At 40.5% G+C, this 144,179-nt stretch overlaps 3 protein-coding genes across 6 annotated transcripts; 2 read left to right on the forward strand and 1 right to left on the reverse strand.

Annotated features, from left to right (window-relative positions):
- The first annotated feature begins 11,038 nt into the window (after positions 1-11,038).
- LOC105010594 (indoleamine 2,3-dioxygenase 2) lies at positions 11,039-17,631 on the forward strand. Of its 2 annotated transcripts, none has more exons than XM_013134208.3 (10): positions 11,039-11,199; positions 11,885-11,980; positions 12,145-12,264; positions 12,358-12,476; positions 12,631-12,645; positions 12,758-12,857; positions 13,016-13,133; positions 13,255-13,306; positions 15,408-15,556; positions 15,852-17,631. In XM_013134208.3, exons 1-10 carry the CDS (start codon positions 11,101-11,103, stop codon positions 16,211-16,213), a joined length of 1,230 nt encoding a protein of 409 aa, XP_012989662.2. In that variant the 5' UTR covers positions 11,039-11,100; the 3' UTR covers positions 16,214-17,631. The 2 variants fall into 2 exon arrangements, with proteins under 2 accessions (XP_012989662.2, XP_019902760.2); XM_020047201.2 differs by having other exon boundaries at positions 12,797-12,857.
- Positions 17,632-19,706: 2,075 nt separating this feature from the next.
- insyn2ab (inhibitory synaptic factor 2Ab) lies at positions 19,707-57,819 on the reverse strand. Of its 3 annotated transcripts, XR_002196853.3 has the most exons (5): positions 48,960-49,331; positions 42,356-43,532; positions 40,201-40,272; positions 20,983-21,454; positions 19,707-20,850 (listed from the first exon to the last, which is right to left on the reverse strand). XR_002196853.3 is itself a non-coding variant. In XM_020047117.2 (4 exons), exons 2-4 carry the CDS (start codon positions 43,525-43,527, stop codon positions 21,271-21,273), a joined length of 1,428 nt encoding a protein of 475 aa, XP_019902676.1. In that variant the 5' UTR covers positions 43,528-43,532; positions 57,781-57,819; the 3' UTR covers positions 19,707-21,270. The 3 variants fall into 3 exon arrangements, 2 of the variants coding, with proteins under 2 accessions (XP_019902676.1, XP_010868286.1); XM_020047117.2 differs by lacking the exon at positions 48,960-49,331 and adding an exon at positions 57,781-57,819 and having other exon boundaries at positions 19,707-21,454; XM_010869984.4 differs by having other exon boundaries at positions 19,707-21,454.
- Positions 57,820-89,551: 31,732 nt separating this feature from the next.
- gnrh3 (gonadotropin-releasing hormone 3) lies at positions 89,552-90,455 on the forward strand. Its single transcript, XM_010869958.3, has 4 exons — positions 89,552-89,564; positions 89,705-89,847; positions 90,035-90,115; positions 90,330-90,455. Exons 2-4 carry the CDS (start codon positions 89,710-89,712, stop codon positions 90,357-90,359), a joined length of 249 nt encoding a protein of 82 aa, XP_010868260.1. The 5' UTR covers positions 89,552-89,564; positions 89,705-89,709; the 3' UTR covers positions 90,360-90,455.
- Positions 90,456-144,179: the final 53,724 nt, after the last annotated feature.

A 144,179-nucleotide genomic window follows, 5' to 3' on the forward strand; every position in this document is an offset into this window, starting at 1 on the left:
TCACTGTGCATAGGTCACCCTGCATGTGTTCTCATTTGATTTGGAGTGATGGAGATGAAACTGGGCTCCTGCTGTTTTAATATCTTATATAGTCATAATAATCCCAAGAAAAAAACAAATGATCTGCCACACCAAGCCATCAAGTATCCAACCAATCAATATCCCTCATGAATTGCTATGGATACATTGAAGAGAGTAAAGAGATGATACTCCTACTGTTTAACCCTCTCATGTAGTCAGACAATACATACAAAGTTGTGCTGTAAAAAGTGTCAGATGAAACATTTCCATTTATTTACTGAAATAAAGATGTCCTTTGAGGGCTTGATCTTTTGGGTTTTATTTGCACATAATGTTTAAAATGATGAAATACAGCTCCGGAAAATATTAAGAGACCACTGCAACTTTTTCTTTCCTTTCCAAAAAATTTGAAAAGGAAGGTTTTGAGTGAGGAACAGATGAGTTCAAATTAAGAGACCACTGCAAATGCAACACTTCTGTTCCTCACTCAAAACTTTCCTTTTCAACGTTTTTGGAAAGGATAAGAAAAAGGTGCAGTGGTCTCTTAATTCTTTCCAGAGCTGTATATAGTGGCACACTGTTTGCAATTAAAATCAAGTGTATTCTGGGAAACTCTTAATTATACTAGCATTTCAAGACTTGAGTTCCCAGTGAAAGCCTGTCCCTCCAGATGGGGAACACTGTAATGGAGAATTGATCATGGGAAATTGATCAATGTTGCTGAGAACTCCAGTGCACATGTGGCCAACCCTGTTGCGCCAGCATTTCTCGTCAATTGGAATGGTGGTGGTGTATGTCAACTGGCAAGGCTGGCCGGTCACTATCAGTGATTTATCTCCTCCCGAGGAGTGCTATCCGTTCCTCACAATGAAGAAACTCCTCTGACAACAGATCTGGTAGAGGCTTGGCAGGGCCAATGTAGATGTTCACACATTGCAAGTGTGTTTTCTCTTAAAGGGAAGCCTGAATTCATGCACTTGCCCACCAATGGCCATAGATCCACCTTTATATGTTTTCCTCACTGGACAGAGTTTTCCCTGGACGGTCTGTTAGTTGTTCTTGTCATCTCCATGGTCTAGGTGTATCAAACAGAGTTCCTGGATGCGTTCAATGTCTTTCTGAAGGCAGACTGCCACTACTCTGAAGTCTCTATCATTCGCCATCTATCCCTAGGGACTATTGTGCCTCTTGGGAAAAGCATGGCTGTGACAGTGGTAGCCAAGAAACCTTGGTTCCCTTCTGTCCCGGGGCACAACTGTGGCACCTGTCCTGATGTCATCTGTGCTCCGTGGTAGGCATCCCAGTGTCACAGCTTCTGGAGCAGGGCAGGTAAATCTACACTGTAAACCTTTTCCTGCAATGTGGCATGCGAGTACTTATAGAGGAACTCTAACAGCACATCGCTTAACTGTTAGCTTTTTGTCCTTTTCAGCTCCCCTTTCTGAATTTGTGGACCAACGGGAGTTATACAACCTGATCATTTACATGGCCAAGAACCAAAGAATCAGGTTGGGCAAACAGCTGTTTTTCCCGAAAGCAGCATTGTAGCAAAGAGAAGTAGTTGCCTGTTGGCTTGCGTACTCACTCCACTAGGCCTGTGGCAAATATTTTGCATATTGTTAAGGTTGTATCATTCTTGTGTCGCTGCTCCTCACAGGGCACAAAATGTGCTATCCTTTTAACCAAAGCAGGTAAGTAGGCAATCTCTATATTCTGTGTTACTCTAGGAGATCACTGGTATGCCAATACCTTCCCTCGGCTAGGCTCCCAGTAACCGCTACATTCAGTGTTCTGCCTCTCCACTTTATTATCCAATATCTTTTGTACAGAGTATTTTTCTCAGAATCTGCTGCACTTGGGGATGCCATTTTTGTGACTCTGTGCCTTGTATCAAAGAAAGTTAGAGATTGGGAGCCAATGCAAACTACCGTAAGCACAATAACTACAAGTCTCTATTATTTGCTAGCATATCCTAGTATCTGCAGATACCAAAATTAAACCGATTGTGTTAATGCTAGTTAACAACCATACTAGTACTAGTTAGCAACTTCCTTCAAATTACATGCAGAGAATTTGTTTTTTTATAAACAAGTTCACCTTGCTCTGGGGAAGTAGACAAAGGTTCTCATTGCATTGGTGGTGTAGTGGTCATCCCGCAACATGAGCTATAAACTTCTTTTATCTTCTTTCTCTGCACTGCCTCTAGCCAATATCTTTGGAAATAAATTAAATCATATTCCCTTGTTCTCCCCTGTTTTACATGAAATCACACAGCCGCTAAAATTATTTTATGTATCCAGGTTTTCATTAATGCTCTGTTGTAGGTATATTTCTCAAACTTTTGACAATTCAATTGTCAATGTTCAGAAAGTTTTTTTTCTTGCCCTGATATGTACTGCTTCCTAAGTTAATTATAGTAATTAAATACTAAAATATTATAGACAAAATACTAAGGATAATAATATGAATAAAGATTAGGAGCAAAAAGTTGTGGCAATTGACAATTTAAATGAATGTTTTGAAATATAAGTGGCAATTGAAATAATTGTTTTGAAATAAAAGTGGCAATTCAAATAAATGTACTTTAAAAAAAAAACATTTTTGAAAATAGTAAGTATGAATGTATACAAAACAACTATAATAACAGTAATAAAGATAAAATGAAAAGGTGTGCAAACAAAGAAGCCAGTGAAAAGGACTGGTGGCAGTAGTTACAAAGTGTCTTGGGATGTCAAATGGTTTGCAAGCTATTTCTGAGCACGCTGGTGGTGGAATCGAAGCTCATTTATATACGCCCTGGAGTGAGTCATTTGGGTCCATCTCCACATCAGACATTGTCTTCATGTTCACCCTTAAATTGTGGCCCAGTGCTGTTTTAGACTGTTCAAGACTTCACTCATGACCATAGTCATGGAGCATACCAGCTCTCCCTTTCTCTCTGTTACAATGCTCCACCACCAAAGACACTTTTTATCCTTCAGCAGTGGAGTGCTACCAGGATGCATGCTATTACCTCTCAACAAAAAATAGAATTCGACAATAAGTACTTCAGTAACCTGTATTTTGTCACTCAGCAGGATAACCAACAGTTTTAAGAAGAAAAAAGAAAAAAAAAGTGTTACCCCTTATTTTTTTCAGGAAAGCACTTTGCAACAACTGCTGATGTAAAAAGGGCTTTGTAAATACTCCTAGGCTATACTCCTAGGCTATATGTATTCTACATTGAGATTCCTAAGTTACCTACATTTCTGTATTATTTGTGCATTGTGGGGTGACAAGACATATACAGTACTGTATACAGTACTGTAGGTTAACCCCTGTACGATTTGGGTAGGATTACTTCCTGTATGTTGACATTGATATATTTGATATTTTGATATGTCTCTAATTTGAATGTTGAAGCTGCAAACGTATTCAGTAATCATCATGAATTTGGTAATCATAAACAGACGCTGTGCTTTACCAATTGGTAAGTATACAGTGAGTGGTGCACTTGCACGTAAACAAGTTGGTGGATATATTGCATATACTGTACTTTATATTAGTGGGTGCCCCCTTTGTAAAAATACGACGTCCCCCTGCAGATTATCATAATTTAGAAAAGTCCCATAACCATAACTAAAGTAAGGTTAAAATTATAGGCAACCCTATAGGGAGGAGGAAATAGCCCTTTAGTGAGAAGGAAATAGTCTTATAGGGAGGAGGAAATAGTCCTATAGGGAGGAAGAAATAGTCCTTTAGGGAGGAGGAAATAGTCCTATCGGGAGGAGGAAATAGTCCTATAGGGAGGAAGAGAATAGTGCTCAGTTTATGTATTGCTAAAAACCCATCCACACCCCATGAAATAAAGCTTTGCCTGTTCTTTTATTTTAATTGTAATAGTCTGAATTAAGCTTGAAGTATCCAAAACCTGACTACTGAAGTCTCGAATAGTCTGGCATTAAGTTTATTTACTTATTTTTATTATTTATTTACTTATTTATTTACGTATTTTCTTCTCAGGTGGCATTAGCTAGTCTATGGTATTAAATAAAACTCAGTGGACCCACAGCCTAGAAATTCTGCTTTGCTTCAAAACCCATTTTAGTGTTAAATTATACAGTGGACGCAGAGAGACTGTGTTAGCAGTGGAGGAGATGTGACTGTCACTAAAATCCGCATTTGGTTTGGTTCTGACTCTCTCTGGAGCTAAATATTGATTTTAACAGGCTTGTCGAGTAAGCCTGCAGCTCCCAACTGTCTCCCCTCTATTTGTCACTAACCCCAGGAAGAGAGAGTGAGGGAGATTTTGTGTACGTGCATGAGTGTGTAGGCGGGCATGAGTGTGTGCGGTTATTAATGCGGAAATGTCTGTGTGTGTGTGTGTGTGCGTATGTGTGTGTAAAAGAGTGATGTTGTGATCAGACTGTTCATGAGCACAATGCCCCTTGAGATGTCATTACGTTCACATCCTAGTATAACAATGTGAGGGCTAAAAGGTACAGTGCTGTGTAAGATGTTCATATTTATAACAAGCCTGCTTATTGTCACATAAACACTGATTTCAAGATATTGCATAGCATGGCACCTTCATCCTGTTGTCAGTTGTGGCAGCCTTCAAATAAAACATCTAAAAGCCTGGAGCTGTTTAAAAATGTCTTGGCAGGGATGAACATATTTATGCTCAAGCAGCAGAACAAGAAATTACTATACAGGTATGTCTTCTGTCATATACTTTTTCTGGCACACAGCGAACTTGGAAACGACAAATCTCTAATGAATGTAATATTATTTTAACGTCATCATTTAATCATTAAACTTAAAAAATAATATCCAGATGTATGGTGACCCTTGTTCCAATTTTTTATCCATTAAATGTATCCATTAAATTTCTTGGTTTCCTTACTGAAGTGAGTTGGGGACAGAGAGACATTCTCTGACTCACCGGATTAGAGTGTGTTGTGTATTTAGGTAAACCTCTCCTGTGTATGGTTCAGTGGCAGTTGATTTAGGTAGATAAGAGGTTTGACATGGTGAAGAGCTGACAGAATACGCTGTCAACAGTTTTCAGATCAAAGTGTGTTTAATGTGAGAGCTGGAGGCAACTCTTCACACTCCACACCTGTGACAGACTCTCCTATGTATTGTGGGACACTCCCTACAGCAGGCTTATCTATTATGTTATTGACAAAACAAGTGATAACACAAGGAAAATACATGACCCAAGAAAGCTATGTAACCACTCACTCTCAGAGAATAGAAAAAAGAACATTTAATGAAAAAAGACCAAAAAGTGACTTCTTCAATGGTGTACTTGTTTTTAACAAATACTGGAGGGGTTGTCCCAAAGAGAGATAATATCTCAATGGCACCATTTTCTGCTTAGCTCCTCTGTGGGACCCACTGGATAAAAAAATGAAAGGGGCATGTCCAGTTATTGTCTTCATACCAATCCATCTTTGCTACTATGCTTTCTTTGATCTTCTTTTTCCTATATCATTTCCCATTCCCGTTTCCTATTTTGTCACTACCTCCCTCTCTTCCCCTCACCCTCATCTTCCTCCTCAGCACCTACAAAGGCCTTGGTATATGCCCAGACAGATCACCCTCATCTACCTCCTCAGCACCTACAAAGGCCTTGGTATATGCCCAGACAGATCACCCTCATTCAAAACCAATATCACCAATCTTCTGTCTAAAGTTAAATCCAGAACTGATTTCTGCTCCCACAGTTGGACATCATTCATCCATGCTGCCACATAAACCCTTGTAAAAATGACCGACCTGTCAATCCCTGATTACGGCAATGTGCAGGGGGTGAACCAAATAACAGAAACACTGCATGGAAAAGCAGTGCTACTTTGAAGGGACTAAATCCTTCCAATTACGAGCCCAGCTGCAGAGGTCACATTAGGTTCATTGCCAATTAGCAGTACATATGCATCAGCAATAAAAGAGGTCTAGCAATTAACACCTTGATATTTGAGTTTTCAAAGCAACATGAGGCAAATAACAAAGTTTTAAAGAGGCCAAGTAGTTAGTGACCGGATTGCAGGTTCTTCAGTCAGAAGAACAGCAAAATTATTCAACATGTCAAGGGAACAGTGTCAAAAATCATGACAGCATAAGCCGAACATAGACAAATTGCATCGGCAACGAAGAAAGTGCAAGCTGACCCACAGGGCTAGATGAACACTTAATGGATAGTTTGTCAATGCCCCAAAACACAGCCCCGAAAGAAATACAACAGAATTGAGTCAGCACCTCTGTGACCCAATCTCCACAAATACTGTACATTCAATTTCATCAGGATTGGTAGGAGCTATGTCAATTCTGCATGACAAAGGACGTGGTCTTAAACACAAACTCCACTCCGAAGGACATTTTTGGTCTCATAAGTTGTAGTTGTATAGTATAATCAGTTGCATTTGCGATGTGGTTGCGTACCCCAAATATGTTACAGACTGAAAGAGAACCGCACTATTATTCTACTCAGGCTTAATCTTTGAAAGCCTTTACTGCCTTAAGAAACCTGATGGGAAATTCTGCAGCTCCCAGACACACACACTCGAATACTACTCGTTGGTTTTGGTCCAGCATTCAAGTCTGAGCGTATGCATCTCAGCAGCGGCAATACACTGTATGTAAAGAAGACAATAATTGTGTTTCTAAAAGGTTTGGATTTCATCTGAACTCTGCATATGAAATTCATTTTCTGAGACGTTTGTTCATCTAGACTCAATGGCACTCCAACCTCTCTTCTTATCACCTCCTGTTGGTTACAGCGAGATGCCAAATACATTTAATTCTGGATAATAAAACTGTATACGGAACTCAGGCCCAGCAGAACCCTGTGAGAAACCAGTGCCGGTCTCCAGCACTATGCTTCAGGATTAAATCTGTCCACACTAATAACTGTTCCCTGCCGAGCAATCCAGTAGAGGATGTTTTTTGACCTCATGAAGAAATGTCTGTTTAAATCAGAGATAAGGATTTATGTTAAACAGATAACCATCAATGATGCATGGAAAACGGATTAGTAGAGTTTGGAAAAATCCTGTGTGCCCAAGTGACTACAGGAATGTGTGAGAGCTTGCAGGCAAAAGCAAATGTGCATGAGTGTATGAGTAGGGCGGACTGCAATAAAAGGCACCAAGGCTTTATAGAACATTCATCTGTCAAGGAACCAGATTTCTTTATGGTGGCTATCTTGCCCTGTGTCTGTGGTGATGATGGGTTTTTCTGTGGGATTTCATCAGGTCAAGAGTATAGCCCCATATCTGAACCGTTATATCAAACAGCCAACTCAAGGCTGCGTTAGTCGAGAAATAAGTTATCTTCCCTTACTTTGTGTGTGTGCCCCTCCATACCTCCCTCCCATTGTGAGCATGCTTTACTGCTACTGCCAGCAATCTTTCACTTTCCTCTGCTAGAGCTGAAGAGGAACCAAGGAGAAGGGAAGGAGATGAATAGGAGGAGAAGAAAATGAGGTTGCTCAGATGAATTTCAAGAGCACTTACCAAGCTATTAGACATATGGAGTACAAAAAGACAGTCAATTCAGTCTGTGGAAGCATAAAACACCTGAAAGCAATGCACGATTCATAATTTTTATAGAACGTACGCTGGACTTGCTGAACCATAGCACCCTCCCCACGTGGTAATGTGAATGATGGAACAAAGACACATAAACAACTGCAATCGGACAAAAAAAAATAATAAGGATGAGTTTGCTTTGTAAAGTATTGCATCGTCTGACATGTATCTGGAGACGAAAAGCTACTCATACACTATGCCACACATACAGACAAAATGCATGCTGTGACTTGCTTCTCTCTTTTCTGTGACACGTACTGTACATTTGTGAAGACCATAAGATTATATCCCTCTCCTTTCCTTTGTGACATTACAAGCTCAGTGGCCTATTCATTGATGACACCACAACACATCACATCAGTTCTGAACATCACAGGATACCCATGTAACTATTTAAATTCATTACCGTAAGCATAAACTTCAACATCAAAAACGGGATGTCAGCTAGCTTTTTTATCGGTATAAAATACCTTTTTATCCTTTAGAAAAAAATAGGCACAGATAATAGGAGCATTATGAAACGTTTGCATTGTGTAATGTTACTTGTAGGAGGCAGGGACACGGGTCCAGCGAGAATTACTTTTAATAAAAAGAACTAAGGCATGACGAAACTAAAACAAGACAATAAAAGAACAATGCTACAAAAGGAGCCGTGTCCAAAGAATGACCGACAAGACACACTAGAGAAGGAGGAACTTAAATAGGAACAGCGATCAGGAACACAGCTGAGGACAGCCACAACAAACAAAGGGGGAAGGAGAGGGTATTGGATCTCACTGGCCAGGAGGTGACACGTTGTAATATCACTGTATGTCATCAACCGTTGGCATGCAAATGTTGTCAATCAAATGAATTGGCATTGATTAAATGGGTGGGTTAGACAGGCTAGTTCCTGTATTGTTGCATGTGCATTGCGACCCGGTTTACTGCCAGCAACATTTGACGGGAAGATGAAAATACTTTACTTTTAAATTTGATCATTTCGTCAAATTGCTCTGGCTTGTTATTCTTGGTATTCTTGGTATTCTTGGTATTCTTGGTATTCTTGGTATTCTTGGTTACTGTGTGCTGGTGTTTGTGTTGCTGTGTCCTACTGAGGGAAAGAGAGCACCAACCTGAAGAGCGGTTCGTTTAAGAAAGGTTTGTTATCAAATGTAGGACTCCCAAGGTAGATACATTTTTGTAGTAAAACATTCTGGGGAATGTTTTGGCTTCATAAATATTATTTTTTTAAGCTAATTATGTACATTTGCAGATTTTCTACTGCAGTTGACAGTTCAGGTACAGAGATGTCAGATAGCATATTTGCATACTGTATAGCCCTACTGTAGCTCTGATTAGCTATGGTGCACAGGTTTGTGAAGGGTTCAATACTGACACCTTTATAATGAGGAGCTCTTGGTCTGCCAACAACAGAAGTTGTTATTATGGTTTGTTGCATTGAAAGGTTTCTGATATTATGTTGATTCAATCAATGAAGTTGATATTTTCTATAATGAAAACTAATAGGACCAACTGAGTGAAGTTTAATTTTGTAGTCTGTACAGGCTGGCATTTCTTCTGTGCCTCAGAAGAAATGCCAGCCCCGTTCATCAACAGATTCCAGATCTTGGAGGAAAACACTTAACTTTTGATTGCTGACTCATTTACGAGGTTTGAATCCTAAACATGCTGCTCCATGGAGAGTACATCTTCACAGCACAGCAGACCAACATTAGTAATGACGCAATAGCCAAAGTTGTGTGCTGCTAGTAGTACATTGGAAAAGTTAGGGCCGTGATGTTCATTTCAAGTCATTTTTTTTGCTTTGACATCTCATCGTTTTCTTTTTCAGTGCTTAATTAGACTTTTCCCGAATTGCGAAACACGTTGAAATGAGAGTCATTGTTGCCGGGTTTAGCTGACAGACATCTTTAAGCTGATGGGGAGAACTTAAACAAGCTGCCACTCATGTTCTGTGCTCTTTGTGCAGCAGTGTATTTTGGGAGAACACTGTGACATTACATGCATTGTCAAGCACTGTGATTACTGAGAGATATGACACAGCAGTGCTTTGACAGCTCACATCATGTGTGGAAAAACAAGAGAGGAAGACGGAGGGAGACTAAGAGAGGAGGGAGAGAGCTCAGGGCAATGCTTCAGTGTCAGAACTCAGCTATACAGTTCATTAAGAGCACCCACCCTGTCAATTCAGCAGCCAGCTCAAATCTCTCCGCCTGTTCTCCTCTCGGTACCAGTTCATGTGAGCATTCCATCTCAAGCCTGCCAAAAAAAAAAACACAACACTTTAAACAGGTGACATTGTAGTACACTCGTCATATCGTATTTGTGGTGCACTGTGTACAAAATGTCCTTCACACATTAGCGTTGCTCTTATGGAGCGAGCGCTGACAGTTCTAGTCACATAAGATTTGCCCTTCCCCCTCGTCCCTTGTTAGCTTAGTGTCACTGATAAAAAGGTTGTGCAACAAATGCTACCTTTTACAGCTTGCCATTCGGAAGCAGTCTATTATTATTTCATAAGGAGTGAGGACAGCTTAAATTATCAAGTTGTTCAGGACAGTTTTAAAGTGAAATATTTTCACTTTAGCTCCTTTTGTTTTTCAACCAAGCTGGTACATCCAATTACAATACAAGATAATTAGGTTCCTAACTTGTTAAGACACTACAGTAAATTATTTGTAAATCCCTGTGACATGCAACACAATGATACACAAGTATATTAAAATTACACAGTTCACAAAAGGGATGAAATCCCACACATGTAGATGATAGGAGAACGAAGAGTAGAGGACTGTAGAGAGCCAAGTTCTGCACCACAAACACAGCATTAATCAGACTCTGAATCCACAGTCAACAGGTTCCGATGATATCCTGAGCACTGGTTAGACCTACTACAGCTCCAGCATGTTAATCTGACTAGACTGGCCTCCTCCCTTGGTCTTCAACACAGTACATCAGCCCCTGGCTGTTTTCTGTCATGGCCATAACCAACCTCCACACTCTGTAGGAATCAACTGGCTGCCATGTACGAGGTGGCAGCGAATCAATTGGCTGCCATGTACCGGGAGGCTAATGGGTGTGGCTTCTAAATACCTGCCTTCAAGTCCGTCATAACTTTGAATCTTTGGGGCAGTGCCATACGAGTCTCTGCGAATCAGTTATCAATAGTATTTTGATTATAGGTAATCCCCTTATTCAAGCCTACGTGAATGTTTCCATGTCTATTCAATGTATTGTGGTGTACTTTCCTGTATTTGAGGAACTGCTAGACACCACATGACCTTGATGATTCAGAAATTATGAAAAAGGGATGTATTCCATAATGAAGGGTCCGATTCAATATAGCAGAACAAGATCAGAGACAGAGCATTCACAGAGGAGGCCACAAACGTGAAGTGATCACAAAGTTTTAACAGGTCGTAGATTAACATATACAGTGATACAGTATAGTAAAGAGTTCAGCGAGTGACAGATTAGCATATAATACAGTAGAGAACAGAGAATGGGAAACATAGAGAGCTACACTGGCGCGGCATTAGTGACTGACCTGGACTGTTTCAATCTGTCTGAGAGGTCTGGATTTGTCCTGGAGCAGCCAGAAGTAAGACATGATTTTTTCAAATCTGTGTACTTTCATTTGAGCATAATACAATATTAATAACAAGTAAGTTCAAGGTAACTTTTTAGCAGTTTAGATGTTCATTTGTTGGCATTGTATTGGTTACATTATATGTTCATTTGCCTTTGAAAGAGGTATTTCCCTCTCTACTTTTCTGCTCGTTTAATATTTTGAATAATTTCCTGTTTTCCTTTATTAGACTTGAAGAAATACTGTAAAATATGTTTTTCTGTTTTGTCACCCCCCCAAAAAAGTTTGGATACCAGGGACCAGTAATATTTCATCTATTGACTTTTGATTCACAAATGTAATGCGCTGTTAGGGTTTTAAATTGACAAATATTTATTTAGGTTAATTTTGTAGGGATAGATATTGATCTCTTCTCTCTAACATGCACTGAGGTGTGAGCCCGTGATCGTTGGTCTATTCTGGTCTGTTGACTTGCTGGACCGAGTGCGTTCAATGTCAACATCAGATCAATAAAACTTGAGGGACTTGTTCCGCACTCTGCTAGATCATTGTTTTATCCCACACGTCATTGACTTACAGTGTCCGACACCTCATTGATTGTAGAGCCAGAAAAGTATTTACACTGGAAACTTGTCACTCTAGTTCCCAGGATATTCAGTGTACTATCAAGTTTATGTATGTGTTTTGTTCATTTCAGATAGACCTTCCGGAGTACTACCGGGTATGGATGGACTTAGCCAGCAACATCACACCCCTCATCCAATCACATCAGCTCCGAGTCCTGGTTGACCAGGTCAGAAACTGACAGCTGACAGTCAATACGGTTGATTTAGGCTTCAGTAGTGATGTGAAATCTCACATGTCCGAGTTTATCATCCCTGTAATGTTTTTTTGCTAATGTGTGTGATGCTGATAGACCCCATACTAGCAGACACATTGTGCCGTTGTTATGAACAGATGCCTGTGCTGAGTCCCTATAACCTGAAGGGCCATCGGGAGCTGAGGCTGGCTCACCTCGCCCTTGGTTTCCTCACAATGGGCTACGTCTGGCAGGAGGGACAACACCTGCCCGCCAAGGTAAAGCCGACGCCCAAGTAAAGCCAATCTCAGAGCACGAACCAGGAATATGTCTGTTTTATTCGTGGCATGGTTATTATTTGTGTTTGTTAGACTCTGCCCAAATCCTTGGCTCTGCCCTACTCGCTGGTTTCTCAGAGACTAGGCCTGCCCCCCATCCTGACCTATGCAGACTCTGTTCTGGCGAATTGGAGACTCAAGGATCCTACAGGGTGAGCTGGCCCTTTAACCGTTGTCCTTGTCAGTTACTAACCCAAACTTCTTAAAACTACCCAAAACTCCACTATAATCTTGTCTTCCATCAGTGCAGGACTATATAATGTTTAAGAAGTCTATTGATATACTTTCACACATTTGTGATTTCAGGGCAATGGAGATTGGGTGAGTTTCCCAAAAACACTTTTGGTATTTACAATTCTTACTTAGAATTTCCACTTTTTGGTAAAGTTTTACATGTGACTGTCTTTTGATGTTTATGTGGTTTTGAATAAAGGAACTTGGAAACCCTGTTCTCTTTTCCTGGCGGAGAAAGTTGTCAAGGGTTTTTCCTGGTTTCTCTCTTGGTGGAAAAGGCTGCTAGCGCAGGAATAAAGGCAAGTCGCTATGTTTGTCCCTATCTATGTATCACTCACACTTCAAATGTCTGTCTTTCATGTCATGTTCACCCTGTGTTTCTGTCATAAGGGTCTTCATTTTTCAATCCTGAAGTGAGTCTAATTAGTAGTCCTAATTGTCATTAACTCCCTTCCAGGGGGCAGTTTCAGTTATGAAGGCAGTGGCAACCTGTGACATCATCAGCATACAAAAGGGCCTCTACAAAGTGAGCCAGTCTCTAAAGAAGATGAGAAAAATATTTGAACTCATGCACAGTAAGATAAATCCAAATCTTATCTACAGTCAGCCATATTCACATGCCACATATATTTGCTCCATAAAAGCATTTAATATGTATGATATGAGTCAAATAAATTAGACACGTTTTATTTTCAGGGCACGTGGACCCAACATCATTCCATGGAATTCTGAGAATATTTTTCTCAGGGTAATGTATGATGGAATCTACGCAACCCACTTCATTGCATATCCAATTGAATAGAATAATAAATTCATACAAAGCCTCATTGAAAACATTAGGGCCCTAAAGGCAAAGCTTGGGGAAGTCCATAGTACAAAAATAGCTAGATAATGCCAACGTGCTTTAAATCAAGTACTTTCCTTGGGTGGAGCTCCAAAGGTGCTGACTACATTAGTGTAGCACATATGACGTTATGATTTTGTGTGTACAGAACAGTTTTGACAACAGATAATTTGTTTTTTTCTGATAATGTTATGATATTACATAGAAACTGTTGCAACTTTGAATCGAGGGAATTAAGGGAACCTGAGTGAACAAATAACAAAATCAATCAAATGTATGTATTTTTTGTCAGAAAGTGCTTGCATAGATACTTATTATTAACATGTAAGAGCAAGCGAAAGGATTTTGAATCTCTGTGGTCAGGCAAAACTCTCTAGAAAGTTTGTAACCCAGGAGAAAAACTAGGTTTTTCCACGAGGTGCTCTGAGGGCAGGTTAATCCATTTCTGGCTGGGTTGGGTGGAGATTATGCATGACCTTGTAATATCACATAATCTATCTATATACTAAAATGATCAGATGACCAGCATGTCAATAAATACAGGTGGCACCAGCAAGTGTCTTTTGCTGCTGCTACCTGTATTTCAGGGACATGATCAAGTGGATTATGGAGAAGGACAACCAGGTGGGAAGCGACAGCAGGGGACATCAGATCAGGTAGTTCTGAAGCATGGTCCTATAGCTTAGGTCCTGGTAAGATCAAAGTGGACACTAAACAAAATATAGAGATTCAACTCACTCATGTTTTGTGACACCATGGAAGGCTTTTCCACCTTGAAATCTGCCTTAGACTTCATAGGAAGCCAGTGTAAAGACACCTTCACACTGGCAGTATAAATAAAACAAATGTAATGGTTCTAGTAAAGATTGTAGTTTTATTTAACATTAGTTAAAGTTTATTTATTGTCTTACTGTGAGGAGAACAAGTATTTGATACACTGCCAATTTTGCAGGTTTTCCCACTTACAAAGCATGTGGAAGTCTGTCATTTTTAGCATTTTATTGCATGAGTATTGCAAGTATTTGATACATCAGAAAAGCAGAAATTAATATTTGGTACATAAACCTTTGTTTGCAATTACAGAGATCATACGTTTCCTGTAGTTCTTGACCAGGTTTGCATACACTGCAGTAGGGATTTTGGCCCACTCCTCCATACAGACCTTCTCCAGATCCTTCATGTTTCGGGGCTGTCGCTGGGCAATACAGACTTTCAGCTCCCTCCAAAGATTTTCTATTGGGTTCAGGTCTGGAGACTGGCTAGGCCACTCCAGGACCTTGAGACGCTTCTTACGGAGCCACTCCATAATTGCCCTGGCTGTGTGTTACGGGTCGTTGTCATGCTGGAAGATCCAGCCACGACCCATCTTCAATGCTCTTACTGAGGGAAGGAGGTTGTTGGCCAAGATCTCGCGATACATGGCCCCATCCATCCTCTCCTCAATACGGTGCAGTCGTCCTGTCCCCTTTGCAGAAAAGCATCCCCAAAGAATGATGTTTCCACCTCCATGCTTCACGGTTGCGATGGTGTTCCTGGGGTTGTACTCATCCTTCTTCTTCCTCCAAACATGGCGAGTGGTGTTTAGACCAAAAAGCTCAATTTTTGTCTCATCAGACCACATGACCTTCTCCCATTCCTCCTCTGGATCATCCAGATGGTCATTGGCTAACTTCAGACGGGCCAGGACATGCGCTGGCTTGAGCAGGGGGACCTTGCATATGCTGCAGGATTTTAATCCATGACAGCGTAGTGTGTTAGTAATGGTTTTCTTTGAGACTGTGGTCCCAGCTCTCTTCAGGTCATTGACCAGGTCCTGCCATGTAGTTCTGGGCTGATCCCTCACCTTCCTCATGATCATTGATGCCCCATTTGAGTTGGATGACATGGGTCCTGTCGTGCCATATCCAACCACGTGAACGTTTCTGCTAATGATCTAAACCTCCAACAACATAACTGTGGTGGAACTGCTGTCCAGTAATGACTATGAACCCTGTGTTGTTCATAGGTGGAGGGATAACCCCATGCTTCCAGATGGGCTGCTGTATGAGGGTGTGGGGGTGAAACCCATCATGTTGTCAGGTGGGAGCGCGGCACAGAGTCCCTCTATTCAGTGCTTTGATGCGCTTCTGGGTATCTGTCATGAGGACCATGCAGGTATGACCCTAACCGATCATACACCTGTTCTGTTTCTGAATAAAAAATGTCCTAGTGATATTTCAGTTTGCATTCTGATCAACTCGTTTGTCCTTTGCTTTTACATCTCCCATTTCACCCCATCTATCGGCCCTCCTCTACTCACCCCGCCCCCCCTCTATCGGCCCTCCTCTACTCACCCCGCCCCCCCTCTATCGGTCCTCCTCTACTCACCCCGCCCCCACTCTATCGGCCCTCCTCTACTCACCCCGCCCCCACTCTATCGGTCCTCCTCTACTCATCTCTTCAAGTACAGCGTCTTTCCTGAGGCGCATGCGAGAGTATATGCTGCCCTCCCACCGCCAGCTCATAGAGACACTGTCAAGCGGTTCCCCTCTACGTGACTTTGTCCTCTCCTGCTCGAGGCCCTCTCTCTGCATCAACTATGACTCCTGCGTGTCGGCGCTGGTGAACCTGCGGAGTTACCACCTCTCCGTTGTGGCCAGGTACATTACCATACCTGGTCATCGTGCCCGTGCCATGGGCTGTCCCTTCAACGGCGTTTGCTCAGCATTGGATGACACCGGCACAGGCGGCTCCAACACACTGCCATTTCTAAAGAGCATCCGTGATTCAACCCGAAGGGCACTGATTGCACAGCCACGACACATCACATAATCAACACTAATATGCTACCTTTTAATCTTCTCAAAAAGTCTACACAGACGTTTTGCAGTCTGACTTTAAAATGTTTAAATGTTTTAAAAATGGCTCCAAGTGTGAGGGTAAGATTTATCCATTGTAATTTCAAGCGGTGGCAGCATACATGGATATGCTTGTAGCTGGAAGATTAAATGTTGGTGACAACACTGCTTCAATCTTCTGAATGCCTTAAACTCTGGGTTAGAGACTTTTTTCTTCGGTAAAACAATTATACACATTTGAAAGAACAGTGGGGGGAGAAAATGTTGGATTCATGGATGGATTTTCTTGAATAGTTCAGTCTCAGTCTTGACTTAAATCTGCTTTAAAGTATGGACATTTTGAGTATGAGTATCCAACAATGACCCCTAAACTAAATTTACTTTAGTGTACTGTATTTACTGTGTGCTTGAATGGGACATTTACAACAACTGTTCTGTTTGACATTAGCACTACTAAATACAGTAGTTGATATTTCTGACATAGGCCGTCCCAGTTCCAAAATAACCTGGGGCTTTGGAGTGTGATCACCATTTCAGTGCCAGAGAGTCTGCTAACATATATAATCACTAGGAAGTAAAGGATAAAGAGCCATCAAATACTGTTAGCCATCACAGTTGTGCTTTATATGCAAGTATAACCTAAGAACACAACTGTATAAAAAACATAATATACGTTGAAACATATTGCGTTGGTGAGTATACTGGTGGTTTCTGGTAAGGAATTGTATATATCTTTGTAGGTTACATTAAATAATGAATTCAGTGGTTGAATAAATAAACCACATGGGTTTACAAGACTTGTCTTTATCTGAACGTTTAGACCTGTGACCGATTCCCCCTACAAAGTTTAAAGAAACAGAATTTTAACAGAGAATAATATTTCAATACTAAAATGCTAGATTTAAAAAATCATGTTTGCTTTGCCACAGACATTTTCCCACTGCATTTGTTAACTTAAACACTGGAAATGTTATGAACAACCATGTGCCTGGCCAGAAGTTGCATCCAAGAGCAAAGTCAAACAATTATTATATATTCAAGGCTAAGACTAACATAGAATATATAGTCCATACACAGCAAATATGTACTGTATATTTAAATATAATTTAATATAATTTCCAAAATCCGATCACCTTATCTCAAAAGCCAGAAATGGTTACTGTAGGATGTAATGATTATCTCTCTACATTAGTGGCCACAGCACTGGGTTAGCTGGGTTAAAAGTATTGAAACTGAATGGTTCTGTGATGTGTAGAGGAGCCTAACAGGATGGGACGTTGCTGTTGCCATAGCAAATCTTTCACTGCTGTGGTATACTGCAGTAGGCTTTGCGGCTCAGCAATGCTTCTCAATTGAAAATTGAAAGTTATCCAGGAGGCTTTTTTCACATGAAAAAATAGTATACCATTGAATACTTTGTTTTGAATACTGTAGTATCACTAGTTTCATTTGATAAACTATCATTATTGTAGTGTTTTTGTGTACAATTGTATTAATGTAGTGAATTTAAGGATGCATGTTATTGATTGCAGTGTTTTGCTGAATTATGCTATGGTATACACTCTAGTGTTTTAGTTGATGAATGTGATAGTATTCACTGTTTTGTTTTGCTCATGTATGGTATAGTATAGGGTGTAATATCAATTTTTTTCAGTTACCCTGGTATTCAGTGTTGTGTTTAGTCCATGTATAATATACTATTCATTGCAGTCTTTTTGTTTAAATATTCTAGAATATTCTTGGCAGGGTTTGTGCAGATATGATCATAAAATAATATAGTGCTCATTGTAGTGTTGTCACTGACTTTACTGTAACTTTCATTCCAGTGTTTTTGTGAACATCACAGTAATATACACCTAGTAGTTTTTGAAAGCAGTAGTATTATGTTACAGTAAATACTGTCATTGTGTCATCTTTTAGATAGAACTGTGAGCTGTCTTCTCTAGGAAACCTAACGGGTAAATACTAATAGCAACATTTTAGGTAGACAGAATAAGTGCAAAGTATCTGAATATACTTTTACCTACATTGTTTCAAGACTGATAAAAACACTTCTGCTCATGTACAACATACAGCAGACCGACAGGTAGATACTTATGTATGAAACATGGTTAAGCAGGCAAATACCTCTCCCTTCAATGTTGTAGTAAACTTGGAGTCCAAATGACAGTAACCAAATATCAAAAAAGAGTATGTGTGTCTCAGTAAAGACTGCTAGCCACAGATCTCAATTGTTACTGTAGCTTCTAAGCCCCAAAAGAAGCACAAAGTTAATTCCCACAGCTCGTGTTTGTTTAGCAATAAGCATGGCACAATTCAATAGAATTAACTTACTTTTTTGCAGTCTTGGTCATGATAAAACTGTTGTGGCCCAAATGCAATTAGCAAATATTTGTTTTAATATCCTGTTAGTGGATAGAGCAAGTACGGGCAGCAATGCCATCCTTGCCTTAACCTCCCATTGCGGGTGTGTAGATGATGATAGAGTCTTTTACTGTTCTATTTTCTATTCCAGGAAAGTTGACACATACAAAAGCACAGTTTAACTGATACACTATAAATGTCCTAGTGGACCTGAGCCACTTAGCTCGCATCAATGATCCAACCTGTTTCACCATGGTAACTGGTTTCACTGAAGCTTAGGGATTTAACCCCACAGGCTGTAAGTAAGGGATGGAATGATGTACGGCGGTAGAGAGATAGAGGGAACCCATTGGGCATAGATAGAAGTACAAAGTTGAGTTTTATTTATGTTTGTTTGAGTTTGAATTCAATGTTACATCAACAAAGTGTCATTATGGTATAAACATAACGGTAACGTAAAAAGTGTTTTCCACGTTAATTTAACATCATCACGTTTAATTATTTTGTTTGAAATAATGTGGAAATAAAGTTAATTCAATCATATTTTGAAATTACCTTCTTGAATTCAGGCCTCCAAGCTGACAGCATCTGGGCAGAAGTTGGCAGGCTGGAAACTGGCCAGTTGGACAGCAAGCCAATGATGGCCCTGCCAGAGAGTGACCCAATCACATTTAGAGAAAGAGAGGGAGTGAGAGTTCTGAAAGTAAGCAGACCTCTATGCAATCCAACACTGCAGCAGAGCCCTGGTCCTGCTTGGGGTTTTTCTCAATAAGAAAGGCAAGAAAGCATTAATTATTAAAACTATGCTTTTTTTTTTCTTACAGAAGATGATCCAACTATTTATGTTCCATTGACATTCTGCTGTATTTAGTGTAACTGCCCTGTAATTAATATAGTAGACCTTGGAATATGTAATAATGGCTTGCCTCTGAAGCTAAGTATGGTAAATATCAAATCCCAATGTCTAAGTGTAGTGAAGAGGACATTTTGATGTACTATACAGCTGGTAACACATTGATGCAGCCACTAACTTATGTAAGTCACTCTGGATAACAACATCAGTTCATTACAGAAATGGAAACATAATAATGTTAGCAAACCTCTAATATTGATATAGGTTTTATTGGAAATGCGTTGTTGTGAGGTAAAAACAGTACAAAATGCATAATCACATATTGAATTGCACTTCCTTAAATTGTAAGTAGGTGTCCATATTACAGTATGCTACTGCAAAATAACGAACAGATGTGCAACTGAATAACAATCTGGGTGTGACATTTTTATAATGAATACGTAAAAAAAAAAAAAAAAAACTTTTACTGGATTAATTGACTTGTGAGATTTAAATCATTATCCATAAACATTTGGGTGCAGTTAGTGGATGGTTACAGTGGCTATATCAACTACAGTCATTGACTATTGATCAACAGTCTAGAAATATAAAGACTGAATACCCTACATGCTAATGTTTCATGTACATAGCCCTTGTGTAGATTGTGTGCCCTGGGTGGTGAGCTGTTTTACCCCTAATCAAATCGTATAAGAGACGGTACTCATAGGTGTTTGGGGCAGATCAATGTCAATAAAAATGTTGTTGTAGAATTATAGCCATATGTGAAGATCAATATGGTCAATAACTGTAATTATGATCAAAAGAAGAATGTATTTCATTACTTTTGCGGATCAATTCTTTACTGTAGGTGAGAATAAGTTGGTAAGATGTTACCCCATGTACAAGTGAAAGACAATAACTTCATGGTGTGAATTATTATGTAAAAACTATGCTTTTTATTTTTCAACTGAAATGTAATTAAAAGCTTTTAATGTATTTGTATATACTGTAGAGAATGCAGACTGAATAACACAATAATAGAACATATCAATTAACCTTTAATATGTTCAAATAATCATATATATTTTTTCTATACTCAATAGTAAAACCTCAAACCAGATTCCTGCATGGATAAGAACAGCAGTCTAGGATTCAAGATCTCAATCATTCAAATTAATTTTACATCCTTCTGAAGTGCTCCTCTGTGTGCTGTGACAAAGAGTCAGCGTATGGGCAAGAAGGATTGAGTTTATGTAGCATTGGGTTCAGTAATGTACTGTAATGTACTTCTTCCATGATCTCAGTCTCCAAATGTTTGTGCTTTGTCAACTGGCTGATGTACAGAATAATTCACGTAGCTTTGTTGAGAAACAGGCCTTCAACATGTGATCCCTCTTCTACTCAAGCAGAGGTCTCTGGGGAAAGAGACCAAAAATATGTGCCACTGGAAATGTATAAAAAATGAAAGAAACATTTGCCCAGTAAATAAACAGCACCCATCTTCATATTGTAGGCTACATCTCAAGATGAAAAATCTCAAGTCTCACCTTGTTGTTCTGCTAACCTTTAGCCAGTGTATATGTTGATCTTCTCCGGTGTTTGAACCCGAAACTGAAGCCTTAGCAAACTAAACCTTCATAATCAAATATTGTTAGTTATCCCCCATTCATTTCCTACGTAGTTCCAATCAGAATCCAGACTTGCATGTACTGGTGTCTGCTTATCTGTCCCCATGGGCGGAAAGTCTTCTTTTGTGATATTTCCGTTTTAAGGAATATAGTATATGGGTAAATGCAGATCCAAAAGGTATTTCAAAAGCTAAAGTGCTTCCTATGTTACAAAAACCAGAGTTTCCAGCGACCATGCTTTTTGGACTCTGTCTCAGATTTCCGCTTGGGGGTAGAGGTGAACACTTCATGGGGGTAAGGCAGAGCAGGGAATTGTGGATCATCCATGGGGCACAGTCTCCTAATCAGGTGCTGTATCTTGTCCTCCTGCTGCTTGAAGTCCAGCTCCACACTGCAGCACAAACAACATAATCAACTTAGTTAACACAGTAACACAAACAGTTCATTTTCCATTGATAGGTAGTGTCACTAATAAATGTACACTGTCACTGTTGTTTCACCATTGGGGAATTGCCTATGTACAATCCAAAGCAATCTTGTTCTTGTGAGGATACACCTGAAATGTCTGAATTAAACTCTTGACTATAAGAAAAACTGTAAATACTTTTTTTTTTTAAGTGAAAAAAAAGGAGGAATGATATTGCCAAGGAACGAGAAACGATCGAAGGACATTTTAAAATGTGAAAGTCCTATTATAGTATTAGGATTTTGAATTTAACATGGCACATAATATCAGCCATATGACTCTGCACAATTTGTGACATTGGATTTTCATCCTATAAAAGTTATTTTAAGTTAATAAATAATATAATGCAGGAGTAGTGCCGCCAAATCGCCAGCATTCAATGTGTCTGTTTATAATCCAGGGCAGTCGGTGGCTATAAACTCCAGATGGATTGTGGGAATGTCAAAGTGTAGTCTCATATCACTTATAACAACCCAAATTTTTCTGACACTAACATGTACTGGGTGTTATATTAGGCAGTATGCACATCTGTATTTTAGTGCATTTTCAAGGGTATTCTCTAACATGACAGAGTACAGTCAGAATATGGGTCGTTTCTGACGTATGATTTTCTCATCCGGTCCGTAATCCCTGGCTGGCCATTATTTGATTCCATTCGAAAATCGAGATTGAACTCTCAGATTAATTCTCTCACTGTTGGGAGAAGCACATGGATTAATCCCAACCCAATGAAATAATTCTGAACCCGAGCAGACCAAATACTAGCATGAGCAAAGGACATACAGTACCCATTATACAGAGTTTTCTCAATGTACAGTGGATATCATAAATCCACACACTCTCATTAAGGATGAAATAAAGACAAATCATTTCTTACCTTTTCACCTTTAATAGGAGCTTTTAACAAACCATATTTAGGTGAAAACCCTATGGATAATCTTTCAGAAAAATATAAAAATGTTCAACTATCGACGCATCTTTCTCAGAACAATAGGCGATAGGCCTACCTGGTGTTGTATCTTTTTCAAGTTTCATGGTTTGTCAAACGCACCGAACAACCCAGCCAGTTGCACTGAACAACTCCGACTGGAATTGTTTAGAAGATAAGGCATCTATTGGTTAGATTGCTGTGACATGGGACTGCCTTCAACATAAAACATGATATGGAGTTTATCACGATATTTGAGGAGAAAGGTGTGTTGCGAAGCACTCTGCCAAAGCATGATTGCATTTGATGCAGCCACCTCAACTCCGTCCATACAGGTAGGCCATGTGAATCTGCTTGCTTTGCCTCTCAGAAAATTGCGTTCATTGGTTATCATTGGCTGCTGACAACACCGACTTTAAACTAAGAGTGCAGGTGTATAATCACAGTTTATTTATTTTGCGTTTTGAAAATACATTACTGTAGCCGTAATAATCCAAGGTTACATTCGCGCGGGTAAAACGTATTTGTGTGCGGTTGTTCACGATTAACGTGCATTCGCGTGCAACTCTTTGACAATGTTGGGTGTGGAGCAAAACATAAGACCACTGTAGATTTAGTGTACGCGCGAAAAGCTACGGATATCTTGACTTTTATATACAATAATGTCAATACCCCTTTCGAGAAATTGCCATGTATTTATCTAAATGTTTTGAAGCAATTAAAAACATGAATAAAACAAATAACAGAATAAGCAAACAGTTCCTTAGATTTTGGGTTATGTTGAGATAGAAAGTCATGGTTCTGGAAGATCGAGGTTATTGGATTAATTGGAATGACTGTATATCTGACAGACCGCTAGCGTGTAATGTAGAGATCTAGCACAATCATATTGAAGTAGAAAGCATGGGGTCGTTTTCAGACTTAACCAATCACATCTCAAATAATGTACAAATACATTTTCCATCACCATACATCTGTTGAAATGATTTTGATGAGCTGTAGGAGTTCCTTGAAGGAAATTCCTTCTTACTTACATATTGAAGAGATAGTCTTTGTCCTCAAGGAGCTTACAATAGATCTAAGGGATAGTATTGTTGAATATCAAGAAAAGAATATAAAAACATATGAAGGTATTACGGGTCATAGAATACAATAAAGACCATAATTAAGAAATGAGAAAAGATGACACTTCCTGGATATTGCAAAGATCAGGAGGTCCTTCAATTGGTTGAAAGAGCAAAACGAACGTTTATCGGGAAGGTTACAAGGTGCCAATGGCAATGCTAAAGGAGCACTAGGAATATCTGTCAGGAACTAGGCACTTCTTGCATATTACAACAATTGCACATTATTCTTGATACGTCTGACTGGGCAAGATGGAAGCAATTTCTCACAAAAAAGAACATCCAAGCCAGTGCACACTTTGTAAGAAGACCCGTTCACTCCACCAAAACCATTTTGGAAAATGTGATATGATCTGATTAAACCAAGGTTAAACTTCCTTAATTCCAAAACATATGTTTGGTACAAAGCCAATACAGCTCATCGTCCAAGGTACAGAGTACTTCCATTTATATTTGAGATTCTAGTCATTTAGCAGACACTTATTGAGCTATATACAGATATTGCATATATTTTAAGAACGCTGAACTCAGTAGTTATAAGTACAACCTACTCAACAAAGCAACTGTCTGCAGTCTGTACTAGAAGGAAGATAATACAAACCAGAAAATCACAAGAATTAATTCACAACAGAGTTAGAGTTATTTTAGATAGTGTTTAAAAAAGGTGGGGTTTCAAATGTTTACAAAAATGTAAAATGTAGGTTGGGTGTCCTGCTGTCCTAGTTTCAAGGGGAAGGTGGTACCGTCGTTATAGTGCAAGGACATACAAAAAAAAATGACTTTGTAGAAAAAAAGCTGCTTTGTAAGTAATGCCATGTTCTTGTATTGGATGCAAGCGTCTACCAAAAGCCAGTGGAGTGCGTGGAGGAGCAGGGTGTCACAGGGGAGGGTTGAACACCAGGTGGACTGCAGGAGTCTGGATGACTAGAAGGGGTTTGGAGGCACATGCCAAGATCCCTACCAACAGTGGGTTATAGTAGTCTAGAAGTGAGATTTGTACCTGTGCTGCTTCCCATGTGAGGTAAGGATAGGCTATAAGGATAGGCTATATGTAGAGCATGAACTTGCTGGAGCAAGGACAACAGTGTGTTGTTTGGGTTAACAACAAGGTTCTTTGCACTCTGGAAGGGTCACTGTGGAATTGTTAACCATTACGGACATGAATTGGTGCGGACAGGCCTTTTTCTCAAGGAAGAGCAGCTCTGTCTTGTTCAGCTTGAGGTGATGGGCTGACATCCAAACCGAGATGTGCGTTACCAACTGGGTGTCACAGAAGGGGAAGTAGAATAAATATTTCAGTGTCATCCACATAACAATGATAGGAGAGATGAACTCGGCTTTGAAGACAGGAATGGCAATGCTATGTCCAGGTGTGCTAGGTTGATAGAGACGTTCCACAGAGTATTCATTGAGGCGTATGTTGGGCAGTCACGACCATGACATTCCAGTTGACGATTTGATTGTCATGCAAATAATTGCAATAAAAACAATGTTGTTGTTTTAAAAAATAAATCTTCATTTTGTGATGCTAGTTTATAGGCTTGAAGTCACAAACAGTGCAGCACAATACAGAGATGGCAATAAGCGCCCCTGGTAATGGTATGAAGAGTTATCAAAAATGGTATGAAAAGTTTTCAAAAATGGTATGAAAAGTTTTAAAAATGTTATGAAAGGTTTATGCAACAAATAGGCGCTTGGGAACTCTTGTCAAAAAACCCTGATGAGCCAAAACATTATTACCATCCACAGGTGAAGAGAATAGCCTTGATCATCTCCTAACAAAGGCAGATTGGATGGTAAGCAAACAATCAGTTCTTGTAGTCAACGTGTTGGATGCAGGAGAAATGGGCAGGAGTAAACCTGGAGTAGACCTGAGTGACTTTGAGAAGAGACAAATTGTTATGGCCAGATGACTGGCATATCTGAAATGACAAGACTTGTGGGGTGCTCCTGGTCAGAAGTGGAAAGTACCTACTGACACTGGTACAAGGTTGGACAAGCCACAAACCTGTGACTGGGTGTTGGGCGCCAGAGGCTCATCGATGCGAGGGCAACAAAGGCTATCCCATCTGGACTGAACCGACAGAAGGTCTACTGTGGCACAAGTCACAGAACATTTTAATGATGTTTACAGGAGGAATGTGTCACAACAAACAGTGCATCACACCCTGCTGTGTATGGGGCTGTGTAGCCTCTGATTGGTCTGAGTGACCATGATGACCTCTGTATAGTGTTGAAAGCGCCTACAATGGGCACATGAGCATTGGAACTGGACTTTGGGGCAGTGGAAGAAGGTTGCCTGGTCCGATAAGTCCTGTTTGCTTTTACATAATGTGGACGGCCGTGTACGTGTGCGCCGTTTACATGGGGAAGTGATGGCACCAGGATGCACTGTGGGAAGATGATAGAGGGAATGTGGTAGAGGGAATGTGGTGTTCTGGGCAATGTGCTGCTGGGAAACTCGGGCTCTTGGCATTCATGTGGACGTCAAAGTGACACGTGCAACCTACCTAAAAATTGTTGCAGACCAGGTTCCCCCTTCTTGGGAATGGTATTCCCTGATGGTACTGGCCTCTTTCAGCAGGATAATGTGTCCAGCCACACTGCACACGTTGTTCAGGAATGGTTTGAGGAACACGATGAAGAGTTCACAGTGTTTCCCTGGCCTCCAAATTCCTCAGATCTCAATCGGATGAAGTATATGTGGGATGCGCTCAACCAACAAGTCCGATTCACGGTGGCTCCACCTCGCAACTTACAGAACCTGAAGGACGTGCTGCAAATGTCTTGGTGCAAGATACCACAGGACACCTTCAGGGGTCTTGTAGAGTCCATGCCTCAGCGGGTCAGTGCTGTTTTGGTGGCACATGGAGGACCAAGTGGCCATAATGTTTTGGCTCATCCGTGTATCAGTGTAAACGCCCTTTCACAATGTCATGCTTACATTATCTTTGATATGGTTGTATTTGTTCTTGTTAAAGTACATTCAAACATATTTTATTTAATCTGACTGCTCTTATATATAACCACTTTGTTTTAAGACAAACTGTTTTGTCTTCTCCAGATTTTGAGGACTAATTACATGCTATGAAGTGGCATCTATCTTCCAAACACACAGAAGGATAAACCCGCTAAAAGGATATTATTAAACACTCTGGCAAAGTCTACACATTGTAGGTAGACAGATGGAACTACAAAGCCGGGTTCAGACCTCTTCATAAGCCTGACAGACAGTCCAATTAATTTTCTGACTGGGATGACATGCTTAATGTGCCATAATGAATCAAAGAAACTGCTCTTACCCTTAAGGTGTCAGTTATTTAACTCCAGAACAACCTTCAAAGAAAATGGATGCTGGACAGATATTTGGCAACGCCGAATATTCCATCAATCAATAATGGTTGGATTATATGAATATTAATACACAGAAAGATTACATGAGAAAAAAAGCAGTTAGCTGATATTTTGTTTGCAACTGTTGTAGAATGTTCACCAAATAAAACCATAAAGGCTCTTAATGTAAAGTTAAATGTTTATGCACTCGCCTAAGCCGATGAATATTCCTCATTCTTGCATAGTTGGCCAGGAGGTTTAGTTAGTAGTTGATACCAAATGGAAGAAAGCCAACACAAGCTCATCTTATTTCCTGTCTACCACAATGTCTTATGAAATGTGAATGACAGAAACATTGGCATAAACATTTCTGTGTATAGTGACCATCTAATCACTACCGAACTATTTTCAGAGAAAATGCCATAACAGTCCTGGAATTGCTATCTGAAAAATATATTAGTTTTGTTAAGATTGAACTGCCCCAAATTTCAAACTAGTTGCAGAACATACGCTTTGTATAAAATCAGAATACACCCCCCTTTTCCTTTGTATTTTTAGAGCCATTCTGAATGCTCAGCATTTCTGAGGTTCAGTAGCTTTTTATATAGAACAGCATAAACCATGACAACACAGCACTGTATGGCATGGTCTTGGCATTTATTAACTGATTAATCACTTGGCAAAGAGCAGCAATTACTGTATGCTGTGGACAATTGGATCTGCAGGGAGCCTGAAGCACATTGTACTGATCAGGTGTCCCTGGGGAACAGGTGCCTGAGTAAACAAAGGCCACACAACTCACATTATCTCAACACCAACAGATCGGGATGGATAGAGATGGGGAATAACATTTTCAACCATTCACAAGCAGATTAAAGAGTCAGTGTCTGTAATCAATGGCACACGATGGTTTAGCTGTAGTCCCTTGGAGTGAGCACAGTCATAGTCTTTTATAGGATGGAGGTTCTGGTGCATCTTATCAACTATATGCTTTTATTGTCAGACAGATCTTGTTGGTTTATGCATCTATAATGGTTTTGGTTTGTCACTAGATTCTTATAACATTTCTTTAAATTACTGTTTTAAAGGTTACGCTTCTATTACAGGTCTAATGTAACATCCAGAAATACCCCCAAAATTCAATGATTCATACTCAAAAGAAATATATCTATTTCACACTGTTGCAAGCCAAAAATATTCACACCCTTTTTCTGAAAAATAAATAAATGGGAGGCAGGTGAACATTATTCATTTTAAAGGTTGCAGGTGCCTACAGTATACAACTCAACAGGGTTTGAGAAACACAAGGCAGAACATTATTCTCCCTGTACCACTGTCAAGATGAAGAGGAAACGAATGAGAGAACTGTCTAAGAATGACAGAAACAAAATAATCCCCAAACATCGATGTTCCCAAGTATACAAGCCCATCAGCTGGGACCTCAGAATTCCTGTTACTGTAACATGGTTTGCGGTACTATCAGGAAGTTTGAGACCCATGGAACGGTGGTCAAGCTCCTGCGATGTGTCCTCAGGAACATACTCAGTCTAAGATGTCATCAGGAGTTTGTTGGAATATTTGACAAAGCACCGTGCACAATTGCTGAAGATGCAGGAGTAAAAAAAGACCCCACAGCCGAAAGAAACCCAAGAAAGCCCAGTTTAACTATTATAAAATCTCCTGTTGCACGATGAAATAAAACTGTAGCACCTCAGTACTATGTACAGAGCAGATCAGTACTATGTACAGAGCAGATCAGTACTATGTACAGAGCCGATCAGTACTATGTACAGAGCAGATCAGTACTATGTACAGAGCCGATCAGTACTATGTACAGAGCCGATCAGTACTATGTACAGAGCAGATCAGTACTATGTACAGAGCAGATCAGTACTATGTACAGAGCCGATCAGTACTATGTACAGAGCAGATCAGTACTATGTACAGAGCCGATCAGTACTATGTACAGAGCAGATCAGTACTATGTACAGAGCACCTCAGTACTATGTACAGAGCAGATCAGTACTATGTACAGAGCAGATCAGTACTATGTACAGAGCAGATCAGTACTATGTACAGAGCAGATCAGTACTATGTACAGAGCCAATCAGTACTATGTACAGAGCAGATCAGTACTATGTACAGAGCCGATCAGTACTATGTACAGAGCAGATCAGTACTATGTACAGAGCAGATCAGTACTATGTACAGAGCAGATCAGTACTATGTACAGAGCAGATCAGTACTATGTACAGAGCACCTCAGTACTATGTACAGAGCCGATCAGTACTATGTACAGAGCAGATCAGTACTATGTACAGAGCAGATCAGTACTATGTACAGAGCAGATCAGTACTATGTACAGAGCAGATCAGTACTATGTACAGAGCAGATCAGTACTATGTACAGAGCAGATCAGTACTATGTACAGAGCAGATCAGTACTATGTTTACAGATCAAACATTCAAAGAAAAGAACACTGTGTCTACATTCAAATGTGGGGGAGGTTCAATATTGTCATGGTGTTGCTTTGCTACCTCTTATACTAGGGCAGTTCAGTTGTGAAAGGCATCATGACCATAGCTGATTACCAAGGTATTCAAATGCAATGTTCAACCTAGTGCTACAGGGAGAACACAGGAAATAGGCACGTGGTGCGCAGCCATGCCATGGGGGGTGTATATTCAACAATGAGATAAACAACCCTAATAAGCAGAACCACTGAGAAAGGTGGCAGCTCTGTGGGTATTTGCAGGCGGTCATAGAGTTGGCTGCCTCAGTACTGTTCTTCCTCTTCTATTTATGTAACTGTTAGCAGAAGTAATAAGAGTTAAGGCACTACTTGAAAAGGCACCATTGCAGAAAGGGAATGGTTTGCGGTTGAAGAGTAGGTCAAGTTGCCAGTAGACCTATGCAAAAACAAACTTACTGCAGTCTTTGCCACAGGATGAGCAACTAAAATGTGTTATTGGATAATAAAAATGTTGACATAATAATGTCAACATTGCACCCCTAATATAAATACTGAAAATGAAACTATATAACAACAATACAATCACACAGTTCTAAAACAATTCAAACAACATTTTACCTATTTCGAGCTTCTTTGCACTTTCGGTAATGAGATGGCCAAGTGGGGTAAAGGGGGTTAACTAACAACACAAATTGATGCATCACAATAAATAAAAATGACACATGTCCACAGTCACTGTGTTTGTGCATAGTAATGAAAGAGAAGAGGCTCCACACCACTCTCACTTGAATATTTTACCTATTCATTTTCTGATTATCTTATATTATTTTTGACCACTGTCCATTTGTCTTCCTGGCTGTTTTGCAGATCCTCTTCACCACATGGCTGTAACCCTAATTTCATGTAGGTTGCCTCCATAACCAATGTAGAATTCCTGTTCTCCGACAGCATCTGTCAATCTGCCCTTCTGTCCATTTACTATTTTGGCCCTGACGGAGACCTACTCCAGCTTCATCTGTGTTTTACCAGATATTTCCTACACTGTTCATTGCTTGATTTTCTTAGAAAAAGAGAAATTGAGTGAAGTGTGTAGAATTTCAGAAACCAGGAATTAAAGGAGGGATTTTACATGATGTACTAGATAAGAACATATGTTCCAGTGACAGAAGCTTCTCCACTTTGAAACAGAAGCTGGTCTGGATTCCCTTATCTGCATTTTTTAATGCAGCCAAACTAATGTCTAGGTGAAAAGATTATGTGACACACTGTCATTCCATTAATGTAGATATATTATGATGCATTTCTGATATTACAATGGAAAAATGCTACATATTACTAAAAAATCTTTGTTTTCTTTCACCTACTGTACAAGGTGCCCTCTGTAAGCTAATTTGACTACAGGTGCTGGTCATATAATTAGAATATCATCAAAAAGTTGATTTATTTCAGTAATTCCATTCAAAAATATATACATTCATTCCACACAGACTGATATATTTCAAGTGTTTAGTTCTTTTAATTTAGATGATTAATTTAGATGATAATGAAAACCCCAAATTCTGTATCTCAGAAAATTTGAATATTGTGAAAAGGTTCAATATTGAAGACACCTGGTGCCACACTCTAATCAGCTATTTAACTCAAAACACATGCAAAGGCCTTTAAATGGTCTCAGGCTAGTTCTGTAGGCAACACAATCATGGGGAGGACTGCTGACTTGACAGCTGTCCAAAAGACGACCATTGACACCTTGCACAAGGAGGGCAAGACCCAAAAGGTAATTGCTAAAGAGGCTGGCTGTTCACAGAGCTCTGTGTCCAAGCACATTAATAGAGAGGCGAAGGTAAGGAAAAGATGTGGTAGAAAAACGTGTACAAGCAATAGGGATAACCGCACCCTGGAGAGGATTGTGAAACAAAACCCATTCAGCTGGACTCAGTGCTTCAAGAACCACCACGCACAGACGTTTGCAAGACATGGGTTTCAGCTGTCGCATTCCTTGTGTCAAGCCACTCTTGAACAAGACACAGCGTCAGAAGCGCGTCTCGCCTGGGCTAAAGACAAAAAGGACTGGACTGCTGCTGAGTGGTCCAAATGTTCCCTGATGAAAGTAAATTTTGCATTTCCTTTAGAAATCAAGGTCCCAGAGTCTGGAGGAAGAGAGGAGAGGCACAGAATCCATGTTGTTTGTGTCCAGTGTGAAGTTTCCACAGTCAGTGATGGTTTGGGGTGTCATGTCATCTGCTGGTGTTGGTCCACTGTGTTTTCTGAGGTCCAAGGTCAACGCAGCCGTCTACCAGGAAGTTTTAAGGCACTTCATGCTTCCTGCTGCTGACCAACTTTATGGAGATGCAGATTTCATTTTCCAACAGGACTTGGCACCTGCACATAGTGCCAAAGCTACCAGTAACTGGTTTAAGGACCATGGTATCCCTGTTCTTAATTGGCCAGCAAACTCGCCTGATTAGAAAATCTATGGGGTATTGTGAAGAGGAAGATGCGATACGCCAGACCCAACAATGCAGAAGAGCTGAAGGCCACTATCAGAGTAACCTGGGCTCTCATAACACCTGAGCAGTGCCACAGACTGATCTACTCCATGCCACGCCGCATTGCTGCAGTAATTCAGGCAAAATGAGCCCCAACTAAGTATTGAGTGCTGTACATACTTTTCATGTTCATACTTTTCAGTTGGCCAACATTTCTAAAAATCCTTATTTTGTATTGGTCTTAAGTAGTATACAAATTTTCTGAGATACTGAATTTTTGATTTTTTTATAACTGACATTAGTTGTCAGTTATAATCATCAAAATTAAAAGAAATAAACACTTGAAATATATCAGTCTGTGTGGAATGAATGTATACATTATACAAGTTTCACTTTTTGAATGTAATTACTGAAATAAATCAACTTTTTGATGATATTCTAATTATATGACCAGCACCTGTATATCTAACCTCTCACAGCACTGGGTGACTTCAAAGTCCTGACATCTGCTTTCAGTTAATTTTGTTGCATCTATTTGTTTCTAGACTGTCTCGTAGCGGTAGCTTCTTGAATTCCTCCACAAACGTGCAAATTCTTTCAAGAGCAGGGGATAGGAAGGCCATGTCAGGAACTCCACATGGGGTTCCTCTATCACAGGGGCTTCACATTTTGAGATGGCATGGACTTTCTTGCCCATTGTTGTCGCAGCACTGGACCTAAACAGGGCGTGATTGAATTTGGTCATGTCATTATCCATGGCTTGATTCTGTTATGTTTGTGCTTATCTTCACCATTTTCCTTTTAATGTGTTCAGCAGAATCTTGCTAACCAGGTTAAGTAAGCCATTACGTCAAATGCATTAACACGTCATTTTGCGGAAGTGGGGTAACAAAATAAGACAGAAGTCACATCTGTAAATATTGTGACACAAACGGGTGGAATACCTTGATTGGAAGGTGAGAGCCAGGGCAAGGCATTGGTCATAGCTTTTTTCTTTAAACACGCAGAGCCTTAGCTATGGCGTAAACTAAATCTCCTAACCTTAAACCTTATTTAACCAGGTTGAATGCACGCAAGGCTGCTGGTCCTGATGGCGTCCCTGGGCGTGTGCTCACAGCATTTGCTGGGCAGCTGGCTAAGGTCTGTCGTGACATTTTCAACCTCAATCAATTAATTAATCAATCAATCAAATTTATTTATAAAGCCCTTTTTACATCAGCAGTTTTCACAAAGTGCTTTTACAAAACACCTGGCCTTAAACCCCAAGGAGCAAACAACAGTAGTGTTAGTGGCTAGGAAAAACTCCCTAGGAAGGCCGAAGTTTAGGAAGAAACCTAGAGGACAGAGGGGTGGCCAGTCCTCTTCTGGCTGTGCCGGGTGAACATATTAAGAGTACAATTTGTAATAATTAATAAATGCATGTGGGCTGAGTCCAGAGTCTATTTAAACTTAGTCCAGGTCGGAAGCATGACCAGATGGACAAGGACAGAGACAACACGGGGGAGGGGGAGGTGTCAGCACAGTGTCAGCTGAAATCATCTTGATCTGCAACACAACCAGGAGGACTTTGGACAGGGACAGCAATGGGTTTTTCAAGCCTGGTACTCCTCAGGTGTGGGCCAAGACCTCATGTCCTCCTAAGTTTAAAACAGCAGGAGACAGGGAACATTTAGAAATGCATTCCTTATATCTACAAAGATTTATAGTGGAGAAGGAGAACTGACCACACTCCCCCAGCACAGGCGACACCACGGTGGTAGGCCTGATCAGTGACAATGATGAGTCAGCCTACAGGGAGGAGGTCAAGCGCCTGGTGGCGTGGTGCGCTGACAACATCCTGGCCCTCAATGCAAAGAAAACCAAGCAGCTGATTGTGGATACCAGGAAGCCTAAAGGCTGCAGTCAACCCCCAGTTCCCATCGATGGCACTGAGGTGGAGTGTGTGTCCAGCTTCAAATTCCTGGAACCTCCTGGATCCTCAAAACCTCGGCCCTGGTCAAAAAGGCACAGCAGCACCTGTACTTTTTGAGGAGCCTGAAGAAGGCCCGTCTGTCCACTGGCTAGAGGCACCTCCTTCCGTCCTGTCCTGGCTATGGCCCCAGCCCAGTGCAGAGATGGCTAGGGGCATAGCCAGGACGTGACAATCATAGGTATTCTTCAACTGTGAGTGACGGAATCTAAAACAAAAATCCAGAAAATCACATTGTATGATTTTTAATTAATTTATTTGCATTTTATTGCATGACATAAATATTTGATACATCAGAAAAGCAGAACTTAATATTTGGTACAGAAACCTTGGTTTGCAATTACAGAGATCATATGTTTCTTGTACTTCTTGACCAGGTTTGCACACACTGCAGAGCATCAGTGTGCTTACTAAAGTAAATGTCAGTCCTTCAGTCTCCAGATCCTTCATGTTTTGGGGCTGTCGCTGGGCAAAACGGACTTTCAGCTCCCTCCAAAGATTTTCTTTTGGGTTCAGGTCTGGAGACTGCCTAGGCCACTCCAGGACCTTGAGACGCTTCTTACGGAGCCACTCCTTAGTTGCCCTGGCTGTGTGTTTCGGGTCGTTGTCATGCTGGAAGACCCAGCCACGACCCATTTTCAATGCTCTTACTGAGGGAATTGAGGTTGTTGGCCAAGATCTCGCGATACATGGCCCCATCCATCCTCCCCTCAATACGATGCAGTCATCCTGTCCCCTTTGCAGAAAAGCATCCCCAAAGAATGATGTTTCCACCTCCATGCTTCACGGTTGGGATGGTGTTCTTGGGGTTGTACTCATCCTTCTTCTTCCTCCAAACACGGCGAGTGGAGTTTAGACCAAAAAGCTCTATTTTTGTCTCATCTGACCACATGACCTTCTCCCATTCCTCCTCTGGTTCATCCAGATGGTCTTTGGCAAACTTCAGACGGGCCTGGACATGCGCTGGCTTGAGCAGGGGGACCTTGCGTGCGCTGCAGGATTTAAATCCATGATGGCGTAGTGTGTTACTAAGGGTTTTCTTTGAGACTGTGGTCCCAGCTCTCTTCAGGTCATTCTTACAGGTGGTATAGCTGCCCATTCGTCTTGGCAAAATGCCTCCAAATCATGCAAAGTCTTTGGTTGTTTTGCATGAACCGCATGTTTCTCCCCAGAGTGGCTTGATGATATTAAGGTAAGGAGACTGTGATGGCCACTCCAGAACCTTCACCTTTTTCTGCTGTAACCACTGGAGGGTCAACTTGGCCTTGTGCTTAGGGTCTTTGTTGTGCTGGAAAGTCCAAGAGCGTCCCATGCACAGCTTTCATGCAGAAGAATGCAAACTCTCTGCCAGTACTTTCTGATAAGATGCTGCATTCATCTTGCTATCAATTTTCATTAGATTCCCTTTAGAGCTCACACACCCTCAAAACATCACTGAGCCATCACCATGCTTCACAGTGCGGATGGTATTCTGTTCACTATGGGCCTTGTTGACCTCTTTCCAAACATAACACTTATGGTTGTGACCATAAAGCTCTATTTTGGTCGCACCACTCCAAATTACAGTGTGCCAGAAGCTGTGAGGCATGTAAAGGTGTTGTTGGGCATGTTGTAACCATGTTTTTTGTGGCATTGTCGCAGTAAAGGCTTCTTTCTGGAAACTCGTCCATGCAGCAAATTTTTGTTCGAGTATTGTGCTCTTAGAAACAACCATACTGTCTTTTTCCAGAGCAGCCTGTTGTTCTTCTGAGGTTACCTGTGGGTTTTTCTTTGTATCCCGAACAATTCTTCTGGCAGTTTTGGCTGAAATCGTTCTTGGTCTACCTGACCTTGGTTAGATATCAAGAGATCTCAGAGATCACAGACACAATTGCAATTTAAAAAGCCACAGGTTGTGGTAAATTCACCTTTAATTGCCATTTTCACCTGTGTGTGACACCTTGTGTGTCTGTAACAAGGCCAAACATTCAAGGGTATGTAAACTTTTGATCAGGGCCATTTGTTATCTGTTATCATTATGATTTAAAAAAGAGTCAAACAACTATGTGATAATGAATGGCTTCACATGATCACAATCCTTAAATAAAAGACTTAAATGATCAGTCTTATTTTCAAAATCAATGCCATAATTTCACAATTTGTGCCAGGGTATGCAAACCTATGAGCACAACTGTACTTAATGCTTATAAATGTTCTGCCCTCCTCTATTTGACTTAGTATTACCATTTGTACTGCATTTGCCTTCATTACACATCTATTTATTCCACTTGTAATATACATAGTTAAATCTTACAAATATTCTGCCCTATTTGCACTTCTGGTTAGATGGTAACTTTTTCATGTTAGTTGTACTTGTTTAATGACAAACCTATAAGTAAGCACAATTCTAACACAATACCAAAATACAGGTTTTCCCAAAAGCTAAACTCAAAGCCAAAATTCTGTTTGCCCTAGGAGGGACCTGCCAAAAAACCTTGAGTGGACAGATGTTTCAGGTTTTGCTATATTTCCGGGGACTTAAGATACACATAGACAATATCACACAAATCAAACATCCAGTTACACTGACATTTACTTTAGTAAGCACACTGATGCTCCAAGCTCAGTCAACAGCAGTGAAACTAATGAATCTTCACTAAGAGCTAACTAATTAGCTACTTGATCTTTAAAGCAATTGAATGGCATCTTCATTACACAAAGCCCACACAACCAAGAACAGTATTGCGTAACACTGATTTGTAAAGTCATTATTAGCCTCAAATGTAATAAAATATCCCTGCAAACAAGATTCAAAGCTCACCATTCTTATTCCAATTCCTATTATTCATTATGAACCCTGAATAATAACCTCTTCATTGTGGGTGTACATTAGAATGCAGGCTTTTCTATGTCCTCCCCATTATCGGATATTGGCAAAGACCCCACACTGTTTACTCATGATGTTACTGCAGAGCCAGACTAAGCAGTCGATGCTCCGGGAGGACATTAGCCTGGTTGGGAACTGTGAGGAGCAGAGGCCAGAGACTCTGGGCGATAATCTATCTCTATGTCCACTGTTCTCTCAGGGGCCTGCATGGACTGCCTTTCTGGGTTTTTTAGATTTTTTTCCCCCATCTTATTTTTCAATGGGATGTAATGTGACTACAGCACTGGGGCATTTATGCCCTCTCTCATCTCCTCCTCCCTCTTCAACCATCCCTCTGCCTCTCTTTTTCTCTCCTCCCGATTCGTTCTCTCCCTCTGTCTGCTCTTGTGTCGTATTTGTATCAGTAGCTGGGAAGTATGTTGCAGTTTACAAGGGAAAGGGGTTCGGGAGTGTGGTCCGGAGTTGAATTCTGAGTATGGCTTGTAGATTGACTACCTCAGCTCAACTGGGTACCGGCAGGAGCCCAAAGCCATAGTTTTATTGGCCACATCTCCACAGCTGCTAATCGTGTTAATGAGCAGTTACTGGCCAACTCTGAGGAATAATTGTCATTTTGGCTTTTCTTATCTGCTCCCTGAACGCAATACATTTTATTAAGCAGAAGGACACAGTGTTGTGCCCTGCAAGGTGATTATTGCTTACCTATCAGCACTTTGAGTCATCATCCCAGGGCCTGGCAGAAACAGGCCTGTTATGACAAAGAATGGTGTACACAAGCCAGTAGAATATACTATAGTAAAAGTCTAAATTAAGGTTCAATATCTGTTTTTCATAGAGATCAACATTAATTGTACAAAATAAATCATTAATTACTCTGTACATTTCAAAATTATAGACTGTAATAGGTGTAATCACTCAATCCAGTAAGTAAGATTGAGTAAGCAAGATAGAGTATGAGGAAAAATACCATTTGCTAATTTTGGGGATATACACGCCATTGGCTTAGGGTGAGATAGATAGTGCTTGATAGATGGTCAAAAGCACACAGGTGCACACTATTCAAGGACAGTCAAAAGCACACAGGTGCACACAATCAAGGAATCTGTTGTACTTTGTAACAACTCCACAGATGTTTTTCTAATAACATAAATAATTAGCATATACAGCATTTCTCATCAAATATCTGTGTTTGGAAAAGTTACATTCTGGCACCTTAAGTTTATAAGTTTATGACTAATTGGACTTATCGGATTAGTGCCAACTGTCATGTATTATACACCAGCAAGCGATCTAAGAACCCAGATGGTGAGCAGAGGTCCAATACTGCACGTAAGATTTTCAGAACCATCAACATATAAACGCCTGAGAATAATTCTTGACACATTTCTAATGACTTGTCAGAGTAGAAACACAGGTCACAGAGGGGACTGGTGGAATGCATCACACTGGGGCTCATAGGTTGTCATGTTCTCATAACCTATTTGTGCAACTATAGAAATGTTAAGGCATGACGTGACTAATCTGTTGTAAAAAGGTTAAATATGGACTATAATGACATCTGAGTTTTTCTAATCAGGTCACAAAGAAACTCCCTACAATTCACTCGCTCTGCATCTGCCTGTAACCCTCACTGTAATTGTCAGCAGCAGCAGGTCCCAGTGAAATTCATAGATTTTTAAAAAGGCAGTTATTTAGCAGTAGCCCAAACGAAGAAACATGTAATTATGTGCATACATACATTTTGGGCTAATCTGAAACCATGGAATTTCCTTTGATTGGCATTATGAAGAGCCTTCAAATCTTCTGGCATTCTAGACATGGGTTTGTGTGAAGTTCTAATCTTTCTGTTATCAATGGATTGAGAAAGAATTACTTGTGTTTTTATTGATTTCATCTCTATTAGAGCAGTTTTTTCTATGGACTTTATGCATTTTGTCTGTAAACTCTGTAATTAAGTTCTTGTTTCCTCCTACACAGTATGTTGACCTTATATTGTTTATGATGTGGTGCAATGAAATGCTTCTGCAATTGGTGAACTTGGTATCTGCTTCTTTCCATGTAACCATGTTACTTTGGTATCAAGGAACATGTCAAAGTCTTAATTTGAATGACCCTTTACTGATGCTGTTACTTCATGAACAAAAGAGCAAAGTGTATGTAAACCACAATAGGCTAACTACACATATGTTTCCCGATATTTCCCATTACCCCATGATATATAGTACCAGATCCGTTCCTAAATGCATTAGTACAGAAAGTGTTAGTTTAATCTTAAAATTATATAAAACTAAATGCATATAGCATCACCACCATTATTTATTATAACGTTAGTACACAACAACTCATACATAAATGAATTAGATTGCATGGTTTCTAAATCAAGTCAACCATAAGCAATGTAAAGCAGCATTCAGGATTTGAATTGAATCATTTATATCCTGAATAGTTTCAAATCCTCATTGCTTTTTTTTTATTAGCTAATATACTAGCAAATGTGTTTTGTTACATTAATTATCTGGAATTGTAGATAATTTCATGACATAATTTTATGGAACATCGCTCATGAGACCACTGTGTTGCAAAAAAACACATAATTACACTAATCATTTCTGGATGTCACTTTCCTTAATCTGACTTCTAACTGTTACATCATTCATTCTTTAAGCACGCCACATAAGAACTAGGCTAAGAAATAGTAATGACAGTGGTTAATAGGAATATAGCAAAATGCAGTAAATGCTAGTCATTTACTTCCATACAAGGTGGAGTAAAGTGGACACAAAACCCGAGTCACATTTTCATGGCTTGAATGTCCATCACTGTAGTAGTTAATCAAAAGAAACTTTGGAAGGGGGCTCTTTCTGCCTGTTTTTACCCAATTGCTTATTTAGAGCCCCAATAACATTCCCTCTCTAGGCTATTTCATTTCCCTGTGCTATGCATGATACTCATTCCTTCACGGCATATGTCCCAATTCCTTTCTAAATTAACTACACTTTGCATTTAAATGCCCAATAAATTCTGATATTAAAGTTTACCAAATACATTCATAATTTTAACAGGATATAAGTTCATTTTCATAGTTGATCTTACTCTGATAGGAGTGACAAGGAACTCTCAATCCCAGTCACAATTTCTTATCATTTATTTCCACCATAGATTCTGGTGGATGGTTCACTCTAACAGAGCAAATCTATATTGTCATTAATGTATCCGAATTTGCTAATTTAATATTTTAATATTGCAGTATGAATAATAATGTCATCTGAATACATGAAAGTCTACTCATTACTGGAAAGCCATTGTTGCTATATAAAAAGCATTTTAACCTTACAGAAAACGCATTATATTAGACTATTCCTCATTACAATAGCCTCACTCAATTCATCTCACTCAATTAAGCACCTCAGGTGCCATCAAAAAGTTATGCCAAAGCAAGTATAAATTACCTTTCAAGCAGTAAACCAGAGAGTATGTTAAAGTACTCACCTATAAATGATACAGGCACTGTTTCGACATGTGTCACAGTTTGCTGTGTCTTGTCCCGTTCGGTAGGAAAGCCTGGGGTAGGTGATAAAAATGTAAGAATTTCATTTGATATGTATTGCATTTCCATTTCCTTTGGAAAGTATTCAGACCCCTTCTCTAAAAGTTGTTGTGTTATAGATGCTTTTTTATTTTGGCACAAAATTATTGACAATGAAAAACGTAATTATCTCCTGTACGCAAGGGTTCTGACCCTTTGCAATAACAAACCATATTGAGCTCAGATCCATCCTGTGTTCTTCGATCATCCTAGAGATGTCTCTAGAATTTATTGGGGTCCACCTGTGGCAAATTCAATTGATTGGACATGATTTAGAAAGCCACATGGCCGCGGGCGGATGATAAATACATATAATCAATTTTAAATGTCCAGAACACATGAAAATGTGAAGAATGTGAACGGGTCTGAATACTTTCCGAAGGCCAAGCTGCAGACAGATTATTAGATGCCTCCCATACTTGCATACTGATCATATACTGTACATTTCTAGTGATCACAACATAACAAAATGAGATAACTCTATAAATAGGACTTATTAATATAATTTTAGAGTAATGCCACTAGCAAAACAAATATTCAGTAAGATAATTATAAACATTCACTACTTTGATACCCTTGAGCAAGGCACTTAACCTCTGAACTGCTCCAGGGGGGTGCAGCGCTGTGGCTGACCTTATATTGCTTCCTCCATATGCTGCCTCCGTCAGTGCTTTGCTTTTCAGGACTTGGACGGCTTGCCATCATAAAATATGTATGCTTGTGAATAGTGCGTGGGTTCATCTCTAACCAAAATAAATATTGTGCTGATCAACCATGGGCTCTGTCATCTCAGCCATAGTGTGAATCAATCATTGAATGAGATGCATTTTAGTTTCACCTAAAAAAAAATGTACTTCCGTAGTTTTACGAAAAAGTATATAATAATGATAAGAATGTTCTTTGAATAAGATATTCCTTGAAAATTGAATCTTCAAATCACGCAATTTTTATAGACTGTTTACTCTAATACACCCTCTAAACTACAGTTGTTTTTAAGGAACTGTATTTTCAGTTAATCTAACATTGTACCAATGTTCTTTTCTGCCAGGGCAGATTATGTGCAGATGCTCTGTCAAATAGTAATTCTCTATGCTCTGACAATATAAGTTACATCTAAGCTGTGCTACTGTTTGTTGGCAGAGGCTCACTTCGGTGATATTTGCACACATCAGCTCTCTGAAGAGATGTCATCATTGTCCCTTGTCGATATATTACTGTGTTGACAGTGGAGAAATACACTGAGATGATGCCTTTATCCGGGTGAGAAGAGTTTTTTAAGACAATATTCTACATGTAGCCGGGTACCATTTTCTTTCATTCTTCAATTTAGAGATAGAACAGAGCGAACAGGCTTGTACATTCAATATATTGCAGTAAGTAGAGTTTTGGCCTATTGGACACAGCTCAGATACTATATGTACTTGTTTTGTTTCTTTGTATTTCTACAGTACTGTGAGCTTATACTTAATTGCTTTCGACATAAATAGCCATGATGCATGTAGCATTATGTATTCACACAATTAACTTATCTTACACATTGGCCACTCTATACGGAACCACAGCAGTTTCAAGGATGGCAGGAAAAGAAATAGCACAGAAATAACAAGACTCAATCACACACAAGTTGATTTGAGTTTGTCAGATATTCCAATTCTATTATGCATTGTGGGTGTTAGAAATCGGCGGTTTCATATAGTGGTCAGATAATGTAGAACCCGTATCAAATCGAAGGAGAAGTTTGCTCAAGTTTACTGGAAAATTGCAGCACAGATGTCATTCGGTGAACGTTCCATTAACTTCTCACTGTAATGTTGGTTACAAGCTAGCCTATACATTAAGGGTGTTTCTACATAGCAAAGATCAGGTTTCCAAGACAGTAACCCCCACGCCAAATGGTCAATGTGAACATTCCTGGGGTTATCAGAGCGCAACCTACAGAGAGATAATCTAAACAGAGAGGTTTCTGTTGTTCTCATTATCTAGGCACATTCACTTCCAATGAAACGTACATTCATATTGTAATTGTTAATGTTCAGATTGTCAGTTTGTTTCACTCACCCTTCTCTCTGGGCCTCGCCTTTCTCCAGCTCCTGAATGACCCCCAGTAAGACCTTGATGGTCTCCTGACTGGAGCTGATTAGGTTTTCCATTGCCTGGAGCTTTTCTTTAATATCCCCATTTCCAGGTAAGGGAACTATCTGCTGGCAGGCACCCTGCTGGCCTCGGGGGCTAGCCTGGTCCTCCAGAACCGCTTGGGGTTTCTTTGAGATTGGTAAAGTCCCAGATTGGCATTGATGTACCTTAACCTTGGCCACAGAGCAGCCAGCACTGTGGGGGTGGGGCAGTGTCTGGGACTGCGGGCCATTGGCCTGCGTGACCTTCTTGCGTTTAGACTGCACCGACGGACTCTCTGGGCCTAGACCCTCCACTTGCGTCAGGGAATTCCAGGCAACCGGACTAGTGACCTTTGACTTTGTATCCTGTACGGTTTCCACGTAGTTGGCCAGCTGGCGCTTGGTGGAAGGGTTGGCACCCGTCACGTCCGCTTTGGATAACCCTTTGTGTTTGGTCCTAGCACCGCCCTCCTGGTATTCCGGCTCCCTTCTGGGACTTGTTTCTTTTGCAAAGCACTCCGTTTCTTTCTTGAGGAGAGGGGAGTCTGTGTGCTCCCGCCCGTCTACACAGTTGGCACTGAATAACAGATTGTCCGCGCCACCGTCCGTGTGGTGAAGCAGTGCCTGTGTGTGCTGCACATTATCCCCCACGCCCTGAGAGGACGCGCTCCCTTCCAAAACCGCCTCCTCCTGACCCCTCGAGTCCGTCAAAAAACCATTGTTTTGGCCTCTGTAGTCCTCCACCAAGGCAGCATGTTTGATCGTGTGCCCTTTCTTTCGCTCGAAAGGGAAAGTCTGGTAGTGTTTCTTATGTTCCGGGGATGTCTGGACTCCCGTGCTCTTGGTCACATTGGGGATGGAGCGCCGCGCAGGCATCGTCATGTATTTCCTGTATGCCACCTTGCAGGAAATCGACTTGGCTCCTGGCAGCCCGGCTCGCTGCTCGTTCTGGGCGTCACAGATGTCCTTGAAGCGGACCTGTAAGGCTTTGTTCCTCTTCTTCACCTGCTGTTTTCCGTCCGGACCGCACGGCGCCTCCAGGCTAGGTGACGGGCCTGTCTCGGAATCGGACTCGGAGTTGGAGAGCACAACCCTGCTGCTCTCCTTGCTCACCATGGTTTCTGGAAGATGGGTGAAAAATATGCAGCATGTGTCATATTACCATACACACGGGTGGAATGACAGTAGAGAAAGGTGTTAATGCATTTATTGTCTTTTTCTAATGCCAAGTAAGGATTTACATACATAAAACCCATGCAGAACAATCAAATAAAGATTTTTAAGAGATTCTATTTGCAAAGTGTGAAAACAGAATAAATGGCCCTTTGTGATGAATAAACTTAAATGAATAGTTTGTTACAGCACAAAGGCAGGCCATTCACGGTGTGGTCGCTGCATTTGTAATTATCCTTCTACACTGCGTGCTTGTTTTGGTGATATCCTTTTTTTTCAAAGTCCTGATTAGTCCCCACACATTAGCTTATATTGAGACAGAGATTTTAATGAGGTTGTGAAGCTATTGAAAAATATCCTGTGTATATCATTGATATTTCATGTATCTAAGAGTCTCTACTATCTTTCCATGTGAGAGGTTTACCAGCAATGACTATCCCAAGTAATTTCTCAATGCCATATCACCCTTTCAAAATGACCACCAAAGGGGAATGCCTATACCATTGGATGTCATTCCTATCCTATAGTGAGAATGGTAGTTTGGGTTCAACCTCTGAAGAATGACACAGAACATATTATAAAATTGGTGGTGGGGCCAGAATAAAGTTTAATGGGGAATTGAGAAACATCAACAATGCTGTGAGTGCAGTGATGTTTGATTAGGTCCGAGGCTGGGTAGGCACAGGCAAAACTTACATTCATTCATAAACATACTGTATCTGAAATCTAAAAACTCCATACAACCAAAACTCCAGCATACACATACACACTGATATACTGTAGGCTACTAAAATGTAAATTGAGATTATTATGGACAGTGTAAAACGCTATTAGCTTGCTATCCCTCTTAGAGTTACATTCTGTTGCAGAAGAAAACTAGCAAAATGTAATTAAAAAAAGGAAAGTCATACCAGACAGCAGGCCAAGTCAAACTATTAGAATTATGTTTTAGAAGCTTTACACCGATACTGTATACATTATCATTGAATTAAGGCTGATTCACATGGGATCATATTATTTCACACCAGGAAAATGCAATCTCACACCAGCGAAACCAAATCTACATTCATTCAAAGTTCTCCTCACTTTCAAACACAAGCCAAAGCAGAAGCTAAATGGTAATTCACACATTCAGAATGTAGAAAAAACGATCTCTCAATTGCTTTCTTAAACACTCCGAGAGAGGCATACAGTATGATCATCTTTTAAGACAACTGAGTTTGTCACCCCCTCGTCCCCTCTGAATCCCTAGTTACTTCTCTTGTTCGTCACTCCCCACAGCCTGCTATGTATCTCTACTAATGACCAGAGGGCCTTCCCTGGTTTGGCCCCAGACATCCAGGGGATTATGAATAATGCATTGACTCTAAAATTGCTAAAGTAATCCTCTTAAATCTCCTTATGTACCCCGACAGACCATGTTGTCTGTTGGAATTGCCCTTCAGTCTTTCATACAAAAATTTTAGATAGAAAGCTCCTCTTCAGATGATAGGACTGAGTGTTCATCTCCATAATTGTCTTGAGTTTTCTGTCAGTTCTTTGGAGATAGGGCTGTACTGGCTAGTTATAGATATTAATGTATCACTATTCGTGCTACTAAGCTTATGACATTGCTGACTTTGGATATTTACTGTAGCTCTGCCTCTTCCTCCAACATGTAAACATGTCTTTGATAGGAGAGTGTAGTGTCACAGATACACAGTTGACCTGATCAGTTAATGACATGCTCTCCTGTATTATTTATAGGACAAGAAAGTATCTCAAATGCTTTTAGGTCCCCATCTTTGACTGTGCTAACACAGCAACCGCTTACAAAGCAGCACTATAAATGGCAAGTGACCTTGACACAACACATGTGATATATACAGTACATACAGTATATAATCAGTGTATGGAAGGCAATATCTCACCTGCTGTTTGCTGTCTATCTGCTGTCGAGACATGTTTTCTCATTCAATCCAAATGTGAACAATTCTGAATGTTTGGTATGACATCATCGGATTAATGATTCTGATAGGTTTGTGTCATCGCCCAACTACATGCTGTTAATCATACTTTATGTAGAGTAGATCTGTAAAGTATACATATCAGTCACTCTATATCTGCGCCGCATGCATATTTAATGATTAATATAAATCAGGTGTAGGCTAAGGTACTGCAGGCATATTTTGTCAGAGTGGACTGGTGGGGGTCAGAAACATCAATTTAATAATTGTTTAAAAATTGTGTACACCGCAAATGAACCCAAACTGAGCTTAAAAAGAGATTGTTTTGGAAAATGAAAAGAAGTTAATACCTGGTTTGCATTTAGACACAATCACATGTCTCCTCATAGGTGATGAAACTGACGACACAGCGGTTCTGAAGGATTTTATCATTTGGTGTGAGTCATTTCCATCGAAAATGACACAGGTCAAAAATAAACAGGTCAAAAGACACACATTTATTCAGAAAAATCCTTTTTAATGTTTGGACGTTTTTAAGCTTTATTTAATAGGGACATTAAGGCAAAGTACAGGAGAGACAACAGTAAATGTGTTCTGGAGGCAGCGTCTTAGACCGCTGGAACACCTAGGACAAGAAACGGCACCTTTTGAATGGTGATCGGTTTTCTTTTATTAATCGTTAATTTAGATCATTTGGTCCTTGCCTGACCTGCAGGTTTGGGAATACGAAGTTTACACTTAGAAATAAACTAAACAAGAAAAAACATTTGGGAAACAAGAGAAAAAGCTGTAATTTCAATAACTCCCAGTAACTTGTTTATTCCAAATGGGATTCAGTAATAAAATCAAATGATGGACTAATTGTACTTTCACATGTAATATATGCAGCAAATTGTGACTTATTTGTAATGAAGTGCAATGATCCAACCAACTGTCTTTTAAATATCCCACTATTTGATATATAGCTGTCTATATAGAGACCACGGTCTCCGGAGCTGTATATATTTGTATCATTGTACGTCATGGAGCAATGAGAAGGCATTTGCCAATTCCCCAACACACTAATCCCAGATGACAACAGCTTGGAAAAAAAACATTCCATTGGAGAAGAGATAATGGGAAATATACATTAGGAAACCCTCCAGATGTGTGTGTGTAGACCCATTCTCGTTGATTATTTTGTATTTTGACCAGACGAAGTTACCTAATGCTTTGTGCTTGCCCATCATGTCCTCTCTCCAATGCCATTCGGGGGCGTAGCCACGGGTTTACTCTTGTTCCCCCTTGCTGTCCTCGTGCAATGGGAGTTAACTCTGTGGGCTATACTCATCCCTTTCAGAGTGGCAGCGGTTGGTTGTCCCTTTTGGTCTGATGCTTGGCAGATTATCTGGCCTAGTCGGCACTGTACTAGGGTCAGTCTGACCTGTATTAAGTCCCAATTGTTTACATTATATTAGTTTATGTTAGAGGGGACAATTGTCAGTATGAAAAGACTGCTCCAGTATCCGTTTGTGTCCAAGGACTGCTCTAACTTTTCTGGTGTCCTGTTTAACCTTAGGAGGTCATGGGCTCTTGGGATGGCCTGGCTCGAATGACCCGTGGCTGTCCCTGTCTGTGGTCCTCCTGGTTGTGTTGCAGATCGAGTTGCAGCCTGATGATTCCTGCTGCCACTGCCCACAGCCCACCTGACTGTCCCTGTCCTTGTCCACGTGGTTATGCAGCTGACTTAGATTCTGTTTGAAGACTGGACACAGCCAACATGCATTAACTGAACATGAAAATCCATTGACGGAACCGAAACGGTCAGGTAGTATTATAATATTCACCCGGCACAGCCTAAAGAAAAATGGCCACCGCTCAGACTCCTAAGATTTGACCCTACCTGGGTGTTTTTCCTCAGTAGTTGCTTGCTCTTTCGTGTTTCAGTCTGGTTTCAGGCAGGGTATCTGTAAAAGTGCTTTGGGACAACTGCTGATGTAAAAAGGGCTTAATAAATTACATTTGATTAAATTTAATTTAATCTACTGCTCAACATGACATTTGAGAGTTTTGCAGCTGATTGAGTATTGATTTATCTATTTTGTCCTCCCTGTTGATTTTATCACCCTAGAAACTCCCACTAAGTTATAAACAAGATATTGTTACTTGTGCACACACTCCTTTATCTGTTCTTCGTGGCGGGGAAAGTCATTGTACCCCGCCACGGGACTTACGAGTAGGGGATCATTTAAAAAAGGCCTCCAATTTCCCCCAACTGGTTTTAGAAACCTTGTTTACTAATTTAGATGATCAATATGATTTAATGCTATATTTTTATCTATTCCATAATCCTTATATGCCGGAAGGAATGCACTTTCTGGCCTTCTACCTTGAAGCCACAATGCGAATTTGCTAGAGTGCGACAAGGCAAGGTAAACATATTCAGTTACTAACCACCCCACAAGGGGCTCCAGGAAAACATGCTATTCAAATATGGCTCTGGTTCCAGTGCCAACTTTGCATTGTAACCAGGTTCTTGGTTCTTGGAACCCCCGTATAAAAATGGACCGATATTTATTTAGTCAAGTCAAGTTAATAACGGCTCATTGATTTCATAGGCTGGCATGATGATAATGATTTGCACCACGCTAACACAAGGTTATAAAGGAGAAGTGAGATGATTTTGACGGACAGGCAAACACAGACAGTCAGGCAGACAAACACAGAGAGAAAGAGAGGATGTGGTCTGCCCTGTAGGTGATGCAGTGCTGTGCCTGAGGCATCGAGATCACACATGGCATTACTCATGATACGTCTGCTTTCCCCGGCGGGATCCTTGCCTCCTCGTTACATGAAGCCTTGAGGAACACATCCATCGCCCATGACACCTACTGTACTTTAAGCTGTTCTACTGTAGCGATGCTAAGCCTTCAATAACTAACACTTGCTTCGCCTGACTGTCACAAGCTCTTGAACAAGATCTGTAAAGAATTGCAACCCATTGGTCAAATATCAAGCCATGGTCTTTTATGAACATTTTTGCAGTATCAATGATCGCCTATTAAGTCTTTCAAAAGAGCACAATTGCGGAATGCAAATTTTCAATTGATCAACGCCACGGAATTAAAGCAATAAATCTACACTCACTAAATATGTATCTGAACAGTAAGCTGTTCATTACTACCAGTGCAAAGTGAAACAGAATAAATAAAGGCATCATTGGTTCTTCCAGATAAATCATGAGCCTTTTACTGATTGGCCGGAATGCAGAGACTCATCCACACAATAAACCCTTAGAAACTGTAGCAGTCAAACACTACAGTATTTTACAGCAAATACAGTAGACACACCAAACCACTTAGGCACCTACTGAATCTTCACAAAACCAGCAAATATTTGCCTATTTCTAAGTTAATTATTACTTTACAAACTTAAGAGGTAAACACTTACCTTGAGAAACAAATCAGTGGCGCAAAGGACAACCAAGCAGAGATCTCCCACTGAGCCAAATGCATATCCATTTATTATATATCATAATCACGTAGTGGCATTTAGAGAGCTCTGTCCGAACAGAGAGGGGGCCAGAGAGGCAGCCACTGCAGTGACAGCTGGAATAGTAGGCAGGCAAATGTTCAGACAGCAGTGAGAAAGAAAAAAAATAACAGGTTCCAAACCCGTAAGGTCCACTGTGCTTTTCCCCTTCCTTTCTCTCTCTGCTGCTCCCTCTCTCTCGTTCACCTCACTTAAAGATCACTGATAGGTGTTCCTGCACTCACCGGCAATAGGCACTCACACACAGCGGAGATCTCCATCTCGCGCCGCTGCTACTGCAATCCCTGTGCATTTGGGAGTGTGTGTAGCCTATGTATGTAAGTGAGTAGGAGAGAGAAAAAGAGAGGGAGTGATAAAGGGGAAGGGAGGGTGAAAGAGACGGAGGGTGAGAGACGGGCATAGCGCAAGCTGCTGGGGAAAGTCCAGAGTCACCACAGCTGGTGAGCTTGTGCATCAACAGTAAATACCTCCTTATCGCATCCTCTGAGCTGGCGTAGTGGCGTAGGGGCTGGTGAGCCTGGCTGTCACAGAGCTGTTATATCATCTGAAAGGCTACCCAGACAGAGGGAAAATACAAATTCATTGTGTTTTAAATTGGATGTCCCCTGCCCCCTGTCACAGCTAGATATCTGATACCCTGTTTGTGAGAGGAGGGTGGACAGAGGTGAAAGGAAAAGACTGAGAAGAAATGGTGGTGAGATAATGAGAAGTTGTGAGAACAACATGTATATGTGAGAGAAATGTAGAGACAATGGGGAGTAGGGAGATGTCAGGTAGAGAGGAGGAGAGAAATAAAGAACCTGATCAGATTGTTTTTAGAGTACATTTATACATACATGGAATTTTATTTGGAGTAAAGGTGCTACAAGTGATAGATTACATGTAGGGACAGAATACACAAAATCTATAGATTATTTTCTCATTTTATTTAGTCAGATCTTTCTGTCCTAGGTTGTCAACATCAGTCAACCTTCCATTGTGACAAATATTATTGAACCCCTAGTAAATCCGACCCAATGAAAATGATTATTTGGGTTAGGTGTATGAAAACCTTGTTGAGCTATCAGGTCCTATTTGAACAAGCCCTGCCCAATATAAATCTTACTTTGGGTTTACTACACAATAGTAAATCTTTCAAGGAGTAGACCTCCTGCAGAAATCTCTCCCAGAGCAAGGTATAAAATCATAGAGTCACAAAAAACCCTAGGACAACATCCTGGGATTTGCAGGTTTCTCTTGCCTCAGCTAAGGTCTATGTTTACAACGCATAAATGGGATTCATAAGGATGAGTAGGAAGGCGTAAACCACTGTTTTCTAGAAAAGCAAAACAGGAATGCTATCCTTGTTTGCCAAAAAGCCTACGGATGATGCTAAAGAGTTCTGAAGCAATGGTCTATAGACAGATGGGTCAAAAGTGGAAATGTTTTTTCAAAACAACAAACACTGCATATTACATTAAGAAACTCATGACAACAGTTTAGCCTGCTGTGGGCAGTGTGATGGTCAAGCCATCCTTCTGGGATCTGAAACACAGTTAGGTCATGCAGCAAGATAATGATCCGAAACACAACAATTCTACATCCGAATGGTTGAAGAACAAGTTTATTAATGGCTCAAGTGCAGACATAAACCCTCTTTCGATGTTGTAGTAGGACCAGACACAAGAACTTCATGCCTTGAAACACACACATTTATCTCAGTTAAATTCGTTTTGCAAGGAGTGGGACAAAATTCTGCTAAAGGTGGACATTATATGCACCCTGGTCTGGTTGATCCTAGTATATTCCAGGCCAGGCTCTAGCCCAAAAAATGTATTATGAATTCCCTTAGACTTTTAAAATGTGCTGAAATAAGATATTTATGGCTGCCAAAGTCTCAGGCTCTGTCCATTCAGTAGCATGAAGGGCATTTACTATCATGCTATATTTCACTGTGATGAACTACTCTTTTTGTTTACGTTTTTCAACTGAATTAATCAAGCAACACACTCCATTTTTACAGTGATTAATAAAATAATGCAACCATGCATGTGGTTCAATGCGTTGTGCTGGATATTAAGACCAGTTGCCACCTAAAGGTTATTTGTTGCTGCAAAGGCTATTTAGTCTGTACAGAAAAAGGTTTTCTCAATATTGTTCTGAACCTGCACCAACCAGTAGCTATCCAAATGTATGAGCTTTATGTGCCCAACATCCCTCAACATGGGCAGCTCAGTAATCCAAACTTTGTGGACTTAACTATGGTAACATTACTTTAATAACAGGACACATTTAACATTACATAACATTACCGTCCTAACCCCTGAGTTTTAAAGGCATATTGGCATATGGTGTCCACCGGTAACAGTTCAATTAAATATCCTTCTGTATTCCACAGGTCTGCCAGTTTCAATAAACCAAAATAACACAAATGGCAATCATCCCTGAATAAAAACAAATCTGGTTAGAATCATGGGAAAGAGAGAAACCTTGTCATGCTTTGCTGACTGGTAATTGCTGCTGTTGCAATGTGGCTGTTGCCTCTTCGGTCAAGTTCGCACTGGAGAAAGGGGTTGTGAATTGTGATTGTCAGTTCATTTATCACAATGATAAGTTATAAAGGTTGTTACCCTCCCTGGACTGTAACCCTGATCTCCTATGTGAGTGGCTGTCTTTAACCACTACACCACAGTGCTATATAGCATCTCGGCATTAGATCATTTTGTCACACCTTAACATCATGCCAAGTTTGATTATTTCGCTAGACACCATTAAGCATTGTGTTGAACTGTTTAACGTTTCTTATGTTTACCTCCACCACAAATAGCATCTATGAAATGTATGGCTTTTGCCACTGGCTGTTTTAACAACATATGTGATGGCAATTTCTAAAGTACAAAACAGTTCTATGAAAATGGTAGGTAAGACAGGAGAAATCAATTGCGCAATAAACGGTTTTAATGAAACTTGCAAGGAGAGAATACGCAGGTTACAAAGTAACAGTGAATAGTCTCTAAATAAAAACAGGCAATCGACAGTATTTAAAGACAGGAGAGGGGTGTGACAAATCCTGCACATTCCAGCTCAATCAGGACACATTCCCTTTGTTCCATTATAACCTAAACATCACACAAAGGACAGCTCTCCTTCCTGCCATAAATACCTTCTTCAACTCTGAGGGTTCCAACCAAACCCGAACAGGCAATAGATGCCCTGGTGAGTTTATACAGATAAGGAGATAAAGAGTAACCCTTTCATCAGCTGATACCAGTCAATGATTCTCCCTTGGCAAATACCAGATCCTCCACATTCCTCTACCTATCTAAACAGTGGGACTCAGTCCTTTAATCTTTAATTTCCACAACACATATTAGCCAGTAATAGGCTTACTAGTGTCTAACTTACTACTTGGAATAGTCATCAGATTTGAGCAATTTCTAGCGATATCAACTTCAACTTTTTTGGAAAGGAAATAAAAAAGGTTCAGTGGTCTCTTCATTTTCTCCGATGCTTTTGGCGACAATAACTGACCTTTTCGTCAAGTGAAAAGACGAGAGATTTGTGGAAACTCCTACTCTTTTACTGCCCAAGGGTTTTTTATCTAGCCTATTATTACTCCAAAAATCATGCACGGATGCGTACTTCCAACAGAAATCCAAAATCCAACAGAAATAGTCGCAATATAACCACAGTTATATTAACAGTTTTATTTTAGGCTTACTATAACACAGCTACTGAAAGTTGTAGCCAGGAAATTTTTTAATGTATTTTTTTCTAAAACATTTTGAGGACTGTGACGTCGCCCGGTATGGCGCAGCCGGGCCCCACCCTGGAGCCAGGCCCGGGGTTGGGGCTCGTATGCGAGCGCCTAGTGGCCGGGCCTTTCCCCACGGGGTCCGGCCGGGCTCAGCCCGAAGGAGCAACGTGGGGCCGCCTTCTTGTGGGCTCACCACCTGCAGGAGGGACCATAAGGTGTCGGTGAGTAGAGGATCGGGCGGCAGTCGAAGGCGGGGGCCTCAACAACCCGATCCCTGGACACGGAAACTAGTCCTAGGGACGTGGAACGTCACCTCGCTGGCGGGGAAGGAGCCTGAGATTGTGCGTGAGGTTGAGAGGTTCCAACTAGAGACAGTCGGGATCACCTCTACGCACGGCTTGGGCTCTAGAACCACACTCCTTGAGAGAGGATGGACTCTTCACCACTCTGGAGTTGCCCATGGTGAGAGGCGGCGGGCTGGTGTGGGTTTGCTTAAAGCCCCCCAGCTCTGCCACCATGTGTTGGAGTTTACCCCGGTGAACGAGAGGGTCGTTTCCCTGCGCCTACGGGTCGGGGATAGGTCTCTCACTGTTTTTTGTGCCTACGGGCCGAACGGCAGTGCAGAGTACCCAACCTTCTTGGAGTATCTGGGAGGGGTGCTGGAAAGTGCTCCGACTGGGGACTCCATCGTTCTACTGGGGGACTTTAACGCCCACGTGGGCAACGACAGTGACACCTGGAGGGCCGTGATTGGTAGGAACGGCCCCCCTGATCTGAACCCGAGTGGTGTTCAATTATTGTCCATAACGAACACCATGTTCAAGCATAAGGGTGTCCATCAGTGCACGTGGCACCAGGACACCCTAGGCCGTAGGTCGATGATCGACTTTGTTGTCATTTCATCTGACCTGCGTGTCTTGGTTGACACGCCTCTGCAGCATCGTGTAGCGGTCGGGGACAGTGCCTCTGGGATGGCAGACCGGGGTGGTGGTCCCTCTTTTTAAGAAGGGGGACCGGAGGGTGTGTTCCAACTACAGGGGGATCACACTTCTCAGCCTCCCCGGTAAAGTCTATGCCAGGGTACTGGAGAGGAGAATAAGGCCGATAGTAGAACCTCGGATTCAGGAGGAACAGTGTGGTTTTCGTCCGAGCCGTGGAACACTGGACCAGCTCTATACCCTCTACAGGGTGATGGAGGGTTAATTGGAGTTTGCGTTCGACTGTGGAGAAGGCAATCGACTGTGTCCCTCGCGGCATCCTGTGGAGGGTGCTTCGGGAGTATGGGGTCCTGGGTCCTTTGCTAAAGGCTGTCAGGTCCCTGTACGACCGAAGCAGGAGCTTGGTTCACATTGCCGGCAGTAAGTCAGACTTGTTCCCGTTGCATGTTGGACTCCGGCAGGGCTGCCCTTTGTCGCCGGTTCTGTTCGTAAATTTATGGACAGAATTTCTAGGTGCAGCCAGGGGCTGGATGGTGTCAGGTTTGGGGACCACACAATTTCATCTCTGCTCTTTGCGGATGATGTTTTCGTGTTGGCCCCTTCAAACCAGGACCTTCAGCATGCACTGTGACGGTTTGCAGCCGAGTGTCTATGGGTCTTGTTCACGAGTGAGGGAAGGATGGAACGGGAGATTGAAAGACGGATCGGTGCAGCTTCTGCAGTAATGCGGTCTATGTATTGGTCTGTCGTGGTGAAGAAAGATTTACCGGTCAATCTACGTTCCTACTCTCACCTATGGTCATGAGCTTTGGGTCATGACCAAAAGGACAAGATCCCGGATACAGACGGCCAAAATGAGCTTTCTCCGCAGGGTGGCTGGGCGATACCTTAGAGATAGGGTGAGAAGCTCGGTCACCCGGGAGGAGCTCAGAGTAGAGCCGCTGCTCCTCCACATCGAGAGGGGTCAGCTGAGGTGGCTTGGGCATCTGTTCCGGATGTCTCCTGAACGCCTTCCCCGCGAAGGTGTTCCGGGCCCTCCCACCGGGACGAGACTCCGGGGAAGACCTAGGACATGCTGGAGGGACTATGTCTCCCGGCTGGCCTGGGAACGCTTCGGTGTCCCCCCGGAAAAGCTAGAGGAATTGTCTAGGGAGAGGGAAGTCTGGGCATCTCTGCTTAGACTGCTGCCCCCGCGACCCGGCCCTTGATAAGCGGAAGAAGATGAACGAATGGATGAATGAATCCTAATGCATAATTTTCATTTGAACGCAGGACCTATTGGTTGCAGGTCTGCGTCTCTAACCACTACGCTATTTAACAAGGGGTAGAAAGTCACTCACTCAATCATTCACTTAGTCACGCACTCAGTCACTCACTCAGTCAGTAAGAGACATTCGCTCTTCTTGGCAAAAATTCTAAAGCACTGAAAATTCCCACGAGCATAGTAGTGTCCATTGTTGTGAAATGGATGAAGTTTGGAAGCACCAACATTACTGGAGCTAAGTGCCAAGTGCCCAGCCAAACTCATTAGCCGGGCAAGAAGAGACTTTGTCACAGAAGTGCCCAATGTTCACTTTAACAGAGCTACAGAGTTCTTTGCAGAGATTGGAGAACATGCCAGGAGGACAACCATCTCTGCAGCAGGCCTGCTTTTCAGGCCTTTATGGTAGAATGCTTAGACAGAAGCCAATCTTGAGTAAAAGGCATATAACATGCCGCCTGAAGATTTTTTCCTCAGAGCATGAGAAAAAGATTCTCGTTTGATAGCAAAAACTACTAGGCCTGAATGCCAAGCAATACAACTGGCAAAGATAAGGTACCGGTTATCACTCACTCAACTGTGAAGCATTGAAGAGGGAGCATCATTCTTTGGGGATGCTTCTCAACAGAAGGGACTGTGTGACTGGACAAGATTGAGGGAAGGATAAAGAGAGTAAAATACAGAGATTGCTTAAACCTGATCCAGAATGCACATTGGCAAAGATTAATATTTCAGTACCACAACAAACCGAAGCACGCAGCCAAGACGATGCTGCAGTGTAACGTCCTTGAATGGCCCAGCTAAAGCCTGGACTTGAACCCCACTGAAAACCTTTACATGCGGAACTGACAATCACAATTCACTAATGCTCCCTATTCAATTTGAAAGTATTTGAGAGGATCTACAAAGAAGATTGGGCAAAACAGCCCAAACATGATTTTGTGCTTATCAGGCATAATTTAAACATTTATAATCTCAAAATCATTTTAAATTCCCTAGGCTTTTTTGTTAATGAATTTAAATACAAAATAAGTTTTTTTTCCATGTTAATTGTCCTGATAATGTAAAAGATTATATTTACAGTTCAAGAAGGTGATATGTGATACAACAACAGGGTTATGTGTTGATAAGATATTGCAAAGGATCTCAAAAACAATACAATCCTCCACCATAGTAGTAATTTTGTTTTCTTCTGCTGGCTAAGCTACTGTGATTGTGCAATGACTGCAAATTATTGAAAGTTATTGTCAGTGTCCAAGACACAAGTGGTTATTGAGAGCTCATAGCATAACTTCAGCTATTGTGACTTAAAGATCAACTGGTTTGCTTGTGTAAGCAACCTGCAGTAAAGCTTTCACAATTAGGTTTTTCTGGCACAGAGCTGTGGGGGAGGCAGAATGGTAATCTGCTGATTGCTGTCTTATTGATTGAATTGTCTATTTCTCTCCTGGCTCCGCCTGTTCATAAGCCTATGACTAGAGCATGACTGTGCCACAACACACAATGCACGCAGAGCTTGATTCTTTAACTCCAAGAAACAAACTAGAGATTTCACCATCAGCCTGAAGCCCAAATAAAACTGATTAAGCTGAATGAGTGCAACCACACAAAGTCAAGCAGGAGGAAGGGAGGAAAACACTACTCCAAATATTTTGTACCCCACAAAGAGTCAGCTAGTGATTGTATGTTTATTGCTAATAACCTGTGCTTGAGATGACGGTTAGCTTTTAACTGTTCATTGCGGTCATTTTCTAGGGGGACTGTTTGAGCCTTGAAGACCACGGTTAGTAATCTCTATTTTCAGGCAACAGAGAACACGGAACATTTCCAGATAAGGGATGTCTCTGCTGTGGTAAATAACCATTGGGGTTATGATTCTGACACTTGTTTTGTCAAGTAAATTTACACTTTTCCAAGGCTTAGAGGAAAATCAATATACTATCAAGGCTTCATTAGTATTTTATGGCTTGGGATAAAACACTTAAAGCAGTGAAACAAATCTAAATACATTTTCACTGATATAAAAAATGAAAGAAAAGAGCAAACCACAGTAACTGAAAAGTGCAGAATTCGTCCCAACCCATGAAAAAGTAAACTTTTTTGTAATGTTATTTTATTCATGGCAACACAGACAATGGACAAGAGTTACAACATCAAAAAAATATATATACACCCACTCAGGAACTGTGTTTAGTGAAGATACTGGGTGTCTTTCAATATGTACTGTGCTCAACACTCAAGTGCTCAGAGTGCATTCTCTCGAGTATGTTACTGTGGAGAACCCATACAATAACATTTGGGAAGCACTTGCACTCCCCCTACTGTATTCTCTCACTTTACCCCCCTATTCACGGAAACTGACTACTTCCAACAATATAGACAAATGGCCATCCAGCTGGTTTTAAATAAAAAAATAAACAAAGTCTACTTGCAACTGATGTTAGAAAGTGAGAAGCTCAATGCAATAAGACTTGAAAACTATGGCACAGCAAACCGATCAATGTATGCAATAGTTCAAACCTGACGAACAGTCAACATAGTTATTCTGGTATCAATGGGTAGCACCATACGGAATTGGCTAAGGAATTATATTGTTAATAAGTATTTGGTATCATCATTGCATATTTCAGAGCAGCAGCAGCTGTATTTGTTAGTGCGCTGAACAAAACATATCATAATGAATGTCATTTTTAAGTCAGCAAAAAACCCAACTGAGAAACGTAATATAACAATTGATCTATGCAAGTCACATTCAAGCAGAAGCTTGTAGGATATGATATTTACCATTCCTTTATGCATTGTCTGTGGTTTATTTTCCCCTCTGTTATTCCGGCTTACATCCACCGAATCCTTGTCACCATCCGTAGGCTTCCTTCAGACAATCTTGACAGTTTGGCAGGGAATATTCTTTATACTCAGCTGAGATGATAGTAAGAATCTTCCTTTTAGGCAAGCCTGTGTGTATATATCCCCACTTCAGTTGCATCTTTCTGGTAGCACCTCCCACAGTGGTGTGACAATTCTTTTCAAAGCAGGCCTTCTAAAGAATGCCACACCTACTGCTTTATTCCTGGCAGGCAGCCAATCAGCAATCATCTGATGCACACTGATAAATGATGGAGGCTCAAACAGGCTTGACCAATCAACTCCCAAAGCAGCTAATACAATGAGCTTTTCCCAATCACCTGGGAAGAATCACAGCAGTAGCGAATAACACAATAACACAACCCTAACCCTAACATTTCTACTGTTGTCTAATCCGGTCCACCATTATGTCATTTCTTTAACAAACATTCCCAGTTCCATAGCTAAATAGGCTACATTTGTTACATAACGTCCACTTCTCTGTCAGTGAGGCCTGGGTTCTACAACACAGAGCACTGGATATTCTGGACATTCCTAAATGAACGATGTATTTGTTGACTCTAAATTCCTTCTACTTCAGATTTCTACCAAGCTAACATGGAATATTCTACTGACATTGAAGATGGCGCCACATATGGCTGCCTCAGTCAGGTGGTGCACAATTCTTTTTTCTTATTTTGTGTGTTAAATCAGTGTTCTGCAAAAATTATCAGATTGTCCTCTCAAAACAGGAGCTCATAAACATTTATTCACAGATTTTCTCGTAACATCTGTTAAATTACTGGTGATTCTGGTCAAAGCTACAGTGGGGCAAAAAAGTATTTAGTCAGCCACCAATTGTGCAAGTTCTCCCACTTAAAAAGATGAGAGAGGCCTATAATCTTCATCATAGGTACACTTCAACTATGAGAGACAAAATGAGGGGAACATTATATAATGAATTTATTGGTAGATTTCTCTGTAAAATAAGTATTTGGTCACCTATAAACAAGTAAAATGTCTGGCTCTCACAGACCTGTAACTTCTTCTTTTAGAGGCTCCTCTGTCCTCCACTTTTTACTTGTATTAATGGCACCTTTTTGAACTTGTTATCAGTATAAAAGACACCTGTCCACACCCTCAAACAGTCACACTCCAAACTCCACTATGGCCAAGACCAAAGTGCTGTCAAAGGACACCAGAAACAAAATTGTAGACCTGCACCAGGCTGGGAAGACTGAATCTGCAAGAGGTAAGCAGCTTGGCGTGAAGAACTCAACTGTGAGAGCAATTATAAGAAAATGGAAGACATACAAGACCACTGATAATCTCCCTCGATCCGGGGCTCCATGCAAGATCTCACCCCGTGGGGTCAAAATTATCACAAGAACGGTGAGCCCCACTGTACATCTATACTTTGTCAAGCAGTGAAACGCCGTCGGCAGCGAGGCGCTGGAACACTTAAGGTACCGTGGACTACGGACTCCACTACCTGGAATATTCCTCGCCAACGTGTAATCACTCAGCAATAAACTGGACCAGCAGGGCCTGACGGTGTCTCCCCATCAACCCAAAAGCAGTGTACAGATCAGCTTTCTACTATGTTTACTGACATCTTTTACACCTCAATGGAGACATGCTGCATCCCAGCCTGTTTCAAGGCCTCCATCATAATCCCAGACCCCAAAAAGCTAAAGATCACAGGACTTAACGTCTACAGACCCGTCGCCCAGTCCTCTGTGGTTTCAGGGCCTTGTGATGTCCCACCTCAATACCATCACCGACCCTCTACTTGACCCACTGCAGTTTGCATACAGAGCCAACAGGTCTGTGGACGACGCGATCAACATGGCTCTTCACTTCATCCTCCAGCATCTGGACTTCCCTGGAACCTATGCCAGAATCCTGTTTGTGGATTTCAGTTCTGCGTTCACCATTAATTCCTGCATTGCTCCAAGACATGCTATCCCAATTGGGAGTGCCTGAGTCCACATGCAGGTGGATCGCAACCTTCCTCTCCCAGAGGAGGCAGCACGTGAGGCTGGGGAAGCACCTGTCTGAACCCCTGGTCATCAGCACCATCTCCCCTCAAGGCTGTGTCCTGTCCCCCCTACCTTTCCCCCTGTACACCAATAGATGCACTTCCAGTCACCACTCAAGTGGGAGCTGAACATCACCTCGCTTACAAAGGAAGCTCAGCAGAGGATGTACTTCCTGCGGCAAGAGGAAAAAAATTAAACCTGCCCAAGACAGGTGGAACTTGTCTTAGGCAGCATTTCTGGTGCATTTCTACACTGCCATTAAGAGTCCATCCTGACCTCCTCCATCACCATCTGGTACGCTGCAGCCACTGCCAAGGACAGGAGGTGAGCGGCAAAGATTGGGGCTGATCCCTCTCACCCTGGAAATAAACTATTCAGAACTCTCCCCTCTGGTAGAAGGTTGAGGACTATCAGGACCTCAAATGTTTAGTATATTTTTAGTAATTTATTAATGCTCAGTCTACCATTTTTATGTTCAGTCCACCATTCCTATTTGTTTACTTCTTTTGTACAAAATTGCTACACCAACTGACCAGAACAAATTCCTAGTTTTTTGTGAAACTTACATGGCAATAAATATCTTTCTGATTCTGACTGTGGTCATATTCTGCTGCTGAAGGTGGGGACAAACATTCAGTGTTGGTGACTAAACAATAATTGGATAGAACCATTTGACATATCATCATTACATACCGATGAACCTTGTGCAATCCTCATGTGTAGAAAAAGTAATTTGTGCTGATTGGTCAATTAGGCTTATTAAAAGTGTTAAATTGTGTTATTTAACAGGTTCATTTTGAGATGCAAACACCTAAACAGCATTCCATGCTGGTGGATTTTAGCTCTGCATTGCAAAAGCCTGTAAACACGTCCGCATTTGTGAAGAATTTCCTGCCTCCGCGGACAGTTCAGCTGATGCGGTTGTATTTTCCTTTTGGCTCGTTTTCTTCATATAGTTGATGCTTGTAGCTAGTTTATCCTCAGCTGATCTTTCAAAACCCAGTCTACTGTGTGGCTGTTTTTGTATCTAACCATTACGCTATTTAACAATTGGTTGTCGGTTAGTCAATCACTCAGTCCGAAAAATTCGCTCTTCTTGGCTGGCTCCACTTATCCGGTCCGGCAAACATTCCATATGCTATTATTACGTGAATTACAATGTTTCCGTTTTACAAAGCGTCTACAATGAATAAATATGGAAATGCAACATGCAAAAATGTCAAAGAGATTACTGAGATTACAAAGAGATTACAAAGAAAATCTGTCAAATACATTTAACCTAAATTTGGATTTGGGAATAAAGAAACACTGTTGGCTATAGTTACTTTGAAAACTAGTTTGAAAACTAGTCCATATCTGGTTTGACCACCATATGCCTCTTGCAGCACAACACTTGTTTTCTGATAAATAATTAACAGTACTAAAAGACAAAAGTTAAGGAATCAGGAACTCTGCCTGACTAAACAAGTTAGCAGGTTATGTGGCCTTATTTTGAAACTCCGATTCTCTTGAATCAAATAAAGTTGTTTCATAATGTTCTCAGGTAAAGCCCTCTTAACTTGAGAGATTTCTTCTCAAGTATTCAGTTTGGAGGCAATTTACCTTCGGTATTTGGGAGTTAATGTCAAAGCAGAAGTACAGGGAGAGAATAGTTTCTATCCTTGCTATTTTTCAGAATATTAATGTTTCTGTGGATTGATGGAGACTGATGAAAGGCTGAAGCCTGAATGGTAAGTCAAATGGCAAAATCAGAAAGTGAAAGCTTTATGTGGTTATTATTTAACAACATGCAGCCTTTTGTATATCACCGCTTGATGCCTCTCTTGTGCTTCTACATCACATCTCCTTTAATCCTTTGTTCATAATGAGACTCAAGACTATTTCAATTATGAGGGGATGGAGAGAACAAAATTAATTCCCTATAGACATAAAAAAGGATTTCAACAATATTGACATTTTCCCCCCACTTCTGTGATTACCCCATTTCTAAACAAGGCCCTGCTTCATCATAACTCCCAATGGACTCAGGACATTTAACCTTCCTGCACAAGATGCATTAGGTCCTGTTACAGAGCTCATAAGATGTATTAGTACAGTACACTGAATTAGGCAAATACTGATAACAATAGAATAACCTTCAGTTACTATATGTTCTCCGGATAGACGTTAATTAGATATACAGCGCTTTCATTAATATTTCAGACCCCTTTAGTTTTTTCAGATGTCATTTTATTGACTTTTTTGCCATCAATCTACACAATGCCCCATAAAGACAAAGCAAAACATGTTTTTAGAAAAAGATAATGTATACCTTGTTAAATACACTCACCTAAAGGATTATTAGGAACACCATACTAATACTGTGTTTGACCACCTTTGCTTTCAGAACTGCCTTAATTCTACGTGGTATTGATTCAACAAGGTGCTGAAAGCATTCTTTAGAAATGTTGGCACATATTGATAGGATTGCATCTTGCAGTTGATGGAGATTTGTGGGATGCACATCCAGGGCACGAAGCTCCCGTTCCACCACATCCCAAAGATGCTCTATTGGGTTGAGATCTGGTGACTGTGGGGGCCATTTCAGTACAGTGAACTCATTGTCATGTTCAAGAAACCAATTTCAAATGATTCCAGCTTTGTGACATGGTGCATTATCCTGCTGGAAGTAGCCATCAGAGGATGGGTACATGGTGGTCATAAAGGGATGGACATGGTCAGAAACAATGCTCAGGGAGGCCGTGGCATTTAATAGATGCCCAATTGGCACTAAGGGGCCTAAAGTGTGCCAAGAAAACATCCCCCACACCATTACACCACCACCACCAGCCTGCACAGTGGTAACAAGGCATGAATCCATGTTCTCATTCTGTTTACGTCAAATTCTGACTCTACCATCTGAATGTCTCAACAAAAATCGAGACTCATCAGACCAGGCAACATTCTTCCAGTCTTCAACTGTCCAATTTTGGTGACCTCTTGCAAATTGTAGCCTCTTTTTCCTATTTGTAGTGGAGATGAGTGGTACCCGGTGGGGTCTTCTGCTGTTGTAGCCTATCCGCCTCAAGGTTGTGCATGTTGTGGCTTCACAAATGCTTTGCTGCATACCTCGGTTGTAACGAGTGGTTATTTCAGTCAAAGTTGCTCTTCTATTAGCTTGAATCAGTCATCCCATTCTCCTCTGACCTCTAGCATCAACAAGGCATTTTTGCCCACAGGACTGTCGCATACTGGATGTTTTTCCCTTTTCACACCATTCTTTGTAAACCCTAGAAATGGTTGTGCATGAAAATCCCAGTAACTGAGCAGATTGTGAAATATTCAGACCGGCCAGTCTGGCACCAACAACCATGCCACACTCAAAATTGCTTAAATCACCTTTCTTTCCCATTCTGATATTCAGTTTTGGAGTTCAGGAGATTGTCTTGACCAGGACCACACCCCTAAATGCATTGAAGCAACTGCCATGTGATTGGTTGATTAGATAATTGCATTAATGAGAAATTGAACAGGTGTTCCTAATAATCCTTTAGGTGAGTGTATATATATATATATATATATATATATATATATATATATATATATATATATATATATATATATATATATATATATATATTATATATTATTAAAAAAAGAATTACAGTTAGGTCTGGACATATTTGGACACTGACACAATTTTCAAAATTTTGGCTCTGTATGCCACCACCATAGATTTAATCAGAATCAACTGAGATGCATTTGAAGTGCAGACTTTGATTCAAAATATCGTATGAAACGTTTAGGAATTGTAACCATTTCAATTCACAATCCCCTTATTTCAGGGGTTCAAAGGTAATTGGACCAATTAACACAATCAACAATAACATGTTCAGTTTAAATACTTTGTCAAGAATTCTTAGCAGGCAATGACTGCTTAAAGTCTGGAATGCATGGATGCTTGGTTTCCACCTTTGTGATGCTTTGCTAGGCATTTACTGCAGCTGTCTTAAGTAGTTCGTGGGTCTTTCTGCCTAAGTTTGGTCTTCAGCAAGTGAAATTCCTGCTCGACCGGGTTGAGATCAGGTGATTGACTCTGCCATTGCAGAATATTCCACTTTCCTTAAAACACTCCTGGTTTTTTCTGTATGATTTGGGTCATTGTCCATCTGTAAATTGAAGCGCTGTCCAATCAACGTTGCTGAAATTGGCTGAATCTCAGCAAACAATATATCCCTATACATTTCAGAATTCATCATCAATAAACACTAGTGACCCAGTGTCACTGGAAGCCATGCAAGCAATGCACTGCCTCCGCCGTGTTTTACAAATGTGGTATGCTTCGGATCATGAGCCATTCCAAGGCTTCTCCATACATTTTTTGTCCTATCATTCTGGAACAGGTTGATCTTAGTTTCATCTGTCCAAAGAATGCTGTTCTAGAACTTGGCTGGCTTTTTTAGATGGTTTTGGCAAAGTCTAATCTGGCTTTTCTATGCTTGAGGCTAATGAATGGTTTGCACCTTGTGGTAAATCCTTTGTATTTCCTTGTGAAGTCTTCTCTTTATGGTAGACTTGAATAATGATGTGCCTACCTCCTGGATTGTTCTTCACTTGGAAGGATGTTGTGAAGGGGTTTTTCTTTACCAAGGAAAGGATTCTATGATCCACCACTGTTGTGTTCTGTGGATGCCCATGCATTTTTTTGTTGCAGAGGTGACCAGGGCATTCTTTTTTTTCTCAGAAAGTACCAAACTTGTTTTGGCCACTTCTAATGTTCCTGCTATCTCTCTGATGGATGTTATTTTATTTTTTTGCAGCCTAAGGGTGGCCTGTATCACTTGCATTGAGAGCTCCTTTAACCACATGTTGTGGGTTCACAGCAACAGCTTCCAAATGCAAATGCCACACCTGGAATCAACTCCAGACCTTTGACCTGCTTAATTGATGAAGAAATAATGAAGGAATAGCCACACCTGTCCATGAAACAGCTTTTGAGTCTACAGTCCAATTACTTTTGGTCCATTGACAAAGAGGAGGCTACATATTAAAGAGCGGTAATTCCTAAACCCTTCCTCCAATTTGGATGTGAATACCCTCAAATTATAGCTGAGAGACTGCACTTTCAGCCCATATTCATTTCATTATTCATATTCATTCATATTTAACTGTAACTTGAATATAGAGCTCTGGAAAAAATTAAGAGACCACTGCACCTTTTTCTTTCCTCTCCAAAAAAGTTGAAAAGGAAAGTTTTGAGTGAGGAGCAGAAGCGTTCAATTTGCAGTGGTCTCTTAATTTTAACCCTTCTGTTCTTCACTCAAAAGCTTCCTTTTGTTTTTGTGCCATGAAATAGCTTTGGCTGTGTTAAGTTCATATTCAGTCTCGCTAGATATTGTTCAAATCGTATGACTATTCAATGGAGTAAGGTTGACACTAGTAAGCCTATTACTGGCTAATATGCTGTTAAAACGGCCAGTGGCAAAAGCCATACATTTCATAGATACTGTTTGTGGTGGATGTAAACTTAAGAAATGTTTATCAATTTAACACAATGCTCAGTGGTCTCTTAATTTTTTCTGGAGCTGTATTTTGGTAAACAGCCAAAATAACAAAACTTGTGTCTCGACCGAACAGTACACAATCATTGAATTTTCACAACAGCCTGGGGTCCTGTGTGCTCTGGATCAGGTTTTCTTCAAGGACATCTGCATATTATGATCCGTTCATCCTGCCCTTGAAATGTCATCTGAAACGTAAAGTAGGTACCTGAGCTATTTACATTTATATTCATTTTCAATAAATTGCCACAAATGGCTAAATACCTGTTTTTCTCTTTGTCATTTTGAGGTATTCTGTGTAGAAATATGGTAACAAATGAATACATATTAAATTAAGTCTGTAACACAACCAAACTTGGAGGAAGTGAAGGGGTCTCAATACATTGTTTTATCTGATAATTCTGGACACAGAGATAGCATCTGAGGATTACAATGTTTACAGAGCAGGTAGGAAGAGTAGAGGAGGCAGGGTCACCGCAGTCACAGAAAATCACATCTGTCTCCATTTCAAGAGAGTTGGACGTTTTAGCTTCAAGTCTTAAGGGACAAGGAAATCTGAAATAACTCCAATACGAATGTTGAGTGTTTTGTCCTCATTCTGCCATGACTGTATTTAATGAACTCACATGCTTGATAGGATGCATCAGAACTTGGATACCTGGAATGTTTTTTTTTTAATCGGGGAACACAGGATACAAGAGTTACAGTGCCATGCAAAAACATTCAGAACCTTGATCAATTATGTCAAATTATTAAATTCCATAAATAGTACTTTGAGATTTTGTTCTGGTTGATGTTTAATATTAAAACATAAACAAAATAAGTAGCTGGTCCTGATTCACTGGCGTAGCTATCAGGGGGTGCAGGCCTGTAAGGACAGTTGAACCCTGGCCCGGCGTCACCGCGCTACACCAGTGTCCTGATTGTTCATATAAATTGTTTGTGCAAATCTCAAAACTAGTACATTATAATTAATTATCATTTTGCATAGCTGATTAACTAGTAATGTGCACTGAAGTCGCTCAGCACTAGCAAGTTAACGTTAGCGTACATACCAGCTAAACAAGCATTTAACATTAGCTAGCATTAGCAATCGTTGTAGCTTCTTTGTGGAACTATCGCACACTACATTGGCTGGATGAGAATACATTTGTACTACAGCTCTTGGGAAAATAATATTTATACTGTAGTTGGCAACGTTATGTACTGCACGTGAATTCACTGCTGTTGGTAACATCAGCGCCATAGTTTTTTTGAGAGTTGCCACGTGCAATGTGACATCGAATTGTTATGCATATTAATGAGGATAAAGTGTATGCCTTTGGCATCGGCTGACTTTTATAACAATGCAATAAAGCCCAATAAACCATCTGCATATCTTGGTTGGTGATTAAGTTGATAACTAACATATCATGTAAATTTGACTAAGATTTGATGTTGAGTTTACAGGCAATTTAAATACTACTCAAATCTTCAGGACACACTGTTTGGAATATATAATGGTGATACGATTAGCATGGTGTGCCAATAATTTGATTGAGATGTATGTAGCACTTACTCTGGGTAATCAATATTTTAGGACCAGCTCAAGGTTCGGAGGAGCAGTTTGTAGCAAAATAATAATAATACCCCAGACAAAAAAAAGTTTAAATGCCGGCTTATATAAAAAGAGTAGAAGGATTTAAAAGCAAATGGTACCACAACACAGTTTACATACACAATTCACATAACAGACAATCTTTGCATTTAAATGCAATCTATCCAAGTTTGAAACCTTTCTTTTGGAAAGGAGAAAACAAAAAGGAAAACCAAAAAAATAATGAAATACTATTTTAATAGTTTAATTTAAATTCTCTTTAATTTACTATTTAGTTTCTAGTATCTAGATTTAACTCAGTTTATGTTCTAATTTTAATCTCAGTTAGTCAAATGTTCTTATTCACTACAAAGGGTACATGGAATATAACACAAGGAAGGCAAAATAAAATACCACATTCACAGTTCAACAGAATGAAAAGCTATGGTGAATTATATTCAACATACAGTAAACCTTAACCCTTTGGCGCGTACGATCACACCAGTGTGATCAATCTAGAGTGGTCCCTGGAGCGTACGATCACACCGGTGTGATTAGAACGTCATGTTTAGAACGCACCATTAGCATACCTAGCTACAAGTAACGTAACAATGGCTGGTAAAACCGCGCTATTATTTACTCACATTTAGCTCAAACAGTGTTTATAACTTTATTTCCTGATTGTAATTGTTTCAAGACCATACTATGATATTAACCAGGTAGAAAGCATTCAAATCGGGACAAGAAATGTTAGTTACGTACCAACAGACAGCCAACACTAATGCACAAAAACGAATTATATTAGCGACTACTACCGATCAAAACCATTGCAAAAACTTTCTAGAAGTTACGTTCCCCGTTGTATGCATTTTATATAGTTTATTCATTTTCACTGCATTGAATAACTGGTCACGATTTGTTAGCTAGCAGGCAGCTGACGTTTGCTAGCGGTTAGCTGACGTTTTCTAGCTAGCTACAGTAATAAATCAACCAACTTTTGTAGCTCTTAGAATTCGAGTCAACGAGAGAAGCTTGCAATGCAATGCATGTAGTGTTCCTTACCTAGCAAGGTGACTGTTCAAAGGCTGGCATGAGTTCAAATGCTGCAGAGTACCGAAGTCACGTGCAAAAAAACTCACGCTGGGGGGTCGGTAAGGAATATTTGAAACTCACGCGTGAAAAGGTTTCTTTTCAACAAGTGCAAAGTATTGCTAGTGACCACGTTTTGCAGTCCATGCTAATTCCACGTGGTTGAAAAGGAGTCCACTCGAGTCCATTCTTACCGTAATCCCAAATCCAACAAACTCCACTCGCATCAAAGAATTGTTGCAGACTACTCCTAATGCAAACGGGATTAATTTGTTGTACAACACGCAGGTGAATCACACAAATGTAATGTGATTGTTGTGATGGTAATTTTGTCGATCAGAACTCTTTAAGATGGAAGTACAGAGACGAAATACTCTTGGCACAAATTAACAGTTTATTATTTGCAAATAAGAGAGACGCGTCAACCGCTTACAAACATAATCGTCAGAGGAGTCTCTAACTCAATACATGCACAATCCGTATATATTACATAGAAAACTGGGTATGGTAAGTTGTTGCCCATCTGCCTTGTCAATGAAACACATTCCCTCTGTTCTATCACATGTCCTAGGTTTCAAACAAGTCACATGTTGTCCTCCCCCATCTGGTTAACTTTCTCAACCCTTGAGGGGAACATAAAGACAACCTACACATAGGTAGATGATTAACCCTATACTCTACTGTGACCAATCAAGAATACCCCCTAAGACATATACCAGATCCCCTCTCCCACACTCATCTATTTATCTGAACAAGGGGACTCAGTCCTTTAATCATTAAGAATGCATCAGGTTTCAGAATTTGCACAACATTGTCAATTGTGGGTCTTCTCACGGGAGGCTTGCCATCTTTACCGTCTGCTTGCAGCATATAACGTGGCTTCAAACATTTGAACAATCACACTTCAACTTTCGGTCAACTAATTAAATAACAGCAAAATTAACCACAGTCTACTTATGTAGACAGAATGTAACATAAAACAAATGAAATATGAGAGCTTAAAACACATTTTGTTTATTTTTAAATTGTCTGTTCCCCTTTTTCTGCATCATTGTGGCTGTTCCTTTGCATGTGTAAAACTACTTTGTCAAGTGCATGGGAAAATCTGACCTAACGTAGCATTGCATGTTTATGTCCACTAGGCCACATGCCTTGGAGACCGTGTCTGGTTGACTGTACAGTGTTATTGTAATACTGCATTGATGGCTTCCATCTTGCTATAGAAAGACTGGATTCCCATGTGACCATTATGTGCATGGAAAAGCACTTCCCTATTATACAACACACGCACTAAATCACCAAAGTAGCATTTAAAACTCCCCTTCGACTTAACTAATTGGTGAAAATATAGTAATTAAAGACATATGTCTACCTTTAATCACTTTCAAAATCAGATCAAATACAACACACATCCCTCGGGTAAATGTATTATTAATGCACAGTAAATGAATCCAGTGATACAGTATGTACATAGAGGTTTCCTGTGGCTGTTCAATATGCAGCTCTCTTGTCTCCCCCAGCCCCCATCTCCTCCACTCGTTTCTTCCACATACTCTGGGCTAATAATTTGTGTATACTCACAGAACATTCTGTTCTGTTTGAAAGATCTCTTCATTTATTCATTGGGAGCTGTGGGGACTTGTGCCTGATGTAGAAATATGTTGCATGCACTCCCTCACCTCACAGTGGTCACGTGATCCATTAGGCCACAGTGGAAACACTGAAACACTGCAGCTGGGTCTCTAATTGGCTTTTGAACCTTTGGTATTTTCTTAGAAAATCAACATCAAGCAGTCTTTCCCAAGTAGAAATAGAATACATTCTGGAAACATGTTATGTGAACATATTTTAGACCTTGAAAATGTCATGAAGATGTATTTTGCGATTTTGGCCCACTGTTTGTAAAAGCGTGGCTGTCGAGACAAAATGGGTCTCCAGAAATGGAGGTACTAAGTCATGTACCAATGTGTGGATATTTGCCCTTTGTCATTAGAACCACTCACTTCCCAACTTGGAATATTATGTCTATCTGAGATATGGTAGTGATTCCACTTATAGATTGTGGATTTATAAACATATTTAACATTCAGCTCAAAATGGGTAATAAACAAGAAAAAGAACTAGGCAAGCCTAGTTCGGCCGGCCTGCAATTAGAATGGAAGAATGTTGTTGCCCTCGCTGGATTTGATCTGGGGTCTCCTATGTGACAGGCTGTCTTTAACCACAACGCCACTAAGCTATACGCGTGCAGAGTGTCGTTATAGCATCTATAGCATTAGATAATTTTGTCATGCATTAACATCACGCCAAGTTGGAATATTTAGCAAGACACCATTAAGCATTGTATTAAACTGACTAACTTTTCTTATTAAATTTACCTCCACCACAAATTGCATCTATGAACTGTATTTTGCCGCTGGCTGTTTTAACAGGTTATTAGCCTGTAATAGGACTACTAGTATCTACTAACTTACTACTTGGAATAGTCATAAGAATTGAGCTATTGGTAGGGAGACTGAAGATGAAATTTACACTGCCAAAACAACATCAATTTTTCTTTCATTTGTGAATGACATTGATACAATAACTATCAATACAGGTGATGATAACAGACTTTTTTGTCAAGTGGAAAGACGAGATAATCGTGGAAACCCCTCCTCGTTCACTGCCCAATCGTTCATAGCCAGCAGAATTTTTGTCTATTCTATTCTATCATTTGTTTTGACTGTGGTAAGGCTCAAACACCAGTCACCTGCACGGCAGTCCGTGTCTCTAACCACTACACTATTTAAATAGGGGTAGTTAGTCAGTCACTCACTCAATAAGAGATAGTCCCTCTTCTTGGCCTGCTCCGCTTATTGCAGCATCTGTATTCACCAAATACACAAAGTTTACAATTATCTAATAAGTCCTTTATTATGTGTTCAACAACAAGTTTGGAGAAATCTGCTATCAGATTGGCTTTTATTTAAGGGGGTTTCATTTGACAATTCCAGTTCTATGCAGTGTATGAAGGAAGCTATTGTTACGATAGAAGGGTTCCCGGAGGCAGACGCAGGATTCAACAATATGTATTTAATTCCACACAAAAAAAAAACAGTGCACACAGTACACTATGTGCAAGAACACCCAGACTAAATAGTAATGCAAAATGCTTAGAAAAGCAGTGAGCGAGAACCACGAATATGCGGTGTAACACAGGGATTTTATATACAACAACTAATTGGGGAAACAGGAACCAGGTGTGTGTGTCATGGGGAACTGAGACAAGTCTGGTTAGTTATGAGTAGCTGATTAGGGTGTGTTGGACCGGTGGCAGCTAGTATCCGGGGTATGCCGAGCACTGCACCGGCAGGGGAAGTGGAGCAGGTGGAGCTGGTGGAGCAGCTTTAAACAAAAGTGCTATGTAAGTGCCGTTGAAAGTACGGATAAAAATGCAGATGAAAACCAAAAACAGCAAACCATTTCCGTCACCTCAAATCTGTAACCAGTGGTAACCACTAACTTCAATGAAGATTATTTTTAATTTAAAATACCAATCATATTAAAATACGAATCCAACAATCCCCATATATTATGATCATGGCATGATTTGTCTTTGCTTACCCTAGATGATCGAGGTGGCCCTCAAAAAAGCTATTTGTGATGAATGGCTTAATCAGTGTTCAGGTACAGTGGGGAGAACAAATATTTGATACACTGCCAATTTTGCAGGTTTTCCCACTTACAAAGCATGTAATTTGTATCATAGGTACTCTTCAACTGTGAGTTAATATTTGCTTCAGAAACCTTTGTTTCCAATTACAGAGATCATACGTTTCCTGTAGTTCTTGACCAGGTTTGCACACACTGCAGTAGGGATTTTGTCCCACTCCTCCATACAGACCTTCTCCAGATCCTTCAAGTTTCAGGGCTGTCGCTGGGCAATACAGACTTTCAGCTCCCTCCAAAGATTTTCTATTGGGTTCAGGTCTGGAGACTGGCTAGGCCACTCCAGGACCTTGAGATGCCTCTTATGGAGCCACTCCTTAATTGCCCTGGCTGTGTGTTTCGGGTCGTTGTCATGCTGGAAGACCCAGCCACGACCCATCTTCAATGCTCTTACTAAGGGAAGGAGGTTGTTGGCCAAGATCCCGCGATACATGGTCCCATCCATCCTCCCCTCAATACGGTGCAGTCGTCCTGTCCCCTTTGCAGAAAAGCATCCCCAAAGAATGATGTTTCCACCTCCATGCCTCACGGTTGCGATGGTGTTCTTGGGGTTGTACTCATCCTTCATCTTCCTCCAAACACGGCGAGTGGAGTTTAGACCAAAAAGCTCTGTTTTTGTCTCATCAGACCACATGGCCTTCTCCCATTCCTCCTCTGGATCATCCAGATGGTCATTGGCAAACTTCAGACGGGCCAGGACATGCGCTGGCTTGAGCAGGGGGACCTTGTGTGCGCTGCAGGATTTAAATCCATGATGGCGTAGTGTGTTAGTAATGGTTTTCTTTGAGACTGTGGTCCCAGCTCTCTTCAGGTCATTGACCAGGTCCTGCCGTGAAGTTCTGGGCTGATCCCTCACCTTCCTCATGATCATTGATGCCCCACGAGGTGAGATCTTACAAGGAGCCCCAGACCGAGGGAGATTGACCGTCATCATTTTCTAATAATTGTGCCAACAGTTGTTGCCTTCTCACCAAGCAACTTGCCTATTGTCCTGTAGCCCATCCCAGCCTTGTGCAGGTTTTTATCCCGGATGTCCTTACACAGCTCTCTGGTCTTGGCCATTGTGGAGAGGTTGGAGTCTGTTTGATTGAGTGTGTGGATAGGTGTATTTTATACAGGTAACAAGTTCAAACAGGTGCAGTTAATACAGGTAATGAGTGGAGAACAGTAGGGCTACTTAAAGAAAACCTAACAGGTCTGTGAGAGCCGGAATTCTTACTGGTTGGTAGGTGATCAAATACTTATGTCATGCAATAAAATGCAAATTCAATTATTTAAAAATCATACAATGTGATTTTCTGGATTTTTATTTTAGATTCCGTCTCTCACAGTTGAAGTGTACCTATGATAAAAATGACAGACCTCTACTTTCTTTGTAAAATCGGCAGTGTATCAAATACTTGTTCTTCTCACGGTATGTTACATTTTCTGAACCTAGGTTAGTTTAACCTGTATACGTAATACACATAAACAGTACCAGTCAAAAGTTTATGGTATTTTGATGGTACTGGTAATGTATAGTTGTAGCTATACATTACCAGTATGCACATCTTACAGGCTGGACCCAAAGTAAATTCCTCTGTTGACTAAGTCTGTATTGATGGTTTTATATGTCCTATTGTCCTAGTCCAACACATAGAGGGTGTCTTCTTCTGTTGATTTCGATGAAAGCAAACTTAAAAGTCTAGAATCGTCTTGCAAGATGTGCCTAGTCCTTATCAGAGCCACTCTCTTTAGAACAACTTGTCGTAGTGTCCTAATTTAGAATTCTATTTCATGTAGCAGTGCAACAGAACTTGTAAAGTACAGTGGCATGCAGCAGAAGGAGCATCTAATTTTTTTTTTTACAATGGTTTATTCTACTACAATCCATTCTGAACCACTGCTTTTTCTGCTGAGGCTAAAACATGTATAGCATTCCAGTGACATTTTGCATTTTATATCACACAGAAGCAATTGAATGCACACTGAATGTTCAATATCCTCCAGTAAAAGTATTCATAGTTATAGTAAAAAAAAAAAAAAATGTATTAAGTTTCAATGAAATGTGATTCAAGACTTTAGTCTATTTGACGCGGAGGAGATGTCCCACTCAAAAGGTCTCTCAGGGCCTTAGGACAGTGAATGTACACCATTATATCTAAATTCCTTTCCAGACCATGTCTTTCACTAGTGATATTTCCAGAGTCAAAGTGCTGTGTCACTGACAGTGTGAATGTATCCCCAAAAGGCTCAATCCTTCACATTTGCACCTTACTATTTTGGTCAGCACAACGGTGTAACCCTTTCACTTTCCCTCTGGTTTCCCATTATAAAAAATACTACAATTTGCATAAAAAGCTTGAAATACTGAAGTATTTAATAAATAGTGTACTATAGTATTTTAGGCAGTACATTATCATATGTATTGTGGTACACCATAGTATTTACTGTTGTGCATTTGCAAACTGCTGTAGTATTTACAATAAAGATTATTGATTCATAATTTTCTGAGAGGTGAGGAATTTCTCCTTGAGAAAACCTACTGGACAAACACCAAAATAACAAATTGTCCATAATCTGTTTGCAGGTGGGACTGTGAACAGATTTGTTTGTATTGTATAGCATGTACAGGGGATATAAAAAGTCTACACACTAGGTTTAAAATGCCAGGTTTTTGTGATGTAAAAGAATGAGACAAAGATAAATCATGTCAGAAAGTTTTCCATTTTTAATGTGACCTATAATGTGAACAATTCAATTGAAAAACAAACTGAAATCTTCGAGGGGGGAAAAAAAAATTGTTATTATAAGACTTTTTATATCCACTGTAGGAAACTATATGGTCTACGGATATAGAAGGTCTACACACCCCTTGGTTCTTTTGATGTAAACAAATGACATTTTCTTTGTACGAAAAGGCTTCCGTCTTGCCACCCTACCCCATAGCCCAATCATATGAAGAATACGAGAGATTGTTGTCACATGATGCACACAGCCAGTACTTGCCAGAAATTCCTGCAGTTCCTTTAATGTTGCTGTAGGCCTCTCGGAAGCCTCCCTGATCAGTTTTCTTCTCATATTTTCATCAATTTTGGAAGTACATCCAGTTCTTGGTAATGTCTCTGTTGTGCCATATTTTCTCCATTTGATGATGACTGTCACTGTGTTCCATGGTATATCTAATGCATTGGAAATTATTTTTACTATTCTCTTGACTGATATCTTTCAACAATGAGATCCCTCTGATGCTTTGAAAGCTCTCTGCGGACCATGGCTTTTGCTCTGAGATGCAACTAAGAAAATGTCAGGAAAACCCTACTAGAACAGTTGAACTTTATTTGTGATTAATCAGAGTCACTTTAAATTATGGCAGGTGTGTAATGACTTCTATTTAACATAAGTTTGAATGTGATTGGTTAATTCTGAACACAGCCACATCGCTGGTTATAAGAGGGTGCACACTAATGCAACCAGGTTATTGTAAGGTTTTTATTTTTCATTTTTTCAGTTTGTTTTTCAATTGAATTGTTCACATTATAGGCTGACATTATTTATCTTTGTCTCATTCTTTCACATCAGAAAAACCTGGCATTTTCACATGGTTGTGTAGACTTTTTATATCCACTGTATAGTTTTGTGTAGACTTTTTATATCCACTGTATAGTTTATATAGTGTGGGGTATGGGGAAAGGAATGGGTGTGGGGTATGAGAATTTTATTGAAATATCAATACACTGTACTGTAGTATACAGTAGCTTTCTAAGGCATACTCCAAAAGTCCACAGTAAGCATTACAGGGTTGATGTTCACTGCAGAGTAAGGTATAGTATTTTCAAGCATACTATAAAATGCAATAGTAAGCACTAAATGGTCAAGGGAAACTACAGAGTTCTACAATATTCTAGAAAAGTCTTTATTAAGAACTGCTTGGTCGAGAGATACTGTACCGTCACATCTAAAATGACTGGCACATCTGAATAATTCAGATGTGAAATATGACATAAGAAAGAGAAGAGGTCCAGTAAATGAAGACTGATTTCACATAAAAATGTATTGCAAATGTAAGTTCTGGTGCTTAACTAGAATATATACCAGCTAATTTCTTCAGCATTTGTTGAACATTTCTTTACAATGTAAGGTGCCTTATTAAACTTTTTCATTCTCCAAGTGGAAGGTAGTTGAATTGCAGCAACAGTTTGCATTCAAACACACTTATTGTATCCACACTTGGTAGTGTTTTTATGTAGTTTTGTTTTGACAATACGGCTTTACACAATTATTTCAGTGATTCTTCACATCGATTCAAATATAATGATTCCCTTTCTTTTTTCAAGGAAATTACAGAGGAAGGGTGCAGTTTTAACATTTTGACAACAGCAGCTGTTCCAAAAATTACACTCTTGTATACACTCAAAATCATTTCTGGAAAAATTAAACCCCTTCATTCCATTACTGTTGCAGTTAAATTTGATAGTATAAAAGGTCTAAAAGAAGACGGCAATCGGAAGAAGACGGAAAATGCCAATTTTCTTTTTCAAAACAAGATTCAATTGTCCCTGTAATCAACAATTATCAGCTGATTTGTCCAGTCTACTGTATAGAAGATACTTCTAGTTTTCTCCCTTTTCCAGTGTTTTTATTTTTATTTTTTCAAGTACAGCTTCTGTTTCCTTGGATATTGGGTAAAGGGGATAGCTTCACAGGCATAATCGTTAAATACAGACCATACATAGCAGCAACAATATGAATGTTTGTGGAAAGAATAATTAATATCCAAGGAACTGGTAATAACACTCGGAAATGGACAAGAAATTAAAGGTTAACAGTGTTGGAAAAGGGAAAAGGTGAATTGCACTTTAATAATACAATAGCTTTGCAGTTAAACTAGATGATGTAAATGTGTAAATACAAGGGAATTTAAAAATGGATTTGTGCTGAAATAACAGTAATGTCAGTAAAATAATGAGGAGTTCAATATATCAGCTGCTCATAGGTAACTGCCCCCTTAATGACATGTTAGTTGATATCGTATTTAAAAAAAAAATTGTGGAACATTCCTTAAATTGTCTTTGTTTTTTTCAGCATGAACAAAATGAGTAATAATTAATTAGCAGACTCTTACCCGTTGTCCCTGTCTCATTTTTTTTTTTTAGCAATTACCTTTTCATTTCTGAAGCAACATGCTTACTATTGATGTGCAGTTACCATGTAATCCAGTTGCTCCCTTTTTGTTTCACCTTTGTTTCATGGTTGTTTCCTCAATGTTACATAGTTATTTCCATCCTGCAAAAAAAGTGATACCATGAAAATTCAGTTGATGAAATGAATAGCCTCAAATAAATATTAGTAACAGATATACTGACCATGCTTTTGGAAAACATTATTACTAGATTAATATTGCCCTCATCTGGTGATTGTTATGTACTACAGATACTATAAATCATTTGGATGCCCTTATAACATTTTTGGGCTGCTTATTTTGCTTGAAAGAGAGAGTTACTTTATTTATTCACCCGTGTCCATGTCGTTCCTCCTGCAAACAGTCTTATATTCCCAACCATTTAAAAGTTTGAGGTCACTTAGAAATGTCCTTGTTTTCTAAGAAAACATACATGAAATGAGTTTGTATAGGAAATAAAGGAATTGACAAGGTTATATATATATATATATTTTTTTTTAATTTAAATAATAAATGTATTCTCCAAACTTTGCAGCCTTGCGGACCTTTGGCTTTCTAGTTGTCAATTTGTTGAGGTAATCTGAAGAGATTTAACCCATTGCTTCCTGACGTCCTGACGATTGGGTTGATGGGCACTTCTTATGTACCGTACAGTCAAGCTGCTACCACAACAGCTCAATAGGGTCGAGATCTGGTGACTGTGCTGACCACAGTCTATAAACAGAATACAGTTTCTTCCCTAAATCGTTCTTGTATAGTTTAGAGCTGTGCTTTGGGTCATTGTCCTGTTGTAGAAGGAAATTGGTTCCAATCAAGCACTGTCCCCAGGGTATGGCATGGTGTTGCAAAATGGAGTGATAGCCTTCCTTCTTCAAGATCCCTTTTACCCAGTACTTCACCAGCACCACCAAAGGACCCCCAAATCATCACATTGCCTCCACCATGCTTGGCGTCTAAGCACTCCTCCAGCATATTTTCATTTGATACTTCATTCAAATTGGTGTCCTTATGTATATTTAGGCAATTTTTTATATGCATTAAAGCCCTAAAAAAAGAACACAATATCAGTGATTAAGAAACACAAATGTTTATAAATAATTTGAGAACCGAGTCTGTTCATAAAAGATCTGGGGCTGTAGCTGTGACGGTGAGGTGACGGTCATCTCCCGATTTTCCCGGATTCCCATTGTACATGAACTCACCCTGGAGTCCTTTAATTTGTCTTGTCTCCAATTGTCGCTAACACCAGGTCACAGTTAAGTCATTAGGATGTGCTTAAATGTTTCTCCTCTGCTCCCCTCACTTGTTGGTTATTGTTTCCCTGTCTCTGTCTTGTCAGTGGTATTGCTTAATTTTTTGTTTGTGTGCGCGCTGTGTTTCGTTTTCCGATTAAAACCCAACATTGACTGCCACTCTGCCTTCGCCTGGTTCCTCCTCTCCACCATTACACCATCCGTTACAGTAGCCCTGGACGCCCAGGCCTAACGATGCCCCTGCTGGGGCCCCAAGCAGTTGCCTGCCTTACCTGTTCACAAGCTACCCATCTGGTTCTGTGGATCTGAATCTACATTGTGTGTGGAGCCTGCAGCGCAGTAAGCATATTTTGGGAATTATTGGAAAATGACCGGTATATCGTAACACCGTGGTTCATGTGTGCGTATTGAACCATCAGGGGTGTACCGAACGATTCGATAACATACTGTGTACTGTTGCATACCTACTATTTAATGAAGCTGCCAGTTTGCACTGTTCTGTGAGGGGATTAGTACACAGCATTGTACAAGATATTCAGTTTCTTGGCATTTTTTACTTATATGGAGTAGCTGTTGTTTCACAGAACAAGAATAGACTGATGAGTTTCACAAGAAAGTTATTTGTTTTCTAGCCATTTTGGCCCAGTGATTGAGCCCACAATTTGCTGATGCTCCAGATACTAAATGAGTCTAAGGATTGCCAGTTTTATTGCTTCTTTAATCAGCACAACATTTTCAGTGGTCCTAACATTGCAAAAGGGTTTTCTAATGATTAGCCTTTTAAAATGATTAACTTTAGGATTAGCAAACACAATGTGCCATTGGAACACAGGACTGGTGGTTACTGATAATGGGCTGGTTGAAAGGGACCTCAAAACTGCCTCCCCTGTCTGTTCCGGCAGCCCCGCCTCCCCTGCCTGTTCCATTTGATTGTCAAAACAATGTCAAGTTAGGTCTCCTTCAGGAATTCAATAAATTAAGTTTGAAACTTTCTTCTTAGGCAAATCTGACCTTACTCAGATAGGCAGTCTCCTATAACAATGTGCTATTCTCTAGGTGAACCTGGAGAATAGTATATTGTCTGTTTTATTAGCATTTAGCACTTGAATCCAATTTCATAAGACTTAGTAATCAGAGAGGGAGCTGCAGTGCTCTGTACTGTCATCAACATAACAATGAAAATTACAGAGTCTCATAAAGTTACAGATATCATTATTATACAGAGATGACAATAAATTACTTAACTTAACATGTGGAACTTCAATCCATTCAGATTCGACCCCATCCAATACAACTGCTGCTAAGGCAAAACCAAAAGCAAGAGTCCATGGCCACAGTTGCCTATCACTAAGTCAATAAATACACGACTACCATTTGATTTCTCAGCCAAGGTTTTGTCTCTACCCTACACAGCCAATGTAGTTGCTGTAATAGTACTCTGCTCAGATCTAAATCCAGACTGTTGAAAATGCAGTTTAATGAGTACATAATTTTAGCAAGGTAAGATAATTAAAAGGTTACTTGTATCCCCAACTACTTAGTGGTGGCTGCACAAAAGTGCAGTGTTCCATACTTAACCTCTGGAAGTCACTCTGCGTCTTCCTAACTGCACCAGCTTAATGATATAAATGTGTTGCATCAGTCTGACACTTCACCCAGGACATGTTTCCAGTACTGCCCAGCAGAGGGCGCTGTGACAATTGTAGAGTGAAGGTAGAAGCTCTTATCGCTGGCACTTTCAGAAGGACATGGCATTCACAGAGAATTTAATTCATATAAACAAGCATTTGTTAAAGATTTGTGATATACAACAGATTTATTGTGATTCTTGTGTCCTTAAGGATCACTTTGTTCTTCTAATAATTTGTATTCTGTATGTCTTATGAAGTTTATGTTATGGTGTATTTGTTGTTATCAAGTATACTAATGTATCTGGTTATAAAACCTACTTATTTTTCCCATCACCAGAAGAAGCAACTGGCCTGAATTTGGAATGCTGTCATAGGGACTATGGTACACGACTGGTCTACATCATATCTAGAGTGCAGAGCCAGCAACATTCAGGAAACCACCTGACCCCAAGCCCCAAATTACTGCCATTACTCTCACAAAAGATCCTTTAATGTAAAAGAAATATATGGATTTTAGAAAACGCTGTTACATTTAAAAAATTTAGCCTTTGTTGACTCTCCTACAACTTAAATCTTTTCAAAGATTATTAAAGCTCTGATAAAAATGTGTGTGGCTCCAGGTAAAGTACTTCTAATGCAGTGTGCCCCCTGGGAATGACGCAATCCACTGATTCACAGTCAATTAAAACCTCTCAAAGGGAAATCTCCCACGACTCCCGCTTAGATTAATCTGACAGAATGAGCTAACAACAGGAAATGCTATCATCACAACCTCTTATTCCTTCAATAGGATCTCTCTAAAGAGGGGCTTTCTAAATCTTTTTCTCATCTGCTGGGAATGGTGGCTTGCCCATTACAATTCCTTTCTTTCTCTCATACACAGGTATTGTAACCACTTACTCAATCCAAAAAGGGGAAGAGAGCTACTAACAGTACTTATCAGTATTAATAATAAATGCCATTTGTCAGATGCTGTTATCCAAGTGACTTACAGTAATATGTGCATATGTATGTTTGGTTGGTCTCTGGAATAAAACCCAATTTCCTTGCATCGATTATGCCATTCTGTACCAACTAGGCTACAAAAGACAGGATTATATGTGTCTGAATTAGCATCCATTTCGATTTTGTTAACCATTACCTTGACAACTTATTTCAGTTATTAATGATTTGTGTTAGGATTTTTTGTGTCAGGGACTATATATGGCTTTGTATACCACAAAGTGGTAATGGATTAGACGGGCATTTCCTCAGACTAGGCCTTTTTAAAATGGCAATCTCTGCTTTATACCCATACATGTATTCATCCAGTGTATGCAGTTTATCCCAATTTATTTTTTTCCTAACCTCTTTCAAGTCATCTTTACACTTGCCATATTAAGTTAGATTCAACTTTATTTTTATTGAACATTACGAGTACAGTACAACGAAATGCAATTAGCATCTAACCAGAAGTGCAAATAGAAGGGGGAAGGAAATGTATTAGTATTAAGCATAGTGCATGTAACAAGTGGAATGTATCGATGTGCAATGAAGGCAAATAGGGGAGGGCAGAAAATTAAGGAGTGTGTACAGTGTCTCTCAAAAGTGAGTACTCCCCTCACATTTTTGAAAATATTTGATTATCTTTTCATGTGACAACACTGAATAAATGACACTTTGCTACAATGTAAAATAGTGAGTGTACAGCTTGTATAATAGTGGAGGGAAAATGGCTAATTGGGCTCAATTTGGACATTTTCACTTGGGGTGTACTCACTTTTGTTGCCAGCGGTTTAGACATTAATGGCTGTGTGTTGAGTTATTTTGAGGGGACAGCAAATTTACACTATTATACAAGCTGTACACTCAGTACTTTACATGGTAGCAAAGTGTCATTTCTTCAATGTTGTCACATGAAAAGATATAATCAAAATGTGAGGGGTGTACTCACTTTTGTGAGATACTGTATGTACAAGTGGGAATGAATAGTTGGTCGATGAGACAAATGCAATTGCAAATGGCAATTCTGACAAATTGGAGGTGTAAGGTAGTATGTGCAACTGAGATGCAGGGAGAGATGCAATGAGGTTCCGGAGGTAGGCACGTACATGTAACAACAGAAAACTTCCTTATCAGACTTTGTAAGGCAGTTTCAGAGTCCAGAAGTACAAGGGAGTGGTGCAACAAGGTCCCTGAGAGGCACTACCAAACAGTGGGTGGTTGAGTGTGGTTAGTGATGGGTCACAGAGTTCAGCAGGGTTACAGTAGATGGAAAGAAACTGTTTCTGAGCCTGCTGGTGCGTGAACAAAGAGACCAGTACCGCCTGCCTCAGGGCAAACAGTTTGGGGCATGGCTCTCATGATGCCACGTGCGCTACGCAGACAGCGCTTGCACTGGAGGTCTACAATGGCTGGTAGCTGGGCACCAGTGATGTGCTGGGCAGTTTTCATCACCCGTTGCTGGGCCTTCCAGTCTGCCACCCACTATCCGCCAAACCACACTGTGGCACAGTTTGTCAGAGTCCTTTTAATTGTGCGGCGGTATATGTTCACAAGAATCTGGGTAGACAGGTGGGCCTCCTCAAAAGTACAAGCGCTGCTGCACCTTTTTGACCAAGGTTGAGGTTTTGAGGGTCCAGGAGAGGTCCTCGGAGACGTGGACACCCAGGATTTTGAATCTGGAAACAAGATCCACCTCAGTGCCATTGATGGGAACTGGGGCGTGACTGCAGCCTTTAGACTTCCTGTAATCCACAGTGAGCTACTTGGTCTTCTTTGCATTAAGGGCCAGGTTGTTGTCCGGAGACCATGTCGCCAAGCAATTGACATCCTCCCTGTAGGCTTGTCATAATTCCTGATCAGGCCTACCATCGTGCTGTCGTGTGTGAACCTGACGATAGTGTCGGAACTGTGTCCAGGAACACAGTCATGAGTGAAGAGGGAGTACTTGAGGGGGTTCAGCACGCAGACTTGTGGATCACCAGTGTCAAGGATCAGGATGGAGGAGGTGAAGTTGTCTAACCTGTCAGACCGGGGTCTGTTGGTTAGGATGTCCAGTTGCAGAGAGAGGGGCTGATCCCTAGGTCATGGAGATTGTTGACAAGCCTACAGGGGATGACCGTGTTGACAGCTGAGCTAAAGTCTATGAACAGCATTCTCACATAGATCTTGGTGTTATCCAGGTGAGTCAGGGTAGAGTGTAAAGCAGTGGAGAGGGCGTCCTCTGTATACCTGTTCGACTGGTAGGCAAACTGGTAGGGATCCAGTGTTGGGAGGAGGCAGGATTTAAGGTGGGCCAGAACTAGTCTTTCGAAGCACTTGATGATTGTGGGGGGGAGTGGGACAGGTCGGAAGTCATTCAGATAAGATGCAGTCGACTGCTTCGGCACTAGCACAATGGTTGCGGTCTTGAAGCACATGGAGACAAAGGCCTGGGCCAGTCCCAGGTTGAAAATATCAGTACAGACCTCGGCAAGCTACCCAGCACATGCGCTGAGCACACGCCCGGGGACGCCATCAGGACCAGCATTCACCCTGCTCATCTGCGGTGGATAATCTGAGGGGGAGTTCAGCTTAAATGGCTGGCTCTTTGTTGTCCCTGTTTAACGTAGAACCTGTTTAACTCGTCAGTGAAGGAGACGTTGCTGGTTGTGGGTTGTTGTTGAGCTGTTCTCGACATGCTCTTCAATCTACAGTTTGTGGTCATTTTTAGCCTTCTTGATGCCCATTTTCAGGTTGACCCTGGGTGAGCTGCAGGCCTACGAATCGTCGGATCAGAAAGCAGGATTGCGTGCCTTTAGCAGTTATGGGACTCTCTGTTCATCCACGTCTTCTGGTTGGGGAAGGTTTATATTAGTTTATGGGTGGTGACATTGTTGATGCAGATGTTGATGTAATCCTGAATGGAAGAAGCATACAGTATGTTTCAATTTTCCTATGGGAGTCAAGGGTGGCTTGAGTGGTAAACAAACTCCAGTCTGTGTTGAAATTGATGCTATAGAATCGAATCTGACCCCTCTGGCCACACTTTGACTGTCCTTACTGATGGTTTCACATGTTTAATGAGGGGTAAATACTTGGGGAGTAGGAAGAGCGAAAGGTGATCAGAATGTCCCAGGTGGGGGAGGGGAATGGCTTTGTATGCCTCCAGAATGTTTGTATACACATGGTCTAGCGCCTCCTCCATGAACTGCCACCTTAACGTGGTGGAGGGGTTTGAGTACCTGAGTGACCCTAGGAGCTATGTTGTCTGGGGCTATATGCCCCTGGTAGGGTCTCCCAAGGCAAACAGGTCCTAGGCGACGGGTCAGACTAAGAGCGGTTCAAAATACCCCTTAATGATGAATAATTATTTGAGTTCCGTGACGTCGCCCGGTATGGCGCAGCCGGGGCCCCACCCTGGAGCCAGGCCCGGGGTTGGGGCTCGCACGCGAGCGCCTGGTGGCCGGGCCTTTCCCCATGGGGCCCGGCCGGGCATAGCCCGAAGGAGCGACGTGGGGCCGCCTTCCCGTGGGCTCACCACCCACAGGAGGGACCATAAGGGGTCGGTGCGTAGAGGATCGGGCGGCAGTCGAAGGCAGGGGCCTAGGCAACCCGATCCCTGGACACGGAAACTAGCTCTAGGGACGTGGAACGTCACCTCGCTGGCGGGGAAGGAGCCTGAGATAGTGCGTGAGGTTGAGAGGTTCCGACTGGAGGTAGTCGGAATCACCTCTACGCACGGCTTGGGCTCTGGAACCACACTCCTTGAGAGAGGATGGACTCTTCACCACTCTGGAGTTGCCCATGGTGAGAGGCGGCGGGCTGGTGTGGGTTTGCTTATAGCTCCCCAGCTCTGCCGCCATGTGTTGGAGTTTACCCCGGTGAACGAGAGGGTCGTTTCCCTGCGCCTTCGGGTCGGGGATAGGTCTCTCACTGTTGTTTGTGCCTATGGGCCGAACGGCAGTGCAGAGTACCCGACCTTCTTGGAGTCTCTGGGAGGGGTGCTGGAAAGTGCTCCAACTGGGGACTCTATCGTTCTACTGGGGGACTTCAACGCCCACGTGGGCAACGACAGTGACACCTGGTGGGGTGTGATTGGGAGGAACGGCCCCCCTGATCTGAACCCGAGTGGTGTTCAGTTATTGGACTTCTGTGCTAGTCACAGTTTGTCCATAACGAACACCATGTTCAAGCATAAGGGTGTCCATCAGTGCACATGGCACCAGGACACCCTAGGCCGCAGGTCGATGATCGACTTTGTTGTCGTTTCATCTGACCTGCGGCTGTATGTCTTGGACACTCGGGTGAAGAGAGGGGCGGAGCTGTCAACTGATCACCACCTGGTGGTGAGCTGGATCCGATGGCGGGGGAGGAAGCTGGACAGACTCGGCAGGCCCAAGCGTACTGTAAGGGTCTGCTGGGAACGTCTGGCCGAGTCTCCTGTCAGAGAGATCTTTAACTCCCACCTCCGACAGAGCTTCGACTGGATCCCGAGGGAGGCTGGAGATATTGAGTCCGAGTGGACCATGTTCTCCACCGCCATTGTCGAAGCGGCCGTTCGGAGCTGTGGACGTAAGGTCTCCGGTGCCTGTCGAGGCGGCAATCCCCGAACCCGGTGGTGGACACCGGAAGTAAGGGATGCCGTCAAGCTGAAGAAGGAGTCCTATCAGGCCTGGTTGGCTTGTGGGACTCCTGAGGCAGCTGACGGGTACCGACAGGCCAAGCGGACTGCAGCCCGGGTGGTTGTGGAGGCAAAAACTCGGGCCTGGGAGGAGTTCGGTGAGGCCATGGAGAAGGACTATCGGCTGGCCTCGAAGAGATTCTGGCAAACCGTCCGGCGCCTCAGGAGAGGGAAACAGTGCCCTACCAACGCTGTTTACAGTAGAGGTGGCCAGCTGTTGACCTCAACTGGGGATGTCGTCGGGCGGTGGAAGGAGTACTTCGAGGATCTCCTCAATCCCGCCGTCACATCTTCCATTGAGGAAGCAGAGGATGAGGGCTCAGAGGTGGACTCGTCCATCACCCGGGCTGAAGTCACTGAGGTGGTCAAGAAACTCCTCGGTGGCAAGGCACCGGGGGTGGATGAGATCCGCCCTGAGTACCTCAAGTCTCTGGATGTTGTGGGGCTGTCTTGGTTGACACGCCTGTGCAACATCGCGTGGCGGTCGGGGACAGTGCCTTTGGGATGGCAGACCGGGGTGGTGGTCCCTCTTTTTAAGAAGGGGGACCGGAGGGTGTGTTCCAACTACAGGGGGATCACACTTCTCAGCCTCCCCGGGAAAGTCTATGCCAGGGTTCTGGAGAGGAGAATACGGCCGATAGTAGAACCTCGGATTCAGGAGGAACAGTGTGGTTTTCGTCCGGGCCGTGGAACACTGGACCAGCTCTATACCCTCTACGGGGTGTTGGAGGGTTCATGGGAGTTTGCCCAACCAATCCACATGTGTTTTGTGGATTTGGAGAAGGCATTCGACTGTGTCCCTCGCGGCATCCTGTGGAGAGTGCTTCGGGAATATGGGGTCCTGGGTCCTTTGCTAAGGGCTGTCAGGTCCCTGTACGACCGAAGCAGGAGCTTGGTCCGCATTGCCGGCAGTAAGTCAGACTTGTTCCCAGTGCATGTTGGACTCCGGCAGGGCTGCCCTTTGTCACCGGTTCTGTTCATAATTTTTATGGACAGAATTTCTAGACGCAGCCAGGGGCCGGAGGGTGTCAGGTTTGGGGACCACACGATTTCGTCTCTGCTCTTTGCGGATGATGTTGTCGTGTTGGCCTCTTCAAACCAGGACCTTCAGCATGCGCTGGGACGGTTTGCAGCCGAGTGTGAAGCGGTGGGGATGAGAATCAGTACCTCCAAATCTGAGGCCATGGTCCTCAGTCGGAAAAGGGTGGCTTGCTCACTTCAGGTTGGTGGAGAGTGCCTGCCTCAAGTGGAGGAGTTTAAGTATCTAGGGGTCTTGTTCACGAGTGAGGGAAGGATGGAACGGGAGATTGACAGACGGATCGGTGCAGCTTCTGCAGTAATGCGGTCGATGTATCGGTCTGTCGTGGTGAAGACACGGTCAATCTACGTTCCTACTCTCACCTATGGTCATGAGCTTTGGGTCATGACCGAAAGGACAAGATCCCGGATACAGGCGGCCGAAATGAGCTTTCTCCGCAGGGTGGCTGGGCGTTCCCTTAGAGATAGGGTGAGAAGCTCGGTCACCCGGGAGGAGCTCGGAGTAGAGCCGCTGCTCCTCCACATCGAGAGGGGTCAGCTGAGGTGGCTTGGGCATCTGTTTCGGATGCCTCCGGAACGCCTTCCAGGGAAGGTGTTCCGGTCCCGTCCCACCGGGAGGAGACCCCGGGGAAGACCTAGGACACGCTGGAGGGACTATGTCTCCCGGCTGGCCTGGGAACGCCTCGGTGTCCCCCCGGAAGAGCTGGAGGAAGTGTCTGGGGAGAGGGAAGTCTGGGCATCCCTGCTTAGACTGCTGCCCCCGCGACCCGGCCCCGGATGAAGCGGAAGAAGATGATGATGATGATGATGATGATGATGGTCTAGCGCATTGTCTCCTCTGGTGGGGCAGGAGACATTTTGGTGGAATTTGGGAAAAACTGTTTTCAGATTTGAGTGGTTGAAATTCCCTGCAGCAATTAAAACACTCTCTGGGTGTACCTTCTGCTATTTGCAAATGGCAGCCTGCATTTCTTTCATTGCTAGTTTAGCATTTACCGGTTTACCGGTGGTATGTTGACTGCAAAAACAACAATTGATGTAAACTCCTGAGGCAAGTAAAAAGGCCTGCACCTAATCGTCAGGTACTCCAGATTGATTGAGCAGTGACTCCTGGTACGTTTATGCCTGTACAACAGGTTTATTATGCAGTTTGTCTGTTTCTTTGCAGTTTACACTCCATGGACTATTATCCCTTTTAGTAATAACATTTCAACTATCAAAAATATTCTGATCAAGATTTTCTCCATTGGGACTTCAAATAGACATAGCTAAGCCAACAGCTTGTTTAAATGTTTTTCATATCCGATCTACAGTAGAATACATTTTTATTTTCTTGATGCCTATAGTATAAAACAGTTTTCCTAACCGTCTAAGCCAATGCCTGGTACATATGATGCTGCATGAGTTCAAATATGTTCCACTAGTCTTTTAGCAAAAAACGCCCAACTTTTCCCCAGTTTCCTGTCAAAAGAAATATTGAAAATAAAAACATAAACATATCTTGCTCTTGCATAGTTTCCCTTTCTAATGTTTTTTTAATTGGTAGAGTTAGTACTGCTAGCTTACTGACTGACTTTACACAACACAATGGCTAATTATCATTTCTGTAATGTGCAGAGCAGGAACACAGACAAGGTGGGCAGGTGTAGGCTTTTGGACACATCCAAATAGAAAGCATTAATAAAGAAGGGAAAACCAAGGTAACTGATGAACAGAAATAAAAGCAACAGAAAGTGTAGCGTTGCCGTGATGTGTCTCTCTTAGTCCATGGGCTTGTCCGGCGGTGAAACTGCTGCGATCCAGAGTGTCTTTGAGAGAGAGAACACTCACAGAACACCAGGTTACTGGGCATGAGCCCTGCACCCCGTCTCTCCTGGTCAGGTTGGGGAAGGCTGTGCCCCCCCGACTGCCTCCAGAAGCTTTCTTACTCCACAGGCCAGCCGCTTTCAATTCTTATGTGTGCTCTCCATGGTCCTGCCATTCCGTCTCCGGGCTCCCTCTTTTGGCCGCCTCAAGACACAACCAACACCTGTGGTTCCCAAAATGTTTCCTGGATTTTCTATCAAATAGGCGTTAATGTCCAGACAAAGGTTCTCTGGCTATTGTGTGGGTTTGTCTTTGTTCCAGGTAGCAGGAGGAGGACTAAAGAGCCATGATGATCCTCTGACCCATCTCTATTCATTTATTCATTTTTTTATGGTCAAAAGGAAATAACAGAGAAAAATAAAACTGGGGCTAATACCAATGTTTAATCATTTATAATACAATGCAATTCTATGGCAGCGTCCAACTCCAAAGAAGTGGAGTTGTAACATTACATGCCATTGGGTTAGGGAGGTGGTATCTATGTTAGCAATTAATACTGAAACCAGATTTGCAAGTTCTAGATTGGAGTGAGAAAGTTTTGCGTCTTGATCAAATAAATGTATCATTTTTAGCTGTAATAATTAATACATTGAGTTGGTGAGTTTTCATCTTTACCCTGTTAGGTACAGTCTTCTGTTTTCTCAATGACTACAGAATGTTACTTGTGGTACAAAGCAAGTGGCTTTGATTCGACCACCATCAAATACAATGTAATATGGCATATATTATCTTCATACAGATAATATAGAATCCGTCTTGTAAGGCGTATACAAGCGGGAATAACAGTTGATGTACAAGCATATTCCTGTATAGTCTTTCATCACAATTCTGTATGAAGTATTTTTCAAAGATACAAAATGAAGTGTCAGCATCGATTACACATACGATCATATACATTTTGTTTTAGTTATAAACACCAAACGTTGTGCGTACGCTGACTTGACTTCTCGTCAAATCATAGATGTGGTTGTTCTACTAATGCAGGCTTCTGATGATACACTAAGCAGGTCCTGTTGATGACATTTCATGTCCATTAGGCACTTAGTGTGTCACACCTATATAGGAAAGATTATAATCCTTATGACACACGCCGTTCCATGTCAAAAGACCCATATAAAAAGGATGCAGGGCTGATCTTTTCCCACTGTAAAAGGAATACACAGAAAGGAGACAGTATGTAATGGATGCATATAAATCCATATTTTCGAACATATGCGTATTTCTGTTAACAACATATACTAATTGCACATGCGATAGCGCAAGAAACTTGTTGACTATGAAATGTAATTGTGTTTGACCGGCTTTCTTTCCAGCTCCCATGGATCTTAGCAGCAGAACGGTTGTGCAAGTGATGGTGTTCGCTTTGGTAGCCCAAGTGACTGTCTCTCAGCACTGGTCGTATGGGTGGCTACCAGGTGGAAAGAGAAGTGTTGGTGAGCTGGAAGCCACCATCAGGGTAAGTACTGCCTGTGCAGAAGTGGAGTTGTCCTCTAGGTAAAGGTACAGTGTGTGAATATCTTACATTTATAGGCATATTTCATGTGGAATGTGTGTTCAGCAACGGTTTATTAATGAAGCTGTAAGCATGTTTTTGTTAGGAGGAGAGTATGGATGACTAACTCCTGTTTCATATTAATATCAAGATGATGGACACAGGAGGTGTAGTGGCTGTTCCTGAGGAGATTAACTCCCATATCCCAGAAAGATTGAGATCGTATGATGTAGTAAGTATTCGTATAGAAAGTAAAATATATATTGTTTTTGTTTATGGTGGCCGGTTCTTTTAATCTGAACATATTGAATTGATATCTCCTTTTAAAAATGCATACAGTCAATGTTATTAATATTTGACAGAGCAGTTTAATAATACTCTATATATACGTTACTGTACAACATTGTGCAACTAGACTTGTGAAGATGACTCTTTGATTTCCCTAGATATCGAAGAGACCCATACCCCATGAATGAAGAACTAAGAAAATAATGGAGACAACATGAAACATACATTCAGCATCATTATAAACAACAATGATGGAGCATTCAAGTACACTTCTGTCTATTGCCAACTTCCATCACATTTAGACTGATGAAATCTCCTGTGAAATTGTAATAAAGAGTTACTGAACGATCTCTCTCTCTGTGTTGAACTTCCTTGTAATACAATAGCTTCTCAGTCCCATCTGACATTGGATTAATCAATTCTTGACCTATGTATATACAAGCATTTAAAAATATAACTTTTTAAAAATGATACTTCATAATAGAGAGAATGCTCTAATCAGTGCAACAAAACATGTACATAAAATCCTTGGAACTACAGGGGGTTAGTTGCGTGTAACTAAGGTTATGTTTCCCAGATAGATGCTTTATAATTATTCTTTTATTAGTACAATATTTAATACTTTCATTTAATCAACATATACAGTTTTGGAGCTGCTTTATGTTTTGAATTTATTTGAAAAACACTGTTTTGTTCTGCTACACATTTATATTGTGTTCTCACATCGCCTTCCAAAGTAAAAAACTTTTCCAGTCGCCACCAAGGACTTAGTTAATTGCAAAAAAATGTATACAAAACAAAAATGTCCTGTATCTGTTTCGAAATTTGATTTAACCTCACTTTCTCCTTCCCAGACCCCCTGGTGGATATTCACTTTGTTTACCTCAAATTAAACCTCATATTGTTTACAGCCTCTTAGTCCCTGAACATTTTATAGCATTTTGGAATTATTTGTTTATTTGTTTATTTATTTATTTTTGGTAATGATTGTAGTGTTGGGATTCATTTCAGTGTTACCTTCATCTGCATGAAAATGATATAATTAACTTTTGATTAACCAGCTTGGTCGAGTTTGCTCCCCCATGTGCACTGGTGAATAGTACCCAGTGCATTCTAATGACTGTTTTCCATTTGATGGGCGACCTTTTCATCAAAGACTGGCAACTGGAACTGAACAACAGTGGCAAATAATCATGGTTGAGACAATGGGAGAGGCCGGTAGGCTAGGATGTCATCTTTAAATATAACAACAGAAATTAATGCAACCTTATTGAGCTTTAGTCATGTTGGCTAGAAGCCAACTGCTTGTGTTGTTTGTTGGCCATTGTTAAGGCTTTGGAGGTCACATCCATTGGCACATTGAGAGGGAGAGGACAGGAAGGTAGATTGGTCCATTGTTATTTGTCCTTGCTCAGAGGGAATACTATTTCGAAGGGCAATACATCCGGATTCTTTACGCCATTACTCATTTTCAAAGCAATACTTACATGATAGTGCACAAAAGTGAAAGGTTCAAAAGGAAACCTTTAGAGCTTTTCCAAATTAAAACTGGCTACCCAAACAAGGTGTTTGAAGAACAGAAACCCTTCTAATGGTTCTTCAAATAAAATACAAAAATGTACGACCCCTTCAAAAATGAACACCAAAAGCTTATTGAAAAGGTTCATCGAATAATGGTTGATCGAGGAAGGGTTCTTAAGGAACCCTTTTGATGCCCCCATGCAGTGTTTCTAATTTTGTTTTTAAATCATCATCACAGTATTTCTAATAAAAAAACTACGCTTATTTAATGAAAATTCTCTGTATTTGTTTAATCACTTATTTGTGTGCGCCCTCTAGATTGTTCACATGGGCATATTTACATACGCTGCCTTGATTGGCCTATGTAATGGTCTATATACAGTAGTTCTCCTGTCGCTGTTTTAGCAGCCTAAGCATAGATCTCTTGCAAATGTGTTCACACTTTATTTAGTTGTTTGTGGTTGTTTGAAAAAATGCATCTGAACACATTTCTGGCTTATTGGTTGTCTGGTTGCCAGTTCCTGATCTGTTCTGAACATTATTTGAGGGGTTTCCTAAAGAGTGGGAGGAATGGGATAGGAATACAGCAGTGCTTTGGATTAGGACTTGCAGGATGTTTTTTCCACACACTTTCCCTCTACTATATTATCATCACTACATAATCTTGGAAAGGATACAGCATTCAAAGACTGGGCATCAGTCGACCTGTAATGGCGCTGTTTGTTCTTTGCTCCTTTGACATTTTATTCTACAAGTATTATGGTTATTATTATAGTACACCCACTTACCAAGAGAAACAGTTTTACAGTTAACTTTGGGATATCACAAAGTAGGCCAAAAGTTTCATCCCACCTAACCTCATCCCAAGGCTAATACACAGTGCGTACGAGGCCGGGAACATCCATTTGAATATGTCCTTTGTTGGCTTTCAATTTTAGCAAATCTGTAACATGTGGCTTCAAAAGGAGTTGTATTTCTGACTTTGGCTAAACAAACATTTTAATCCTGACCAAAAGTTCTATTCAACAAATGCCTATCATGGCCGTAATAGGCTCTGCGCACCAGCGTAGTCATGAACTTCCGCTTTTGTCTAGAAGTCGGCATTACAGTTTCCGGTTTACTTACTAATACTCATCCGCATTAGTAAACACCTAAACTCACAACAAGATGAGTGATGCTGTTGTACAGAAAAAAAAGAAATATCATGTATGTGACTCATTTAAGTTTCAAGGTACCAGTGGGGCATCATTTTAATCAGGAGAATGTCCCCTTTTTAATAAAATATGGCTGGAGCCATTGAATGACTTAGAAATAGTCAGAAAAGGCAATTTTTTATATACTTCCACGTAACGCAGGTTTAAGCGCAATTAATACCATATAGGACCAGATGTTTACTGGCAAGCAAGGGGAACTAGCTTAGCCGATAGCCGGCCGGCACACCACAGTAAACTACTTACCCTCGTAGTTGTGCAGACAACTCGATACGTAGAGTTTGAATCCCTTGTTCTGCTTGCTTGTTGGAACAGGGAACCAGGCATCAACAATTCGATGGACATAACTAATGCTTATTTTAGGCAGGTCTTGGAGACATCTACTAAAAACAGAAATTTTGGGCGACGCGGGTGATCGCCTTAAGTAAACCGGAAACTGATATGCCGACATCTGGCTAAAGCGGAACTTTGTCCATATGCTTGTGCACAGAGCCTATTTGAATTGGCACAACTTTCTTGTTGGCTAGCAAAGGCCCAATATAAGTAATCCACCAGACTTTCCCTACATTTTGATGGACGTATCTGGAAAATAGATTATATTCCAAATACAGTCATGTTATAATAGTGTGAAAGAAATCAACAGTGAAATAAAATGTTTTCACTGGTGCATTAAAGGGTTTCACTAATAATTTATAGGGGTTGCCCCAGAGCTTCAGTTGAACCCCTAAAGGGAAACATTTTTATGTTTCATTTTTAGTGTGGCTCCAGGAAAAAGGAGTTTCAGAACCCATCATTCCAATGAAAAGCATTGTGTTTCAATAAATCTGTCAATCATGTACATCAAACAAACATAGTTTCAATGTGAGTTAGACCTGGGGACTAAGTTTTGTCCCAATTGCAGGAACAAAGTCTTCAGAGGAAGTTTAAATGACAAGGTCGTCAAGTACTTCAGGGTGGTTAAACCTGAGGGACCCATGGTAGCAGCCCCACCTGAATAACAGCGTAATGCATCTTCATAGAGCTCGTCCGTACACAAGCAAAATGTACTGCATGGTAATAGCCATTCACTTGGGTACATTACTTAAAATATATAGTATATTACTTACATTTGAAAAACAAACATTCTGAGCCATAGGTAGAAGTTGTTGTACAGTATGTGTTGCAAAAACATATATGTATGTGCCATATATGTGCCAAACTTTCATATATTGATAGATACTTTGTCTTAAAAAAATACAAATTATGAACTGACTCTGATGTTCCTTCTGTCTTTAAAAAATAAAGAAATATATAAAAGGAAATTATTAATTTGGAATACTGCCAATTATGACCATTCATGTTATGGTATAGAACATTTCAACTAGAACTAAACAAATTGTTCTACAGACTAGAAAAATTCAAAACCCTCAATATTTTCATAATCAAAGCCTATAACTATTATTTATGAGAGGGACTGGGATGTCTTCCTTTCTTGCTCTATACTTGGGTCTCACACAGTTATAGGAATATGCAAATGAGAATATTTTGGTAAATATCAAGGAACTTTGGAAGCCCAGATTGTTTTGGTCTGAATACTCTGTGAAATCATTACTCTAAATTGATGAGGCATTGTTAAGTATTATTTGATGTTTGAATTATTAAAATATTTGTTATTTTTATACTTTAGACTGTGAACAACAAAGCACCATTTCAATGTTATTTACTGTGCTAAAACAAACTGTGCCGAATCAACGATAATATTCCACATTTTCAATTGAAACATTTTTTTGTATCTACGCTTCCCCACACGGTGACACTCTTGAGCTGTCTGATTAGGAAACTGGTCCAGAAGTCATGTATTCATAAATTGAACATAGCTCAAAATCAAACAAAGAATCCAGTGAAAGTGCTTGGACATCAACTGACTGCAACACGAATAATGCAAAATTTGTGATATATTGAATTAGCTAGATGCTGAGTTGCACTTGGCATTCAATATGATTGTACACATGCTGATGTTTTACCAAATCATTATTTACCAGACTCAACCAACTAAGCATATCTTTTTCATTATCATGTAATCTACATGACAATAGCAATTTCATAGTTACTATAAGAACAGGTATTTCAAAAGATGGAAAGCAGGAATTTGCTATGGTATACAGAAGTTATTACAGTAGACTGGGCTCTCTCATGCTGGCAGGGAACCTTCCTATTGAGAACCAAGTTATCTTCTTTGATCAAAGAACAGTGTTAAAGCACTGGGAGAAGGAGTTGATATGAAATATGAATGAATACAGCTGTGTTTTGATGGATATGTCCCAGAATACCCCAGTAAGACATTGCTAATGGGCAGGAAATCTGTTTGTATTTTGGAAATATTATCTTACTAGTGTATTTTTTCTTAAAACCATCTAGGCCGAGTAGTTGTTCACTATCTTTGATTCTTTGATTTGTTTAAACTTAGATATGTGGAAATAATTGATCCAAGAGGATAGGGATAAACCAACAAGAATATTTATTTTGTTTCATTTTTACAATCAAATGCAAACCAGTTCTACTGTAGAGACATTTACTATAGGTTGATGGTGTGATACGATTTGGTTTGCAGAGGAGGTGTTTGCTGCTTTGACATCGCTGTGTATAGCTTTTTACCTTTGGATATGAATGAAGGGAATACCATTATTTTCATATCAATTTACATGAACTCATCAATAGCGATAATCGATTTCTCAACTAAACATGTTTCTGATGATCTTGTACTGCCGCCCTCTGTGTCCCTGTCCTATTAGAGAAAAGCTCTGTGCCAAGATCAATTACTCTGACCGACTGGGTGGCTGCCCTCCTGATTATGAATCTGGTTCATACATCATCCAGCTATCATAACTGTAACGTTCCTCAAAATCAAACAGCTGTCACTCTAACCGATTTCAACATGCTTCATGGGGTTCTAAAAAAGTAGCACTACTTGTGATCATTTAAACATGCCACTGCACACAAACCCACCACATTTCGCAACGGGCCCATAGAAATGAGCTTTCCTACCTTGACTGGTCAACCAACGCTGGCTTCGTTTCAGGCTAGTCCGGGTTGACTGGCCACAGTGAGAAGTATGTTTTAACAGCAATTAGCAGTATATGGCAAGCTGTGAAGATGGGATGCCTGTCCACGTTTCAACCACAGATCATAAGTCTCCAGCCCGTCTTTCAAGGCAAGCCGTGCAATTAGCCAAAATAATGTAAATGGGTTATAGGGGAACAAAGATATGGGAAAATAGCGGTGGGGTGAAGGCGAGCAGGAGGCAAACAGGAGGGGGTTAGGTTACTGTATATACTGTGAGATACGGAGACAAAATGAATGGGATTTGTCAAACTTACTGTAGGCAGTGAGGAATTAATTGGCGTGGACCAGAAGCCTGTTTTTGCATACTAGCTTGCTCTGACCAGTGGTCTTCAGATCAGACGCGTGTTCAACCTTTTATATGTTGTAAGAAAGACATCCGATATGTGACTTATTATGGCTGCTGAAAAGGAATGGGAGATCCACTGATACATTGCAAAACCTTAACACTTTGGCCACGTGATTTTCTCCGTCCCCACCATAAACAATCCTGACACACATGATTATGTGTCAAAAAAAAAAGTATGTCTATTGTATTTATTCACGGACAGGTCAAAATACAAATGAAACGTTCATGGGCACTGATAGTTTGCAATTGCTAGCTACCAGGAATGTGTACAATGTCCTTTTTTGTGAATATTAGCAGTACTTTCCGCCTCAGTCATCCACAGATATAACTGGAAACCAAGTTAGTTCTACCATAGTTATTTATAAATAGGTTCTCCTTGTTCGTGGTTTATTGACCATTGGGGTTAGTTTGTGTAGACCAATGTGTAGAAGGGAGAGGTGGGACTTTCAGGCCATTAGTCTCCTCAAATCAAAAGAAAACATCTATTAACAGTATCCATGTGCATTTATTTTGCAACACTCACACAGTCAACATGTCAGATCTAGTCAGGGTGTTAATTTACTTTTGCAAAGTGAATGAAATAAATACATGATACGGTCCAACATAAAATTACAGATTTGTGTACCAATATACCAGAGATTCCAACGTCATCTTGCCAGTACAAAGACAAAGCAGACGGCTTGCTCAGAGCACTAAACATAGCTCTAATATTTGTGCTTTGAGAACAGTCCATTCCTTCAGTTTATCATTTGTCTTTATGGAGGATATTTCACTGGGTGTTGTGCAAAACGAGCCAGTTCCCCAGAGTGGCGATAACTTCACCTTGGTGGGGTAATGCTGTGATATTCTGTTTATTCTTCACTCACTTCATTTTACTCAGAGCAAAGCCCCTGGAGATAGCTTATCTTGGAGCTGGAACAGGTGCACTCTAATTTACTCCTATTGCTTGGGGAGCCCAGGGGCCCCTAGAAGAAAGTAGCAATGTAGCGCTCTCACTATACGACATAAACAGCCAGAGAAAGAGCATTTAATCGAAAAGAACAAACCATCTTTTTGAGGCAGCTCTATTCTTAGAATGAGGCAGTTCTTTTCTTGACTTTTTTTGTAATTTAGAATTTCCTTTAGTACAATTTGAGTGAGTTCCATTAACACATCTGATTGTGCATGCGTTCACTACATTTTTAATGAGGGCCAAATACCAGTTTCGAATAGATAAAGTTTCGATTAAACGATGCTAGTCACACGACATGGATATCTGTGTTATTTTTTTTTGTTACATTAACAGATCTCGTCTCATTAAGACAAAGTGGTGTGTTTTTATGCACGGAAACTCAATTATTTCCATTCTTTAGATCTGCTAAATGTTCTTCATTTTGACATTAGGTTGTTAATATTGAAGGCTTTGCTCACAATACCTTGAAAAACAGTGTCACACCTCTAAAGTAGGATGTGTCAGAGGAAGTCCGTACATACTGTCAAAGACCCCAACAACTCAAGCCATAAATGGTTCTCTAGATGGTTCCCTGTTACCACACATCAGGCAGTACCACTGCATTAAGTCTGGAGCCAACGGGACCCTGAAAAGTCCGAAGACTGCTGAATAGCTAATTAAATGGTTCCTGCATCAGCCCTTTTTTGCACTAACTATTGTACACTGACTATACAGACACAATAAAGTAACATTCTCACTCATACTCAAACACACTGCTACCAAGCATATTATCAATCCTGTAGGCTAGTCATTTCACCCATACCCACACATCCATAACAACGCCAAATGACCCTTTTACATCAACGTTACCGGTACTCATATCTATGATACTGTGTCATTTTTTAAAATCTAATTGCATGTAATTGTTTATTATCTACAACGTTTTGTTCATTATCTTATTGAAGTCTTATTGTGTACTTATTGTTATATTTGACCATTTCTCATTTGTACATTTTAGTATGTTCCCAGAATTTTTTTTTTGTTTCCAGGTGTAGGTGCTTCCTGGGAATCAAACCCTGAACCCTGCCACGGCGAAAATTGAGTCACACCTGGGATAAGGCTTGTAAGTAAGGATTTCACTGACAATGGTAACAGCTGTTTAATTTGGCACATGTGATAAATAACATTTATGGTGGTGATTTAAATTGATTTGTTGTTTCGATTTGTTGATTTAAGTAACTTAGACGGACTGGGTAGGGCCTATTTGCTTCTCAGCAGGGAAAGTGTTTTATGTCATGCCTCTCATCTTTGTTATCCAGTGCTTTCAGAATGAGCTAAACTGTTAAATTAGAATTTGCTGTAGTTTCCAACCTGTAGTTTCCCATTCTTTGTGTTTAGGAAGGAACCATGGATTTTGTAGAGTGTAGCTGGTTTGTTATTTGTTCTGTATATTATTGGTCTGAATTCAGTCAGTATTTTTATTTTGTGTTGTTCTTCTCTAGGGAATTATACAATCAAAGAAGATGCCTCAAGCAGTCTGAAAAGTGCCCCTTGTGAATAAGAGAAAATCTTGTACACAGCATTTTGGTGTGTGTGTGTGTGGGGGGGGGGGGGGGTTGTTGAGGTGTTGAAGGAAAAAACATGGCAATAAAGCAAACATACAGTATAGGATTTTTTTACTATGGACAGTATACCAATATACCTGTTCACTGCTATTTTTCAAGATATTCAGTAGTCAACCGAACTGTCTTTGAAACAGAAAAAAGACATAACTTTCTTAAATATTTGCATTAAATTCGTTTTTTTCTCAGAAGTCACCTTTTAACATTTAATATTAAAGTTGATATGTACATTTCATAATTTCTAACCTTTTGTTTAAATTACCTTTACTTGTGATATAATTTGCTATGCGTTCATACAGTATATGCCTGTAAGGTCTTCACTCATGAGCATTTGAACCAATCAATAATAGTCTTTCCTGTGGCACACTCATAGTTGGCCATTAGAAAAGAGCTGCTTATAGTAAACTCAGCCAATCCCATTAGCCCTAGCCTAAGGGCAGTTCCATGCCTTAGTCAGGGTAGGCACCTGCCCCGTCACCCCCACCTCACCCCCTGAACCCAACTCACCCCTCCCCCACCATTAAGCAGTTCCCACTGGACATCATTTGGACACATAGGCCAAAGAGCACTTCTTTATTCCCTCTCTTTTCTTTCCCTGGCTCCACCAAAAATCAATACATTCCCTCTTTTTCTTAGTTTCACAATTTTGCCTCTCAATATGATTCACCTCACTGCTGAATACATATAAAGAATCAGCTTCTTTTATCTACTATTTCCTGTGAGTAATAGGTCCACAGCTCTGATTTACTCCAAAGAAATGTTATTTTTCTTTAATGAAACAGAACAGACCCTATAATTACTATTTCATAAAGCTAGGTAGTTCATTTATTCTTCTTAGTGACACCATGTGAACTGGTCTCTCAGGTTACTATGGAAACTTGAGAGATACCTTGTGAACAGAACATTTCAAGTTACTATGGTTTGATAAATTATTATCACATAATCAATACATTTGGCATCATTTTGAAGGAACATTTCATCATTTTTTTAAATAAATATTCATTTTCAGGCATTCATTCTTAGTATTGGAAAGGGACAGTGGGGAACATGAGACCATTTTTGCTATAAGAGCAGAAGGACAGATTCAAACCCACACTGCAGCATGTTTACTGAAGACAGTGGCTTAGAGTGTGGCCACTCAAATGTGGCCACTCAAATGTCAATCACTTTACTCATCACACATCTTCTGTGTAATAATTAGACATTCCACATTATAGTTTATTGAAGACCACATTCAAGGTATGTTAGCTCAATAGACAATTTCCTATGGCACATTGTCGACTAGATTGAATCTCAGCCTACGTTTCCCATTTCTTAGCGATGTGTCATACAAACCACATAAACAAGACAGGAAACCCAAACACCCACTAATGACTTACATTTTTTTTGTAGGGAACCAACTCTAGACAATAAACATGTAGACCATAAAACAACAGGCTAGGATACATGTGTTCTCATTAAGGTAGCTACAGTCATTCACTTACTCAGGTCAATCCTCTCTGTTTAAGGAGTGTAGGACAATAATTCTGAGTGATATAGCCGGTTGGTGGTTCTGCAGCATGCTGGCAAACTCTGTGGTCGCCTCTATCGATCGAGGTCCTAATGAGCAGCAATAGGGTTGTGGCTAATGGTGTTGTGTCTGGCATCCATAGTGGACGCCCACACTGAGATTACCATTCCCTGGGGGTTTGAGGAAAGTTTGGGCCAAGCTAAGCCCTCAGTGTGGTGGCGACACACTTCAGAGGTCAAGGATCAAAATGAACAAGGCTACTCTTACTGTCTTGATAGTAAATATACCTTGTACTGTTACACAACCGTCTCAATCCTACAGTTCATATCACAGAATGTTAGTATATGCTTTTGGTTTTACATAGGCCTAATAGGAACGCAGCTCTGAGAGAATATTTTAATAAACTAGCCTAGTCTTAGTTTGTTGGTAGCGTTATGGTATTGTTCCGTGTATTAAACTAAAACATGATTGATGATTTATTCATGCATTCCAGTTGTTGAAACTGTCCCTGCACCAAAATCAGGGGGACTCCATTAAACCCTTTAATTGGTATTAAGAGACCCTGAAAGAGACCAGGCTTGACAGACTGGTAATGGCTTATATGACTTCCGAGATTGTCCTGGCACAAACACACACATCCCTTTCAGATAGCAGGGGAGTCATTGTCCTTTTCTATGCATGGACATTCTGGCTTTTTTGTAAGACAGCCAAAAAGTTCAACACAATCCATTAGAAGTATACAATAGACTTGAACTGAACAAGTAACTTGTTGAAAACAATATTCTACTTTCCAATCAAACCTGCAGTTGGGTACAAGTAAAATAATAATTGTTTTACTTATATATAAACAATTCAGATTTTTTTTGGCTCTAGACTGAGGTCTTAATGCACACTGTATTATTGCCACTAATTGGCACTAATTAACCTCCATACCCATTTCACAGCAACATACATTGCTTGACTTTAAATCCATAGCTTTGTGGACATTCTATAGCAAAACCCATCCATATTCCAGAGACAAGTGATTAAAATAATAATTGTGTTTGTAACTCCAACAGTTAGGTCATGGCATTTGTGTATGTGACAAGAACTCTTATAAAAAGGTGTTAGCATCACAGAACATTTCCCTCAGAAACAACACTGCAAAATGGAACTTTCTTGCAAGTAAATACATGAGTGCCTTATACAATGTATTACAATTAACTATTTGGACAATGACGCAATAAAAAAAATGTGTCCAGCATTTAAGATTTAAAATGATACACTGACAAAGGTGTTTAAATTCAGACTGTCAACTTTAATTTCTAGGGTGCCAAAAGTATTTGGCTGGTTGGTTTCACCACTGCTTTTTATGAGGCATGTGTGTTTGCTTGCATCACAAGTGCATGCACAAGTGAGCTGTGAAAATCTACTTTTGAGCCTAAAATTTGAAATGAGTCTGTTGCTCGTGATTTAAAATATGAGGACCAATAAGGTGTCAAATCAAATCAAGATGGCCATCATTGGGACAAATACATTTGGAAAAGAAAAATTACAGATATTGCTAAAATATTAGTGGAGCTAAAATTTACTTTTTGGTACATCATGATGAAAAAATATGCATTAAAAAAGATGGACGACGCATGCCCATTGGTGTGCACGACCTATGTCGCCAGGGTGGAAGGGCACATGTCAAATGGAAAGAACACTAGATAGCAAAGAGGCATGTGCTCTGTACAAGTTGAGCCTTACCTGTGCACATGCGTGCCTGATAGACTAAGAAAGACATGTATACAGTGAATGCTCAATGCTACTAAAGAATACTTCTACAGTGAATGCTTACCCTAATGATAGATCTTGAACATTCCCCAGAAAGTAGGCGTGAACGTGGCAGTCACCACCACCACAGCAGTCAAAATATGGAAGCAGGACTGCAAGATGAAAAGTGTGAACAGTTGGGGAACAACCAAACGACTAACAAGGAGGGCAGGTGGTAAAAAAAAGTGTCTCTTTCCTTTCTGGTTATGTAATGTTTATCAGAAACACAAAGAACATATGAGTCTTAATAATGATGTAGAACCTTCACAAAATGAAAGATACAGGTTTAATGGGCAGAGATAAAAGCACGATTACAAACAAGGTGCAATCAAATATTTTCTTCTCTAATTTGCCAGCCAGGCTGCCCAAATGCTCACACAACTCTCTGCTTAAGTCCTACCAAACAGGTCGGCCCCAGACGAGCGTCTCCAATCCTTGATGGGAAAGCACATTGGCACCTCCCCACCGGGCCCAGAACCAGTGGACGACAACACAATCAGAAGGGCAGCTAAAACATCAAGACATGACCATTCCACTCATCACCTCTGAGTGTTTTGTCCAATGGGGAGACGATATTGTTTCTGTAAAAGCACTTTGTGACAACTGCTGTTGTAAAAAGGGCTTCATAAATAAATTTGATTGATTGATTGATATTGGCTACCTGGATGACCATGGCCCTGCGGAGTGCCCCTATTGCAGTTCCTCAAGCAGATGGGAGGAGACAACGCACATCCGCCTCCATTTCTGGAGATGGTTCCGTAACACCATCTCGGCGCATTGGGTTAATAGCGCCCTCAGGGAGCTCAGCTCTTCTCACACCCAATGCAAAAGGTCGGAAGAGCGTGCTGCAGGCAGGGGCGATGGTGGTCCAGCCATTGATTGAGGCGCTTCTGGTTGTTAGGGGCACTTCTGTCTCCATCGAGTAGCACGAAGCCTTCCCCACACCAGATGTCCCTGGCCTGAGGGCCCTGCATCCTACTTGCTGTGTCGCCTGGGTAAGGTCTGGCCAGGAAGTGAGTGCAACGCCGGCTGCTGATGTGGTATCCCCCATCAGTGTTTTCTGCTGTCTGGCTCCTATCAGCTACTCTTGATGAGGCCTTCTGGTTCACTGGCAGGTGGCAGCTATTGGACATGAAGGTGTGTCCATCAACAATTCTGACTCCATGTTCCAATGGAAGCTGTGGGAGGGACACTGGAAACCCTTTGTCCACAAACCACACAAACTTGCCCCTTCACTGTCACTGTCCCCTTCTTTTCTTTCAGGGCCACCTCAACTAGGCCCTGTGTTGTATGGCAAGTCTGCCCAACTGTTCCTGTGTGGCAGCCTGCAACAAAGTTTTCCTCTCGCGGGCTCCTCTCTAGTTTTGCCAGAGGTGAAACTTTAATCCTCTGTCCCTGGGCATCACCCCGTATCTTGTCAGGATTTCCTCTTGCAATAGACCATAGTCCAGGGCCGCTTCCGGATCGAAGTTATGATGTGACCCCCAGGGTCTACCCCTCAAAGACAGCAAGGTTGGCCTTCACATCGTTGTTACTCATAAAGCAGACTAACAATTTCATCTATGGGCTCCAGGATGCTGGCTTTCTAAGCAGAGTTCTTCCTCTGTCCAGTGACTGTGTTATTTTGCCCATTTTAACCTATTTTGCCCATTTTAACCTTTTGTTGAAAACTGCGGTTTCCAACAAAAATTGTAATTTACAACATTAACATGTCTACACTGTATTTCTGATCAATTTGATGTTATTTTTATGGACAAAAAATTGCGTTTCTTTCAGAAGAAGTATATTTCTATGTGACCCCAAACCTATATTTTTTAAAATCTTTTTTTATAAAAGGATAGGGCATTCTCTGGTCTACAACAATGATTGCTGGCAGGCACCCAACTCACCATAATGATTTGCTAAAGTGGACAAGACAACACTGTCCAACATCCTACCAATCCGTCCTAGGCAGTGCTGAGAAGATTGACCACCTCTGTGTGACCCCCAGGCAGTGCTGCTATGTCACGATCACAACTGGAACTCCTGGCTAATATGACGCAGCTGAAAGACGATGACTAAACTGCTGCACCATTCTGGAGCCCCTCCCAGTGCATGTTTGATTGATTTCAGTGTCATGGTGTATTAGTTGGCCTCCACTATGATGAAGTCAGCAAAACCAATGCTATGTTGAAGAGACATGCTCCATTCAGAGCCACACTGCCATGTCCTAGCAAATGCTGAGCATGTTAAACAGATCTTTCAATTATTCAACATGAACAGGAGGATGTGTGGAGTGACATGGGGAATGGACAGGGGGCTGCCTGTGCCTGGGGCAGATGGGGGTACCACTTTGATGTAAGCATGTGGGCCCTGTAGTGTGGTGCAAGGTGTGCTTGGTAATCTGGTTTCCCACTCTTTTTCCCACTCTTCATATTCTCTTGGCTCTTCTGTCTTTCTATCAATGTTTTGCCATTCTACTTTCACCACAGCTCACTCATGTTTGCTGTTCTTGCTAGTTAGTAAATCAAGCAGCAAATCTTCACGTCTGGCAATTCACTACGCGGCCAGTAGCTCCACCAAGCTTGTGTACCACCCAGACATTTTACATTAGGCAGCAAGCGTGTACAAAGTGCGCAGGGGAGGAGAACTAACCAAATTGTTTATCTCTTAGAGTAGGAGACTTTTAATTCTGGCTCCAATATGGGTGTGTGGATGGAATTTAAAGATGAATTTCACCACAGCTCACCTATTTATTGTACTTTATTATTATAAGTACTAAACTTAACAAGAAGCACCTGATGGTCTCATCCAGCTAGCGGCCTCCAGACTATTCCGGCACCTTCCAGTTTTTCCATTGGGGGCACTGGTGCGACACCGATGCAACAGGCAATGGTCCATTCACAACGCACTTGTTTCTAACGAAACTTCTAGGGTGACTTCCAGAAAGTTGTTACGGGATTAGTACATCAAATCAACTTCAGATTGAGACTTCAATGATGCAATTAATGTTCAACTTATAGATAATAAAACAAAACATGAAATTGTTGTTTAGGAAAAAAATCAACCACACTAATATACTGTAGATATATTTTCATTTAGGATGTATTTCATCTTTTATGTGTCCAGACTGAAAGTCATTAATAAACAAATGCATGTCACATAATGAGCCACAGCTATCCATTCTTTTGTGTGAAAGTGCAAAACATATTGTTGTGCCTTATGGGATTCTACTTTGCTCCTGAAGGCTTCATTATCGCAAACTTGCTGAAAGGAGCCACTGGTCTAATTAGCCCATGCACACTTTATCAGTTTCATTTCCTCAGCTTTGGAACACATCTAAAAACAGCGGAGGCGTGCATGAAAGGCCGAAGGTGGAGGTGAATGTGAAGGGGTTAAGGGAGACAGGGAGATTATTCACTGCGTAATGGCTTTTAAATGCCATTTTAATGAAAAGTTAATGAACGTCAGTTGATATGCAAACAAAGACACAAACAGAGAGACAGGCAATGCAGCTAGCCGCAATGCAACCAAGGGTTAATACCACAAATGAACGCAATGGCTGCATTGTGGCTAAGTGCACGCTGACAGAGAAGCTTAAACAGAGCGATATAAGAAGAAATCCCAGTCAACGTATTTTGTGTGTCTTTATATGGTTCTGTATTGACAGTCATCTTTTAAAAAAGAAAAATGTACGAGGTCTGACTCTAAATGAGTCATGTTTGGCCAATGACCACACAACTGCCAAAGAGCACGTCTTCCCTCCGTTTGTCAGAGTGATGCTCTCCATTGCTACCGATGCGCACGTGTTGTCCCTTAAGTTAGAGTGACAAGCATCAACACCCCGGATGGGGAGGCTTCATCAGGAACACAGCAAAACGTGGAGGAAGTGAGGGGGATTGATTACTTTCTGAATGCACTGAATATTGGCCATTGTCAGCACCCCCTGAACAAATACTTTTCCTGCGGCCATAAATATAAACCCAACCTTACATTGTGACGCGTACACAAGCACAAGTCTCAGGAAACTCTGTTTTGAACAAGACTGACTTTATGACCAACATGATACCTATTCAAACTTTGTGGTGACCCTATAATACATGTTTTTTTTACATGTATGGATTCCGCATAGGCTGTTTCCTAGGAAATAAGTGCTTTCTTTACACAGTCACCCTTGAAAGTTGACTTGAAGGGGAAGCCCAGTGATTTACATTAATCCATGGATAAAATAGGGCCAGAGACTATTCAAGCAATGAGGGGTTGGGATATATTGACAACATACCAAAGCACATATAACACAGGCTGTTGGAATGCCTAGATTTCTAAAAACAAATCTAATAATGTGTTTTGTTTTGTTATTAAGCAGTATTGTGTGTAGATTGATGATAAAACATATAGATTCCTACATAAATTAAGTCTTAAACGCAATTCTAAAGAACACTTTCTAAAGGCGCTGTGTTTTGGCCATACAGTATACCATAAACCCTTGAGCCTTAATCTGGGGATTATTTATTGTGTTTAATCAATTGCGCATTATCTGCCATTGTTTTTTGCTTTATGTGTAGTACTGCCAGGGTAAATCAGGGTAAAGTCTAATCTTAGAAGATCAGTTGTTTTTTTCCCAAAGCATCTCCTACTGTATGCGGAGTACCGTGAAGTGAACGTTGCTCATTGTCCATGCAACACAATGTCTTTGTGAGCTATTGCATTGGGACATCCAACCCCATTTACCTGTCAATGTTATCATCATACAGCATTGCTTCAAGTGCCTTATTGCTTAATTACAGTTCACTGTAGATTACTTGGAATATTATTGCTAATGTAGTTTTGGAGAATTGGCATTAGTTATTGATAGAGTGAAAACTGGAAGTTCTCCTCTGGTCTCCACTACCTGTCATACATGCTTAATTATATAACTTCACAGCAGAGAAAAAGTTAATGGTTAAGTGTTCCTTCCAATAACAATAGAAATCCAAATAAGACCTAATTAATATGCAGAATGGCACCCATGAACTAAATTGTCAAGTTGCTTTTATCAACCTGTCAAAGGATTTACAATTAAAACAGCCTCCTTTAAAACTTTAATGAGAAGCAAGTAGGAGAGAGGGATGATGGAGGAATAAGAAGATGCAAGCTATATCCGTCATGAAAGAAGCTACAAGACAACGAGCCATTATTATCATCTCCTATCAAGAAAGAATATGCAAATTATATGATGCATTTTTAAATAATGAGTCAATGAATAATATTTAATTTAATACCTATACTCTTAGAATGAATATTTAATGCTGTTTTGAAAATAATGTCCTATCAAGCTGCTTTATCATCACATTTATTCACTGTAGAAAGTCATTAGTTTAGCTAATTCAATGTTTTGGAGGGAAAACTGTTACCACAACTCTTTTGAGTAACTTGATTCCAAGTATTGTAGCGATGATAGCTACTTAATAAAGTGAAATCACCATGCATTTAACTTACCTTTCTTAAATTATTATACTTAAATCTTCAGTATTTTATGAAATATAATTTCTGGTGAAGTAAACATAGAAGTGTAGAGTCCTGTCTGCTTTAATGACTAGCCATCATTGGTAAGTTCAGTGGATCACAGTCATTTTTTGAATTGCTTTATGCATATAACAATCTGGTGGAAAGGTTTTAGCATTATGGATTGCTGCATTAGTTACTGAGCTATATGTTATATTTTTAATTTAACAGAAGAGAATTGGCTTATCATATACAGTAATACTGTAACATATGCAATTGTTTTTGATACCTTTTTCATATATCTTTTGCAATTTGATATGGAATTGTAGCAGCTAGGTTGCTTCTAGATACTACCTTGGCCAACAAAGAAAACAAAAGACTGCTTTACGGGTAATGCAAAATATGTAAGGCTTATTTACAAGATTATTCTGCACACAGTAAAAAAATAAAATGGTGTGGCTTGCACTAATACGCAAGGAACTACGAGTAAAAGAATGTGAGCCTAATTCAGGTACGCCGATGTGTCTGTGCACCTCTAGGCTTGGATCCATAATAATGAGCTTATCTTATTGCACAGGTAGCGGACAGGGGACCAGTGTGTCTGCCATTTTGTCTCGGTTCACTCGCTCTCCTGCAGATGTGTGAGTGAGTAACATACCTGCTCAGGGGCTCTTAAATAGACCAGCACCATCCGTCACAGCTCATGCAACGCTTGCTCTGTCAGAACAAGGCCCTATTTCCAGTCCAACAGCCATCAGACTGTAGGTCAATGGTTGTCTCTTGTTGTAACCATCCCCACCCCATGATTCATACCCAATCCCTACACACAAACACTCATTTATGCACACACACACACACATGCACATTTCACACACCGACTCATTTAATCCTTTGTAGACCCTGACAAGTTCTTTGCTGAAGCCAGATGAGCACCAAGTCCATATTCATATTACATGATACATATATTTCTGCTTATAAGGTACTCCATCTCAAGTAGAAAATGATCTGGTTAAAAGTGTTTTTGAGCAGTAATGTGGGTATAAATACCCTGTTGCCTAGTCAAGGGAACAGCTGTCTGTGGAGTCACAGAAACAGACTAACACATAAATATAATAAACCACTTGTGAAAAACTGCATATTCATGTTATTTTCATAGGTATCAATATTGTGACTTCTTTTGAAATCATCCTTCATATCATTCAAAATGCGTTACGTATAACTGATACAAAGTTTCAATAATTGAAACAGTGACATCGAGACAATCATTTTAAAGTGTGTGAATTCAATCATCCTCATCAAATTCATTATCCCTCTCTTTGGTCCAACAACAGGTCACTCCAGGTTAGTTATCCTACCTTTGTGGTTTTGTCCTTGTGGATAGCTTGGGGATATGTTCATAGTTCGCACTTTGAAGGTAACAAACTATTCTGCTCAGTGTGATTTGAGAGCCCTCCTCTGGTCCTACACATCTGCCTTTTCTCTTCCAGCCCCTGTCCTTCAACTCATCAACATCCAGGTCTCATTTAACATGCTCTGGAGTCAGTGGACGACGTGAAGTTCCAGACCAGGAGGATACCAGACCGCAGGGATCAGCCTAACAGGTAGCCTTGGGGTGCTGACGGGCTAGGGCAGCCAGGTGAGATAGGCCGTGCCGCAGTGACACCGCCTTGACTGTTTGTCTGTGTCTCTGTGTCTGTCTGTCCAGTGATTACGAACAGGTCCCAGACGGGTGCCTTTAGGAACACCCCGGGCTACTGACTGCCTCCCTCTCCACCACAATGCTATCTGTCACCAGGGATTTGACTGAAGTGTGGAAAGAAGAGAAGTGTATATCGGAGATAGACACAGAATTCTAAAAAGGTGGCTGTACAGATTCTTTTATTTTGGATAAGCTATTGATTCAGTATACAAAAAGACTTGCTTAGTGTCCAGTTCAACAGTTGTACTATTTCAGCTGAACAACAATAGGTTGATGAGGACTCCGGCCACACAGAGCCCCTGGCTCTCTTATAAAGTGTAAACTCCCCATTAACTCCCGAAAATGATAAATAATGAGTCAATTTAGCAACCAGCACCGGACTCTGCCCAGCGTCCTACTGGGGACATCGCAGGCAATTTCTCACCAACTTAAGTGCTCTGCTCCCAAACGTTATCAATTAGCTTGTCAGGTAAAAGCCTAACCTCCTTTGTTCCCCTCCACCTCCCACTGCATGTCCTCTCCAGTCCCAGTGACTGTTCCCCGGTCCCCCGAAGAGGAACCATTGGCATGATGTCACACACCTGTTTGGCTGGAAGCGGGGTCCTGGAGACTAGGAGCTGTGGGGTTTCAAGTTGGCACCCCTGCTACACCCTGTGGATGTGTCAAAATGATGGGCTTGTGTGCAGCTGCTGGGGAAGAGGACTGCCAAGAGCGCACCTTTCCCGCAGTGAGTTTTAATTTTACGTACCCGCTTCTTTTTCCGAAGAGCTCTCACTTATACACACAGCCACTCAGCCACGCGCACCTTACCGTCTCCACGGCAGCTGTTCCGTTGTAGGAGGGGCTCTGAGAGATTCTTACTGTGCTGACATTATTCAAACGGGAAATGTAAACTCATTCACTAAAAAATGCATTTCTTGTTCGTGAAATACTTTTTTCCGTCGGTACAAACAAATCAAGAAATCATCCCTAAACTCTTGGAATTTGTGTCTGGCATTGTTGCTATTCCAGGAGTGCATCTTTCCTGACTCCACTTATGCAGTTGTCACTGGTAACTTAAATCCCCATTCATCAGACAGCGTGAGTGAATTTGAGTTGGTGTTTTTTTTTCTAACTTCCACTTTGCGAACAAACCCATTTTCACACGGGACACACACAGATACCTGACAGTTACACCCAAACAAGCCGTGCTGTTTACTTGAGAACAAACACTGACGCCAACCGGCAAATCTATTCTCAATACACACATCACCCTAGACGTAAAGAGATTCAATTTTCGCCTACCAAGTGTTTCCTATTTTTTTCCCTCTCGCTCCTGTGTCAAGACAGCTGCCTTTGATGCTGGCATCTAATATACAGGGATAAAAACTATAGTTTGCTGTTAGCTGACAGATAAAACAGAGAAAGACGCCATTACCCTGCAAAGCTGAATAATGAGGAGACCTGAACACACAGAAGACAGGAGCCCAGTTGAATTACTGTGGTCTCTCATCCAAGGTAGGAGTTTTTGACAGCTTTCCAGGCAACACAACACATTTCCATACTGACTCTGCTCTGAAGTGCCAAAGAAAAGCTTTGATGAAAACATAACTGGGAAACTGGGAAATCTTTTTTCTTCTTGCGTGGAACAACAAAGACAGAACGACAATGGGAAACCAAGCAGTGTCAAGCTACAGCTTTCTGTTCTCTAATTACAGTGTTGAAATGCACATATGCTTGAATGTTCTCTTACTCTTGCACTCACACACATAGTGTACTGTTTAGCATCATCTAAAATATGCATATTAAAGTCTTGTTACAGACCAAAAATAAAAAGATATTGCGTTAGATTATCATTGGCGTACACACACACACAAACATGCACATAACAAGCCATTTTTAACACATAATTTCCTTTAAGTAGGAGACAGATATTAAACAGTTGGTACTGTACATCACCACCATCCAATGTCGTATTTTATCTAACCGAATAGGTTTGAATATTGCATGTTTGGCAGGGACGCGGTGTGCTGCCTTGTTGGCAGGGCGCTGTGCCGCAGTGTGTTGCTGACTCTGGGTCTTAACGGCAGGCTAAACCAAGCAGGCGATACGGCCCCCCGGATAGGTCATTACCCGGCCGTGGCCAAGAGCTAAACTGGAGCAGGGCTCTTTAAAGAGGGGAGCAGGTGTGTTTCACCATAGGGGCTGGACCCCGCCCAAGACCAAACAGCCTTAACAGTCTTTATCTCCTTCGTAATGAGACCGTGCTCCCTCCCCGCTTCCACCCTAATAAAGCCCACGTGGGCTAAGGAGGGCGGTGTGGACACCCCTTTTCTGTGGTTAAATGGTGACAACGTCCAATGACCTGTTTCCTGTGCAACTCAATTACAATAGAATAGCTTGAATGTTCTAATTCGTGCTGACATAGAAATGGATACACCAGTCAGTCATAGTTCACCAAAGTCATTTTTTTGAGAAAAATGTTTATGAAGCACAATATCTCCACCTGCTGTTATTAGGGACGTGGATTCAATATTAAATAAAGATAAAGTGTTTCTGACAACTATGTATCGGGAACGAAAACATACCCACACTGACTTTTCAGGAAATCTTTCTTGTCTCTATTTTGAAAATTTAATTTTTTTTGCTTCAGCGTTAGGTTTAGGGCAAACAAATTACAACTGGGGTTAGGATTAGAATTAGGGTTAAGGTTAGGCATCGCGGGTTAAGTTTAGGATTAGGGTTATGAGTTACGGTAAGGTTAAGTGTAAGCACAAAGATTATTGAGGTTACGATCAAGGTTCAGGTTAGGTTAAGATTAAGAATAGGGTTACGATTAATACTAATAGGATTATTTAAGGGCAATCAACTTTGGTGTCTGCACTTAGATAGCTAAGTAAGTATGTGTGTGTGTGTGTGTGTGTGTGTGTGTTTGTGTTTGTGTGCATGTGAGAGAGAAAGAGTGTTATCGTCCCTCTCTTCTTTCACCTGTCTAAGTGTGCTTTCTGGTATGGTCTCTCAGCTCCCCATAGTCTTCTCAGCCCTGTCAACCAAGTTAAACTTGATCAACATCAAACGGCATAGCATTCAAATGTGTTAGTGCTCACTGTGGATGGGTCTTCTTGCTATCACAAGTCAGTCTCTGAGCTCCTTCATAATGTATGTGTAATTCATCAGCGCTGTCTCCTTGCATGCATGCATCCAAACACACACACACACACACACATTCCCCACAAACAGGCACCCTTGCAATCTTTCTTTTAATATGATTTTATCAAACCTTTGTTTAACTTGTTAAAATATACCTTCATTTTTGAATGCCTGGGGTCTGTACAATGAAAAATACTTTATAGTGAGGTCAGTTAGGGATGTCCATAGCTATATCCTGAAGCTCTTCATCCAAGCATCCTGGGGTGTGAGTCTTTGGGTATGAGTTCTGGTTTAGCCCCATGGTCCTTTGACCCTTGACCTAGTGTGGGCGATCCCACCAGATGTGGAGTGTGTGCTGTGATGGAAGAGAGGGACATCTCAGTCTCATGCAGGAGGCCCCGTCTACCCATTCTGCAATAGAGAGCATGGCCAGAAGGGTTCTGTCAGCACCATTATCAATCATACTCTCTCCTTCTCTCACTTCAGAAATCTCACTTTCTCTCTGTCCGCAGTTTTTTTTCTCTAACTCTATTTAATTCACTCCCTTTACCTTTCTCCTTCACTCACACTCTGGCACTTTAACTTGAATTATTCAAGATATATATTTTAAAGAGTGTTATGTATGTGTTGATGAGTAGTGGAAGTCAATTTGTTTGTACAATTTATTAAGAAATACTTGTGTGTAGGCAAAGAAGGAGCTAATGTGGAAGCAATTCTTTTTTTATAGGTAGAACCCTTACTTTTTTCGCTCCGTTCTGCTGTTCTGACCAGAGAAAAAAATTCCAAAGCAGTTCTAACCCCATAAAGATAATGTTTCACAAAATCACTTTTAATTCCTGTAGCTTTCATAAATTTAAAATTACTAGGAAATATAACTTGTTACATTTAGTTAGCCCATTTTATTTCCCCAGGTGTCGACATGATTGATTGTCGGGAAAGTGAAAGAACAAGATGCAAAGTGACATTTCAAGGAGGGGGCGATAGTGGGACATGGAGGAAATGCAAAAGAAAACTGGAATGTGTTTAGGCTGTTAGAAGCACTATAACATCACTGAAATGCTAAATTATATACTAGATATTATAAGTTTTCTTAGAACTAAAAACGTTTGTACTTGTTCTCAAGTACCGGATCTTCCTAGAAAATGTAGTTTTTTTTAATTCAGAACTGGTTCCGATTGTTGTTTCTGAGACACTAAGATGGTACATCATTACATTTGTACAGATTCATCACACAGACACATTCAGCACTATGCCCAGCAATTCTTGGCAGCTCATTTTCTACTAGATTTGGTGTTGCAAAGACGTTGCCTTAACAGTGTAGAAAAAATCCAAATGAAAGGTTATCACTGACATTAAGGTATACAGAGGTCTCTGTAACTGTGCGTGAATGTCATTTGGGTTGAGGGAAAGGTGCCAGTTGTCTCAGCCTGGTTTGTTCTCTGACACATGGCTCTTAGAAGGCCCTGGGCCTCTCCGTGTGACAAACCCTCACATCTGCAATCAGGGCGAGTGGTTTACAGCCAGCAGAACAGACAACAACAATATAAACAACATACCTGGGGTGGATCCTCTCTAATTCTGGCCTGCCATTCTGGCTTTGGTGCGTTTTTAAAACATCACTAGGTAATTGAAGACGAACACTCCGACTGACACATTTGCATGGGGTGTAGGCCACGGAGCAGCTGGTACACACCAGGATGACTCCGGCTCAACCAGTCCCTATGACTTTTTGTGTAGCATTTAATTGGTTCCCAAGGCAAGAATGAAATATTTAGCTTGCACGTCCTTTAAAATGCGATTGATTTTGATCTGACAGCTGTGCCTGTCCCATGCGAGGGGGAGAGAGACAGAAAGCTAGGCTGTCTGGTCTCATTGCCTGCCTATAGCAAGATGTTGTCCAATCAACCACACACAAACAACGGCATGGTTGTAGAATGTAGAAGATGATTCAGAGGGTGCCGAACGCTTTCAACTCGAGCCTCTGTGTAATATGTAGATATTATCTGTGACCTTAGTTTATATTTCATAATGTAATGTGATTTAGTTTCCAGACATACTCTATGTCAGATTTTGTGGCTGCCATGTATTTTAACCACGAATGCAAAAGAATCACAATAACTACCAGACTACATGCATGGTCTATTTTTGGCACAAAACTTTCATTACCAACTTTATTTACACACACTGGCCTGTACCTACACACAACCACACAGAAACATGAATACTCACCCACACACACACACACACACACACACACACACTTTTACACGAATCGCATGGTACCAGTAGTTCCTGTAGGGCCAATCTATTGTCATTCCTTACGGTTATTCCGTTTTTTTTGTGCATATTCTTCTTTATTCTCTACAGACTTCCCGTAACTCTGCACTACTGGAAAAGGGCCTATAAGTAAGTTTAGTTTACAGAGGTTGTTCACGACAAATACAATAGAATATTATTTGAAATATGCACACTGACTAAGACCATGCAGAAAAGGAAGTCATATGAAGAGCACGTGTTTAAGAGCACTTTTCCAATGTGCCCTTATCATAAGTCCATACGCTCACAGAGCGTTGTACTAAGAGTGAACCAGACGTCCAGTCAAACTCCATTAATCCAATTAGTAGTATGTCAGGAATTAGCTATGCAAAGCAATAGGATGGTCATGGCATATCATGAAAGAAGTGCATTAAATATGATCCCATGCACAGAATCCAAAACTGAGTCCCTCCCCCCTGTCAAAGTTACTAAGCTGCAAATGACATATAATATGTTATATCTTTAGTCTAACCGCAGTGATTTCCTGCACGTTATCCTACCTGTCAAGCTCCAAACATCACAGGCTAATTCTTTATTAAGTGAAAGGGCATTAGGGAGCAGATGATCCCATTTAAGTACATTGGACAGAATAGAAGACTAATTAAAACCCATATTTTTACATTATTAATTTTGGAGCTTTGCTTTTAATGAATGTGAAATGACAGGGCTTCCATTAATATACACACACTGTTTGGGCTGTCCAACAGGGGAATAAAAGCCAGGGTAAAATGTTTTAAATTTTTTTAAAGAAGAAAATAAAAACTGTTATGAGAAACTGCCTCATGTTTTGTCAGTAATTGTTTACTTTCGACTCTGAATTGAATAATGCCCTAAATGAAATTAAAGGGATTGACGGAATGAAGCATACTTTTACTAGTAACATATTGAAAGCATTTTTATCCGAGCGGCAATTTGATTGCAATGCAAAATTGTCAAGACAGATGGAGCCGCAAGTGTAGCCTGGTCATCTTCACTCGTTCTTCCTGTGTACTTGGAGAAGCACCTGCATAGTGTTTAATGATGGGCCTTGTTTCCTCTCACCTCTGTATAAACCCCGTCTGCTTGGTTCGCAGCATCGTCCTTAATGGTCCAGCCTTCCCTCTAATCTGATCATTAGAAACATGACCCTGTTTTAATGTTCTGCTTAATTATTTGGCAGGAAACTTTGCTTCGGATTTCAGCGCATTTTCTTGCAGTTCCTGTAGAGGTTAATGCATGGTTTCTTTGCACAACATAATGTATTACAAGTAGATGACAAGTGTGTAACCTATTGAGAGTTTAGACCTATGTTTTATTCATCATAAGCATTTCATTTATAAAAGCATAGATTAAAAAAAAAAACAGAAAGCCTTTTTACCATGACTTGACTATGATCTCTGAAACTATACGTTAAATGAGACACTTCTATCCCATATTATATATTCACTGTTTCAATATAAAACATTAACTTCTCTGCTAAATCACCTTTCTTTGTCTTTTATGTGCAATAAACTGTGGGGTTTAACTTTGAACAGAAGTGATAGCTACCAAGATCATTTTGCTATTGGCTGATCATGTTTGAGCAAAAGGTTACTGTAGTCCCTTTGTTTGACTAACCTAAACTGTACATAAGTCAAACAGGGTGAAGGTAGTTATGAATATGTTCAATATGTAGGTATTCAAAGACTTCAGTGTCGCAACTTGTTGTTCAACAGACTTGAAGCTGGGGGTAAAATGGTGAGCTAGAGTTTTGAAAGGGCAGCTGAATTATGCATTTTCTTGTAGCCCATAATAGGAATAGTTATTTTTGTGCAGCTAAGGAAGGTTTCCACATTCTCATATCCACAAATGGGATTAGTCAGGACATGGTACAGCCCATCACCAGTTTTATTTTGGGTAAATAGAAACAAGAATAAAAAAAACAACAGTAACATTTAATGGTATTTCATTTTTAACATTAGCTGACCCTTTCATGGAAACATAATTTTTTTTCTCAGGTTTCAGGAAACTCTTGGAAGGCAAAAGCAACATCCTGAGTTGGTGAGGAGACAGGAGAGGTGCTGACATGTCAAAAGGCAGGGGATCCTGGGAAAAGCCACAGACAGGAAGAGCCTGACTGACTTTGACCCTTGGGGTCAAGGCTGGGGGTTCCGCAAATGAAAGATGTTTCCAAGCCACACTATTGTATAGTTTCACAGAAAAAAAAAGACTGTGAATATGCTGTGAAAAATAGAAGATATTTCATTGCATGTTTCTTTTTTCATTGTCGCTCCGAGCATTGTGAACCAATTTTGCAGCAGAGTTATATTTAACATAACTATGCACTGAATGTCCCCAGATTGTCTTATGGTTAACGACACTATTAAATACTGTAATATTTCATTATGCAAACTTTGAAAAGACAGAGAGAAATTTAACCGCAGGCAAGTTGTGCCTGGCACAAATAAATAGAAATGCACATAGTTTATTTGATTCACTTATCAAATTCAGGGTGGAGTTGAAGCAAGGTTTCTTAACTTTTCATAACTTGTCTATAAGCCTTTGAAATTGAAAACAAATTTGGTTGAAGATTGTCTTTTCTCCAGTCAGGCAGAATAACCTATAAATCAAAGTGTCCATTGTTTGTCACACATCTCCCAGTTTCTCAGCCAAGGCCCACCACCGAACAACTCAGAGATTTTTGGGTACAAACTTATCCATCAAAACCAGCGAGTGGCCGCCAGCCGGGTACAGCCCCAGCGATCGATGGGTGTAATGTTCTCTCCCTCTTGGCCGGTGTGTGTGTGCATGTGTGTGTCTGTACGCCTCCCTCCACATGGGACTGGGGGAAGAGGAACCTCATTTTAGCTGGTTTCAGCCCCAGGCCACTATTGTGATTTTACCCTGTGCTCTTGGCCTGACGTCATTAAAGATGCATTATGATGGATACCATGAAGTCAACCATTCCGAGGGGTAGGAGATGGTGGGGGGTTGGGGGGCGGGGGTGGGGGGGGGGGTGGTTGAGACGTGCCTGTCTTTTCCCACTTGTTTTTAAGATCACACTAATGATACATACAAAAACGGTTTAATGTTGACATTGCAATGGGATACATGTGAGTAATCATTTAGTGAATATCATTAGAGGGAGAAGTCTGTTGGTTTTTTATGGTGAGACATCATTTGGCCAGTTGGTGGGGCTGCAGTTACAGTGATGGCTGGTGTTCTGTGCTTAGAATCACGAGAGGTTTGTCTGTAGCAAACTCTGATAAGATGTAGAGAAACCATGCAAATTCACAGTTTAATATTTGGGATCAAGAAAGACTGTTTCGCAACAATGTATTCGATGACATCACCAACACTGGACTCCACATATCTAATATTCAATGATCTCCGCCCTTTTTCTCCTTTAAAGCAATGGATTTTGGAGTAATTCATGATACAACATCCATACGGTATCAATCCATCATTGTTACAATAATGATGTCTCCCATGTAATACGAATGTAAAAAGAATAAGAATGAATACTTGCTGTCTAGTGTGGTTTCTGTTAATTATTATTTTGGGAGAAAATATTCGGAACACTTGAGCTTGGAGTTTAATATCAGTAGTCTATATTAGAGATATGATGTTTGAAATGATAAAAGTCTGTTAATTATGGGGATTGTTAATGGGATAATTGCTGATGGCTACAACCATCAAGCCAGTAGTATTGGCTAAAGCATAGTAAAAATAAAAGGGTTGAGCATACTTATCTAATATTCTTATTTTACTATTTATTGTTATTGATTCAATTCAAGCGGATATGTTTTTCCACTATTGTGCCTAAAACTGTATCAAACTAAAATCTTAATATGATGAATAGACCCTGTATGTACTTACTGTATGTTAAAGAGCTGCAAGTGCTTGTATTGGGTGTGCTGTTTCAGTTGGTTTAGTGTGTTGGTACATCCTGTGTGTGTGTGTGTGTGTGTGTTTGGGCTCAGTGTGTAGGGGTCTATGAGGAATAGATGTCTCTGAAGAGAAAGACTGCAGGAACAATTTGACAGCTAAGTTCCTTGAGTTCAAAGGTTATGTCAGATCCTTGATGAACCCATGGTAAAATGTTTCACAGAAGCAGAACCAGTCTGTGAGTATCAGTTGCCTCAACAGCTAACAGGGTGGCAGTAATAGGACCTCAATCATGTTTCAGCACCTTAAATGAAAGTTTAATACCATGAGGTCAACCACATCCCTTCAAAACAAGAAACAACATTTTCAAACAACTATTTTTAATGTACAGATGCTGAATTTATGGTGAGTGGAACTGAATATAAATCAAGAGCTGGCTGGCACAGTGAGTGCTTTGCCTGATCTACCGACTGGTTTCAAACAAGCACTTTTAGCTGGCTGCATTGTTACTTGTTAGTGTTGGGTTAAAATAAGACTTAACAGCGACCTCTTGTGTTAAAGAAACCACAAATAATGTCAATGCCTTCCTCTGCAGAAGTTAAAGGCATTCATTTGTAACGATAATAATTTAGTCAGCCTGTTGATTAACTTCTGTATTGAAACATTACATCACCTTTTGATTGTTTACCTTTGATAATCTAACATGCGGATCTTGTAATCAACATGAATGTATGTGAAGATGCTTCCACACAACTATTTTGAGTCACTTACATAACTTTCATTAAGCCGTGGCAGTGTCTTGCTTAAAAATGTTTTAGCATGCTGGTTGACTGTGCCCCTTGTCAATGGCCAGAGGACAGAGAGGCAAATGTGGGAAATCTGAACACCAAGGAAATTTCAGCAGCATTCAACAGCCAAGTCAAAAGAAATGACTTAAAGATTGCCAATGGAGATTTTTCTTTCACATATGGAGAAAAGTTGATAAAAATGTCAGTGGACAAAGTCCAAAATAATGTTTTTGGATACAAATGACCGTTTTAACCTATTTTATGTTTGCCGTGTTTACATAGCTAGAATGATGTGCTGTGATTTTAATCCTCTAAATATCAACTTAAAACAGCCTGGCATTAGAAAAACACTGGCAAGTCTGTCACTTCTAACAGGCATATCTCCCTCTGGGTTGATGGTAGAGATTTATCTCCTTTTTTCTTATAGACCATCAGTCATTGCTAAAACCCCAACCTTGTCAGCTAGAAACTAATGTTATACAGTTCATGAAGGCAGGAAGTTTTGCCTGTGACTTTGATATACTGTATGAGATCCAATTACATCACTGGAATGTCCTCCCGACAGTTGCGACTGAACAGTTTGAGCTGCAAACAAATAGTTCAACTCTGTGGATTTTGTGGATTGTTTTGAAAACAGAGGTGTTGGAATGTCTTGTCTGTGACACACATGGGTTACAAAGGAGCTGTTTGAAGGTATGCATGTCTATGAGCTTTTAAATAAACTGATAAAAGCATGGAAACGGGAAAATGATCAAATAAGAAAACCCTCTAACCCACCTAGATTATATATGAAAATGTTTTGACAACTGATTTTACTAAAATGTCTAAGATCTGACTATAGGAAAATTGCATTAAAAGACAATACAATTTTAATTTTAAATATCTATTCATTTAAAAAAAATTAGTACTTAAAAAGGGCTTTGATTACCAATTAAAATAGCAAAAGCAAAAAATAAGTTTATTCCTTAATCGATATGCAGTTTGCATGGGCATTGTTTGCAAAGCGTGGCCGAGATAGTATTAAATCTGATGACAAAATTACATGAAGATGCCAGAATAAAGACATGACGTCCTGGTTTTAGCACTAGCAACAATGTTTTTAAACTACAGCATGTAAATTTGAGACATTGCTAAATATACCGATAAATCAGAGTAATCTTTATTGCTGCTAAAAACAGGTAAAGCAATATGGCTAGCTATTGTCAAAGTGGCAGTAAAAGTGGAGTGATATAGTTTCACAGCATTTACCCACCAGCAATTTCTGGGTACATACAAAAGTGCATCTTAAAATATAAAGTTTCCATTGGTCAACAGAAGGCGCAATATCTTCTTTTGTGAAATGGGAAAAGCAGCACCCTCCCTCTCATCCGTAGGCTTCATTAAGAAACATGATAATCTCCCCTTAAATGATCATTGGCAGACTGGGCAAGCAAAGTGGCCTTGGCCATTTCCTGGTTGCTAAAATTCTGCACAGTCCACTCAATTTCTGTTGAAATGACAAAATGAGAACTGAAAATTAATAGAGTACGAAAACATTTTGCCAAATACATGACTTTTTTTTAAAACTAAAATATTGTTTCTACAGCTGGTTGAACAAAAGTTTAACTTCTGCTGGAGGGGACAATTGGTTTTAATGTGCTTTTGCTCTAATTCTGCTTACTTCTTCAAGGTGGGCGCTAATGAGATCTATCTCCTCTAACACTTGTGGTTTTGCATAGTATAGTAGCAGTTTATTACTGTACTTACCTGTCTGAGCTGTTCTGTATGGTTGTCTAATAAAAAAACTATTCAACATGCAGACCATGGGAAGGCCATCCTGCTATTTGAGAATCACAGTCTATGTCGGTCTATGTAGATTGTCAGTAAAAGTAAACTATTTTCTTTTGACTGCCAGTCAGCTTCCAGGTTATGCTTTCTAACATATGCAGTGTGTTATAACTGTCCACAATGCTGATCATAAACTGATTTGAATGAACAAAGCACAAACTGCTTAAATAAGTATTTAACCTTGTCTCCATAACTAGCAATCATATTGCATGATTAGCATGCCCACTGTAATTGAATAAGGCATGCCCCCCCATCCGAAACAGCTGACAAGCTACTGATTATATTCACACTGAATCCATTCACAAGTAATTTTTTTCAAAGACAATGGTGGTATTTATTATTTTCGTAATGGTAAAAATGTTAATGTATGCAGTGGTATTCATACTGTAGATTGATACATGGTCACAGGCCCATACAAATATTGAGCAACTGCAGATTGATGAGAATGTCTTTTGGGTTGTCAGTGTGGCCAAATTGCTCATCAACCAATACTGATACGTTCAAATTACAAAAATAGAAAAAACATTAACTCGCAGACTCTGTCCATGGAAGACTGGCTGATATGACATCATATGGCTGTATAATAGTATTGCACAATGATTTATGGCAAATATTTGTTTTATCAGGAATTAACTAATAATTATAATTGCAATACCTGTTTAAAACTGAGAGGGAAAATTATGTTAATGTATCTCAGTAACGCACCTTCAGATTTCATAATCTTTTTTTCTAAGGAATTAAGAAGAGTCTTGTAATGTAGCCTTTCTGTAATGTCTGAACTTGTCATCTCTTAGATGTCTATGTGTGGTTGTCCATGCCATTCTGAACCTGCCATGATTACATTGTCCACAGATAATAATTCTGATATTTTTACTTATTTGTGTTTGCAGATAAAACTGTGCCATAGAGTCAATGAATAAAGTAAGGAAATCTCTAAAACTGAAAACTGAAATAAATTGAGATAATAAAATAAGATACCAAACCATTGTGATAACTGAATGTAAGCTGTTACAACAAATGTTAGGTCCAAAACAAACTGAAATAAAAACCAATTTGGATTTGTCTTTTAACCTTCTAAAAAGGGGAGAGGTCTGTAACTACTAAATGTAATGAGGCGGGTGTTTTTTTCTCAGGGACTTCTCAGGCCTAATATTGATTGGTGAATTGTGAGGTAATGCCAAGGCAGGCTTTATTATTGAAAAGTATCATATCACACACTGATGAAATTAGAGGTTTTCTGGGTCTGTTGTATGCATATCTTCTGTTCGTACAAAAAGGGTGCAAAGCTTACCTTTCAATAAATTGTGAAGCTTGTGTGCACTGTACAGCAAAATTATTCCAACTGAGTTATTTTTGTAAGTTTGTGACGCCAACAATTTGGTGTTGACATTTTCAAGACAACATCAGAAAAAAAAGGCATCACAGAATTAACTCAAATGTGGCACTGGCTGTGACTCTCAACCAAGTAATAACAAATATAGGATATCATTCCATAGACACTGTACTTTTGGAGTACAAAGTTTGGCTTATTCCTTACTAGCTCAAACCTTTGGGGTTCTACAAACGACATTGAGACTTTTGTCTTTTAATGATTCTCCTTTTCTAATCAAACACAAATGGCAGATTCAGAAGTAACCTACAGACAGTAAAACAAATGTAATGTCCCTACAACAAATGCACACAGAGCTATTTGTGAAAGAACGTGTTGACGTTAGTCTCAGGTTAACATCTATTTATATGCATTTCCCACAGTAGATTAACTCCCACACACAGAAACATTAACAAACTTTCAACAATGGCTGACAAGATGCACTTCATGTTACAGACAACACTGTATCCCCAGTCTTTCAAAAAGAAAGTGCAATAATAATTGTTTTTGTTTGGTATAGGGAGACTGGTGTTTGAACTAGGGCTAAGGTGTCATGCTTTGCTAACTTTCTCTCTGCCCCCTTTCTCACTCGCTCTTTGTGTCTCCCACCCTCTGTCCTCTCTCCAGTTTTTAGTGTCTGCCTGCCTTAATGTCTGTCCCATGTCCCTTCTGGGGAGTGGGATCCAGCCTGACTGGAATGCCCTACAATAAGCCTTTATCAGCCGAGCCCACACAGTATCAAGGGGCCCAGTCTTTTCCAGCAGCCCTTGATGTGTAGGGGAGATGGACAGAGCTCTGCGGTCCTCTGGTCGAGCATCAGAACAGGATTCAGCCCATTGTGCCATTCAAATTAAACAGGCATCAAAAGGGAGAGCTGAAGCTGTTGTGCCTGTATTGTCTCATGTTATTTTAACCGGCTTAACTCAAGCCTCCTCATGGTTGAGTGTGCTGCATGTTGTTGGATGCCGATTTTGATAAGTGGTGGATTGTTTGTTAAGACTATTAAGCTCTCGGGTTGGCTGAACTGGGTTCCTGGCTCAAGTAGCTGTTGTTATGCCTGATTTTGGCTGTAGCTGGACTGCAGCCATAGGTTACCATGGATTTTCTGCCGGAAATCGCTTGGCTATCCAGTATATACTTTCTTCATGTGACAATAAGAACCGTTTTTCTCATGATGTTCAGAATTTTTTGTTTAACATTAGGTAAAGAAAATAAAAGACAAAAATATGACATAGGTAAATCCAAATACTGGATGTCTTTAATGTCATTTTTACTTTATGACAATAGTTAAATAATGACTCAGATAGTATAGTCAGTATCTAAAATGCGTATTTGATTTTAAGTGTTCCAATAAATACAGTCTGCTCTGTTGGCACAATATTAAAAATGAGAGCTGTCCCCACTTTAATAATGATGCCAATAACATTTGAATACGTTCTGCAATAAACATTTATGCAATGATGAAATAGTATGTTTCTTATGTTTTTGCAATGGAAAATGTGTTATCTCAGCTCAAGATATAATCGCCCGTTAAAACAGAAAAGCTCTGTACTTGGCGATAGCTCTCTCCATTTCCCTTTGAAAGCTGTCTATTTAATTTCAGTCATCAGTCCTCGGCACAGTAACTATTAACTGCCTTTGTATGGCAGGTCAGAAACACCTCCATTCTCATTTGCTTGTTTAAGTGGAGGCCTGCATTGTTTACTTCCAAACTTGATGTTAGTATCTTAATAACCTAATCTGGCAAATAATTGCATCTCGTCCCAAAAGCTGAGGCAAATATTTTTAAGGGAAGTAATCTAAATAATATACATTTTCTGGAATTGTCTCATTTCTACTGCAGACAACTGGTGCTCTGTAGAGACTAAGTCAGACTCCCTCCTCTTACTCAGCTGTCTCATTACATTGACTTTCAAGTAGGAATGAGAAGAGAGAAAGATAGCGAGTAAAAGGAAGAAACAGAGAGAAAGAATGAGTGAAAGAAATTGCTTGAGATTAGTATAATTTCAAAGCCATTTTCTCCTCAGTTGTTCATAGAGTGAGAGAGGACTAAGGTAGCAAGGGGAGACGAGGTTCACAATGATTTCAAAAACTCTCACATCCTTTTTGACATGCGGTGTCAACTTTGCTGTTTCATTAAAAGGAAAAGGGGGTGATGATTGCGACACAGTCGTGATCTGATATGATAATGTGTTGCTATCATCAAGATGACTGTCATTAATGATGTGTCACGGACAAATCCATTGTGGGATTCAAGGTCCTGAGCTGTCAAGAGTGTGTTGCTGTGGTTGTCAGAAAGGAGAACGTTTTGATTTGAATATGCCAGTCACAGTTTGTAATTTCATCAGAAAAACAAGACTTTTTGTTTTGTTGTTTCTTTGACCAGCTGTACACAAATTATGCTAATGAATAATCATTACATTCATCCAAGGAATAGGATGCAGTGCCAAAGAAGACAAGAGCACAACAATGCATGTTTTTCATAGTTTTGTTAAAGTTGGTTATCATTTCTAAATGTATGTTGCTATGCCAATAAAGTTAAGCGGCTTGTAGTAAACACAATGTATTAAAATAAATAACTTATTAATATTAATTAATACGTTATTTTTATATATAAATACAGTATGAACTGTAGACCCCGGGGAAGACCTAGGACACGCTGGAGGGACTATGTCTCCCGGCTGGCCTGGGAACGCCTCGGTGTCCCCCCGGAAGAGCTGGAGGAAGTGTCTGGGGAGAGGGAAGTCTGGGCATCCCTGCTTAGACTGCTGCCCCCGCGACCCGGCCCCGGATGAAGCGGAAGAAGATGATGATGATGATGATGATGATGACAGTATGAACTACGTAACATTTCCAGCTTAAATGTAAAAACAAAACAAAAACAGAAGCAGTCCCAGTGTAAGTTTTCCAGTAATTCTCTGAAAAGGTATTATCTGTTGTCAATTTGTATTGCTAATGTGTCAGTTCATCATCAATGTATCCATTTATTCATTTTCATGGGCATTCATTTGAGCTTCCTCCTCTGCAGTTACATAGATTCAGCCTTATCCTAGGGTCACAAGATAGTTATTAAACCCTTGCAGCCTCCTTCACTATTATCAAGGCAGCAGGGACAGTAATAACAAATCATGAAACTGTCAACCCTTAACTGAAAAGCAAAAGACACAAATGGGTACTCTGGGTAAAAATGCGTTTGTATTCTTATTCATATTACTATGACAGTTCTGGCTATTTAAAGTGACTTTTATTCACATTAAATCAAACCATTCGAACCAAACCCAAAACACCAAAAGACAGAGCTGAACATTTGGAGAGGCGATGGAGAAGACAACAGTAAAGTGAGCAACATCTGCCCTCAGCTCCTCTGAGAAGAGAAATTCTCTGAGAAGAATTAGCTGGAATGTTCTAGCTGCTGGTGGCTCATCTGGAGATGGTGGTGAGCTGGGATTGGTGCGTTGGCTTTGGGGAAATCAGCCACTGTTCTCTCTCTGCATCCCAAGCTTGGCCATTAACTTATTGCCAGCAGCTCAGCTCTGGGATGAGGAACAACAGATGCCAGACACTGAAAAGCCTCCAGCTCTCCAGCTAACCAATCCCAACTGAATCGGGACGAGCCTCTGTAGATTTTTGGACATCCACCGAACAAATGTGGACATGAAAGGAGAACGAGGAGGGCTGTTCTGGAGGTAAAAATGTGTTAACCCTCTTGAACCTAACGAGAGACTAGGCTGAAGCTCAGATTAGCCCCTTTAAAGATTGGCTTTCACAAAAGGTTAGTGTGTGTGTGTCTGTGTGTGTCTGTGTGTGACAGCGCCAAGTAGATTGAAATGACAACACAATTGAAATAGAAAATGTCGTTTTCTACACTGTTCATGTGTGACAATCATCCAATATCCTAAAGTGAGGAAACAACCCTGCCAATGTCCGGAGTAGATCATTTCTAAGGAGAGGAAATGTACATTGCTACTTATTATTGTCCTTTTTATGTTTCCCACCTTTTACAAAATGCGTTGTTAAGCCAAGAAATCTCCCATGTCCAGAGGGCTGGGGTGAATGCTGATGTATTTGGTTGTTCCATCCATATTGGAACACAATTTATATGCTTACTTCGCCAAGCAGCAAAAAAAAAAAGAAACCCAAAAAGTGAGGAGAGAACGGGAGGAGGAGGGCAATGTGAAATGCACAAAGGCTGGATAAACACAGCTAGGCCTGCATCTGGAACAAACTAAAAAGATGCTTAATAATGCAGAGCCGAGCAGGCGAGCCCTTTGCAGCTGTTGTGTGCGCAGGACCATGAAAGACTCTCCTCTCCTCCATCTGACAGCTGGCGCGATCTAGCTGGCTCCATCTCTCTCTCCCTCTCTCTCTTTCAGTGGTCCAGACTGGCAAGGAGACAGCAGATTAGGCATTAGCCAATCCCTGCTATCGTCATCTTCCCCATCTGCCTGCTAGACCACCCGTATGAATGGAAGTAGAGGAAGACCAGAGGAGGAGAGGGTCAAGTAGTCTTACAGTTGAATGTATGTGTCTGCATGTGGAGAACGGGATTACAGTGGGAAACTTTCTCAACTTGAATAAAGCCTTCATCTGTGGCCTAGACCTACAGTCAGAAGGTTTATGGATTGGCAGTTTGCTATATGATAATTATTTTGATAATTATTTTTTATTGTTTACGATTTCAATTGTAGCCTATCAAAACATACTTCATATTTCGATTTTATTGAAATATGCAACCTGAACAAAGCTGGCAACCTGTTATGGTAAAAAAATAAAATAAATAAAAATCCCTTGAATTTTGTCTGTGAATCAAAGAGATTTAGTTGTCTTTTTGTTAACAGCCAACTTGAATTTGGCAGTCTGAAACACAGTCAGTGACAATAATTGCTTTTATCTGTTATCGCTAATAAAAGCCTCTAAACATAGACATTTGAAATAAAATAGTACGCAGTCCACGACCATGAGTGACATTCTGCCAAATGCTTTAAAACAGAATCTAATTTATCTACCATTAGATGCATTGGTCATACGCTCTTGATCTAGTAGAATAATATGGCAGAAACATTCAAATTATGGACTACAGAGCGTAGATAAGATATCTTATATGTAATTACAATTGGCACTAAACGCATTGTGTCTGAACTTAAGTCAGAACAACAACGTGTTATTTTGGCAAACAAATCCAAAACAGGGCAGTAGAACTAGTTAACTTCCTCAGAATTCCTCTTTTGGTGACAAACTCAGTACAGTAACAAGCCCAAAGCTATAGCCACAATACCTAGCTAGCTCCCTGTATGCACACCTTTGAATCACCCAGTGGATGGTTCCCTTTCAAAGCCTTCTGATTCAGCCAAGCATTTGAAGAACATTGAAACACTTCATCATGGAAGCCAGGCTCCCACAGGGCCGTAGCGAGCAGGAGCAAACTCGCTCTCTCCCCAGCCCAGTGCCGCAGAGGATACTGCACCGTACCAGGAGGAAAAGCCTGAGTCCGGACAGACAGCGGTGGTTAATGTTTTAACAGCCTACGGCAGATACACTCTCCAATCCCAGTGTATCTTGTTGCTGGATTTAAAAACCCACTCGTGTTAAGATCCAGATTTGAGTTTTTAATTATTCTTTTTTTTTTTTTATTCCCCAAGCATTTCCCTCTGTTCTCTTCCATTTGTGTGGTGCAGTTTCCCTGAGACTCGAGCCCTGGGAGCATCTGACAGTGTCCTACTTAACTTTTCACTTTCTTGCCTGTGATTTGTCTCCATCCAGTGTGAGGGACGATTACTGATCAATCCACTTTTTCTCTCCAAACGCCCACACGTTTATATTGATCAATGATTTCTTCCTTTGAGCTGAAAGTTGTCAGAGCAGGTAAAAGTGATCAAATCCCCTTATGACATTACAGCATTGTTCTGTGAGATGTTTCACTGGGAAAACATGTTTGCCTGCCAGTAACAACTCTTTGCAGTTCAATGAAAGCAACTTGGTTTTAGAGCTAAATTGGTCTATCAAGGTAACTTTGCCATGACAACAACTTTCAGTTCAATTGTTAAAGTTCTAAAACTCCCTGTATTCCTCAAGTGGGTAACAGAACTTCACTTAAAACAGAACGAGAGAGGGAGAATAAAAGTACACACACATATCAAACCTGTCAAACCCAGGCATGCACACACAAATACACACACACTTGGACCTCACCACTCACTCCGTGGTTGTGAGCAGCTACCACTGTGGAAGACTTTTATCTGGGTCCACTTGGCTCATGTGAGAGGTACTGTAACAGGCCTTAGCATCCCATTGGTGGTGGGTGTTTGTGTTAGCCATCAGAAGTGCCTCTAGGGAAGTTACTGGGGTTATAGAATGAATGAAAGTGGGTAACAGGTCGGACGAGGTTTCAGAGGATCACTGAAAATCATTCTGTTACATTTGTAATATTATTTGAGTTGTCCCGACAGTGCCTGATCAAATAACTGAATACAATTTAGCATTATAGTAGTGAATGCATTCTTTTGCCATACCTTTTACATTGCTATAGATGTGTGATGAATTTCCTATCTCAACAATTATAGTGTGTTTCACCCATGCTGCAAAACATGCTCTTGTGAAAATCACCAACCTGTCAGTCAGTGACTTAGGTGATGGTGTTTACAGATTTTCACCTGAAATTCATCTCAATAAATTAGATGTAGTTTACCACAATGCCATCCACTTTGTCACCAATGCCCACTTCAACACCTATTATTGTGATCTTTACACTCTGGTAAACTGGCCCTCACTTCACATGCTGACAGGGATTCATTTGGGATTTAGCATCAGTTTATGATGGATAAAAGGATGCCAGAAGGATCTTTCTGTGCAAACCCTGTTGAACATGATGCTAGAAAGTTCTACCAAGTATGTTAGACACAATGCTTCAGTGTCAATTTAAGTAACTGTACGTACGGTGATGAATTGGGTCCTCCGGGAGTATTGGCAATAGCTATAAAATTGTCTACATTAGTCAAAATATCCATCTCCTATATTAAGGCAAATATTGAGAATTTTAAATTAATTGAAGCAGTGATGAAGCTGCCTGGAAGAGGACTGAGGTGTATTTTGCTCCAACACACAGTAAGGAGGATGGTTCGAAAGGTAAAGATAAAACTTATGTACAACGCGTCCCATTTCTTTCCCTCTAACACCTGTACGCTTAGCATTTTGGAACACAGCGCTTGCAACTCTAAGATGCGAGATTTGCTTGCCATGTGGGGGCAGTGCAAAAACATTTATGCACTCACCACTGGTCGCTCTGGAAAAGGGCATCTTCGAAACAAATTAAATGTAAATGTATCTCTCTCTCTTTCAATCATTTTCCAGACCATTTTCCAGAGGATTGAACCGTACTCCTGCACCCGCGGCATCTTTATGGTGAGAAGCAGAACAGTGTGACGTGCTGATCCCATTTCCAGTGAGCCTCAGTTGCCCCACTCAATAGCCCCTGTCTCTAGCCCCCTCTGCAACATTACGCAACCTGTTAAATCAGAGCGTGGAGTCAGACCGTGTGTGTTTAAAGTCTCCCTGCTATTGTCATCAGTGACCAGAGGCGGGCTTCCACATGTCCTTGCCATATCCCCTTGAGTCCAATCACTCCTTTATCTGTCCACAGGGCCGCTCCAAAAAATACAGTCACATGTATGCTCAAGGAGATGTTTCTTCATCTCAACACCAACTGAGGAAATCATATCTAAATGATTCCTCTTAAGCAAATTTTTTTTCTTAATCTAAGACTTCATAACAACGATGTTGATTACAGCAAATTAAGTCAATTGGATATACTGTACACAACACACTCTCTTCCCATCTCTTCCCATCTTTTCAAGGTTTTTAGAATAAGAAATTCTGAGCACACCCCCCCCCCCCCCCAACACACAAATGCACACACGTGGGTCAAACTCTTGATGTGGCCTTCACTTTGTGCTTTCAAAGTATTTCAGGTAGGTTATATTCACAAAAAAACACTAGGCAATATGTAAAACCCTCTTTCTAAAAAAGTTGGGACGCGGTGTAAAATGTAAAGAAAAACAAAATGTGCAAATCATTTGGAACCCTACATTCAGTAGAAAATAGTAGAAAGACAACATATCAAATGTGGAAACAGACACATTTTATTGTTTCTTGAAAAATATATGGCCACTTTGTATGTGATGCCAGCAATACATTGCAAAAAACACATTGCAAAAAACCTGGGACATGGGCAACAAAAGACTGGAAAAGTTGTGTAATGCTAAAAAAAAACCTAGTGGAACATCTCACAACTAATTACTTGAATTAGAATACCAGAGAGGATGAGAGGGTTCACACTGTGAAAAACTACGCAGGCAAATAATGAAATTATTTTGAGAATGTAAAATTCCTTACATAATATTATTCCTATTTTATCTTTTAAAGATACATAATATCTTTAAAAGTTTCAGAGAATCCTGAGAAATCTCTGTAAGCAAGAGACAAGACCGAAAACTAATATTGGTTGGCCGTGACACAATTCTTTAGTGGACATCACTGCATGGGCTCAGGAACACTTCTGAAAACCAGAAGTGTTCTGTGAACACAGTATGTCGCTGCATGTACAAAAGCAAGATCCAGAAATGTGCCCGCCTTCTCTGGGCCCAAGCTTATTTAAGAATGTGGAAAACTGCCTTGTGGTGTGACAAATCAAAATTTGAAATAGTTTTGAGGAATCAGGATGCTGCATCCTTCGGGACTAAAGAGGAGATGGACCATCCGGCATCTCATCAGCGCACGGTTCAAAAGCCAGCATCCATGATGGTATTGGGGTGCATTAGTGAACATGGCATGGGTGACTTGCACATCCGTGAAGAGACCATTAATGCTGAACAATATATACAGGTTTTGGAGGAACAATGTATAAGGCTTGCTTATTTTTGCAAGACAATGCCAAACCAAATTCTGCACGTATTGCAACAGCTTGGTAAAAGAGTCCGGGTGCTAAACTACCACCCATTGAAAACACTTGGCGCATTATTAAATGAAAAACACGACAAAGGAGAGCCCGACTGATGAGCAGATGCAATCCTATATCAAGCAAGAATGGGAAAACATTTCACTTTCAAAACTACAGCATTTTGTCTCCTCAGTTCCCAAATGCTTACATAGTATTGTTAAGAGAAGAGTTGATGCAAAACAGTGGTGAACATGCCCCTGTCCCTGACTTTTTTTAAATGTTTTGCTGGCATCAAATTCTAAATGGGCATGTATTTTTCCAAAAACATTTGATATGTTGTTTGTGTACTATTTTCACTATTATTGTACTATTATGGCACAGTGTGAAGACAATCATTAAGAGGTTGAGGCAAAATGACCCCAAGAAATGACAAAGATCAGGAAAGTCTTTCCAAAATTGATGACAGGGAAATGAGCGCTCATCAGGGATGCTACCCAGAGGCTAGTAGCAACCTTAAAGGTGATGCAGGAATTTCTGGCATGTATTGGACTCTCCTAGCATAGTTCCATTCTTAACAAGTCTGAGCTGTGGGGCAGCGGGACAAGACAAAAGAGGTAATTTCTCACAAAAAATAACATCCAGGCCTGTATTGACTGCAAAAAGACACCATATGAGAAAATGTGTTATGATCTGATGAGAACATCTTGGTCATAAAAGATATATTGGTGCAACCCCAACACGGCTCTTCATCCAAAGTGCAAAGTCCCTAAGGTCAAGCATAGTGGTTTCAGCATCATGCTACGGGGCTGCTTCTCATCATTGATGACAGTTGCTTTGGTCAGTATAGAGGGGACAACAAAATGTCAAAATTATTTTTGGCAAATTTGAAAACCTTATAATGAGTGTCATTCAAAGTTATACATTGTTCTGTAAACATTATATTTGTTTCCTTTCATGTTTTAATTATTCCGTCAAAATGATGGCCTATTATTTTCTTAAATATTTAAAAAAATTTGTGGTTAAATATTTCCATTAAGTAAAAAAAAATATTGGCGCATACAGTTAGGTCCAGATATAAAATTGACACAATTTTTGTTATTTTGGCTTTTTACCAAAATGTATTCAAGTTACTGTAAAATAATGAATATGGCCTTGAAATGCAGCCAGTCTCTCGCCATTCATTTGAGGGTATTCATATCCAAATTGGAGGAACATTTTAGGAATTAAAGCTCTTTAATATGTAGCCCCCTCTTTTTCGAAGGACCAAAGGTAATTGGAAAATAGACTCAAAAGCTGTTTCATGGACAGGTGTGGGCTATTTCTATGTTCTTCATCAATTAAGTAGGTAAAAGGTCTGGAGAAGATTCCAGCTGTAGCATTCTCATTTGGAAGCTATTGCTGTGAACCCACAACATGTGGTCAAGGAGCTCTCAGTGCAGAGTGAAACAGGCCATTCTTTGGCTGCAAAAAAAATAAAACAACCTACCAGAGAGATAGCAGGAACACTGGGAGTGGCCAAATCAACAGTTTGGTATATTCAGAGAAAAAAAGAACACACTGGTGAGCTCTGCAATACAAAATGCCCTGGACTTCCACGGAAGACAACAGTGGTGGATGGTTGTAAGATCCTTTCCATGGTGAAAAATACATTTCTGAACATCCAGCCAAGTGAAGAACACTCTCCAGGAGGTAGTCAATATCATTATCCAAGTCAACCATGAGGAGAAGACTTCACAAGAGCAAATACACAGGGTTCAACACAAGGTGCAAACCATACATAAGCCTCAAGAATAGACAGGCCAAATAAGATGCCAAAAACATCTAAAAAGAAAGCCCAGTTCTGGAAGAGCATTCTTTGGACAGAAGAAACTAAGATTAACCTGTGCCAGAATTATGGGAAGAAAAAAGTATGGAGAAGCCTTGAAACAGCTGAGTGATCTGAAAAATACCACATCATCTGAAAAACATGGTGGAGGCAGTGTAATGGCATTAGCATGCATGGCCTCCAATGGCACTGGGTCACTAGTGTTTATTGATGATGTGACAGAAGACAGAAGCAGCCGGATGAATCCTGAAGTGTATAGGGATATATTGTCTGCTCAGATTCAGCCAAATTCAGCAAAGTTGATTGGATGGCGCTTCACTTTAAAATTGGACGATGACTCCTGGATTGTGAAAGCAATCCAGGAGTTTTTTAAGGCAAAGAAGTGGAATATTCTCCAATGGCCGAGTCAATCACCTGATCTCAACCCAATCAAGCATGCATTTCACTTGCTGAAGACAAAACATAAGGCAGATAGACCCATGAACAAACAACAACTGAAGACAGCTGCAGTAAAGGCCTGGCAAAGCATCACAAAGGAGGAAACCCAGCATTTGGTGATGTCCATGCGTTCCAGACTTCAAGCACTCATTGCCTGTATATTGAAAATTAGAATTGAAAATTAGATCGTGTTAATTTGTCCAATTTAATTTGAGCCCCTCAAATAATGGGACTGTGTATGAAAATGGTTGCAATTACTAAATGTTTCATACAATATTTTATTTCGACCCTTTAAATTAAAGCTGAAAGTCTGCACCTCAATTGCATCTCGTTAGTTTCATTTCAAATCCATTATGGTGGCGTGCAGAGCTAATATTATTAAAATTGTGTCCAAATATTTATGGACCTAACTGTATAACGTAAGCGATTTTGGTTATTATCATAAATAAATTAAATATCTGGACACGGCATCCCCAAACTATTGTTCACAAGCATGGATTATGAAAAAAAAATCAGTAGGGTTAAGCAAGTTAAGTCTTCTTTCTGCAACTCCTGCCCAGTCTTCAGCCACTGAACATGGGTAACCATTCAAATTAATGAATTCTAACTTTGACAACAATAAATGTTCAATAGCAGGACCAGTCAGCTCCAGACAACCTTAACTATTTACATATGGGAGGAATATTGCCTGCAACAGTCAAGGGATAAAGAGAACCATGTTTCTCGTTTGCTGAATGGTACCTCCTCCAGTTGCAATGTAGCTACTGCATCCTCAGTGTCAGTTTTCTTGCTTTAATTTAACATCACCAGTTGGCATTTTAGTGTCAGCATAGCATGGACCTCAACTGAAGTAGCAAAATATCAGCTTATCTCTAGTTACATACTTTTACAGCAAGTTAATTACATCGAAACGTGTTAGGGCTCAGCAAAAACATGTTTCTAGTCAACAAAGGCATTTGAATAATCTCTATGGACTCTACTCACCATCCGGGTTTTGAATTTTTTCTTCCTTAGAGAGTTTGCAGATGTACATCCTCCTTATCCACAATTTTCACAGCTGAGCTCACCCAAGACACACATCCCATACACTTGTTTTCTGGGTACAACCTTTTTTGCATTACATTGCAGAGTAGTCATGTTCCCAGATATTTCTGCCCAAATGTGCAGTGCAATAACATGAAGACTAGGATAACAGGAAAGCCATTCATGGTTTAACAAATCACCAAAGCATAAATTCTACCTGGCGGGGCCTTGCTTTGCTTACCCTGAGACTGGGACTGTTGGCCACCTAATTTAAATCACCCGCAACCCACTCCCGTGGTGGATGGCAGCCGGTTTGAGATTCACAGTGACATTTTTGCCGGACCGCGTAAGCAGAGCTGGCCAAGAAGAGCAAATATCTCTTACCGACCGACCGACCAAACGACCGACCGACCCTTGTTAAATTGCGTAGTGGTTAGAGAAGCGGACTTGTGAACTATAGGTCCCGAGTTCGTATCTCCTCGCGGGCAAAGCGAAGTACGCGTTATGAATTATTCCGCTTAGACAAAAACTTTGCTGACTAGAACCGTCAGTTTCTGCATTATAGCCTGAAAAAAATAAAAAAAGATTATATTGCGACTGTTTCTGGTGGATTTTCAAAGTATGCATTTGTGCATGTGTTTTGGGGCAGGATAGAGTAATTATGTTATAGTAAGCCTTAACTGAAACTGTATATGGTTATATTGCGACTGTTTCTGGCATGGAAAAGTTAATCTTCAGTCTCGCAAGCAATTGCTCAATTCTTATAATTATTCCTAAGAAGTTAGTAGATACTAGTAAGCCTACTACTGGCTAATAAGCTTTGAAAACAGCCAGTGGCAAAAGCAATACAGTCCATAGATGCTAAGGTGGAGATAAACTTAATAAGAAACGTTGGTCAGTCTAATACAATCCTCAATGGAGTCTAGCGACTGCTGAAACGTGTAATGCCATGGCGTAGTGGTTAAAGAGAGTGCCTCTCATGTGGACAACAAGTTAGAATTTAACTTGTTAGAAAACAATGATATTTATTAATTATTTCTGGTAGATTCCACGATTCTCTCGTCTTTTCACTTGATGAAAAAGTTAGTTATCATCGCCTTTATTGATAGTTATTGTGTAAATGTCATTCACAAATGAAAGAAAAAAGTATGTTGCTTTGCCATGAAAGAAAAAAGTTAGTTCTTATGCCATGAAATGAAATAGCTTTTTCAGACTCGCTAGTAATTGCTTAAATCTTATGACTATTCCAGTAAGTTAGTAGATACCGGTAAAGCTTATTACTGGCTAATACGCTGTTAAAACGGCCAGTGGCAAATGCCATACATAGACGCTATTTGTGGTGGAGGTAAACTTAGTAAGAATCGTTAGTCAGTTTAACTGTATCAATGTAATTCACAAATGGCCAATTAACTGTTAAAACGGCCAGTGGCAAAAGAGGATTTGTTCAGGATAGAGGCAAGAAGCTGTACAGACACCTGGCAAATGCAGTGTAGTGGTTAATGACACAGCCTTTCACGTGAGCAACCTGTATTTGAATCTCGAGAGGGCAGCACTTTCTACTGCGGGCTGGCTGAACTAGGCTTGCCTGGTTTCTTGTTTTATTATCCCACCTAAAGAAAGACTTTATGTGAATAATTATTTTGTATAATCCAAAATGTCTAATTCTGTAGTCCCAATGTAACAACTGAACACAATATTTCTAATGCAGTTTCTGGCAGCATATTATGTGTAGAAAAATAACCACAAAGAACAAAACATAAAACTTCATTATTTAACCTTTTTTTAACCAGGAAAGGTACAGTTTTTCTACAGGGTCCAGGCCAAAATAGGCAGCAGCAAATCATTACTTCAGCCTTAAAAACAGACAAAATGAAGCCAATCTAATTATTCTGAATAAGCAAAACACATATAAATCATATTTCACACTCATAAAAACTACAAACATTGACAGGTCAAGGAATCAGCTTCAAAGTCTTTCATCAATGATTAAAAAACACCAAGGGGGACAAATTCTTTCACTTGAAAATAATTTAGTAAGGCATTTCAAACAGATGGAACATGAAATACAGTTTTCCAAATTCAGTTCGGGCATTTGGGACATTTAGCAGGATAAGTCATGTGAATGAAGAGAGTACCAAATACATTTCTGCACATTAAAAAATTCCAATTACATTTCCTGCTGATGAGAAACATCCCCACAGCCTGATGCTGCCTTCACCATATTTCACTGTAGGCTGTTTTACATTTGTGCACTTTGAGAGATTGTTGGGCCTAGTGTGGCTTTATTCACAAGTCTCCTTTTTGTTTAAGTAAAGTTTTGAAGAACAGCCTTTTCTTTGCTAGTGTGTGGGTGATGTAATACGGGTTCCACATCCTGATTTTTTTGTCCGACTGTGCTTAATGGGACATCCAAAAGTTTATATTATTTTGAACACAATTCCTAATCCATGCATTTGTATTACTTTTTCTGTAACCCCTGCAGAATGCTCTTTGGTCTTCATTTTCCTTCAGATTGATAGCCTGGCTAATGAGCCTTCAACAGTGGGGTATTCATCCAGAAATTGTGGCAGCAACTTCAATGGTTCACAGGTGGAGGACAATATTAATGTGTTTCTTTTTAGGGCCTCTTTGTAAAAACTGAGAGTTTCCACAGCATCAGGGATGAAGCACATTCCTTAAGCAATTTAGTTTTTACTCTCCAATACTTCCCAAAATAACATCAATGTCCACTTATAGAAATACATTAAAAATAATAATAATTGGAATTTAACATTTGTAATTCAATGAAATTGTCAAACCTTTTTAGCAATTTTTTGCAATCTATGTTACTTTGAAGTAACAGAAAAACATAACTAAAATTATTGTGACAGAAATTAACTGGTAATTTTGGGAGAACAGACTCAGGCTGTCAGTGATTATTTTATTATTCTTTTTTTGGTGCTGTGTTCCAGAACATTGGATTTGAAAAGAGAGAATGACTGTGGTGTTTGGCTTTAAGTGATGCAAACAACAAATTTGCATGAATTATTTGATATTTAAATTGTTATTTTTCCCTTAAAAATCTAAATACCAAATATAAAGTAACACAAATATCTTATTAAGGTTCTACTTGAATGGTGCTATTACTTTTTTATATGCAATGAAAACTGGGTCTGGGTATTCATGGGTTAATGTAGCATACACAGCCTCTCAAGGTATTTGATGCTCATATGGAAAACAGCCCTTTTAAATCCCAGAGCAGCCTAATCTTAATCTCATTTGTGAATATGAGTGAAGCTCTGACAGGACCAGGAACCTGCAGAAGCATCCTGCTCCTCCTAAAGCACTGTTTCATTTGTCAGGAGACTTCCTTGGGTGACTCTGGAGGAGTGATATAATTGATTTTAATCACACACCTGAGATGAGGAGAATGTGGGGGCTGGCCCTTAATGATTATTCAGAGACCCGTCAAAGACCATGTCTGTCTTTAGGGCCCTCGGTTTTAATGTATTGGCATATTGAAGGATACTACAGCACTTGCGTTGTATGTTTTGAAAGCTCTGAGATAAAATGCCTTCCTCATTTCCCTAACAGAACAAAATTGGAATAGTATTAGTTAGCCCAGAGTGATTTAGGTTGGTGAGTGAAAGGAGTATGAGGAGACTACAAGTCATTGTAAATTTATAGATAAGCTGGCAAGAAAATGTAAATAAGGGATACTGTATCTCAGGCACTTTGAAAATGTTGGCAAAAAATAACATTATGTAACATTAGCTTAAAGCTAACTACAGATGTAATCCAGTCATTTATGCTTGTAATTAAGGGCTTTTGCAAATGAAGAAATTTCTTCAGCTGACTTTCTATTCTCAGTGCAATGTTGCCTCAGTACTCTACATCTTAAATTATTTTCCTTTTTTGTCTTTTCAGAAAGTCTGTCTATGCTCCCTCCCCTCAGAGTGACACAATAATTAGTTATGAAAATGTAGACCAAAAGTCAAATGGAAAACCAAGACCACATTTTTGTTAGCCATTAGCTGGTAAATTGTTTGGCGAACATTATAATCCAAAATCCCAGAAAGAGATGGAAAAATTGCCTGGGGAAGGAGATAGTTATAATAAACGATATTTTATTTGTCTCACACGGGAACTCAACCATTTAGTAGCAGCATTTGTAGATTTGAATTACAGTGTAATCAGTAATGCTAGAAAATATTAAAATAAAAAGAATAACACTTTGAAAAAGTCAGTTTTGACCCAATTACATTCATATAATGTTATGTTCAGTATTTCTATCATAAACAAAATGTATTATTACATTTTGTAACAATTTATTCAAATCTGTAATTGTCCCCAAAGCCTATTTGAAGAAAATTTTCAATCATTTAGATTGCTTTGTCAAAAAAAATAAGCCCTATGTATAATAAAAAGGCATTCATTCCTGATGTGGTTATTGTCACTTAGAATTTATTTAGTCCAGGCAGAATGATGGACATCCAGCCTTGTAATATATCATATTTGTTACGTCATTTTATTTAAACAGAAAAATAATGCAAAGGTGCCTTTATTAATTCCTATTCAAATGTTTAGATTTGTAGCTATACTAATGGATTTTGAAGTTTGGGAATGAAGTTTGGGACTAATATATTTCCATCTCAATAACCAAATTAGAGGGTCTTGTTTTCTTTAACTACACAATCATATTGTCCATACTAAAGAAGAAGTTTGATGGAAAATGGGTCTAACAATTAATTGGGATATCTTCACAAAATGGTATAACCTGACTAATCAGTCTCCACAATTTTTTTTTGTAAAAACCAAATGCACTCTGGGTTAGGGTTATGTCAAATCAATTGTCAGGTCCATATAATATAGACATAGCCCTGGCATTGTATAATTGCAAGGGCATCCAGTCTAGGGTCATGCACCCATAAATAAATCTTTATTTTATGCTATTTTCCATCTACAGTGGGGAGAACAAGTATTTGATACACTGCCGATTTTGCAGGTTTTCCCACTTGCAAAGCATGTAGAAAATCCAGAAAATCACATTGTATGATATTTAAGTTATTAATTTGCATTTTATTGCATAACATAAGTATTTGATACATCAGAAAAGAAGAACTTACTATTTGGTACAGAAACCTTTGTTTGCAATTACAAAGATCATACGTTTCCAACAGTTCTTGACCAGGTTTGCACACACTGCAGCAGGGATTTTGGCCCACTCCTCCATACAGACCCTCTCCAGATCCTTCAGGTTTCGGGGCTTTTGCTGGGCAATATAGACTTTCAGCTCCCTCCAAAGAATTTCTATTGGGTTCAGGTCTGGAGACTGGCTAGGCCACTCCAGGACCTTGAGATGCTTCTTACGGAGCCACTCCTTAGTTGCACTGGCTGTGTGTTTTGGGTCGTAGTCATGCTGGAATACCCAGCCATGACCCATCTTCAATGCTCTTATTGAGGGAAGGAGGTTGTTGGCCAAGATCTCGCAATACATGGACCCATCCATCCTCTCCTCAATATGGTGCAGTCGTCCCGTGCCCTTTGCAGAAAAGCATTCCCAAATAATTATTTTTCCACCTCCATACTTCACGGTTGGGATGGTGTTCTTGGGGTTGTACTCATCCTTCTTCTTCCTCCAAACACGGCGAGTGGAGTTTAGACCAAAAAGCTCTATTTTTGTCTCATCAGACCACATGACCTTCTCCCATTCCTTCTCTGGATCATCCAGATGGTCATTGGCAAACTTCAGACTTGAGCAGGGGGACCTTGTGTGCGCTGCAGGATTTTAATCCATGACAGCGTATTGTGTTACTAATGGTTTTCTTTGAGACTGTGGTCTCAGCTCTCTTCATGTCATTGACAAGGTCCTACCATGTAGTTCTGGGCTGATCCCTCATCTTCCTCATGATCATTGATGCCCCACGAGGTGAGATCTTGCATGGAGCCCCAGACCGAGGGAGATTGACCGTCATCTTGAACTTCTTCCATTTTCTAATAATTGCGCCAACAGTTGTTGCCTTCTCACCAAGCTGCTTGCCTATTGTCCTGTAGCCCATCCCATCCTTGTGCAGGTCTACAATTTTATCCCTGATGTTCTTACACAGCTCTCTAGTCTTGGCCATTGTGGAGAGGTTGGAGTCTGTTCGATTGAGTGTGGACAGGTGTCTTTTATACAGATAACGAGTTCAAACAAGTGCAGTTAATACAGGTAATGAGTGGAGAACAAATGCAAACTAATTTCTTTAAATATCATTCTTTAAAAATCAATGTGATTTTCTGGATTTTTGTTTTAGATTCCGTCTCTCACAGCTGAAGTGTACCTATGATAACAATTACAGACCTCTACATGCTTTGTAAGTAGGAAAACCTGCAAAATAGGCAGTGTATCAAATACGTGTTCCCCCTACTGTATGCATAGTATGACCTCAAACTTAACAGGTAACACCTCCATTTCATGCCACAGTGACTGGGGTATGATAGTTGTGTCCAGGTGCGGTTGTTCCAGCATTTCAGAAATATCTGACCTCCTGGGATTTTCACACACTCCAATTTACAGAGAATGTTGTGATAAACGAAAAACATCCAGAGAGTAGCAGATCTTAAGGGCAAACAATCCTGAATGAAAGAGGTCAGAGAAGAATGGCAAAAATTGTTCTTATCACAGTCAACATGTTTTCAAATAGATACTTCCAGAAGGAAAATCACACATAATTTCAAACTGGTTCCACAAACATGATGACTTGTGGAATTCTTCCAGCACCATGTTGAATTCATGCTGCGAAAAATTCAACCCAAATATTTAATAAACAAGATGCAGGAAAATATTTTGGGAAAAAGTGAGGGCACTTGGTTTTCATTATCTTTTTCCTACAGGAAATGGTGAAACCTTGATGTCAGAGACAACAGGATTTCCAAATCATTGGTCAATAGATTCAAAATATCAAGCTAAGTAAAGACTGGTCTTTTGGTGCAATAGGGGGAGCATTTTCATCTCATCTCATCTTCATCCGCTTATCCGGTATCGGGTCGTGGGGACAGCAGCTCCAGCAGGGGACCCCAAACGTCCCTTTCCCGAGCCACATTTGCCAGCTCTGACTGGGGGATCCCGAGGCGTTCCCAGGCCAGTGTTGAAATATAATCTCTCCACCTAGTCCTGGACCAACCCCGAGGTCTCCTCCCAGGTGGACGTGCCTGGAACACCTCCCTAGGGAGACGTCCTGGGGGCATCCTTACCAGATGCCTGAACCACCTCAACTGGCTCCTTTCGATGCAAAGGAGCAGCGGCTCTACTCTGAGTTCCTCACGGATGACTGAGCTTCTCAACCTATCTCTAAGGGAGAAGCCAGCCACCCTTCTGAGAAAACCCATTTCAGCCGCTTGTACTCGCGATCTAGTTCTTTTGGTTATGACCCAGCCTTCATGACCATAGGTGAGGGTAGGAATGAAAATTGACCGGTATATCGAGAGCTTTGCCTTCCAGCTCAGCTCTCTTTTCGTCACAACGGTGCGGTAAAGCGAATGCAATACCGCCCCTGCTGCTCCAATTCTCCGGCTAATCTCCTGCTCCATTGTCCCCTCACTCGCGAACAAGACCCCGAGATACTTGAACTCCTTTACTTGGGGTAATGCCTAATTCCCTACCTGGAGGAGGCACTCCATTGGTTTCCTGCTGAGATCCATGGCCTCAGATTTAGAGGTGCTAATCCTCATCCCAACCGCTTCGCACTCGGCTGTGAACCGGTCCAGTGAGTGCTGAAGGTCACAGACCGATGATGCCATCAGGACCACATCATCCGCAAAAAGCAGCGATGAGATCCCCAGCCCACCGAACTACAACCCCTCCCCACCCCGACTACACCTTGATATCCTGTCCATAAAATAAATGATCTGGTAGTATAATAATAATGAACTCTTTTTTTTTATACAGATACATATAATAGGGCTTTTCCTGTAAATAAACAAGACCCAAACATGAAATATAAATAAAAAATGTAAATAAATGAAAATACGACTCCCCACTGCTCTCTTATTCCTCATGTTCCTGGCTAGTGTAGTCATGGATGTTGGAGCCTCATCATGTTGCCTGATCCTCTCCATTCCTCCAACCTCTGTAGTTGTTACATGTGAAAGCACTACAGTGCTTTAAAGACTGATGCTGTTTCCCCCCTTTGATGTTGTCAGCCATTCTGGTTCGCCCACGTTTAATGCATGTGCCCACTACTGTCTGTAATGTAACCTCTTATGACCCCGAAGTCAAGTGTCCCTCTTCCTATGTGTCAGTCTAGGTGGTTGTCTCTCCTCCACAGAATGGCTGCTAGCAATGGGTCAGCCTTGGACTCTCTCCCTGTCACCCACCTCTCCTTGGCTGTGGTGTAGCTGGAAACATCAGTGTCCAATACCCTTACTCTGAGCCCAGGGCAGTCTGTCAAAGGTCTGGGCTTGGTTTGGCCTTGGAATGATCTGGGCCCCTTCATAGAACAAAGTGTTTCCGGTTTCAACCCTACTAGGAATATTTCCTAACCACTGTACTTCAGTTTCTTGTCGTTGCTTGTAATTTGGGTTTTTAGGCAGGGTATCTGTATAAGCACCTTTTAAAATACATTTGATTTGTTGGTCTGTCATACACATTGTTGTAGCTTAAATGCAAAACAGCAGGAGACAATTATTTTAAGAGAAAGGCTTTCTTTTATGGCTAATAATTAAAATGTTACTGGTGGTAATACATTGATAGTCGTAGACATAGGTTTAGTGCCAGCAGCTGTGTGCTACAATTGTCAAGCCTGGCATTAGTCAATACATTAGTCGTAATCAGCAATACAATATTATCATATATGATTACTGTCTTCTCTTTTCTCTTAGGCAGTCTTCAGGTTTACATTTATATTTCCCAAGCAAAGAAAAGCAGTGGGTTCCACTCAATAGACCCACCAACCAACCACTCAAATACAAACTTCTGTTGAAAGCCCTGGAAATGCAGAGGGTGGGAAGTGGGGGGCTGTTTTGTACCAAGCCAAAATGACGAGACTACCCTGCCAAAGCGAGACCAGGTAGATGTTGCTGCAGCACACAGATCTCACTTTCAACAAAGGTCATCATTACACTGACTCACTGCTCAAATGCTAATGGAGGGTGATGTATAATATTAGGCATATGTCAAATTAAAATGTAAGACCAGCAGAGCTGAGGTGGTGGATAAGCCCTCGCATAGTGTGCCCTAGGACGGAAATGGGAAGCTACAGGATGGGAAGCTACAGGATGGGGAGCTCCAGGATGGGAAGCTACAGGATGGGGAGTGGGGAGCAGCAGAGATTCAGTACTTTGTGAAATGTAG

This window comes from Esox lucius, chromosome 6 (genome assembly GCF_011004845.1).
Source record: "Esox lucius isolate fEsoLuc1 chromosome 6, fEsoLuc1.pri, whole genome shotgun sequence".
NCBI classification, from domain to species: Eukaryota; Metazoa; Chordata; class Actinopteri; order Esociformes; family Esocidae; genus Esox; species Esox lucius.

Coding starts and splice junctions, on each gene's coding strand:
- insyn2ab (XM_020047117.2), bottom strand. CDS start 43,527: ATGGTGAGCAAGGAGAGCAGCAGGGTTGTGCTCTCCAACTCCGAGTCC. Junction 40,273..42,355: donor GGCGAGGCCCAGAGAGAAGG/GTGAGTGAAACA, acceptor CACCTACCCCAG/GCTTTCCTACCGAACGGGAC. Junction 21,455..40,200: donor AGTGCCTGTATCATTTATAG/GTGAGTACTTTA, acceptor TTTGTGCTGCAG/TGTGGAGCTGGACTTCAAGC.
- gnrh3 (XM_010869958.3), top strand. CDS start 89,710: ATGGATCTTAGCAGCAGAACGGTTGTGCAAGTGATGGTGTTCGCTTTG. Junction 89,848..90,034: donor AGCTGGAAGCCACCATCAGG/GTAAGTACTGCC, acceptor ATTAATATCAAG/ATGATGGACACAGGAGGTGT. Junction 90,116..90,329: donor GATTGAGATCGTATGATGTA/GTAAGTATTCGT, acceptor TGATTTCCCTAG/ATATCGAAGAGACCCATACC.
- LOC105010594 (XM_013134208.3), top strand. CDS start 11,101: ATGGGAAACATAGAGAGCTACACTGGCGCGGCATTAGTGACTGACCTG. Junction 12,265..12,357: donor GACAACACCTGCCCGCCAAG/GTAAAGCCGACG, acceptor TGTGTTTGTTAG/ACTCTGCCCAAATCCTTGGC. Junction 13,134..13,254: donor AATATTTGAACTCATGCACA/GTAAGATAAATC, acceptor TTTTATTTTCAG/GGCACGTGGACCCAACATCA.